General features: G+C 36.0%; 1 protein-coding gene across 3 annotated transcripts; it reads right to left on the reverse strand.

The window, feature by feature from the left end:
• Positions 1-9,230: 9,230 nt before the first annotated feature.
• Gabrg1 (gamma-aminobutyric acid type A receptor subunit gamma1) lies at positions 9,231-81,161 on the reverse strand. Of its 3 annotated transcripts, none has more exons than XM_059275084.1 (9): positions 81,058-81,161; positions 54,814-54,962; positions 43,881-43,948; positions 32,411-32,631; positions 30,887-30,969; positions 27,873-28,010; positions 27,598-27,750; positions 25,697-25,785; positions 9,231-9,500 (listed from the first exon to the last, which is right to left on the reverse strand). In XM_059275084.1, exons 1-9 carry the CDS (start codon positions 81,159-81,161, stop codon positions 9,231-9,233), a joined length of 1,275 nt encoding a protein of 424 aa, XP_059131067.1. The 3 variants fall into 3 exon arrangements, with proteins under 3 accessions (XP_059131067.1, XP_059131066.1, XP_059131065.1); XM_059275083.1 differs by having other exon boundaries at positions 25,697-25,908; XM_059275082.1 differs by having other exon boundaries at positions 9,231-9,521; positions 25,697-25,908.
• Between the last annotated feature and the right edge of the window lie 63,018 nt (positions 81,162-144,179).

Here is a 144,179-nt window from a genome sequence, read left to right on the forward strand (position 1 = left end):
AGAGACTTCCAAAAACAATACCAGCTATTACTACTGGCCTTGATTACCTTCTAGAACATGAAGATGAACTGTCATTGCTGAAGGTATTGCACACTTTGGACACTAAGGTTGGAGCAACCAGACTGAACCTGTCCTGAAAGCCTCCTCCCTGAGAACTGGCTTTCATAGTATCTGAAGTTGGATTCCAGGCAAGCTCCCAAGGGACAGTAGCAATTGTTAGTCCTAGGCAGACGTAAGTCCTAAGAACCACAGCTGTTCTTTAACTCTTCCTCTACCTTCTTTCTGTCCTTTAGGTCTATGTCCCAATTTTTTTATGTCTAACTTGTTTCCAGACTCCAAAAATTCTTTGTGAAGATTTCCTAACTCCTCCCTATATCTTGTAAAGTGTATGATTTATGAGCTTTCAAATCACACAGTTTCAGCATCACATGGCACTCCTGAAAACACATTGAAAGTATTTTGAGATGAGTGTGAATTTTCTAATATTCCTTACTCATCCTTAAGTAACAAAGTCAGGGAGGGTGGAATGAATAAAGCAAAGCCCCACACCCTTACATTCAATGGTGTGGTAGACCCCAGGCTCCCTGCTTATTTGGAAAATGAACTACTTCATATAGGTTCATTCTATCCAATAGATTAGCTGATAGTAATGTGAAATCAATAACAGAAAAAGCAAATGCATTAAAACACTTTGTTAACATTTGTTATTATTATTTCATTTAAAAAGCATTTCAAGTTCTAAATTTTGAATTATAAATAAGCTTTGAAAAGACATGATATTCGGGGAGGTAGGGAGGAACTGAGAGGAATAGAGGAAGCAGAAATTATAATCAGGATATATTGTTTAAGAAAAGAATACACACACACACACACACACACACACACACACACACACAGGGTTTCTCTGTGTAATAGCACTAGCTGTCCTGGAACTCACTTTGTACATCAAGCTGGCCTCAAACTCACAGAGATCCACCTGCCTCTGCCTCCTGAGTGCTGGGAATAAAGGCATGCATCACCACTGCCTTGTTAGGAATCTATTTTCAATAAAAGAAAAAATGTAAATAAATAAACTTAAACAAATAAAAACAAAAGAAAAAATGAAGGAAGAAGCATCTTCAGAGAAAGACAGATAAAAGTAGGCATTTATTTTAGACTTTATATCTGGTTTTGACATAAACTCTAAATATTATTTTTTAGCATTTTAAGATTAGAGGTAGGTTTTAAAACGCCTATTAATTTTTGTACCTGCCACTTTAATTATTTTTCATAATTTTGAATTTTAATTAAAATATTTGTCCATTAAAAAATTTGCCAAACTAGGTAGTGGTGGCATATGCCTTTAATCTCAGCATTCAGGAGACAGAGGCAGGTGGATCTCCATGAGTTGCAGGTCACCCTGGTCTACAGAATGAGTTCCAGGAAAACCAGGCCTACACAAAGAAACTCTGTCTCAAAAAACAAAACAAAAACAACAACAACAAAAATAGTCAAATTATCTGAAGCCAAGAAGCTAAAAACAATACAAATCTAAGTACTGCAATGGAGCAGACTACCTAACTTATAGCATTAATTCAAGAGTGTCTCCTACTTTTCCATAATGATGTTTTCTGGTGCCCTCTTTTGTGGATATTTGAAATGTAAATTGGATTAATTAAAATATAAGTAGTGAAATGAAGAGAGAAAGCATGATGTTGTACAATATGAAATGAATATTATGTCAAAAAAAGTTGTTCATATGTAACTGCTTGGATTTGACTGTTGTGAAGAATGATAACACTTAATAGATATTGTCATAAACTATTTTAATGACAAAGACTTCATGTTATCTCAAGGGAGAAATCATAAAAATAATATTTATAATTATCACTTACGTTTTATTTAAAGAATCTTGTGTCAATTTAAGTGGCAATGAAGTTTTAAACCCACCTCTAAGTTATCCTACTAATTTATCTAGGTCAAGTAGTATTGAAATAATTTTAATCAATCACTTGTTCCTATTAATGAAAGAGACATATATGTTGATTTACAGTTCTTTTCAAAAAGATATAGAAGTGATTAATCAGTCTTTGCAAGATGAATTGAAAGGCAAGGGAGAAAAAAAAAATAATTGCACTGCTTCCTTACAGGAAACTCAACTTAACCAAGATCTTTAAAAGTTTAAAATTTAAGAAAAGTAAAAGTAAGTTATATTTTAGATATGGTACTTTGTAATTGACACTATAAATCTGTTGTGAAATAGGTATTGGCAAACTTCTTTTGTAAGTTGGTAGAGAGTAAGTAATATTTTAGTTGTCTGGTCTATTTGATTCTGGTGTACCCACTAAAATCTCGTTAAGGCCAAGTAGCTGCCCGGGTGTTATGTAAATAAGCAGTTGTTTGTAAATACCTAAGAAATTGGTAGCCTGTATTTTATAGTGTCTTTTTCAAAAAGTCATAAAATCTGTATTTTGTTTGGGTTTATAGTATTTTGCTTTTTATTTGTTTATTGGTTTGTTTGTTCTTTATTTTATTACAGGGTCTACTTGGGTAGCCCAGTTGCCTTCAACCTCATGATCATTTTGACCCACGCTGTCCAGGGCTGAGATTCAAGGCATGTGCTACCCTTCCCAAGTAAGCAGTCTTTCTAAAAGCGTATTCACTATAGGTGGATTTCAGCTGAAACAAAATGCGCTTTGGAAAATAACAAGGGAATAACAAAGATGCTCTTATGCTGTCAATGAATACCTTGGGATGTTGATTTTACCCTTTGAACAGAGTGGAGCAGGCTTTTCTTTAACTCACTTTGCTTTTGTAAAAACAACATGTTCAATTGTTAGAAAATGAGCAATCACTTTGCCATCAGGATGATTCCATATAATTGAAAGACAGTTTATGTGAACAGAGTTACACAAATTAAGTTTTACTTCCAAATACATGAGCTTGGAGACCTGATCTTCCATTCTGAGCCTCTGTCTGCTCATTATGAAACTGATCTCCTCTCTTTGGAAATTAAAATACTAACACCCAACACCTTAAAGGTTCAGCACACAGAAGATACCTGAGAAACACCACACCCTGCTTCCTGCCTTTGGATTCCACCTAGGAAATTCTGACTTAAATCAAATCACCAATTGTTAGAATAGTCCAGAAATACATACATACTTAGCAATACCAACCATGAACAAATATGTTTACCTCTTACAGTTCAATTTCTTTAAAAAATTTCTACCATAAAGTGATTAATTTTCTTGATTGAGAAAACTATGGAACAACCTAACCTGGATTTAACTTTGTGCTGACATCACGGGAGCAAGGGCAGCATGTGCAAAACTATCAAAAGGACAGATTTTAGAAAAATGCAACCTGGAACTCTTTATGTCATAAAAAGTTACTGGATTTACTTTATATTTAGAATCAGGAAGGTACAAAATGTTTTCAAAAATTGCAGTTTTTTTTTTTTTTTTTGTGAGACATTTGCAAATGTTCCCCAAAATGAGGAGGCAGAAGCAGAACAAAAGTCACTGTAATCACAAGCCTGCTACTTTATTATGCGAAGTGGCTGTGCACACTTAATGGATGCAAATAACTGTTATTACAGTGACTTATCAAGACACAAACTAGTTTCTTTTAAGTAAATTCTGCTCTACAATCTTTGTATAATCCCCATTTACTTACCTGCTTTCCAGTTATTTCAATCTTCTCACAGACTCACCAAGTCCTTGTAAATTTCACTGTCTCAGGATAAAATATTCATTTATTTCTTGTGACAAATAATCAGAGGTTGTTTGTAGGTCATTTTTTTAAAATCCACTTCCCGGATTTATCAGGTCCAATAATGGCTTATTTACATTTAAAGCTATGTGTGCTTATGTGTGTTTGTTTGTATGAAATTGTATGTGTGCATTTGATGTATGCATGTGTCCATGTGTTTGTACTTGTGTGCTTGTAAGTGCATGCGGGGGGCAAATGTCTACACCAGGTGTTTCCTTGATTGGGCTTCACCTTACTATTGGAGACAAGCTTTCACATCTACTCTGAAGCTTACTGATTTGAGCATACCAACTACACAGTAAATTTCAAGGTTCTGCCTGTCTCTGGCTCCCAACACGGTGATTTACAAGCATGTACCACCATGTGTAGTATTTTACAAGGGTACTTGATGACCTGTCTGTGCAGTAGCCACATTACAACCTGACACACAATAATATTTGCTTGGTGTATTTCTTGGTTGTAAAGAAGTGATATTTGGAGTGGAAAACATTTAATAAGGAAGACATTTTATAAAAAAAAATAGTAATTACATGGGTAGATCACCTATCATTTATATTTTGGAATATAATCTTTTTTTCTTCATCCATAATGAGACAAAAATAGATTATGTAAATTAAAATAAGATTAAAGTACAATAGTAAACAATACTGCAGTATACCCAAAATTTGCTTTAGTATCTAAACACAAACATACAAGTACTGAACTTAAGATGTTCATGCCAGGTCCCAAAACACACTATATCTTAGTTAATTTTGTTTATTATTTGAAATTTAATATCTAGCCTTTTTCTCTTGTATTCCATGCTAACTACTGCTGTGGAACAATCCTTTTGTACACTGAAAATTTTTCACTCGGATTGGTTTAATAAAAAGCTGACTGGCTGGTAACTAGACAGAAAGTATAGAGGGCACAATAAGACATAGAGGAGGCTTGGAAGAAGGACGGTGGAGTCCGAGGAGTTGCCAGCCAGTTTCCAGGAGAGGTAAATGCCATGAGCCTCTGGCCAGCACAAAGATTAATAGAATTGGATTAATTTAAGTTTTGAGAGCTAGTTAGCAATAAGCCTGAGGGCCAGGTGCGGTGGCACATGCCTTTAATCCCAGCACTCAGGAGGCAGAGGCACGTGGATCTCTGTGAGTTCGAGGCCAGCCTGGTCTACAGAGTGAGATCCAGGACAGGCACCAAAACTACACAGAGAAACCCTGTCTCAAAAAAAAAAAAAAAAAAAAAAAAAAAGCTGTAAGCCTAAGCAATTGGCCAAGCATTTATAAATAATTTTAATTCTCCATGTCAATTATTTGGGAACAAAAACTTCATCTACAAACTAGCCACTTACCACTGATAACTTCTGTCAACAGTGTGATTTCCACCTTTCAGTCCTACAGTGTACTTCATTATTTTCCTGACCCCCAAAATCCATGCACACCTGTAGCATAACACCTTTGCAATTTTATTAATGGCACTTTTGTACTCAAACATCTCAATGCAATGTTAATTAATCTAAAATTAATTAATTAATCTAAAATTTAAATTTAGTTATTCTAAAATAAAGTGTATTTTAGTTAAATCCCTATAGGTTAAAATTGTTTTAGCATAAAATAGGAATTAGCATATCAGAAAATTCAGTAGGGAGACAGGAAAATTCTCCAACTAACCTAAATAATGAAGTTTTGATGTAAAAATTAGATAATTTATTGAAGACATTTTAAAATTAAAGAGAGAATTCACTAATACATTTTTAAAAGTCGTCAAGAATACTAAATGAGTTGAGCAAGTAAGCAAAAAATTTCTTTTCACTGTGTTCCCATATTCCAATAACTTTGTTCAGTGATAAAATGGTTGGTTCTATTTTCTTAAAGAATAGACAATACAGAAGGTTGCCTTCTTGCCAATGGCTCAGCAGCAGAAGAACAGAGGATACTTTCAACCAAGGGACACCTCTCAATAAATGTAGTTAAAGTTAATACATTTTTGGGTTGGACTAAGTACGATCTATACTTTGATTATACAAGAAAATAACCTTAAATAGGATCAGTAAAATTTAAACTATTAACCAGTGATTGGATAAACAGCAAAATAGCAAATGTGTTTATGCTTGTAGTCACATAATCTGTATTTCTCTCTCTCTCTCTCTCTCTCTCTCTCTCTCTCTCTCTCTCTCTCTCTCTCTCTCTCATATATATGTGTGTGTGTGTGTGTGTGTGTGTGTGTGTGTGTGTGACTAATTTCTGTGACAATGCTGACTTTCATTCTTGCCACAACTTCTGCAATAGGAAAACTCAATTATAGCTATCAAATGGTTAGAGATTTGGGGTTGAAATGTCACAACAGCCATTTTAAGATATTTAGCATTTGTACCACTAGAAATTGGAAGTAATTTCTTCATACTTTTTTTTCTGTACATCATTCATACAAAATATTTATCTCTTCAGAGTCCTGCCATACGAAGGGCAGACCCAGTTGGCATTGTGTTTCTGATTGCCATCATTTTACTTCAATTGCAGGACGGTATGGGCATGTCACTTTAAATTGAGAGAAAACACGTCAGTCCCAAAGGTCATTCAAAATGGCCAGGCTTTGCTAGCAAATGTGAAGCCAGCTCTTCTTTTGTTTGCATTTTAACACGTGAGGGGCACATTACTTTTCGAAATAATGTTCTGGATACAATGGGGTACACAGAGAAAACCACTTAGGATGCAGTTCCAGAGTATATAAAATGCTACTAGCCTGTTTTATCTAGGTGGATAAAATACTGCTATGCACATTCTGCTTCTCAAAAATTTTAAATACTGGTTATGTAACTAGAAACTGGGTCTATATGAACTAACACCCTTTCAAGTGATTTTTACATCTTCCTGTTTGTCACTTACTTGTTATTCCTGGTGGCTATGTTTTTGGTTTATGCTAGTATTAAACATCATTTTCCCATGAGTGTAGGGGGGAAAAAGGTCCACATGAACCCAATTAATTACTTCAACTCATCTAAAGAAAGAAGATATATTTATTTAAATAGTTCATCATAGTTGACTTTGAGAGTAAGAAAAAAAAAGAATTGGGTTTTACTCCCTTAAAAATAAACTTTAAGCTCTATCTGATTCCTTAAATATCTAAATAAAATTTTATCTTTTTGTTACTAGATGTAGAAGAAATTAGGTTTGCATGTCTCTTTTTCTAATTTTACTATTTAAATGCAATACCACTGGCTTTGAAACAAAGTGCTTATTTCATGATCTATACATATGCAAGGAATATATGTAAAACATATAATATTTTTAACAATTTTTATTTTCACTTTTAAATATTGTCAACATCAATGAGAAACTCGAGGATACGTATATCAAGCATTTAAAAATATTTTAACAAGTAGTCATGCTTACATACATTTCAAAGAGCCCCTAAATTAAACACTGTTAACAATGAGCAAGCCACCACTACAAATATGTAAATAGCCATAAAAATATAGTGAAGCATGTTATGCCTTAAGGGATGCTCCATACCTCATTTATACCTTAAATGAATTTTCATCTTATTGACATCTTCCAATATTTAATGTTGTCAACATAAATGAGTGGAGTATCTAAAAGTTAATATACACATAGTCAAAATTTTATTTGGCTCTTCATATTTTAAAAAAAAGTCAATATTTTAGTGTCCTTCAAATCCTGTGTATTTTTAAGAGGTTTGTGGGAAAGATGGAAGAGTTGTATTTAGCTGGGGAACACACGTTGTAATACATTCGAAGCTTCACCCAGACACTGCTACACCACGTGGAGCAATTACTGAAATAAAAACATGGCAGCTTCCTCTTCAACCTCAACATGCCCTTCCTCATGAAACCTTTCATTGTGATAGCTGCTGTGAACCTTGAGACTGTCTTCCTTTCTAAGATTTATTTATTTTTATTGTATGTAATTGTCTGCATGTATGTATGTGCACCCATGTCCATGCACTCTCAGCCACTCCAGACGAGAGCTTCAGTTTCCCTGCATTACACATTGTTGTAAACTGCATGTGGATGCTGAGACCTGAACCTGGGTTCTCTGTAAGAGCATACGATGCCCTTGTATGCTGAACCACCTCTCTAGACCCACAGTGAAAATGTGTACTCTTCATATTTAAACTGAAGCCTCTGCTCACAGATGTAGCACTGGCAACTGTGATGAGCTTTCCCTACAGTGAGACTCTCTAGAATCTTTCTTCTCTCTGAAGGGATTTTGAGATGTCCTCACTCAAGCTCATTACAGATGCCCCTCACAAAGGCCATCTGTAAGATGAATTTTGAGGCTTCCCACATTTCTAGAAGAGAGAACACGGTGATTGTAACACAGCTGTAAAACTCATCTCAGAAACCAGTGAGTATATAAAAAATTGTGACCAAGTTTCTCAAACATATCTGCTTTATGAAATATCAATAGAATATATTTAAGTCTAGCTTCAAGACAACCTGCAGTTAGTTTGCCAGATGATTCTTCAAGCACTGTTAAATCAAGCACTTTAACTTAATGCCATTTTGAACTTGTGATCCTCTTTTGTAGCACATAATGAAAAAACAGAACATTTCCCACTTGGTTTCTTTGTTGGCACATTGTAACATTTAACATTAACCTCTTTATACCACGTAAATCCTTCAAAGCAGAAAATAACTTTGATTTTTGTCCACACCTTGCATTACAAACAAAATAAAAAAAATGGCTTTAGTATTTTCTATCGAAGTTTGAAAATCTTCAAATTAAATGTGGCTTGAGTTCTGTTTAACCCTTAAGCAGGAAATCAACTGGATTACAGATAAAACTGGCCATTCAGAAACTGTAATTGCCAAGTAGATTGATTGAATTGTTTCACATTTCGAACATAAGACATAACAGCAATGTTTATTCTGTAAATCCATAAACATGTACAATTACAAATTAACAGTTCACAAGGGAAATTATTTAAAAAGGAATTAATACACATATTATTTTCTTCTCGAGAGTTACATATCCTGGAAATAAATCTGAGAAAATCATGGCTTTGTTTCAAACAATCTATATCCCAAACAGGGCAAGTAAAAACAAGAATTAAAATCAAATGAATGGCTAATCTAGGCAAAGAATACTTTAATATTAGGCATTAATTTCATTATAAGCAATAGTTATATTTAAATAAAATATGTATTAAAATTATTTCATATTCAAAATATGTCTCACAGAAGTATTAAGTCCCAATATTAATAGTATACAAGCAAAATAAAGAAAAGTAAAGTAAAAATATATGTTACGATTTCAATGTGTTATACCTGACAATCAATTTCATGTCCACTTAGATAAATTAACCTGAATACTTCTGTCTTATTCGTGTATGAATGCCCTAGTCTTATAACAATACCATTCAGATTTTTACCAATGGATCCCTTCATTTTAAATTTAAACTTCATTGTTACTGGAATACAACAGAGTATACTGGACTAAACCAGACTTTTATTTATCTATGAGTAGGATTTATAAGTAAAGATATCCAACCCAGTAAACCAGATTGAACAAGGCAAAAGCTGTTGGGAAAAAGATTCTCGAGTAGGAATCAATTTTGGCTATGCGTATGTGTATCCGTCCTTCCCTCCAGGACCCTGTCCTGCAGTCTTCAAAGCAGCAGAAAAAGCTAGCACAATCTTTGCCCTCCAAACACTGGTAGCCATAATCATCTTCCCCTTGAGGCAGAGAAATACTGTTCATGGGTATCAGAGTAGATCCAGCATGGAGACCTGGGGATACCTGAGAAAATGATAAATGAGACTGTGAGACCAAAAACACAATCAAGGAAACTAAATATACGCCCCCATCAGAGATGCACTAAGCAATTGATAATGAATTAAAAACAACAAAACAAAACAAATAAACAAACAAAAACTTGCCGGGCTGTGGTGGCACACACCTTTAATCCCAGCACTTGGGAGGCAGAGGCAGGCGGATCTGTGAGTTCAAGGCCAGCCTGGTCTACAGAGTGAGTTCCAGGAAAGGAGCAAAGCTACTCAGAGAAACCCTGTCTTGAAAAAAGGAAAACAAAAAACAAAAAACAAAAAACAAAAAACGTGACTTCCAAATATTGATTACGTTCAATTGTAATGTATTTTTTAGACTTTAATTTACTGTTATAATTAACTTTTCTTATATTCCAAAACATATGCAGAAAAACTACACTTAGAAATAAAACTTCACTATATTAACTTTGTAGAAAATTAATCTACAAAAATATTGTCGTTGGGTGGTGGTGGTACATTCCTTTAATCCCAGCACTCGGGAGGCAAAGCCAGGCGGATCTCTGTGAGTTCAAGGCCAGACTGGTCTAGAGAGCAAGATCCAGGACAGGCACCAAAATTACACAGAGAACTCTGTCTCGAAAAACTAAAAAAAAAAAAATGTCAACTATCAATCTAAGTATAAAATGACAATAAACTTAATGTTTCTATGGTGTTGAACACTCATAATCATAATGCCACAAATACGTTTTTGATATTGAATGTTATATAATTTAGTTATCTTAGATATAATGAGAATAAATAACAGGAAGAGATATTCTGATAGTGAGAATAGTTTGAAAAGCCAGAAAGGACAGACAAAAAGATGGTAAAATAGGAGTGAGTAAGTGAGTGCAAAGAGCCACATTACAAGGATTTTAAAAACTCAGCTTTCAGAACAATAGATGTGCAAAACTAGGCTCATTTGAACAATACAGCAATCCTCCCTGTGAATATCATATCACTGCCTACGTAAATTTTATAACACAGTATAGAAAAATCAAACTCTGTTTGATGATATTGATAACTCCTATTTTACCAGGATTATTTGAGATAAATATCAAATTAAAATTTCATAATAGGTTCTGAGTAAGAATTTTATTTTATAAGATTTCTTTGTGTGTGTATTTATGTGCACGTGTGTAAGAACGAACATGCATGTGTTACAGGACAGATGTAAAGTTCTTCAGGCCTGACACTGAACTCAAGTTGTCAATCTTTGTAGCATGTATCTTTACCTGCTGAGAAACCGTACTGACTCAGGATCTGACTATTCATCAGTGATAAAAATAATATTTGAAAATACTGTAGCTCAGGCAAGAGTCAATGCTGTGTAACATAAATCAAGCGCTTTAGAGTCAGACGCAATTGGGAGAGACGTCTCCAGGGAAACAGTGCTTGTGTGAACTTGAACAGAAAATGTGGCTGCTCCTCTGCCTCTGAGATGCCTGTCACACCAAGGTGACAATGGCAGTACTACAGACCAACATGATGAATGGGGCATGTACAGCAAGCATTTGGAGGCACGTGGACAGCACTTACTGCTGGTCCTTTTCTGTTGGCATCGCTTTCTGAAAATTCCATGTCACAGAGGACTATAAAATTCACTGTAAAGCACACACACACACACACACACACACACACACACACACACACACACACACACGGCTAACAAGAAGAGTTACCCGAAAAAAGAGGAATCCTTTAAAATGGCAAGAGGTCTGCAGCTTTAATCATCCTTTGTCCTTCAGGACTTCTGAATGTTTTGGTTTAACTAAGCCATGGGATGGAAATCTCACTAAAATCACTGTTACATTGTCATCTAAGCAGTGAATTAGAAAGACAAGACTATAAAAAATCATTTTACTGAGCTTCATTCTTTCTGATGTAGATAGTTACTAATTTTTCTCTATGTTATGTTTTGAAAAGCTATATCTCACAGACATGAAATATTTTATGGGAAATATTTAAAAATTAAAGAGAATTGAGTTCTTAAAATTTGAACTTTCATTCAAAGCTACTGCACTTCTAAATAGTGAGAAAATACAAATAAATATGAAAAGTCTAGAATATGTAGGTTGAGAAACAGATCGGTAGATAGAGCATTCACTCTTCATGTCTGAGCAGGAAAGCACAGATTTTCAGGATGCAAGCAAGATGCCAGTCAGATGTGGTGGCTGCTGGTGACAACAGAGCTTGGGAGGCAAGAGACACAGGGCCCCAGGACAAGCTGGTTACCCATGCTAGCATAGTAGATGAGCCCTGGTTTCAGTGGGAGACCTCATTTTAATAAAGTGGAGGGCCCCAGCTTTTTATCTTCTATTCGAGTACATGTGAAAGTTAGGTTACTAGAAATGATCCATGGAAGGGGATTCAGTCAAGGGAGGTGGGGAAGGAGAATTAAGAGAAAAGGAAGGTGGGGGGGCAGAAAGATTCAAGCTGGTGGGAAAATAATGAGGATTATAGAACAGGAGGTGAGGGAAGGGCTTAACAAAGTGAATTTTGTGTAAGAAAGCTAGATGGAAATGTGATTTTGCCACAAAAATAAAATTAATAAAGAGATGATAGAACACATATGATAGGTAATCCAAGATCTGGACAATATCAGGGACTGAAGATTTAAGCAGGCATGAGGGCAGGAGTTGGGAACAGGGACAGGAAAGGAGAGGGAATGGGCTAAAGAAAAGGTAAGATGTGTGAAGAATTCTTAAAAAAAAAAACCCTCCAGTTTGTAAGCTAATTAAAAATATACTTAGAAGTAAAAGATAACAAAAAGAAAATCTGGACTGTGTGATGCCTAGGAAATCAAAATATGTAATTAGTGTGCCTCTCCACCCTCATCAGTGAAGCTTCCTTTTGCAAAGACTTACAAAAGTTCAGTGGGCAGAAAAGAAGAGCTATAGAAGTGGAACCTCACACCCACCTTCAAGGCTCGGGAATCTTTGTGGGAAAGGAGGAGAAAAGGTTATAAAATCCAGAGGCAGTGGACATCTGTGGTGAAATGATTTCACCAAATGTGACAGGGCTGTTGCACACAGGAATTCGACAGTTCCTATGAATGAGTGCACAACACCTGTACAAGATAAAGCCTGCTGATCCCAGGGTAAACTGGAGAGGGCCCATTCATATCTTCAGGCACGTGCTCCAGTAAATGGCCCCACACCTCTGCACATACCAGTAGTACCAGTACATACTAGCATACTCAATGAGTATGAGTATGAAAAAAGAACACACAGAGTTAGGAGAGAAAATGGTTGGGAAGCGAAGCATAGAATGTGAGATGAGGGAATGAGGACTGGCCTGATCAAAATGGACAACAAACTGGTTTTTATTTATTTATTTTTTACATTATAAAACATGATAAAATTTAGAGGTAAGAAGAAACAAAAGTGGCATTGGAATTGTTCATAAACATGAATTTAAAATTTAACCAATAGGGGAAATGCTATGTATTTTCATATATATGGATGTGCTATGTATTTTCATATACATATGTATACATATGTATATGAAAAGAAGATGGTAAAAAAGCTATCTTTCATATAAAATAAGTTTTTTTCTAACATTGATCCTTTGAAATTTTCTATACATGTGTTAGAAATAAATGAAAATATCCATGAGAAGAAAACCACAAAAATAGAAATAATTTTAATTATGAAATCTGGGACCAAAAGTGCTAGGCAGAGTTAGCCTTCATTCCTCACATACACACTATTGTTGTGTTTATTCATTTGCCCCAACTATATTCAAATACTATAAGTATAAATTTATATTTTTTTGAGAATCTTAGTCAATGATCAATCTATTTATTTAATTTGAGAAGAGTAACATGAAAGGATGCTACTTTGACAACAAAATAGAAAACTGGCTTTGTGTGGCCTAGTCACACACACAAAAAAAAATCACCTGACTGTTGTTGCAGCTGACATTTACTGATTACTGTCTCATAAAGCATCCCACCATCCACTGACATTTTCTAATTACTTAGGCAGCCCTTTTTTGTTGCATTTTACATATCACCAATATCATAAAAACACCTCCCTGGAGCTTTGTCAAATACCATTTCAGAAAAAGAAAATCTTTTATGATTTGTGAAATTGCAGATTGACACAGGTGTTTTTTATTCCATTACATCCTCTGAAGGAGAGATGAATGTTTATTCATGCAGACATGTACTGGCTGGGGAAGATATTAGAGAATTTGGAGGCTTAGGAGGCCCTTCCAACACATTATCCTCCCTTGAGGCTCCAGTTCTTATTTTCACTAGTACATTGTTTCTGAAGCTATTATAGTCATCTCCACATTGAGGCCCCACCTCTTCCACAATTTAAGATTACACACTGTGTACTTATCTCTAGTTATCTTTACAATACATAGATGCCGATATACCATTCTGTTTAGAAATTTCTGTGACACACTAGAGTGGAAAGAACAAAGGCTATGGTCTTAACATGATGCTAATGATGCACATGCTGTCCACAAACTCTGATTTACACTCAACATGGGTAATTTTGTCCCTAAATCTCTTGTTTTGTAAGCCAGTGATTTCCAAGGGAACTTCAAAAATATGCTCTATTGTCTATGGCCAGTATAGAAGCCACATGTGACTATCAGACATGATACAACAATGCTATGGAGATATTATGTCTTGAATCTTGTTCAGCTTCTATCAATTTGAATCCACCTAAGCAGTTTTGAACAGCTACTGCATTAGATATAATATGGATGGACATAAGCTAGTCTTCCCCCATTCCAGTTTACAAGCCTCAACTCAGTTCCTGTGGTTTTCTCAGTTTTAAACATTCTCCCAAGTTTATTCTTCTGAAAATGTCAACTTATTCTCCAAATTACTTCTTGAACAGTGCAACACTGTCTCTGAAATTTTTCTCTACCAAATTTCCTTTAGACTTATTTTAAATGCTTTACAAATGGATTCTTTTCACTTGAAACGAAAGGAAAACTTTCTGAGTACTGTGTGACCCACATTTACATAACCGTCTTTTCAACAGTATTTGTTGATTAATCTGTACCTCACAGACCATATTTCACAGTGTCTTCTGTACTCCATGGATGTTAGGTATAGGTAGTATAGGCCCAGATTTGTGGTGGTTGTCTGTTTCAGGAAGAGCAGCTCTCACACTCTTAAAAATAACCTTCACCTTATTGGTGTTTATTTTAGTTAAACACCTTGCTTTTGGAAAACATTTTAGAAACTACAATTCTTATTGATAATTCTCTCATAGCCTATAGGATTACTTTCAATCTGTAAATTATTATTATTTTATGTGGATGTGTGCATGTATTTACACATGGGTACACATGAGTGCATAAATGAATGTGCATGCATAATGTGTGTCCTAAATTGTCAAAATAGGAAGGGTGATAAATTTGGAGATATTGTAATAGCTCAAGGAACAATGTGCTATTCAAAATAGGAACTGATGCAGAGTGAAGATAACGTGGATGAGTCTCCCGACCCTATAAATGACAGTCTCCATTCTGTGAAAAGGTGATGTATGTGTGTAAAGGAGTTAGATGTGAATCTTGAACTAATGCATATGAGCTATCTACCTGTTTCTTTTTTAAACAGCATCTTCCACTGGCGTCTGAGGTAGGTAAATGTGCAAGGCTTCCTGGAGACAGCAGTACTATGTCCAGTATTTACATGAATGTTAAGGCTAGAACTTTAAACACCACACTGTCTGTCAAGCTTGTCTACACCTAACTCTAAACACTCCTGGAAACAGAGTACACATTCAATATCTTCTTGTCTCCCAATTGCCTTTACATTGATGAAAATAAATATCTGTCATACTACACTTAACAAATTTGAGAGCCTAAAATTAAGCCAGTATTGTCTTAGTTTTGCACAACAGTCTCAAAGTGTAGGTATTTCATGGCTTGATGAGATTTCGGATAACCTATAGATATTGAAGCTTCAACATGAAATGTTCATCATTGGTGATGTGATGGCAGGTTTACTGATACTACATGTCTATAGTTTTTATCTCTTCCACAAGAGTCCTGATTTTACAGTCCAGCACTGTTAACCTATCTTCTAAGATTCTTCTTTCAATAACTGTACCAAAATCATTTAATAGTGCCTGTTATTAAGAGATAAAACCCCCATATTCCCTCATATTTAATGGGATGTGCATTTCTTTAGATGTCACTGATAGGCAGAATAAAAACAATAATTAAAGAAAAAATAGAAATGAAAAAGAATGATTAAAGGGAGAAAAAAGAGAGAGGAGGGAAGACAGAAAGAAAGATAAAATCACCTACTTAATGTGAAAAGTACAAGACATCTTAATTAAATTGCATATTGTTTTTCAATATATTGCACTCAGATGTCATCTCTTCATATAGAAATATACATTCATATGAATCAATAAATGCACATGAATATATAGGTGTATATTCATATACATACACACACACACACATATATTCAGGGCAGTCTAGATTTCTTATCATAAACAATTGAGAGGGAAAATGGTGGATTACAGACTATTCAGACTTTTTAGCGTCTTAATGAAAGTACAGTCTTTTATGGAAGGAGAAAGAGAAGGGAGAGCAGTAATTCCAAAGAAGACAATCTTATGTAAGCATAAGATTCAGCAGGAGCTCAGTCTGTGCTGCACTGTTGGGAGAAATGGAAAACGTAGATCCCACAATGTGTTTTTATGGAAAATGTGAAACAAAATGGATGGATGGACGGAGCTGTCTATTCTCAATTTCAGTGCATGAGATTAGCAAGACCTTGTGGCTGAAAACAAACCAAGCAGGAATACAAATTTGATTGCTGGTCCCAGTTTTTCAAAGTGTCATTTAATGTTATAAGAGCTAATGAAATATGTATCTCAGCAAGTATGAAAGACAGAAAAAGGTTGTACTGAATGTCTATAAAAATATTTTACACACTCCAGTCAATTAATATGTCAAGTGTGAATTATTTCTATTTGCCACTTAATACGTCAATACTGTCATCTCGTTGTTATTTCTTTTCCATTTTTAGTGTTTAATTTGCTGAGGTTGTTGCTAAATTTAACAGACTAAACATATGATTATTGTTCTTGCATAACTACAGTAAAATTATGTCTAGACTTTCATAGTTCTTAATATTATAATTTTAAGTTTCCATTTTTATGCTTCAGCTCTCCTGAGTCGACATTACACTTGGAGCTGTGCTCTATATTTTATGACCTGGGGTTTTGTACTGGGTAACTGTTCAAACACACACAAGGTATGTTTTGGTTAGTAATACAACTGTGTTATATATCTGTGTAAAGAAACTATAAAACTCACATGGTTTTATATATTACATGTGTGTTAATGTCAGTTATTTTTTTTTATTCTGAGACTCTCTAACAAAAGTTTTAAAAATTAAATAAAGACAATTACTACACACAGGTGTGGGCATTTAAATTTTAAAATTAGGACTAAATGATGAAATGGAAAATAGAGAGGAGGTTTGGTCTAAGAAAATAGAAAAAATGTTCAGTTTTCTTTCTTTAAAACTTAGCAGTAAACAAGCAGCAAAAATGGCTCAGTGTGTAAAATCCTTGCCTTGGAGACATAACAATCTTAGTTTGATTCCCAGAAGGAGGAAACCCACAATGTTTTCCTCTGACCTCTTAATGCATCCTCTGAAATGTGTAAGACCACACCCCCACAAAACCTGTATTCACAATGATAATGATATTTATTTTAAATCTAGCAGTGATCATTCAAGTGTAAATCATTGTTCTTTTGTACTTTGTCCATTTAGGCAGGTTATCATGTCATTAACTTGATCTTTTAAATTGATGCAAAGTTGTGACCTACACAGATTTATGGGTTGAAGCAAGTCCTTATATTTTTACATCTAGCAATGTCCTCTTTGACATTGAACATCATAAGACCTGAATGAAGTTTACTAGGCTTTAACTCTTAAAATATAAGATGAAAAATAAAGGAGAATTAAAAGTACATCCACTTTTCTAAAGTAAATAGCATAAAAAGAAGAAAATGGGACCAAACATTGAGTCCCCAAACAAAGTAATTTGATCCCATGAACCTTATGGTGCACACATTATAGCAGGCTTGCAAGCTGCTTGTCAAGGATGGATGTCTTTATTTGAGTTTTGGCATAATCTGTTCTGAAAATATTTATTGGCATCAGTAGCATACTGTCACTTTGTCAGTATTGGTAAAATGAAAGTCTACTTTTCTAAGTGCTTTGAACAGAGGAAGATGTTAAAATGAAGACCAGAGAGATGGAGCTCTGGGCTCACAAAAGACTTTGACATGGATCGCCCCGGGAAGGGGACATAGATGAGATTTCCTGGGTAAACTGGGGGTTGGGTGGTGCAATAGAGAGGAGGGGATGGAGGATGAGAACATGAGGGAACTGGATGGTAGAGCTGGGGGAGGGATGGAGTGGAAGAGTAATAAAAGACAAAGCTTGATAGAGGGAGCCGTTATGGGGTTAGGGAGAAATATGGTGCTAGAGAAATTCCCAGGCATCCACGAGGATGGCCCCAGTTAAGACTACTAGCAGTAATGGAGAGGGTACCTGAACTGGCCTTCCCTTGTAATCATTTTGATGAATACCCTAACTGTCATCATAAAGCCTTTGTTCAGCAACTGATGGAGGCCTTACCCTTTTGGAGGAGTGGATATAACAATTAAATAATTGACTGTAATTTAAATTTATAATAAGAATTATAACAACCTGAATGCAATATCTAACGTTCATTAGGGGTTCCAGGCAGAGCTGAGTATTTTACATGGTTTCATGTAAAACGTGTTCAGTGATTTTCACAAGGATAGTTTTGTCAACATTAGAATTATTAAAATCAATTTTAATGATGAATTTGATGCTGTCTGAAAGTTAGTCACTGTGATTGGGAATGTGGAGTGAAGGAGTATAATTCTACAGAAACCAGAAAAAATGTAATAGCTAGTCTGCTCTTTCTGGGTTTTAACCTTAAAAGATTCATTACTCTCTAAAAGTAAATTTATTGTGTGTTCCACTCATTACTGGAAATCCACATGTACTTATGAAATAGAAATTAAAGAGAAATCTTTGATGTTATTAATATTTTGTTTGGTTGTACTGACGAGAGGTCTTATTTTATTGCTCAGCATACATGTCAGTCCCCCTACCTCTGCCTTCCAAGTGTTGGGATAACAGGTGTGAAAAAACACAACCAGCTTCAAAAATATGTCTTAAATAAGTTTAGATACTATTCCACTTATGGCAAATAATGTAGCATTAAAGAATCTTGCACTAATTGAATGTAAATGGTGAGAGCACATGTCTTCTCCCTGATCTTAGTGGAAACGCTTTAAGGTTTTCTTCATTTAGAAGAATGTTGGGCATGTGTTTGTTATACATACCTTTGTTACATTGAAGCATGATCCTCCAATCTTAGACTCTGTAACTTTTATCATGTAGAAATGTTGAATTAATTTTGACAAAGGCATTTTAAGTACCTATTAAGATGATCATGTGATTTCTGTCTTTGTGTCTATATGAATAGATATAACACATTGATTTACATTTGTTGAACCATGCCTGCATCTCTGGAATGAAGCTATCTTGGTCTTGAGGAATGATCCTTTCATATAATCTTAGATTTTTTTCAGTATCACATATTAACAATGGAAGTACAAACTAGTTCAGCTACTCAGAAAACCAGTAGTCAGGTTTCTCCAAATGTTAAAAAGAGATCTACATATGACCTAGTTTAAATCACTCCTGCACATACACTCAAAGCACTTTATAGGTTATGATAAAGATATTTGTACTTTCATATTGACTGCTGTTTTATTCATAATAGCTAGGAAGTGGGGTCAATCCATATGTCCATCAACTGACAAATGAAAATATGATGCATAATGTGGTACATATATAAAATGGAATATTATTCAATTCTAAAGGAAAATGAAGGATGAAATTTGCAGGCAGATGATGGAACTGAAAATGTTATACATGATGAAGTCAGCTAGGCCCCAACAGACAAATATTGCATATTCTGCCTCAGTTATCTTCCTCTGTAAGTTTAATATGTAGCATGTCTGGAGACTAAGTAACATGAAGAGGGCTTTCAGTGTCTGAGATGCATTTTGAAATGAAAATAGAGATGAGGAACTCTTGGGGCAGAAACACTAAAGCACTTGGTGGATTAACAGGGATTGTAGACAGGAGGTCTATGGGAAGGCTTAACCAAAATGAAGTGTGCATGAAAAGCATACTGGGAACCTATGATCTTGCAAATCAAGTAAAAATGCAGTAAGATAGAGTAACAGGAAACATAATATAAGGTAACAGAGAGTCAATAGAAAATTAAGTGGGGATGGGGGACTATGGCGGCTTGACTAAGAATGGCCCCCATAGGCTCATAGATTTGAGTGTTTCCTTCCCTGTTGGTAGACTGTTAGGAAGGATTAAAAAGTGTGGCTTTGTTGGAAGAGACCTGTCACTAACAATAGGATTTGTGGTCTCAAGGGTCATGGCAGTCCAAGTCTATCTGTCTCTGTCTCTGTCTCTGTCTCTGTATGTGTGTGTGTGTGTGTGTGTGTGTGTGTGTGTGTGTGTGTGTGCTGCCTGTGAACTAGTTAAAGCTCTTAGCTACTGTTCCATTTCTATACCTCTCTGCTTCCTGCCGTGATGATCATGTACTAACCCTCTGAAATTCTAAGCAAGCTCCCAATTAAACGTTTTCATTCATAAGAGTTACATTGGTCATGGTGTCTCTTCACAACAAAAAGACCAGTAAATAAAACAAAGACTAAGGGGGGAAAGGGGTAGGGAATGGTTTAGCCAAAACTAAGGATGTAGAAAGAAACCTCATGAGACATCACTCATTTGTAAGGTAATTTAAAAATATATTCTTTTAAGAATGAGTTTGAACAGAAGCACTCGACATTAGTGGACATTACTACTCCAAGCAGAGACAGGTTATTAAAATAAAATCTTAGCTGAAGAAATGCAGTTATCTCTCTAGGAGTTTTGGCCAGGGAGGCCTCAATACCATCCCAAACAATGCAGTCTTATGTCATTACTCTTGGTTGTTCACCATAACTGGACCCTGTTGCAGAAGAAACCATATGCATTGGTGATGTTTACGGAGAAATCATTCCTGAACTGGCCAGGAAACTCTACCTGCTGTCTATCTTTCATAGCACTGCAAGGTGTTATGCAGACTGGTGGGGAAGAAAGGACGTGAGTGGGGTTGTATACCTCTGTTACTGACCTTCTAAACAGGATCTATGCACTATCCAATAATGAAATTATATTCATGGGGTAACCAGCTGGTCTCTTGACTGGACTTGAAGCCTGTTTCACAGGAGGGGCACCGAAAACAGCATCAAAACTCCTGGACAGGGAAGTACTAGACTGTAGAGGAAAACTTACTAATGCTGTTCTTCTAAATGATCATGTTCTCAAACTTCCGTATAAGTACTTATATCTAGATCCTTAGATTTGTGCCGTTCCCAACTTTTGTCAGAGAAGCTCCTTATTTCAGTGGGTAGTGGTCACTATTCAAAGTGTTGGAAATAACCATGAGCACTCAGTCACACACAGAATGTCTACATCACCATCATCACCTCCGCAAAGACTCCTGGAACATTTCAGGAAAATGAGACAAAAGAATGTAGAGTAGAGGTTGTGGTGAAATGCTGTCCTCTGGACGTGGCTTTTCCACACATGAACTCACAACATCTGTGATTACCTGCACAGGATCCAGCCAGTTAAAAATTCTAGCTTGCTATGTTAGTTCTGCCTATCCATGAGCATGGGAGATCTTTCCATTTTCTGACATCTTCTTCAATTTCTTTTTTCAGGGACTTAAAGTTCTTGTCATATAGGTCCTTCACTTGCTTGGTTAGTATTACCCCAAGGTATTTTATGTCATTTGTGGCTATAGTAAAGGGTGATGTATCTCTGATTTCCTTCTCCGCTTTTTTGTCCATTGTATATAGGAGGGCTACTGATTTTTTGGAGTTGATCTTGTATCCTGCTATGTTGCTGAAGGTGTTTATAAGTTGTATCAGTTCCTTGGTGGAATCTTTGGGGTTGCTCAAGTATACTATCATGTCATCTGCAAATAGGGAAAGCTTGACTTCTTCCTTTCCAATTTGTATCCCCTTAATCTCCTTATGTTGTCTTATTGCTCTGGCTAGAACTTCAAGTACTATATTGAATAAGTATGGGGAGAGCGGACAGCCTTGCCTCGTTCCTGATTTTAGTGGAATTGCTTTGAGTTTCTCTCCATTTAATTTGATGTTGGCTGTTGGCTTGCTGTAAATTGCCTTTATTATGTTTAGGTATGTTCCCTGTATTCCTGATCGCTCCAAGACCTTTATCATGAAGGGGTGTTGGATTTTGTCAAATGCCTTTTCAGCATCTAGTGAGATGATCATGTGGTTTTTTTCTAACATAGTAAAAATGGCAATCTTACCAAAAGCAATCTACAGATTCAATGCAATCCCCATCAAAATACCAACACAATTCTTCACAGACCTGGAAAGAATAATACTCAACTTCATATGGAAAAACAAAAAACCCAGGATAGCCAAAAGAATCCTGTACAATAAAACAACCTCTGGAGGCATCACGATCCCTGACTTCAAGCTGTACTATAGAGCTACAGTAATAAAAACAGCTTGGTACTGGCATAAAAACCGACATGTGGACCAATGGAATCGAATTGAAGACCCTGACATTAATCCGCACACCTATGAACAAATAATTTTTGACAAAGAAGCCAAAAGTGCACAATGGAAAAAAGAAAGCATCTTCAACAAATGGTGCTGGCAAAACTGGATATCAACATGTAGAAGGCTGCAAATAGATCCATATCTATCACCGTGCACAAAACTTAAGTCGAAGTGGATCAAGGACCTCAACATAAATCCAGCTACTCTGAACCTGCTAGAAGAGAAAGTAGGAAGTAGTCTTGAACACATTGGCATAGGAGACCACTTTCTAAATAGAACACCAGTAGCACAGACACTGAGAGAAACAATCAATCAATGGGACCTCTTGAAACTGAGAAGCTTTTGTAGGGCAAAGGATACGGTCAACAAAGCAAAGCGACAGCCTACAGAATGGGAAAAGATCTTCACCAATCCCACATCTGACAGAGGACTGATATCCAGAATATATAAGGAACTCAAGAAATTAGACATCAAAATGCCCAACAGTCCAATTAAGAAATGGGCTATAGAACTAAACAGAGAATTCTCAACAGAGGAAACTCAAATGGCTGAAAGACATTTAAGGAATTGCTCAACATCCCTAATCATCAGGGAAATGCAAATCAAAACAACTCTGAGATACCACCTTACGCCTGTCAGAATGGCTAAGATTAAAAACACTGAAGACACCTTATGCTGGAGAGGATGTGGAGCTAGGGGAACTCTCCTCCACTGCTGGTGGGAATGCAAGCTTGTACAACCACTTTGGAAATCAATATGGCGATTTCTTAGAAAATTGGGAATCCATCTCCCCCAAGATCCAGCTATACCACTCTTGGGCATATACCCAAGGAATGCTCAACCACACCACAAGAGCACTTGTTCAGCTATGTTCATATCAGCGTTGTTTGTAATAGCCAGAACATGGAAACAACCTAGATGCCCTTCAACTGAAGAATGGATAAACAAAATGTGGTACATATACACAATGGAATACTACTCAGCAGAGAAAAACAATGACATCATGAGGTTTGCAGACAAATGGATGGATCTAGAAAAAATCATCCTGAGTGAGGTATCCCAGACTCAGAAAGACAAACATGGTATGTACTCACTCATAACAGGATACTAGATGTGGAACAAGGATGACTGGACTGCTACTCACATCACCAGGCAGGCTACCTGGAAAACAGGACCCCAAGAAAGACACAGGGATCGCCCAACGACAGAGAAATGGAATGAGATCTACATGAACAGCCTGGACATGAGTGGGGGTAGTGAAGGGCGAGGGTCGAGGGAAAGAGAGCTTGGGTGAGTGGGAGATCCCAGCTGGATCAACAACAGAGAGGGAGAACAAGGAATAGGAGACCATGGTAAATGAAGACCACATGAGAATAGGAAGAAACAAAGTGCTAGAGAGGCCCACAGAAATCCACAAAGATACCCCCACAACAGACTGCTGGCAATGGTCGAGAGACAGTCCGAACTGACCTACTCTGGTGATGGGATGGCCAAACACCCTAATTGTCGTGCTAGAAACCTCATCCAACTACTGAGGGATCTGGATACAGAGATCCATGACTAGGCCCCAGGTGGATCTCTGGGAGTCCAATTAGCGAGAATGAGGAGGGTTTATATGAGAGAGAATTGTTGAGACCAAGGTTGGGTAAAGCACAGAGACAAATAGCCAAACAAACGGAAACACATGAAATCTGAACCAATGGCTGAGGGGTCACCAACTGGATCAGGCCCTCTGAGTGGGTGAGACAGTTGATTGGCCTGATCTGTTTGGGAGGCATCCAGGCAGTGGGACCGGGTCCTGTGCTCATTGCATGAGTTGGCTGTTTGAAACCTGGGGCCTATGCAGGGTCCCTTGGCTCGGCCTGGGAGGACGGGACTGGACCTACCTGGACTGAGTCCACCAGGTTGATCTCAGTCTGTGGGGAAGGCTTTGCCCTGGAGGAGATTGGAATGGGGGGCGGGCTGGGGGGAAGGTGAGGGGGGCGGGAGGGGGGAGAACAAGGGAATCTGTGGCTGATATGTAGAACTGAATTATATTGCAAAATAAAAATTAAAAAAAAAAAATTCTAGCTTGATGCCAGGCGGTGGTGGCGCATGCCTTTAATCCCAGCACTCGGGAGGCAGAGCCAGGCGGATCTCTGTGAGTTCGAGGCCAGCCTGAGCTACCAAGTGAGTTCCAGGAAAGGCGCAAAGCTACACAGAGAAACCCTGTCTCGAAAAACAAAACAAAACAAAACAAAACAAAATTTCTAGCTTGAAGCAGTTTGTGGCTTCTAAACCCACCCACTAGATGAGAAATTATTGTGAAAAGGAAGGGTCATTTTTCTTTAGGTCTATGACCATTAGAAAATTATCTAGGCCATAGTAGATGATCCCATGTATGTGTACAAATGGACCAGAGTAATAAGACTAAGCATGTTAAAATAAATCAATAGTTATACAAGAACAAGGAGTCAGGAAGATGATGTGATGGTAGAATCCGGGGGTGGGGGAGATTGAGTAGTGGAAATGAAGAATGGTAGCATCAAGATTGGATATTGTATAAATTAGGTTTAAAAAAATAAAAGTCAAGTTTTATAAGGAAGACCTAGTAGAGTTTATTGAAGACTAAAAACAAGGTTTTCTTACTGGGTAGTTATAGGTAATCTAGTTTTACTTTAATTTTATTTATATTTTATCATAGTTTCTCAAGCATCCCATTTACATAACAAAACACAGGGTGGATATTAAGAAAAAGATATATAACTAAAATGAGGTGTTTATAAGGTATCCACAGTGGTGACTTAGTGCCAGCTCTACATAAGGGAATTCATGGTGATGATACAAATGTAGCCATCTACCAGTGGCAGAAGAGTTCATAGACTTGAGAGGAAAACCTGTTATTCTGTTTCCTAATCTAATATGATTTCCAGTCATTTTCAAAATACCTATCCTTATACCCACAGAGAAGTATAAATCTCCTTGCTAATCAAAGAAACTTCTTTTTACAAGAGATGGAGGCAATTACATAGATACAGAAGTAGTGAAAATTCAAAGAATAAATAACTACGGTATGCCCAACCCCAAGCAACTCCTAAACCTGAGGCTAAGTGAAAGTCATGGAAGAGGGAATAGAAACATTGTACTAGAAGTAGGTAAGGATGGCTGTTGAGAGATCATGTCCCCTAGACATGACAAGGAAATGCACCTATGAATTATCAACAACCTACTTGCCTGATCAAGACTATTATGACAACACCAGTTGACGTGCCAAAGCAGACAGCAGAAATTCTACAAGGTCCCACTTCTTACACCTCATTACATCCCACATGTATGTCCATGTAACAATAATAATTAAAGTAAAGGTTGTGAATTTAGAAAGGAGGGAGGAAGAGGAGGAAAGGAAGGGGAGAGAGTGATGGATATACAACATTCCTGTATGAAATTCTCAAAAATACTATTAAAAATAAAAATTAAACATACCGAAGTCCTGTTTTTATGCTTCCTGTCTCTGGTGGTTTTTCCTTTATTGTTGCTAGTAAAATAATGCAAGGTTCCATATTCCATCAGTGCTGCAAACACAAAAATAAAACAAACAGAGACAAAGAGATCCATTGCTGTCACGTAAGAAACCTTAGGTAAAGATTTCCTGGCAATTGTACTGAGGGTTGTCATAGTCAAAACCGTAGTGATACCTGTGAAGAAAGGGAAAAATAATAGATGATTAAAAGTAATTTAGCAGAACATTTTTATTCTTTTGTATAATTTAACAATATTGTCAGCTGAAATACACAATGGAAACAAAAGGATGTGATTGCCAGAAAGAATTGCTAGTAACCATGGCTACATTATGTTCACTGTGTTCTTTGTGTAGGAAAAGTTTAATGATTCGAATTACTATAGATTTCAGGTTGGCTCCTAATATTCACTCTTCCCTTCCTCCTTAGTCAAAAAAAAATAAATATTTTTAGTTGACAGGAGGTTTTCTTAAAGAACAATTTCATTGGCCACTTCCTCTGCAGCAGAGTGTGATCACAGGTTATGATCTTGCCAGGGGAACTAAGCCAGGAATTAAGGTTTAGAGGAGTCAACAGTGCTAGAGATGCCTTGCTTCTTTTCCCTTCATCTTTGTTCTACTGCAATACCATGAAAAGAAGCCGGTAGCCACCTTAAACTATGAGATGATCATGGAAATTCAAGTCACCCACAACGCAGTTGAAAACCAGATGTCCCTGAATCCCTCTTGCCACAGTGTACACTACCACAGGGAGCCACCACCTCTGGACTTGAGCAGTAAGAAGAAGTACTTTTCAATTGAATTGAAACAACAGTTACTGGAGGGGTTTTTGTTGTTGTTTTTGGGTTTTTTGTTTGTTTGTTTGTTCTTTGCTTTAACTTACACAGTCAAAGTAACTTAAACTAATATACTAATGTAATATTTTCTTATGTGATAATTTGAACTTTACATATCTTAGATGCAATTATAATTGCATTGTGATTCAATCTTTACACTGAAAATGAATCAATTAATTAATAAGCTTTCCTTGTATAATACTACAAAGATAATAGATTGTCATTTTCTTAAAACACATATAAAATCAGTCCTTTATTTTCTTTTCTAATGTGATCACTAAAACACACTATTTTAGGAAGATCATAATCTATTTTTCAAACTATGAATTAGAAATTATTCTTATAATCATTGTTATTGAACAAGAAACTCTAAAAGTAACAGATTAATTCCGCTGTTTTTGATGTTACAGAAACCAGGAAGCTCCTGTTCCACCCAGATATCTGTCTTTTGGAACAGCTGGGCATCAGTCTGTAATTCCAGTATTAACTAATAAGTGAATGTTCATGACTTGTGATCCTACTAAAGCATAATCAATTTTTGTTTCAAAGCAATTAAAATATTTATTAAATGAGATTCAAATATTTTCCCTTCTCTGCTTTTTATGTGTTAATTCTTATATGTATTTAAGTTCTGTTTACAGGAAAAATATGGGTTTTCCAATGCCAAGTTCTTTACTATGTGAAGTTCTTTACTATTTTAAGTTCTTTCATTTTGGTATAAAACTAAACTTTAGCCGGGCGGTGGTGGTGCACGCCTTTAATCCCAGCACTCGGGAGGCAGAGCCAGGCGGATCTCTGTGAGTTCGAGGCCAGCCTGGGCTACCAAGTGAGTTCTAGGAGAGGCGCAAAGCTACACAGAGAAACCCTGTCTCGAAAAACCAAAAAAAAAACAAAAAACAAAAAACAAAAACTAAACTTTGTTTTTATACATTATCATCTCGATATAGTCTAGAGAATATTTCTAGCATATGTATCAATGAAGTTTTATTTATTAATTGTTAAGTTCTTATGACATAGTAGCACAGTCTTACCCAGTGATGTTCTGGCTGGTACTGCATCTTTATTGATCCAAAAAGAAACCCAAGAAAGAACAACTGTTAGAATGCATGGAATGTAGGTCTGAATCGTGAAATAGCCCATTCGTCTGCTCAGGTCAAAAAATATTGTCATGATAATATAATCTCCTATAAGAAACAGATATATTTTATAGTGAGTAAAATATATAATATGTACATTCTACTTTATATATCAAAGTAACAATGGCATTCAAAGCCAGTGTTATTCATTGGCTTCTGTTTCTCCTTACCAGAGATTGTATGAGATATTTCAGTTGAATTTCGTAATCCTACAAATGCAAACTGATATAATCTCCAGTACTTAGGATCAGCCACTTCCACAGAAGGCTTTTTCCACTTGTACTCAATTTCATTTTTAGGGTATCCATCTAGAGAGAAAATTGTAGTAAAACATACGTAGTTTAGCAAAATTTATACATATTGCCATTGCAATACCAACACCATCCAAACAATGGCTATTTGAAATACTTCCCTCATTCAGTACTATACGGTTTGCCAAATATAGAAATTACTGACTGAAATTTGCTTGTGTGTGTGTGTGTGTGTGTGTGTGTGTGTGTGTGTGTGTGTATATATATATATATATATATAATATATATATATATATATATTATATCTGTCTGTCTGTCTGTGTGTGCTTCAAGGAATTATATAATAGTTATGTTGATTACAGATATGAGTTTTATTTTAGCATAGAGTAGTAGTTTGAGAATGAGGGAAACTTGTTGACGTCACCCTATTGTCATTATTCATAAATCTCAGTTTGTCTCAGTCATTATTTACCTGGAACTTGGGAACTGTCTCAGACTCATGTGCTAGAATTACAAGTCTACACCACTGTGACCTGGTAATTGCTATATTTTACTAGATTTCATCCTCCAAATATGTCAACACCAACACAGGATATTAACATGTTTTTAAAACCTCTTCGTGTTTGGGTTGATTGCAAGCCTACCTTTCTGCTTTTAATTTATTATATGGTTTCCCATGGCTAAAATATTTTCCTCTTTGTGATCATTTTTAATTTGGGGGAATATTTTAATAAAAATGAAAATTTTGATTGTTTCTACAGAAGAGTTGGGATGTCATATTACGTCAATGTTTACTAATAACTGTATATATTTTCAAATAAATGCATTGTTTTGCAGGATATTCTGTTGTTAAGGCAATAAAATATCTGTCATCTCTGCTGATCTATTTAAGAGTTTCTCTTTCATTTTCTTCTTTTGTCTCTTTCTCTTGTCATATTGTATTTTGCTAGCTAGCTCTTACTCATGTAGCATGAATTGTTAGAAGGTCTTACTAATAAAATTAAACCTGAAGCCAGGTATTGGGGCGAACGCTGGAAGATCAGAGAAACAGAACAAGTCACAACTTCCTCACCTCGCCAATTCCTCAGCTGATCCTGTTTCCTCAGACTGGAAACATCTGAGTTCTCATCCAAAATGAATCTCAACTGAACTGCTGCTTAAAAGCCTAAAAGCTTAACCAGGCTCTAGTTCCTGGTCCTCATGCCTTACATACATTTCTGCTTCCTGCCATCACTTCATGGGAGTAAAGGCATGTGTCACCATGCCTGGCTGTTTGCAGTGTGGCTTTGTTTTGTTTTTCTGATCTTTCAGAGTTCACCCCAATACCTAGCATCAGGTTTGATTTTATTAATAAGACCTTCTAACAATTTATGCTACATACTCATAGGTACAGAAACTATAGAACATAGTCACAGAGTTTTGTGGGCACAGATAAACACAGAATTGTGGCACTGAGTTTTACTATAAGGCTATGATAGAATCTTCTGTATTTTGCTATGAAGTACTGAAAGTGAAAATTTAAATTTCCCTTGTAGACTTATGTAATCAACCTGAAAAAGTGTGTGCCATTGACACCAAATTGCCTTTATAAGAGTTTAAGAGTCTCTAGTAATACCAATCAAAGCCAAGTGAAGATCACACCCAGAGTTCGGAATGGAACCCTTAAGAGTGAACAATGAGTGGGAAATCCTTAATATTTGTCTTGAGCATTTGCAGTAATCCCATCTTGGCTGGGAACTAAAATTTATCTTCCTGAGACAAAGTTTGGAAAATGAAGAACTGAAATCTTAGCTGGTTAGTCTGGAAGTGTGTTATAGTATGGCAAACTTATTAATGTATTTCAAGAAATTAATGAAGTCAAAAGAATTTTGGAGATAAATAGGAAACAACATTGGATAAAACTTGGGAATGGCTAGTCCATACTCTAGGGGGAAGTGGCTCAGACTCTAAACAAAAATCATAATTTCTAAGAAGGAAACATCCTAGAAAACTTATCAATATATCCAACAGCACTTTCAAAATGACTATATGTCTCTAAGACTTGGTTATTATATAGATACTTACATATTTATATGAAATATACATGAATATAATTGTATTAATAAACATTGAATGCAATTATTTTTTAACAAAGAAATTCTAACTATCACACTATAAAAAACAATAGATTAGGTTTTTATTTTCAAATTATTGAGATTTAAACACTTTTCTGCATTTCAATAATTTTTCTTTATTAAATAAACTTATTAGTACCTTGGCTTTTCCAACTCATTAAAAGCTTCTGAATACACGCCATTCACAAAGTAAACACTTTTTGCTCAACCATTTTTGAAACATACTTTAAAAGCCAATTTTATAAAGTTAGATATTACATTAGGAAGATTTATATAGTTTGGATGTTTTTTATTCTAGTTGTGGAAAAACATTTGAATGTAAGCCTGGATTTATAATTTATTTGAGTATTCAGAATGAGAAGAACAATAGTTTGTTTATTTTTTCTTCTCCAGTTTATTTGTTTTATCTTATTTTGTTATTCATTAGATGCCTGTTTGTTTTCTAAGAGGAGATAGAATTGGTGTGATTCAATTGGGAGGGGCGATGGGGAGCATTTTAGAGGAGTTGTGGGAGAAGAGAGTATAATTAGAATATACTATATAAAAATCTATTTTCAATAAAAGCAAAGTTGAAAAATAAAGTGAAAGGCATTGAAATAAAACTGAAATAAAGATTACTTTGTAATATGTATGTTGGCTATACATGTATTCTCATTTTTTTCATTTAAAATCAGTAAACAAGTGTATTATTTATATTGATTTAAATTAAAAGTTGAATAATATTCAATTTACTTCTAGGATAATACTTTGTTTCATTTTGTATGCTAATAAAGTATTTCCAAGCCCAAATTTGTAGAATTATCACATTTTTTCACTTACAGCTTGAAAATTCCAGTGGACAGGAATGCTCATCCATTGGAAAGTTATGAAGTTGAAGGTAGCATTCTGCATTAATTGTTAATCTATTTAAACAAAAAAAAAATTGCATAAGGCAGAATTGTTTGAAAAGTGAAAAACCACTTATCTGATTTTAAAACATCATTTGGACATTCTGTAATGGACTGTGGTAAAACAGAATACAATGATAACCTTAAAGTTTAATGATAAATATTACATCATTCACTATTGAGTATGAAATTCAAACATTTCTTCAGCCAACTAAGTAGCTACATTATAATCTCTATAATTACATGTAAAAAAGAAAGCTTCAGGAACCTCATGAATATATACATATGGAAATACATGTTCATAGGCATAGGAAAGCAATACATTATACAAGGCCATGTGTGTTTTTTTGTCTCTGAATTTAGCATGAATCATTTTCAAAGATGACGCCAATAAACATGCCAAAGTCGAAAAGGAAAGACCCCATGAGGCCTCAATCTTACACAAAGAACTACAAAAAGCTGAGGAAAGCTGGAAGCAGGAGAGGTGGTCTACCCAGAGAACAGGGCACTCATTGGACCCAGAGAACAGTACACTCTTTGGACCCAGAGAACAGTGCACTCATTGGTGGTCCAATGCCAAATGGTAAGCCCTGAAAACATGTGCAACATGATATGGACTGAGCACGTTATATTTAAGAATATATATGTATATGCATATTCATATACACATAGAGATGCACGTAAATACATGCACGCAATGACAATTAGTGAAGAAAGAGGCCTTGAATTGGAAGGAGAACAGGGAGGCCTATATGGAAAGGTTTAGAGAGAGGACAGGAAAGGGAGAAATGTAACTATAATATAGTCTCCAAAATAAAATTAAAATAATAAAAAAAGGGAGTGACTATTTTGAAGGGGATAAACTGAGTAGATTTGAACTCATGCATCAATCTTTCCACAGCGATGTTTTACAACAATGCTAAAAATCATAATAATAATAAGTTACAAGGGGAAAATTCACATAATTTCCATTTGATACTTAGAAATATTAATCAAGGCTAGGTAGATGACTCAGGAGCTAAACACTCACTGATCTCGTAGAGGACCTGTTTTGGTTCCCAACACCCACATAGTGGCTTACAACCATCTGTAACTCCAGTTTCCGCGGATCCAAGTCCCTCTTCTGGTTTTCACCAGGCATGTGTGCAGGGAAAAAATGCAAGCAAAATTCATATACATGCAAAATAAAAATATTTAAATCATCAAACAAATAAATGAATAAAATTTAAAATATGGGTCCAAACCTTTTTTTTTTTGCTTCCAAATAGAAAAAATCCAAATATTTTCCCCAGACCTTTCATATAATAGCAACTCTGAATATAAAAATATATCACCAAAATAGTTTGCCATTTTAGATTTTAGCCAGTGAAAGGGGGCCCTTGTGTCTTGCTCTGCTGGTGTGAAGAAGGCTTGTTTGAGAACTGATAACGCAACAGCAGTTTATAATAAATACTACCGCAGAGTGTAGAGAACTCTTCCGTCACTCCAAATCCGCAGCAGGCGATTGGGCGTTGTTATCCAGTGCGCATCAGACTTCCTGGAGTTCCTGAAGAACGTGTCAGGAATCCAGATCTTCCCCACCATGTTGCTGTTAAGCATCAGCACTTTCATGGTGCTGTTGAACTTCAAACGGCTGTCAAACCAGGTTTGGGCAAAAATTATATCTATGGTGTACTCCTACAAGATTAAAGAACCATGACGTTAATCAGGCGATCGTTTTAGAGGTTCTCCTCAGAAACTGGAAAGTTTGTAGCACAAATTTCTTATAAACTAGTAGCGCTTAGGTTCAGTCTTTCGGGAGAAAATAATTCTGGCGTTTTAAACTTCTTTTAAAGTGATTTTAAATGACTCATGTAAAGTGAAACCCGGTAATTCTAGATGCCGTCTGTGGCTTTAACTTTTTACTTTTTTTTTTTTTCAGTTTCATCATTTGTCAATTTTTGCAATTACCAATTACTTTATTGTTAACCACGATAAATTAGGTTATGTTTATATCATACCTCCATAACATGTTCAAAATTAAGGAGGAAATATCCATCCAATTACCTAAAATTACTAAAATGTCTTTACTCTGAAAATTTGATTCCCATTATTTCAGTACGGTAGGTTTTTTTTTGGTTTTTTTTTTTTTTTTTTTTGGTTTTTTCGAGACAGGGTTTCTCTGTGTAGCTTTGCGCCTTTCCTGGAACTCACTTGGTAGACCAGGCTGGCCTCGAACTCATAGAGATCCTCCTGGCTCTGCCTCCCGAGTGCTAGGATTAAAGGTGTGCGCCACCACCGCCCGGCTCAGTACGGTAGTGTTAAATTTCTTTTATTGACTACAAAGAAAGGAGCTAAGCAATTATAACATGCTAAATATCACTTTAACGGTTCTATATGGTATCCTGTTATTAAAACTTTCTACCACTTTGTGAAATATATTTCACAAGAATAAATATTTTCCAAAAACATCAAATGGTGAAAGATAAAGAACTCTTCCCTATGTCAGAGTTCATAATTGCCAAAGGACATTTACAAGGCTGAATGTTAAATTCATATTTCAGGTCTCATAGTGAGGACCTAGGTCTCAACACTCTGCTTATAGGGTGGCAAGCCATGTAGTTAAGAAAGAGCCCTCAGATCAGGTATTACCCACTTTTATATCCCAACAAAAAGCCTGAAGTCTTATAAGCATTACAAATTTTCACAAAACTAAAGGAAGAACAACAATACACAGTATGGAGGAAAGGAATGGGAAGAAAAATGGTCTCTGTGTGACTGTTTGCTTGCATGTGTACACAACTCTGTTATTAAAAGGAAGCAAAAACAGTTTAAAAATATGAAGCCCCATGTTGGCTACATGTGGCAGGGAAGATTGAGTCCTCTTTCTTGATGTGATATTTGCAATTGGTCAGTTTGCCAGAAAGTAAATATTTACCATAAAGAATGGAAGCATGACTGTGAGTTTGGTTAATGAATATTTAATATCTACTTTTTTAGCCAGGAAGACTAATGAGTAAGCAGGCTGGGATTCACCTTATCAATAGGGAAGTTGGATCAAATCCTGGATTGCAGCAAGAATATTTACCACTTGGTTACTGGAATATAGAGATAAATTGAGAGGGGAGCTTCATTTTATCACATGCTTGTGGTACAGATTCTTAAAGACCTTACTGATTGTTATCAGTGGCATGCTACATAATCTCTGCATTTGTTTAGCAAGGCAAATGTCACTGTCCTGACTGATCCATGAATCTTACGGAAAATGCATAGACATTTATCATCTTTAACATTTTTTTTCCTCTCTTCCTGGTCAGGACAAATGGCACTTAATAAATATTGGAGATCAACTGAGATTTATTTAAATGTCCTCTTCAAGTACTCAAATGATTAACTCTTTTAAGCCTAAAAGTAACTTTTCCAATGATGAAAAGTTGGTTTGTAACAGTAACTATGAACAAAGAGAAGGACCTGAACATGCTGGAAAGAGAATATAGTCAATATTACTTAGCGGAACAAAATCGTACATTTAGATAAAATTCATAAGAAACTAGGCAGGACTGTGGCCTGGGAAATAACGAGCATTGGCTAATATAAGGAGCATCATGACATTTAAGTGTACTTCACTTCAAATTCCTAAGATGGCACCAAAAGAGGCATTTGTGAACTATTTTTTCAGACCCAGAGCTTTCTACCTGCATGTCCAGATGCTCTACGCAGAAATTTGTGCCATAGTACATCATTATAAATGTGCTTTTGGAGGGAATATGATTTCTAACAGCTCAGATTTCCCTAAATAGAAAATATTAAAGAAAAGTGAAAGGTTTATACTCACAATTAATCTATGATCAGAGAGAGAGAGAGAGAGAGAGAGAGAGAGAGAGAGAGAGAGAGAGAGAGAGAAAGAGAGAGAGAGGCAGAGCATATTTCTCAATAAGTTGTCCTTCACAAAGCCTTGCAGGAACTGTAGTCCCAAGCCCCTTTTAACTGCTAATCCTTAATAAATGCTTTACTGAGATAAGAAGGTTATTAAAGTCTGTGCCATTTTATGTGTAATCATAAAATCCATTTTTTGTTTACTCATTCATAGTAGAGTAATTTCCAGAAAACGCTCAAACTATGTTCTTGTACTTCATGTTCCTATTTAAAGGTTATAATCATCTGCATAAAAATAAGAAAAAATCTGAACTGGAATTTCTATTGACTCAGAACAAGTACAATAGCTTCTGGAAGAAACATTTTGAGATAAGAAACAGTACATTTGATACTTGAGGTCTGAAATGACTTGTAAACTTTAATGTCTCCTTGAAATTTAACCAACAAAATGAATAAATGTGAAAAATGTGCTACTCTGATTTATAAGATAGTCCTATAAAAACTTAAGTATATATTGCTACAGTAACCAAAGTTGTATATTGCAACTATGTACCCCATCTCACACTTAAAATCATTAGACATTTCAGTAATGCAGGTGGGGTTCTGTTTGCTTTTGGAATGGAAGAAACACAAAACACATAATCCCTCTAAGCAATTAATATAGAGGTACAACTTTATTGTGCAGTTTGATTGATTCTGATCTTGTCTGTCTACCTTCATGTTAATATCTACTAAGCTAGCTAATCAAATGGCCAAAATAAAATTATAAATTAAACCATGGTCAGCTGCATGCTATAGAAAGATACACACAGGCAGAGAGATGTATAGTGAACTCATATGAGTGCTAGTGAACAGCTCACAATTATAAAAAATATTTTGCTCAAGTATTGTGAAAACAGAAGCTGCTTCAGAATATCACAATAAGTAGAATATTTGATGAGTTTTATTTTCTCAAATTTTCAAATGAGAACACTGAGGTGATGTGACAATACAATGAAAGATAATCACTAAATCCCCATGAATTCTGTATTCAACTGCGAATCTTTTTACTCTGGGTTCTGTTTATCTCTGTGAATGGAGCTTGCAAATATCACACAATATCATGCTTATTAAGTCGCTAACATGTTCAGCAAACAATTTTTGACAGTCTAGTTACTGTGATCTTTCAATTTGTTTGCTTCAAGAGGACAACAATGGAAACCTCTTAGATATGAATGTGAGCTTAATAAACCTTGAAAATCAATAGAAGTCGGCATAGGTATACATAAATGGAAATAAACTGGTAGAAATTATTTTTAGCTGGGGGAAATTTCAGAAAGACTTGTTTATATAAGGCACATGCAGTCAGAAGCTTGGAAAATACAAGGCACTGTTATTAATAAATTGGTCAGAAGACTCTAAAATGCAGAACATATTAAGATGATGAAGGAGTGCCAACCTCACAGAACAAAGAAGTGGTCTTGGTTTTGTGTGTCCGAGATGTGCTTTCCTCAAATACACAGGACATTTTACCTCTGTAAGCTTTTGTCAATTTAATATAAAATTCTCAATTTTTCTGAAATGTGAATATAGCTCTCAATCCAGATACTACTAAAATTTGGGTAAAAGAATCCAAAGTCATGTTTGTTTGTTTGTCTTGCTTCTGTTTTTTCAAGACAGGGTGTCTCTGAGTACTTTGGAGCCTGTCCTAGGACTCGCGCCATAGAGCAGGCTGGCCTCGAACTCACAGAGATCTGCCTGGCTCTGCCTCCTGAATGCTGGGATAAAAGGCATGCTGCATCACTGTGCTGTGGGATGGTCTGTATGTCAAGTGTGTTGCTGATTGGTCAATAAATAAATCACTGATTGGCCAGTGGCTAGGCAGGAAGTATAGGTGGGACTAACAGAGAGGAGAAAAGAAAGAACAGGAAGGCTGAGTGAGAGACACTGCCAGCCACCACCATGACAAGCAGCATGTGAAGATGCCGGTAAGCCACGAGCTACGTGGCAAGGTATAGATTTATAGAAATGGATTAATTTAAGTTGTAAGAACAGTTAGCAAGAAGCCTGCCATGGCCATACAGTTTGTAAGCAATATAAGTCTCTGTGTTTACTTGGTCGGGTCTGAGTGGCTGTGGGACTGGCAGGTGAGAGAGATTTGCCCTGACCGTGGGCCAGGCAGGAAAACTCTAGCTACACCACTGTCCAGCAGAACCCAAAGTCTTAATAGTCCATTTGTTGATTCTCTGTACCATGATTAAACATATATTTACTATCAGGTATAAGTTTCATGATAATCTGCTTATAATTTCAAAAAGTAAAATATCAAAATTAGTATGGTCACAGAACAACTAAATTCTAGCCATAATATCAAAGACAATAGCTTCCCTGGCCTCAGGGATACTCTAGCACAACAGGGAGGCCAGGATCAACAGATATGTCTAGACATTAAGCACTCAGATCTTCACAAAAGTACCTCCATGGATTTGTATTTAATCAGTTTCTCCAGAGAAAGAGCAAATAGGCTAGATGGAGAGGTGAAAGAGAGTGGCCACTTATATGGAATTGCCTCCTGTGGTGTTATAGGTATGACTAGTCTAAAATCTGCAGAGCAGACAGGCAGCTAGAGATCAGGGATGAGGTGATGCTCCAGTCTCAAGCTTGGCACTCAGGAGGCCAAGTCCCTCTTTGACGAACTGAATTTGTTCTCTTAAGCTCTCATGTGTCTGTATGATGCTCACCCCTATTATACAAGCTAGCTTGCTTTATTAAAAAAAACTGTTATAATGTATGGTAATAACATAAAAATTTTTCACAAAAGATCAGGGACAGTATTTTGGACAAATAACCAGTAAGCATAACCCAAGTAAGATAACCCAGGAATCCCCATCATGGTGCCATCATACTGGAAATGGCTGGCTTCCTTTGCCTTTGGAATAGATAACAATAATTATCCACCTCTCTATCTCCGGACAGGAGAAAATGGGTGTATTTGGTAACAGATAGAAACTTATCCTGTTTTCTGAGTGTGTTCACACTTGTTTTCATGTTGTCTCATCTCATCTTTTAAGTCAGTTTTGTGTCATATTTCTCAGTTGAAATAAACTGAAGATTTACATTTATAGGATCATGGTTGTATTTTCACTGTATTCTGAGTTTTACCCAAATGATCTCGATTCTAGAAAGAAATGAGCAACCCTGAAGAGACGTTCAGAGATGCTCAGAGACATTCCTGGAAAATAAAACTTGAAAAGCCATTAGGATTCAGATTTGGGTGTGTGAAACACCATTTGTAAGATACAAGTGTATTCATATACATATTTCAATATTTCATTGCACAGATGACTAAATATAATTTTCCGCAGAGCATTCTCATTTTATTTCTAGTGTCTCTAATATTTTTGAAAATAATTATTCTACATTTTCAATCTCTGTATTTTCATGCTCTCATGATTTTTCTTGCCCAAATTATGATGCAAGGAAGTATCTTCATAAAGGCCTACAACACTTAAGAAGTTTTGACCACAACTGCCACATCTGTAACTTCACAATTACACAGTTGGTTCCTTCCTCCTTTCCTTTCTTCCTTTCTCCCTCCTTCCCATACTTTCTCCCTCCCTACAAGATTTACTGGTGATTGAACTACTGGGCTGAATCCCACCCCTACATCTGTTTCACAATATAGGAAAGCTAGGTATTGTCAAGTTTTCGTTATTAACAAATGGCACTGGGCTCGCCAATACCATTTTTAGTCAATATGGATTCAAACATAGATCTTGATATCTATGTCTATCTTCTTGCTGAAAAATGGGTCTCTTTTTTTCAAAATAGGGCAGCTTTCCTGCTTTTTTTTAAAAAAAATTTCTATCTCTCGTAGAAAGAGGTCTTATATTTCTGAGAAACAATTGCATGAATTTTTTTTAAGATGAGCAACAATAAATATGACAAACTCCAATGAAATAAAAGCATTGAGCCAGTGTGATGGATCATCAGGTAAAAGTCTTTCCCACGTCAGTCGAGTGACCTGAGTTTCATCCTCAAAATCCAAGGCAACAGGTAGAAGAACAACTTCCACAAAGTTGACCTCTACACACACATCATAAACGCCAACAAAACACCTCAGGGATATAGACAACAAAGCCAACAAAACAACAACAAAGAATGATTATTCTAAGGCAAGACATTTTAAATTTGGGGGCGCTTAGACATTAATTATATTACATTATTCGATATAATAAGTAAGTGCGTGCCAGAGCCAAGAGGCGAAGAGAAGAAAATGCTACTCATGTATAACTTTGATTTTTTTCTTTGCTAGTGCTATATTAAAAATGTGTTATCGTGATCTAAAATAAGGTGTGTGGTAAAAAGTCGATTTAAGTAATTGGGGACAAAAGTTAATATGGGTGTATAAGTAAGGAAGTTATTCTATGGTGGTAAGACTTTATGTATCATAAAACCAAGGAAATAATAAACTTAAAAGGCAAAAGTTCAGGTGTGTTTCTTCATGCACCACTGTTCATCACCCCCCATGTACCAAAATCATTTTCTCCACTCTACAGTACATGCAAGCTACCTATTCTGAGAAGAAGGAGAAGAAAAAAGAGGCTTATTCGTGTGCCATATTTCCTGTCCACAATTTTTCAAGTTAATGTACTTGGCACAGTGACATTTTCTGTTAATATAATAAAGGAGAAGAAAATATTTTCTTTGATGTGTAAAAGCTCCATCTTGGCCCTTTCTTCTTAAATGCCAAAGTAACTGAGAAGCAGAAAGGAGAGTCAATGAGGTGGGAGTCAACGAACAGAGATCAGAGGCAACAGCATTCACCATTCTTACTCAAAGGACAATACGGTGAAAATCAAACACATTAATTAATTATTCTCAGCACAAAGACACAGACACAGACATGGACACATAAATACCCTCCCTCCCCATCTCTCTCTCTCTCTCTCTCTCTCTCTCTCTCTCTCTCTCCCTTGTGCTTGAAAAGGGCCATGCTCTATCTCTGTTCCATTTCAAACTGTGCTTCTGACTTGGCAGCTCTACATATACATCTGTTTTAAAATTTCCCTGGGTTTCCTTTTCTTTTAAAACTAATTTGAAAATGATCGTGTTTACTAATTATTTCTATATTGACTATATTGACTAATATAATTTCACTTTATTTATTCAATTGACCCAATCCTATTTGCACTGTTGGCCATGGAGTCTACTCTGCTAGTTTGTTATTTTGGAATACAGTTACACTGACTCTCCAGGTTATCTCTAAATTATGAACCTCACATCTGGAGTCCTGTTCCTCAGCCCTGTCTCCTTTAGCAAAGCCAGATAGGCATTTTAGCAAGAAGGGTCCAGCAGTTTCAGAAACTTTATTCTGTCACTACATGACAGGCCACTCTTGTGACTAGGATAGCAAGGATTATGGTAAGCAGATGTGGCCTGGGTTCTCCCTCCTAACATGTTTTTAATGGTTGCTTCTCTACTCTCTTTCATTTTCAGTGTTCCCACTGAAATTCTCATTGTAATTGTCAATGAGACAGTGTTTACACCTATTAATCATCTGCTGTAGTCACCTGTAGGTGTATAGGAGACCTTCCACTTTCTAGATGCTTCCCTTCTCTTGACTTCCCTGGAGGAACTGCTTTAACTCTCGATGATTTTACCCACTAGTCTGAAGGTAACTACGGGGCTACAGGTGGTCAATAAAGTAAGATCATATCTGCTTCCCAAAGACTGAAAATTCACCAGGAGGAAAGAAAGTACTTTACTTCCGCTCTATCCTCACTTGACATTCTTATCTTCATATCTGGATGCATCTGCTTTCTTACTTATATTTAAGCATTTTAATCAGAATGTAAGCAAACTAAAATGCTTCTTCCAATTACTTAGTTCTTTCCAGCCTTCAATAGTATATTCTGTAATCATTTTAATATAAATTCTCAGTACAAGAAATAAACAATCTATTAAATGATCAGTTCATGCAGCTAATATCAAATACCCCATTTTTATAGAGATATGATATTTCAAATTCAAAATCCAACTCTGAAACAATGGGAAGAAATCTGTACCCAATTATGAAATGAAGTTTTAGTTCTTATAATGTATCTTCTAAAAGAAAGAAAACATTTTTGTAACAAAGAAAGTATCCCATCTATAAAACAGTTAAAAGAGTACATGAGTATTTTTTGTTCTCACTGAAATTGGATGGGCAATTAGTGAGAAAAAATGTGAAGCTATCCTCTTGTCTGTTAAATTGTACTCATGTCCCATTAGTTGACTACACTCACAGCAAAGCAATTTTGTTCGTTTTATGAAATGTGAATTTTGTTTGTCCTAAATTCCTTAGTTAAAATTGTCTTCTATGCAGACGTCTTATTAGTCCCTTTTATGACAGTGTTTTTCATATTCGTTTTTTAACATATTTTTGTGTCAGTAGTTTCAAAAACATTTTCATTTAATTAGCTTTTAAAAAAAAGAAGTTAAGATAATTCTTGGCTAAGATCTGGTTGTAATCCTGTCTTTCTCCTGATTGTTCTCCCATAATTGAGACATCTTCTAGGCTAGTCCAGTGTGGCCCCACATCATCATCTCAAATTCTATTTAACAAAATCCTGTTTATACTCACTTGGCTTAAGTTGACTAATATGCCAGTTGTGGTACAGTCAAAATGCTGACATTATAGCCATCAATGCACACAGCTTTAGTGTCAGCCATGAGAACACCATACTCAGAAGAGTTCTTCAATTTTGTTTTATTATTTGTATGTATGTATGTCTTCTCTGCATATACATCCATGCATTATTTGTGTGCAGTTCCCCTAAATAGGGGGTGCCAGATGCCATGGGACTTGAGTTACAGATGGTTATAAGCTTTCATAAGGATGTTAGGGATCAAACATAGGTCTTCTGGAGAGGCAATCAGTGTGCTTAACTGCTGATCCAGGAGAAAGAGAAATTAATATGGTGTATTTGGATGAGAAGAAATAGGCAATTTTAAGCATATCACGATAGTTCTCCAGCTATGAAGTGATTAATGACATAGGAACATGGTTCATTTGTAGACCTCTTGACTTGCATGTTTGTGACTCAATTGAGATTGAAAGTTCAATCTCAATTAAGTACAATACGTAAAAAGCAATTGTGGATATGAGTCTGAATGTACATGTGATCATAAATCCATAATTGCATTATGTATGTAGTACTTGTATGTGCTCATATCCACACAGACACACAAAAGACAGACAGGCCCATGAACATGTGTGTGGACACAGACTCACACACACACACACACACACACACACACACACACGCACGCACGCACATTTTTCAATTTAAATTTTTCATTGTTTTAAGCATTTCACCCATGAATATTGTATTTATATCATTTCATTTACATAATTTTAAGGAGAAAAACAAATCTTTAAAAACATACTGAAAGAGACCCCAGGAACAAGCAAGCAGAGAGAAGCATTGTGAGGCTCCGAGGAGAAAGCACCCATGAGCAATGCCCATGAAGAACTTGTATTTCTCCCTGTCACAGTTTAGAAGTGAATTTCCCTGGGATAGGCCTCTATTTGTTTACAGCAACCCTGGAAACCTAAACACGATGGCAGTTAAAGGAGCTATATATTACAGCACATTACTGACCCCATTAGAGTGTGGCTCCTCGATTGGAGTTTTTGTAGCTTCCCTAGAACATTAAAAAGTTAATTCTTAATTAATAACTTTAATCAATATTGCTGCTATAAACTATGTCTCTTCTGTTAGTGTTTTTTTTTTTTTTTTTTTTTTTTTTTTGGTTTTTTTCCTAGCATGTCATTTCAATCTCAGGCTGTTGTCTCATTGGGCTTTATAATTTTTCTTTGTAACACGAATTGCTAAAATGATCTTTTAATAAAAGCCTGGAGCCAGAAATTGGGATAAATGCTGAAAGATCAGAGAGACAAAGGAACAAACAACCTGTTAGTTCTAGGACTTCTCAGCCTGAAAAAGCTTTCCTCAACTGAAAGACTTCTAGCTGAATGAGCTTCCTCAGCTGAAAAGGCTTTAGTTCTGTCTCCTCATGCCTTATATACCTTTCTCTGCCCACCATGCTACTTCCTCCTTAGTTCTGGGATTAAAGCCATGTAACTTCCCAAGCAGAGGCATGAGATCTCAAGTGCTGGGAATAAAGGTGTGTGCCACCACTGCCTATCTCTGTTATCTCTCCTAGACTGAGTCAATCTAATGTAGTCCAGGGTGGCTTTGAACTCACAGAGATCCAGATGGATCTCTGTCTCATGATTGCTAGGATTAAAGGTGTATGCCACCACTGTCTGTCCTCTATGTTTAATCTAGTGGCTTGTCTGTTCACTGATCTTCAGGTAAATTTTATTAGGGTACACAAAATATTACCACATTTCTTCTCCCAGAATTCTTCAGAGATTGACTTTTGATAGATCCAATAATAATCATTTATACACTAGGAAGTCAATCCATTGGAATAAGAGGTTACTAATTCTTCCATAAGGAAGGAGTGTTTTCTGCTCCACTGGCCAATACTTGACACATAGCTTTCCTAGTTTGTGTTCTATTGCAGTAATAAAAACCACAACCAAATTCAACTTGATGAAGAGTGTGTTTATTTGCCTCGCAGGTCACAATCCATTATTGAGGAAAGCCTCAGCAGGAACTCAGGCAGGGAAAAACCTTGTTAGAAGGAACTTAAGCTTTGACCTTGGAAGAATTCTGCTTACTGGCTTGCTCTCCACAGCTTGCTCCTCCTGCTTTCTTATACAACCCAGAACCACCTGCCCAGAGGTGGCACTACCCACAGTGGGCAGTGGGCTTGGTCCTCCCGCATCGATCTTTAATTAAGAAAATTCCCCACACACACTTGCATCCAGGCCAATCTGATAGAGTCATTTTCCCTCAATGGAGGCTCTCTCTATCCAGATGAAAATGCTTTGTGTCACATTGACAAACTAACCAGTACAATAGTAATTGCAATCTTAAAACAATTACTTCACAATAAGCTATCGTAAATCACACACTTAATCATTCTCCTGTAAGGCACACACTCAGGAATCCTGTATTGCAACAGCTTTTACTCACCATGTTTATGGGATCAACTGGCCCAATGCTGTTCACATAAACGTCAGTTTCAATTACTGTGGGCCTCACTGCAAAGTGACACAGAATGGTTAATGATATCAAGGATTGTTCTAGAGAAATCTTTAATTTAGTAGTGAATCACATTTTATTATTTCAGTCATAATATATCTCATTATGAAATGTGGAAACAAAGTCTGTTATAGAATCATAAACTTTTCAGTTTGAAATCAGTTATATAGATATAAATTCATGAGGTAACTAAATATTTCATGGGTACAACCTACAGATATTGTGGATGTCTAAAAATTGCCCAATTAAATAAAAGACTTTAAATTCAATAAAAAATTTTATCATTTTTTTCATAGTTCTAGGCCTTCGGTATTAGAATATATTTTTGTGTATAAATAGTATTTATTCCTATTTAAAGTTAATGAAGAGTGAGTTTTTTGGTGAGTGCAAAACAACCTTGTTCTCAGAGAGTAAGGAAAAAGGCTTTGATTTCTAACTTTTGCTGATTTCTAAATGGTTAAATATTCCTGATGGCTAATTTAAATATACAATGTGAAATCACTTAACACAGAGTTAAAAAGATATATAACAAGTGTCTACTGAGAGCCAGTTCCGGCATATACTGAAACCTATAGAATGGGTATGAAAGGAGGCAATGTGTGTAAGATGCTGCTTCCAGGACTGAACACATGAGGACCTTATAAATATCCTTTCATTCCTCCTTACTTTCTCTCTTGGTAATAATACTCCTTTATCTTGTTGATAGTTGGATTTTACTGATCACTACATAGATGTTTCTAGGATCCTCATTTACTTTGCTTTGTATGTTGCTATTAGGGGTTTCTCAAGTAGTCTTCAGATGGTACATCTTTGTATAACCTATCAAAATGTACCTGAATGACCAGCATTTTAAAAAATGGTTACAAAATGGTATAATTTATAATGAAAGCTGATCTACTACAGTCCCATATCCAATGGGGATTGGGGTCTTTTGTTCCCTTTTAAACTCCCCTCTAATGAGACTTACCAGAATAATTACAATGTTCTTTTCTGCCATGAAGAATAGTTTTAGATAGTTTCTTAAACTCTACTCATAACCTCCATAATATAACACGCAGAGGGTCATTTAGTCTTTGGTTCCATGGCTTCTAGTTGAGGAACAGACATAAAGTATGCACAGAGTAGACATGAGAGGACAAGAGTTGCAGGAGGATCCATGATGTCTTCCTGTGAACTCGATAAAGACAATGCAAGCTGGGCGGTGGTGGCACACGCCTTTAATCCCAGCACTCAGGAGGCAGAGCCAGGCGAATCTCTGTGAGTTCGAGGCCAGCCTGGGCTACCAAGTGAGTTCCAGGAGAGGCGCAAAGCTACACAGAGAAACCCTGTCTCGAAAAACCAAAAAAAAAAAAAAAGAAAAAAAAAGAAAAGAAAATGCATGAGGAGAAAAGTCTCCTTGTGGTTAGAGGTTTGTGTGCAATCACAGTATGGTGTTAGAGAGGTTTGTTTCACCATTCTACCATGGTAAGCCTGGTAAACTTTCCCTTTCTGACCTGATATTCATCACCCATGTTCAAGGGCTGTACTAGCCTTCACTGGATGCCTTTCTTGTCTACATAGGGCTGAATCTGTCAGTCTCAATATTTTTTCACCTGCGGTTTACTGGTATATACAGCAAAGACTTCAAGCAACAAAAATTCAGCAGAAATTGGTAGTCATTTTGAAAAACAGTGCTCACAAAGCTGTGATGTTTATTTTTGAATCTCTTGCAATGATTAGCATCTGTACTTGGGGGTTCATTCATTCTCTATATAGATTTGTTTATGTGTTCCCTCAGACAAAAAGAATTATTAAATGGTACACATATTTACTTAACCAGAAATATAAATAAGTCATTTTTGAATTCGTTGAAAAGAAAGTTGAGTTTTCAGACTGGCAAAGCACAAGAAAGGGGAATTTAACTTGCTAGCCTCATGTAATTGTCTTAAATAAAAATAGGTCACATGATTCAGAGGTTTGAATTTTATGTGAGAGTGATGACTTCTGAGATGAGTGCCTTTAATTGTCATTTATTTCTGCTAACTATTTACTGGAGGCAATAAGTAGATAATTAAGCTAATTACAGCCAGGATTTAAAGGATAATTTTTATGAAGCCAATTAGCAACAATATAACAAGTCCCTTATTTGAATTTGTAAGTATATTTATTGCCATCTCTAAGCAATTACAACTGATCTAAACACACAACTCTTTCATAATCAGATTTTTTTCATTTACACTCATAAATCAACAAATATTTGGTTTCTGTATTTAATACTCAACACTTAGAACTGGATACTGCCTACAGTAAAAACAAATAACTCTTCAGGGTATTTATTTTATAAGACATGCTTATCATATTAAAATGTAGGAACTTCTATATATTAATGAGTTTCTCTCCATAATATCAATTTTCTGTGCCTATTAAAAGATGAAGCTGTGTATGTTAGGCAAATATTAATTCTGGTGTTAGGACTCATGCCACACGTCATTCTGTTACTGGGAGTATTGCTGACCAACACTATAAATCAAGGCCAATGATGATCCAAGTGAAGGATCACCCTTAGTTAAAGATAAAATATTTGCTGTTAATAAAGATATTCTGATTCATGTATTATCATTTTATTAATATGTAAACTAATCGTTTATTATATAAAGAAACAAAATTTGGATAATACATGTGCGATGTATTTTTAAAAACTGTGTTTTCATAAGACCACAAAAAGGAAAAGATACCAAGATGAAACTATTACTAATAAGAAAATAGTCTCGCCGGGTGGCGGTGGCACACGCCTTTAATCCCAGCACTCGGGAGGCAGAGCTAGGCAGATGTCTGTGAGTTTGAGGCCAGCCTGGTCTACATAGCGAGATCCAGGACAGGCACCAAAACTATGCATAGAAACCCTGTCTTGAAAAAGAAAAAAGAAAAAAAGAAAAAAATAGTCTCCATGTTTATTTACAGAAAATGGGAAACTTTCGTTTATTCTACTTGTTTTTCAGTCCTGACAAAAATATTCCATTAACAATCATAGAATATATATTTCTTAACTATGAGTCCATTTTCTATATCATAGGTAACTTTTGCATGCTGGTATTCAATCACATCTTTTAATCTGTAGCCCTACAAAAGATGAGGAAACATCAATGTGAAAATTAATGAAAATATTTCAGGCTAATTTGGAAACCAAGTTTAATGTTTATAAGGTACAAAATACAGAAATAAGAAGAAATAACAGAAATCTGTAACTGCTTTCACATTGACTCACTGCCTCTATGATTGACTATGAATATTGTTTATAGGCAAAATTACTTAAAATTAAAGGTTTTTAAAAGTTGGGAAAATACTTTTTCTTGGCATCATGCTATTCATCCAGAGTCAGGTAACGGTAACACAGCTTGTACTACCACACTAAGTTGAAGAGTAAAAGGAGTCAGTGCTGTTGAGACAGCTAGGGTTTCTCTGCAACAAGGGAAAGGACATAGAGAGGGGTTGGGAACTCTGCCTGAAACTCCTCCAGGGATCTGTTGTCCCGAAGTTGTACATGTGATACCGAAAAATCAAATATAAACAGCTATGAAACATATGTGAGAATGAGGAAAATTTTCAGTTACTTCAGAGATAATTTGTGCCAGGTTCTGAACACACAGCTGAAGGCTAGCAAATAAAATCACTATTGCTCAGTAGAAAAAAAAAATCCATTGATAAAAATACTTTGGAAACACTGCTTAATTACTAAGATTAAGCAATAATCATTAATTCTCCATATTTCCCGGACGAAATTAAAGAGGATTAATCTCTGTGTGGCCAAAGAATTGCTTAAAGAAATGTGTATAATCTGCCTTAGGTACCAATATTTCCAACAAGACAGTAGTCTAACAAAAAGGAACAAATAGTAGTACAGAGAAGACAGAAAACACCTATGTTCAAATTCCAAAACAACTTTCTGGAAAAAGACAGAAAGAGAGATAAAGGAGAAAGAAGTGAGGGAGAGAATGGAATGAGAACAAATTCTGTTAGAAATACCTCAAGCACAGTCTCACTCTGTGTAAGACGTTATCTTCTATCAACAAGGTTGAAATAAAGTTTGTGAAAGAAGGGAGTCGGTAACAGGCTTGAGATTGATGTGAGAATCCCATTAAAGAGAACCTGTGTGTCATCAATCTGAAGGTACTTAAAAATGTGTCCTGAGACTACAACAAATAGTAAAAGGAAAGGAATCTAAGACTAAATGTGTTCTAAAAGAACATTCTTCAAAACAAGGTGTTTCTGGGCAAAGCACAGTGTCAAAAGTGAAAATAGAAACATGCTTTAAAAATTGAATGGAAAAAGAAAAGTAGCAAAATGAGAATTATATATTTCTACAAGAAATAGAATCCGCCGGGCGGTGTTGGCGCACGCCTTTAATCCCAGCACTCGGGAGGCAGAGGCAGGCGGATCGTTGTGAGTTCGAGGCCAGCCTGGTCTACAGAGCGAGATCCAGGAAAGGCGCAAAGCTACACAGAGAAACCCTGTCTCGAAAAACAAAAAACAACAACAAAAAAAGAAGAAATAGAATCCAATAATCTGTATGTCATTCACTCCCTTTCTAACACAGAAGAAACACCACCACCACAGCCACTAAATCCACTGAAGTTATGTAAGTGACCATATGAGAATATCAATGGATTGAAAGTATGAAACTATCGAAAAATGTCTCCAGATCATAAAATAATTAGACAAAAGAATTATTGCAAAAATAATTTAAAGAAAACATCATAATCCAACTATGGAGAAAATGCTTACAGACAAAAAAAAAATGCTCACAGGCAATGCACAGTGGAAACCTCACAGGAAAATAATCAAAGTAGTTGCCTCTATTCAAACAAGAATTTGGAAAATTAAGACTAATCACTTTGAACCATATATCCAGACAGTAAGCCTGGGGCGCAGTTCCTGTCCTTTAAACCAACAGGCAGAAGCCAGCTATAGAACTATGTGAAACAAGACACAAAGATGGAATCACAGATGACAATAGTAAATACAGAAGAAATTCAGTAATGGGTTGTAATCATTATAAAAAGAGTTAAATGAAAGATAAATACAAGGCAGGCAACTGTTATTAACTTATCTATAATAGAATCAATGAAGATATCAATACATTGGGATAGAAATAATAATGCAATAGTGTGAAATAAATAATTTTTCCTTGCATTAAAAAAACAGTTGATTTTTTTAAAATTTATTTATTCTTCTGTCATATATTACATCCTGACCATAGTTTCCCCTCCCTCTTCACCTCCCAACACCTTCCCCCATCCATTCCTTCTCCATTTCTCTTCTAAAAAGGGCAGGCCTCCCAGGGATATCAGCAAAACATGGCATATCAAGCACCTACCCTTGTACTAAGGCTGGACTAGGTAGCCCAGTATGAAGGAACATGTCCCCAAAGCAGGTAAGAGTCAGAGGCAGTTTCTTTCCCTGGTGTTAGAAAAGTGTTTGGGAGGGAAGTTAACTAAACTGAATGGTTCTTAGGCATATGTTAATAAAGCTGTTCTTTTGAAATATTTTCAAATTTTCAGGAACCCCCAGAAAGAAAAACTTAACATCTAATAAGCTACAAGAAATAAAGCATTGGATTGTCATTACACTTTTCAAAAGGAACAAGCCAAGTGTGCCAGAGGTGAAATACCCTATCAAGAGAAAACTCTGTGAAGAAAGAGTAAACCCACACTTTTATACCTGTATGTTCTACACATAAAGACCAAGTCAACAGAAAAGGCTTTGCACTCATAAATGATGTAAGGAAAATCTACCCACAGAAGTAATGGCTCAGAAAATTTCAACAACAAAAAATGACTAATATGATAAAAAAATTAAAATTTAATACTGTAGAAAAACACTAAAATATTAGAACAAAATGAAAACAAATTTGAAAATGTTATTTTCTGTGAAGTACCAGAACATATAAAGACTAGACTACTAGTGAATATTATTGATACTGCATGTTAACTGACAAAGCTTAGAGTAATTATACAGATTCTGATAGGATATTTTGAAAATAATGTGTAAAATGAACATCATGAAATGGTAGAATATGTTATGAAATGTAATGGAATAGAAAACAATGCTTGCAACATTAAAAATATTAAGACCAAGTAGAGTACATGTAAAAATAAACTATATGGGAAGCATGGAGATCACAAAGTAAATATGAAGAAATGAAGAGTCAGACACATCATTTTATTAGACAATGTCATCTTAAAAAATGACAGTTCTCTCAAAGTAAATTTACAAATACAGTACAATTCCAATAAAACTATCAAGATTTTTAGGACAAATACATTGGTAGTAAAGTTGGTATATTCAAGCATAAATGCAAGAATAGCCCAGGAAACATGGAAAATTAATAACACTGTAAAATTATGAGATGACATTTGCTATAAAATATTAATATAAATATTTTAACTTCCATATTATACTTATTAACCATGGTTAGTGCACTGTTGATATATATAAACAAGATACTAGAGAATGAACAAATATAATTAAATACTTTAAATATAATATATAATAAGAAAATCTCAAGTAATAAAATAATATATGATACTGAGTCGACACAATAACAATTGGGAAAATGTAGTTAGATTCAGAACTTGTACCAAATACAGGAAATAATTCAAAATATATGAGTAAATTAAATATGAAGCATCCAATTCTGTATGACTTGTTTATTCATTAGGAAATTTGTTTTCAAAGATATATATTGTGCATAGAAATTCATTAAGTTCTGAAATTATATGTCTTTATGAGGATTGACCAAATATGAAAACATATTGTATAGACATGAAAATCAAGTATTTATTGTTGGAGAGGGAAGCTGTAAAAAGAAGGAACTGAGGCCTAGAATGAAAGTTGTAATGTTTGTGTATTAAATCAAAACTACAGTACAAAGTCATGCCTCATAGTACATGTATAAAAGAAAAATCAGGGAGTATTGAAGCCTATGAATGTGTGTGAAGAAAATTTTTACTGTAAATCCCTGAGAAGAGAAAAAAAATGAATAAACTAAGTAGTGATGAACACACCTGGGGCTTAGATCTTAAATTCCAAATGTCATTCCAAAAATCAAATGAAAGTACAAAGAACTCAATGTCCTTGGGGGATGAGTGAATTCTAGTTCTGGGTCAAGATGAGCTAGAATGTCTGATGTGATAAAAGAAATCATGAGTTTATAACACAATAGGGACACATATACAGACAAAGGAAACAAATTATAAGAGGCTCCTGTGGCTAAATGATTCACACTGTACAATACAATGAATAATGACAATGATGGATTTTGAAGTGTAAAACAAAATAATTGCTCATGGTCTTTGATGATGCTAGTAATAATAGGTAAGCAACTGTAAGAGAAAGAGCCATTGTACCTTTTGGTAGAATTACAGCCAGTATGTGTGGAATGAATAATGGCAATATTGAGTCTGTTTGGAAAATAGAGCAGTAATAAATATCACAGGTATGACTCACTGATGATTCTAGAATAATGGACAGGAGTGTGCTGAAATACTTTTGCATAGTTTCACACTATCACTTTAAAATATATTAATCAGAAAGGGGAAAAATAACACCTTTAATTCAGTGAAGTTGGAAGACTCAATACTTAAGCATATAAAGAACATTAATATCACAAGTAATAAGTTGGACTTGGACAGAGCGGTACCACATCCTCCTGATGCAGTGGGCTGAAAAGGCACTGTACCAATGTTGTGGTATTCTAGGAAAAAGGATTGACACAACTGTAATAAAACTATTAGGCAAATTCGAAGTAAAGGGCACTCAACTGGACAATGCTCTTTCTCTCTCTTTAAATTAAGAGCTAATGGCCAAGCAGTTTTAATTAACATAAGCCTCTGTGTGTTTACTTGGATCTGAGGGGCTGTGGACCGGGCAGGACACAGAAAAACATCAGCTACAGTGGATGGTGGGTGGAGTGGAGAAGAGGTGGGGGTAGAGGGAGGAGAGGAGGGAGGGAGAACTGTGGTTGGTATGTAAAATGAAAAAAAATTAAAATACAAAAGAAAACTGGCCAAGGCAAAATTGGATTCTACAACATAAGACTAAAATTTAAAAGGTTATTCAATATTGTTTCATAAATAAAGGAATAGATTGTTAATAAAAAAGAATAAAGAGAAATAAAGTTAATAAAGAGAAATGTTAAAATCATGGGAACATTAAAAACAAAAGTATAATATAAACTATTTAAGATGGGTAATTTAAAAGTAGAGCAAATCCATTGTAAAGTTTATCATCAAAACTTGGAAAAGAATTTTAAAAGTTGCATGTAATTACATCTACTAAAACACTTATATATTGTAGATTTTTTTCCCACAAGTCAAACTTGTGGGAAAACATAAATTTCCAAAGATTGTTTTTTACTTTAAGGAAGAATTCACATTGATCTTAAATAGACAGTGACGTAAAGGGAGGTAAAGTGCAACCTATTTGCATATGTCACTAAAATCATTTTTCAAAACACAGACAGCACCAACAATAGCATGACTATTGGGTGTCCTCCATAAACATAGGTGGATTCTTATAAACTGTACTGTGGGATATAAATTAGTATGTGTGGTTTATACTGAGGTGAAGATGTGAATAGATGCATGAAGAAGCTTCATCCTAAGTATGTCGCAGGAAAAAATAATACTAAATACAACTTAATGGCAGTTTTTAAAAGTTACTTTAATAAGTTCCATGCCTAAGTTTTGAAAACATGAAAACTTGGCTTGGAGCTGGAGAGGTGACTCCGTGGTTAAGAGTACACATTTTCTTGGCAGAAAATAGAAACTGCTTCTGGGAAGCCATGTCAGGCTGTTCAAAATTGTCCACACTTCCAATTCCATGGGATCTGAACCCTCTTCTAACCTTAGCAACATTGCACTAAAGTATACAAATCCACAGTCAAATAATAAATAAAATAAAGTAAATCCATTTAAAGTTTGGCTAATGTTGTTAAATGATTGCATCTTACTTGTAGAAGAAAGACCATATAAAATACTGACAAAATATGATCTATATCAGAAAGTATTTGAAGTTTCAATGGAATAATAATGCTTGTTATACACTAAGAGAAAGTAGCAAGCAGAGTGTCTTAAAATTGTCTCATAGCCACCATCATTTCTACATACCAACGAAATGTGAGTTAGGACTCTGATAATCAAAAACTAATCAAAACGATTGAACTTTTGCTATAGTCCTGCCATAGCACTTTGAATGAAATTAAGAAAGTAAAGTATTCATTACTGATAAAATAATCATATCTTTATATTACTAAAATAAATTCAGAGTTTTCTCATAATAAATAATGAAGTTAATCAACTTTGAGTAGATATAAAAAATTGGTTTTATTCCTACAAGCTAAATTTATATTTTAGGAAAATATGATTACTGTTCATAAAACTTAAACATATCTAAATATATTTAACATTTATATTTTTATATTCATAGCAGCTTTATTCATTTTTTATCATTTACTTTTTTATCGAATCTTGGGAATTTCACATCATGAACGCTAATTCCACTCAGCTCTCAGTCCCTCTATATTCTCCCCTCACTCCTGCAGTGCCCCTGAGAAGAATATTTAAAAAGAAAATCAAACCAAAACAAACAAACATCAAAACCAAAAAGACAACAAAAAAAGTTATTCAAAGAAAAATAACTTACATCATTAAATATTCATCACCAGGAAATTTAAATATGTAAAAGATTTCATTGTTAACTGTAATCTTAACAAAATCTCAATTAAAATATTATAGAGTTTTTTTACTTGGTTTTGTTTTAAGGTTACTATGAGAAATTTGCCAGTTCATTGTGCTATTAAATGTGTACATATTTCAACAGACTTAGAGACACAGTCTTGAACAAAGTTGATTAACCTCAATAACTTTGTCATCACTACATATAGTTCTATGATTGCTGTGGGATGTTCTGTATGGCAAATGTGTTGCTAATTAGTCAATAAATAAAACACTGATTGGCCATTGGCTAGGCAGGAAGTATAGGCGGGACAAGGAGGAGAATAAAGCTGGGAAGTGGAAGGCTGAGTCAGAGAGACACTGCCAGCCGCCATCAGGACAAGGAAGATGTAAAGTACCGGTAAGCCACAAGCCACGTGGCAAGGTATAGATTTATAGAAATGGATTAATTTAAGCTGTAAGAACAGTTAGCAAGAAGCCTGCCACGGCCATACAGTTTTTTTTTGTTTTTGGTTTTTTTTTTTGTTTTTGGTTTTTTTGGTTTTTTTGGTTTTTCGAGACAGTGTTTCTCTGTGTAGCTTTGCGCCTTTCCTGGAACTCACTTTGGAGACCAGGCTGGCCTCGAACTCACAGAGATCCGCCTGCCTCTGCCTCCCGAGTGCTGGGATTAAAGGCGTGCGCCACCAACGCCCGGCTAGCCATACAGTTTGTAACCAATATAAGTCTCTGTGTTTATTTGGTTGGGTCTGAGTGGCTGTGGGACTGGTGGGTGTCAGAGATTTGTCCTGACTGTGGGCCAGTCAGGAAAACTCTAGCTACATATGATAATTAAATGTGTGCTGCTGCCACAAAACTGGAACCTTCTATTTTTTTTTTTTTAAACACCATCCCTTGGGTGAGCCTCTTCTTAGTATTCCAAGCAGTTTCATCAGAACTCTCTGCTAACACTTTTTATATTACCAGTTGACAAGCAACCACATTGAAAGTGTTTGTTTTCTGTGTCTTATCAGACTGTGAACTCCTCAAAGACATTGACCACTGCAGTTAACCATCCTCAACCATAACAATCTGTAGAATGCATTGGAAAGAGAAGAAGACTAAAATAGCACCAGTGAGGTCATCAAAATCCCAGATGGATACATCAGACTCACCTCCTATGTCTGGACGAAGTTTGTTATCATACCCTTGAAGTAATGAGTTGAGAATTTGTGTGATGTCTCCTTCATGAATTTTTGGTGCCAAGACCCATGTTTTATTCATAGTTAAATCTTCATCATCTTCATCGTCTGCTTTATCAACGCTAAATGATTAAAAGAGAATGTTGTGTAGTAAGTTTCATCAAAACCTATGCATTTAAATCTGTAAGTTATTTCAAAATTATTCTAACATATGGAAGTATGATCGCAGAAAAACATATATATATATATAACTTTAAATTGTATTAACTAATAAGGTAGTATTAAAATAAGAAACACATTAAAAATTTAAAAAATAATATACATGCTAAAACAAATATTGGAAACATCTCAAAAAAGATTTTCTGATTATCAGATCAAGACAAGGACACTTGCCTTCTTAATATATTTTTAAGGAACACAAAGAACCTTGAGTTCTAAATATTAAGAATTTAGTTTCTAAGTGAGAAACTGAATGCCATAGGAAACAGATAAACATAAATCTCTTTACCCACAAAACTGGGAACACAACTACAACAATATTTTAATATTTCCTACCCCAGCTTATGTTCTCTTAAAAAATGTTTATTGATTTTTATTGCTTCTTTTTAATTTTATAAAGTGTATTATAAAATTTTGCAAATCAATAAAAACATCACACCCTAAGTTTAAACAGATTTAAAGTCAATACAACTCAGTGAACTTCTGTACAGTTTGAACCATCATTCACAGCAGAAGCTGTGGAGCTTCACATTAAATTTTATACTTTCAGTAACATATATATTGTAGGCATTTATCCACCACCAAAATCAAAACCAAAATCTCAAAGACAGAATTAGAACTTGACAAACAAGTAGCTTTATATCTTTTCTCCTAACTCATGCCCATTACCTATGTTCAGTCCCTACTTATCTCCTTACCTTTCTTCTTCTCTTTTCTTCATGTTATACTGTACCTATGTGTGCATTTGCTTACATCTATACATAGAAACGTAGCTACATCCATAATAAGCATGTGGATTCAGCTTATTACCAAATAATTGTAGAGACATTGAAGACAGATACAGACAGAGTTATAGATATTTAGATACATTACAAATAGATAGTAGTTTCTTTATCACAAAAACTTAATCACCTCATTCTTTTTTTAGAAGATATATATTAACTTTTTTTATTTTACATAAAGACGACAATTTCCCCTCTCTCCTCTCTTCCAGTTCCCTCCATCTGACTCCCATATACTCCCCTCTCCAACCGCTCCTCTTAAATCTCCATTTAGAAATGGGCAGGCCTCCCATGGGTTTGAACAAAGTTGAGGCAAGATTGAGTTCCTCCCCCTGCATCAAGGCTAGTGATGTAAGCCAGCTAAGTGCCAGTCCTGATTTCACTTCTAGGAAATTACAAACAGACCAAGCTACACAATCATTCCTTTCTTACTCGATGAAAGTCTTTCTAGACTTGGTGACAGACCCTATTTTATTGTCTTTAGTTATTCAGTGAAAAAGGTCTGAAATCTAAGCTTAATATTGACAAACTCAAGGAAATTAACTATCCTAAATTACATCAATTTCATTTTAGTATATTTAAATGATTATACACTATTATTTCACATGTATTTCTATCACCATGAAATGTTAGAAAATGTACACCCTTTTCTGGTATATTAAATGTGTAGGTTTATAGATTGTGTATCGAGTGTTGTCTGATGACTCATGAATAAAATTGTAGTCTTCAGTCTGTGGAAACACAGAAAGTTAGTATGATCTTTAAAGATGAGTTCTAATGACGCAAAGTTCGGTAATTGGAATAGGCTTTTAAAAGGTGTGTTGGGACATCATTCTCTTTGTCTTCTGATCTTCTTGCTTCCAGACTTCCAGGAGGTAAGCAAGTTGTCCAATTTTACCTTTGCCTTTCTGACATGTGGCTTTACCTACCCAACATAATGGGACCAACAATGATGGGATGAAACTTCCAAAATCATGGACTAAAATGAGAATTTCTCCACTTACATTGTATCAATTGTTTTTCACAGTACATAAAGCTGAATAATGCAATGTTAATATAATAAGTCAAAGCTTAATTTTACAGAATTTTATTTCTTAGCTCATTTCCTCAGTGATTCTGATATTTTGAGCATATAATGAGTTTTTTTTTCCTTTTCAATGTCTGTTTGTTCTTCTTTATCCAGAAATACTTATCAGCCCACTAGCTTCTGATTTGACTATCCATTCTGCAAGAATATTACACAAATCTTGGCCTCTTAAAGTCATATTTGACCCTTTAAATGGTTCTGAACAATAAATCATTCATCACTGCCAAGCAGAAAGTTTAATATCACACAAATGTGCAATGCTAGGTGACTATTTACACTTAAGCCCACTCCATCTGTTCAGTCTAAGAACGAGGGTGGAATGGACAAGCCACACCTGAACTATAGTGGTCAAATAGCCTAGGTGTGTAAGCCATAGATACTTCAGACTAGTTTGTTACCACAATACTTTAACATTGTATTTTCCTATTTTATCTATAGGAAAGTATATTTGACTTTCATTCCCTATTTTAGGAAACAAATGGACGTGCACTAATTACTCTTCCCTTGGACTGACTTGCCTAAACTCTCTTCTGTTCCTCTCACCAATGCCCCATCAAATAAGCAGGCAGCCTGAGTAAGCTCTTTGCCCTTCCATTTTATCTCTTTTAAACGATGATGAAATTAAAATAAATAGGGTGCACTTTTTGTATAACCTCAAGAAATATGCTCTGTAGAGTCGCAAGGTCATTGCCAGGCCACAGAGTCATGCTTCTGCCACATTATCTGTATTCTATTACATTATAGCCTGGGAAAATCCCCTGAGGAATTAGTCAATTTGACCCATGAAATATCGGTGGTTCTGAGATTGTGACACTTGCACTGCTCAGTAAAGACAATGAAATACTGATTTAATTGTGGGAAATTTTTAAATGAAGATGAAGGCTTTCCACTACACTTCAAAGAATGCAATGGTTATCACAAATGATAAATTACCATACATATGCAGTTACTAGAATTTCACAAAGTATTTCATTTTTTGAATTGTTTTCTAAGTATTTAGTACATTCTGCTCGTAGAACCCCGTGGTGATAATATTGTTTATAACCTAGGAAATAAAGCTTGCCTGAAGATCAGATGACAGAGCTAGCCACAGAATTAGCCATAGAGGTCAGGCAGTGGTTACATTTAATCCTAGCATTTGGGAGGCAGAGGCAGAGATTCATCTGGATTTCTGTGAGCTCAAGGCCACACTGGGCTACATGAGATTAATCCAATCTAAAAACAAAACAGAGCCAGGCAGTAATGGCACACATCTTTAATTCCAGCACTTGGGATCACACACCGTTAATCCCAGCACTAGGAAAATTGAAACAGGAAGTGATATGGCTGGGCAGAGAAAGGCATATAGGGCAGGAAGAAACAGAAATTCACACTTTCTGTCTGAAGAGTTGGTGAGGTAAGAGGTGGTGGCTGTGGCTTGCTCTGCTTCTCTGATTTTTCAGCTTTCACCCTTATATCTGGCTCCAGGTTTTATATTATAAGACCAATTAAGATTTGTGCAGCAGAACCCTATATTATTTCCTTCAATATTTCTCATTGTTTTCTCTAAAGTAAATAAGTACATATTTAAGTAAACTAAGACACCAAAAGCACTGAAATTCTTAGAATCCAGGCCCGTGAGCCATCCTGGAATATTATTATATTGACTGAGGTATTGTTAATAAGTTATATTTTAGACTTCCTTTCATCTCTCAATCCCTCCTGTACAGAAGTAATTATTGGTAGATATGGAAGAGCCACTGAATATATAAGCACCCAACCTTCTGTTGAAACATGATTGTAGTCAAATTTCTCAATAAACTAAAGTATTTCCGCTGTAGTTTGTATGGTAGCAACATTTTGATAAAGAAAAAAACCACATACTCACAGTGAGCACAGTGATTCCCCAGGCAGCACAGAAAACTGACCTTGGTAACATTACAGAGCTATCTTTCCTGATTTTATCTCATGACAGAAAGGTATTTCATTAGTGATAATTTCTTTACATCTTCCTTCAAGCTATCCAAATCAGTTTCAGAACATTTGTTGTATATTTTATTATCATATTGGTTTTATTTGGATAATTAAAAATACCAGTTTTGACACATAATTGTCACACTCTACTGGATATGCAGATATTGCAAACAGATAGGAGATTAGTTTAAAATTGACAATTTGGGACACCTATTCATTTATAAGAATTAAATATTCATTACTAATTTTTCTTTACTAATACTGAAAGTGTTTCTGGATTCATTGTCAAAGACGTCTATAAGTAATTTAAATTGATACAATTGTAACCTCAATCAGTCTTTCTGTCTTGATTATGTATTTTTCCTAATTGTATACTATAATGACTGATAGTTTCATTGTTATTATCAGCAATTGTGTATAGCAAATACCAATGGTTTTAAGGAACTGTGCCTACAAAGTATTTTGTGGTGGTTCCTTCCACATATTATGTCATCTAATCTGCATTAATTTTGGGGAAAACGCATTTATATCATCTCCATTTCATAAATAAGGATGGACTTGTTTTACACAACATCACTGGTTAAAGAATAGAAACAGATTTTTTTTCTTTTCTAAAGATTCATATAAGCTGAAAACATCTTCCTTATGAAGTTTCCGTGAATCATCTGATTTATCTTTACTGCATAATCCAGATGGTGGGATATGGGTTTACTACTTTGAAAGAGTACAACATATATGATATATAATTAGGAAGATTGTTAGATTGCATAAGTCTATAAAGCTTCCTCACACATCCTTCATCCTTTGGCTCCCATAAGGTAAAATAATAACCTCAAGGGATCACACTTCTGAAAGTGTGACTATCAATGAATTATGCCTTCTCAGTAAAAAAAGTCTTTCTAAGGAACTCTGTCTCCAGCACAGAATTTTCATTCATTTCTGGAGAAATTACCATACATTTAAAATGTGTGAAGTTCTGAAAATGCAAAAACCAATAATGTGACATTCCTGATCTAGTGAAGATTTCCTAGAGGAGGGCAGATCTGTTCAAACAAATGAGATTGAGAAACGTCAAACACAAAAGTGTTTCTTGAATTAAGAAACAGAATATATTTTAAACAATGTGAATATGTTTTAGCAAATAGTACAATATGCACATAATAGATTGTACATATTTAATAAATTAATGTTTATAGATAATCTGAAAAAAACCCTAGGAACTTAGCAAAGCAGTTGAGAGCTCAAGTACTTGTCTAGCATGCATAAGCTCTGGGATTCAATCTCCAGGGTTTCTGTGGAATCATCCTTTCGTACACTGTGGAAAATGTCTTGCTCTCCTTGTTAAAAAAAAAGTTGATTGTCCAATAGCTAGGCAGGATTTGTGGGGCAAAGAGAATGTTAAAAAGAAGGGCAGAGTCTGAGGAGTTTTGAGAGATGAACTTGCCATGTTGAAAGAAGGTACCACCATGTGGCAGAGGGTAGACAAGAAATAAGGATTAATTTAAAAATCTAAGAGTTAGTAAGAAGCCTGAGCAATCAGCCAAGCATTTATAATTAATATTAAATCTCCATGTCGGTTATTTGGGAACTGGCAGGTGGGAAATAAAAGTCTCCTACACAGGATTACTTAACCAAGTCTATAAAATATGATACTATGATTACAATATCATATGAAAAATAAGAGTAAGCAGTTTGTCTCTATCATTATTAATGTGTAAAATGATTCTAAATGTTTGGCAAGAAAATAGATAACATGTATACTTAATATTCTACACAAATAAGACTATTGATGCTTTTTTATTTAGTACTACTATACAGTTTTCAAGTATATAATTTGTAATATTTATGCACAGAAAGGAGCTAATATAGTAGACATCATAGACTGAAAATGAACTGCTCCTTCATCTATAACAAAAACTGTTCTGAATTAAATTTGTAATCATAAAAACATAAATAGTTAGATAGAGCCTTTTATGGGGAGAGACAGAACATTATTTTGTCAACAAAATTGTCATGACAGTCCTGAAATGTGCTGCTAGTTCATTTGCTTGGGAACATTGCTCTTCAGCCCATCCAGCTGCTGGCACCAGGGAGCAGCCCTGAGATTATACAGATCCTTGCTATCAGCAGCTGCTTTCAGGCAATAACGGAACTATGAGGGAGTAGCAGTGAATCCACTCCTGCCTGATGCCTCCCTCCTCTAAGGCATTCTGGTAACCTGGCCTTTCTTAGAAGAGCGATGTATTCTTGAGACATTTAGTCTAAACTCCCTCTTCCCTCTCAAAGCTTCTCTTTTCTAATGGCCCCTCCTCCCATTAACTTTTCCCACATCTTTCTCTCAAATATCTCAAACATGTCTTCTCTCATTTTGGCATCTGTATTACACTCTGAAGCTTCTGTTTCTACAGTTCTTTATAACTAATCACTCAAGAAAGTTTTTGAGTCATATGTATCATGTCTTATGAGCTCTTACTGTAATGCACTACACAAAGTTCTCTGATGACACATTATTGCGCATGAAAATACTTTGATGCTATGTTACTTATTTTTTCATAAAGTAAGTGCTTTTACCTGGTATTTAAGAGATAATTTAAGTAAGGACAAGTGAGCCTCACCATACAGCCAGGAAAGGGGCCATGTTTATCACTCTGGTAACATACATGTGCCTAAAACAAATCAAGAAACTACCGCAGATCAATTTTCATGCATAAGATGAATGTTCTTTTTTTTTCTCATTGTTCTTTATTAAGAAATTTTCTACTCGCTCCACATACCACTCACAGATCCCACCTCCTCCCTCCTCCTGCCCCCCAGCCCTCTCTCCCAAGCTACTCCACATCCCCACATCCCCAAGATAAATATTCTTAAGTTTTCTCAGGATGGGACTATTGTAGACCTGTTTCTCTGGAATAATTTTAAACACCTCCCTCTCACTTGCAGAATGACCTAGTTTAGATGATGAATTATAGAGTAACTCTATAGATAGTTCACATAAAAAGGGCAATGTGTTCTGATTCTGACACACGAGGGAACCTCTCCCATTAATCTACAAGGAAACAGGGTGTAATCCAGATCATTTTAATGAATTGCGTAAGGAATTTCCTTAAACTCTGAAAGCCTATTGATCTGCCTGCTTCCCATGGTTTGAAAGAAGGTTATAATTTTAAGTGACATCCACTGACAGGGCCATAAATTTCATATAGGTATTCCCTATATATTTTCTTGGAAAAGACGGGCTCATTACTGCCTATTGCATTGAGTATATATGGAAGAAAATCTCTGGGTAATACATATAATATGCATTTTCTAACTGTTACTCACACTTCAACACTTTGAGACTAATTAACTGATTACTACATCATCACAAGAAAAATTCCTCCTCCTACTACTACTAAGTTTATTAAAATATCAAATTTGGTAATTCAAATTTTCATTACTATGATTTTTTGAAATTATACTAACTTGTCTTTCCAGAATTAGTAATAGATATTAAATGATGCAGGGTAAGTATACTTGGACAAATAACCTGAGTTGTCACCATTTAGCATTTTTCAAAGGAAATAGTATACTTAGATATTGTGAATATAAGTTTTGATCTCATTTTACCATCATTCTGTATATTTAATTAGATTAATTTTTGAACCTTAAATACTGTTAATGTTAATAAATAAAACTAACTAGAATATTTGCTATAGTCATTAGTGTTGGTTTACTGAGCTGAGAAAGAAGTTGTGATTAAATACCCTTTCAAGGAAAGGTGAGTATCAAAATAAAGTTTTTTTCCCATATTTTACTATTTTTATAAAACCTTCAGTAAATAAATTCAAGTTGAGACTTCTTAATTGAATTTAAATGATAAGTAAATATAAGACACAAATAATTTCTCCAAAGGTCCTGTAGATGTTAGATTGTCAGCTCGCAGAGTTGGGGATAATCAGTGGGTAAAATGATTGTTATGCAAGTGTGAGGGCCTGATTTCAAATAAAGACAGACAGAGTTGTATAAGTCTATAGGCCCAGCAATCATATGTGAGATAGGAGGATGAGATTGTTACTTCATCTTTTAGGAATTTTAGAACTCTTTTTGGAATTATAACACCATAGATACTAATACAATTTTCAACTATGTATGAACTCAATAACCATTTAAGGGGTAAAACCATTTGATTTACTCTCTATTGCCAGGATGTTATAGCAAATTTAATAATGTTATAGCTATTGCATTTTACTGTATACATATTTATCACTAGATGACACACACATACATATATAATATATTGATAGATATAATCACATAATTCATTTTGTAAATATAATGGATATGAAATACTACATAATTCCCTTGAATGCTAAGAAAATAGGTTACTGATAATAATACACAAGTAAAGTAGAATAACGCTGAATACATGGCACCTATTTATTTGGACAAATTTGTTAGACAACTGGCCTTCTGTAAATCATAGTCTATCTTCAATTTTAATGCTACTTTAACAAATGATGATATATTATTTACAATAACTATTGGGTATTAATTATGAACTTAGTGTCTTTCTGAGTGATGAGCATATACGGTTGAATAAAATAATACCAGGGGAAACCTCATAGAGGATAGAAGGTTTAAAGTCTGTATTAGTATTAATCTTTTAATGAAATTGTGAAGCTTAAACAAGTCATTAAAAGTTTTTGATTCAGAGTGTTCTTATATTTTATAGTTTATATATTTGAAAATCTTTAGACACTGGACAAACACTGCATTCGGAAAGGGTAAAGTGGTATGGTACTCTGTGTTTCTCAGAAATCAAACAGAAGTCATGAGGTGGGATAGAGTTTCCCAAGCACCACTGTTGACTAGCAAGGAGACTTCTAAAACGGGAACAATGCAATAAGCAAAGGGGCTGCACACATCTGGGGATCTAGAAGGTGGTCCCTTCTGTCGTCAGGGAGTAAACTCTCCATGAAGACTCAAATAGTTGTACTGGCAGAAGATGTGGGTCCTTTTTGATACTGACTTGCATAAAACAAATGAAATGAAATGAAAGTCAATTCAGTGAGGCTGAAAGAACAGTAAAGGGTAAGAGCCGTCACACACACAGCTGTCTTTACTGAAGCAGGACAGGTGCTGTACTATGAAGAGCCCCATAGCTGCCTAACTTTGCTGTCTGCATGCGTAAGTCGTGTGGAGAGTAGCTGGAAAAAAAAGACGTAATTATTTTCTTGTAGGAATTTTTAAAGTAAACATCGTTAATCTTATTGTTTTGTTTTTAATTTTTGTAGTTATACACATTCCTTTTTACCGTTTTATTGAAAACTGTTTCTCCTCCTCTAATACCCCACCTCCCTTACCATTCAGATCCATGCTCTTTCTGTCTCCAATTAGAAAACAAACAGGTTTTTCACGGATAATAGTATAATATAATATAAAAGATAAAAGCAAAACCTAACACATTGGAATTGGACAAAACAAACAGAAGGAAAAGAGTCCAAGAGAAGGCATAAGAATCACAGACCCACTCATTTGTACACTCAGGAATCCCATAAAGCCACTAAATTGGCAGCTATAATAATATACGAAGAGGACCTGGTGCATTTCCGAGCAGACCTTGAGCATGTTGACTTAGTGTAAGACGAATTGCTAAACGGTCTTATTAATAAAAACCTGGAGCCAGATATTAAGGTAAAAACTGAGAGATCAGGAAAGCCAGACATGTTCTCACCGCTAAAAAGCTTCAGCCAAAGAAAGACACTTCCTGTATGCCCATGCCTATATGCCTTTCTGTGTCCTACCATCTCACTTGCTTTTTCTGCCCGGCTACATCACTTCCTCTTTCTGCTCAACTCTATTATTTCTTGTCTGTCTATACAGACCTCCAGACCTCTATAGTTAACTACTTCTGGGAATAAACTGTGTACCACCACTCCTCGCTCTGTTCCCAGTGTGGCCTTGAACTCATAGAGATCCGAATGAATCTCTGCCTTCTGAATGCTAGGATTAAAGGCATGTGCTACCACTGCCTGACCTCTATGTTTAATATAGTGGCTGGCTTTTTCCTCCGATCCTCAGATAAGCTTTATTGGAGTGCACAAATAAAATATCACCACAGCTTAGTCTCTGTGAATTCTTTTATTTTAATTATTTTTTTTTCACTTTACATAACAACCCCAGTTTCCCTTCCCTCTCCTTCTCTTGCCCCCCTCAACTTCCTCACATCCCACTCCCCCACCCACTCTCCGATAGGGTAAGGCCTCCCTTGGGTAGTCAACAAAATCTGGCACACCAAGTTGAGGCAGGGCCTAGCCCCTCCCCACTGCATCAAGGCTGAGGAAGGTATTCCACCATAGGGAATGGGCTCCAAAAGTCAGTTCGTGCACCTGGGACAAGTCCTGGTCCCACTGCCAGGGACCTCCACAAACAGATCAAGCCACACAACTGTCACCCACATTCAGAGGGCCTAGTTTGGTCCCATGCAGGTCCCCCATCTGTGTGAGTTCTTTAGAGCTTTGACACTGTTGATTTAGAGGGCCTTGTTTCCTTGATGTCCTCAATCTCTGTGGCTCTTACACCTTTTTGACCTCTTCTTCTGCAAGTTTCTCTGAGCCCTAATGGGAAGAATTTGATGGAGACCTCTATTTAAAGACTGAGTGTTTCAAGGTCTCTCACTTTCTACATAATGTGTGGCTATGGGTCTCTGTATTTATTCCTATCTGCTGCAGGAGGAATCTTCTCTGATGATGGCTGAGCAAAGCCATCAAGAGAGTATAGTAGAATGTTATTAGGAGTTATTTTATTACATGTTTGATTTTTAAGCAATATTTGGTTTTACTCCAGGTCCCTGAATTATCTAGTCTTGGATCTTGATCACCCAAGTGTTAAATAAGTTAGCATTGTCATAATTCATGTAAGTAATATACCTGGATTTGATCAATATCACAACATTCCTCCCAGACATATACACTGCCAGTTTTAGGAAAGTACATATAAGTGAATTTGTATGTAATTGTTAAAATTAAACAGATCCTGCAAAAGATCAAATATAAACAAGGAATTGGCTGGAATTTTTTTCTAAAGATTCTATAGCAGCTTGTTGTCACTTGCCAAATGGCTAATGCTTTCTTTCATTTATTACATAAAATATATTTGGATATATTATACTTTTGCTCCTATGCCAAGTCCTTCCAAATCCTGGTTTTGTCTAAGTTCACCTAACTTCATTCTTGCTCACTCTTTCTCTCAAAAACACAACAACAAAAACCAAAAGAACAAAAATACCAAATATGACAACAACAACCCTCATGCACACACACAACACACAGACACACAGACACATACACACAGAGATCATATAGTTCATTTTGTGTTGGTAAATAGTTCACCAACATGAGGCCAGTCCTGGAGTGTGCTGATATACCCAAAGGAACACACTGAAGAAAACTGATTTTTCTCCCCCAAGAATCTGTCAATTGCAATAGCTTCTTGGTTGGAGTGGAACTTAGTGCCTACTTCCTCTTCTCCGTGCTGGGATTTTTGTCTGACTTGACTAAATTTGTACAAGTCTTGTGCATGCTACAGCCCTTGTGAATTTGTATGCACATCAAACTGTTTGTGTCGGGAAGATACTGTTTTCTTGGGGTCACCAGCTCTGGCTCTTATAATGAATGCATCTCCTCTTCTACAGAGATCATGTGCATATACTTGGCTTGTTTCATTTGCTTGAATGCAGTTTTGTTTTAGGATGAGAATAATTATATAGTTCAAAATACATTGACAAACAAAATTAAGGGAAAAAAGATACGTGATCCTTCTTATATTTATTGATAAGAAAGAAACAAAAAAGACACGATTCCAAAAACACAGGGGAAACTAAAGAATGGATTTCCTAGCACATTCTGAGCATTCTTTGAACATGTAAATGTTTGTCAAAAGTAGTGTTGGAAAGACTCCTTATTCCATTGTCAATTGGAAATGTTTAAGATTTTATGTAGACAAAGATGATAAGTCTGGAATAAATAATTACTCAGAATCTTTTACTACTGTGGAAACAGTTAGGTAGAAAAACAAAGTGAGTTCATATTTTCATATATATATATATATATATATATATATATATATATATATATATATAAAGCTAATTTTAACAGATTTAGTTCTACTTTGCTCAACTTAACTAATCTGGGCATAGTCAATATTTTATGCTCAACAATTATTAGGTGTCTAAAGTTTTCTTGTAAATGGTCTTACTCAAAAAAAGAAATTATATAGTCAGAGTAAATCCAAAAAATTTAAGGTACTATTTTTCAAATGTGCCATGATTTGTTAGGGTAATCTTATTTATTACAGTAAATCTCTGAGGAGCAGTTGTATAATCTGGCTTTGTAACTGCAGACCAACATATTTCAGCCCATATTTTCTTACTGCTGTGGAGGTATACATTCTGCAAGTAGTAGCTACATGTGGATCATTTCTTCCCCTCAGGATCTTAGAAGTTGTTTAAAATGAAAGGAATTCGTGTCTTCAAGACAATCTTAAAACCTAAACTCTCTTCCAGTTTCTGAACATGGATTCTTAAACACAACCCTGACTTTTGGGGTTTGCTTCTCTTGTTTTCTGATGCAACCTCATTATCTACAATACTATGTGGCACAAAATAGGCTCTCAAGTATCATTTGCTTCATGACTGAATGTTATGTGCCCTACATGTGGTCCCCTCATAGAATATTTTTATAAGTAAATATAAGTAAGTTTATGAAAGATTTGATGAATTTACCCAAATTCATATTTCTAATTTCAAGACACAATTTACCAGGAATTCCAAGATTTTGAAGAAATTTTCCTAGATATCTCTATCCTTGTATCTGTGTACTTAATGATAAACACAACACCACTAAAATGTTGTAAAAACACAGGACACAGAATATATATATTCTCCATTTTCAGAGTCCTGGATCCTGATATAATAGTTTTCAATATCACTTGGAACACCTCCTCCAGACTCCACAATCTAGTCTCCCATATCAAACTTCTTTCTCCTCAAACATGTATTCATCACGCAGAACACTCAAGCTATTTATGTTTGTAACATATTTGATCATTTTCTGTGAAATTTTAATCTGGCCTATAAATTCCGTACCTCCATGACTAGGGTAATTTTTCTTATTTTAAAGCTATATTCTTGTTCTAAATTCCACACATAATTAATTAAATACTTAATTTATATATAAATTATATCAAAATCTTGAGGCAAAGAAAATAATTGATGCATGTTTTGCTGATATATATGTGTCTATATATAAATATATCACATATACATTATATGTATATGTATATTACTTTTTCCACTTACTGAATATCAACTCCAAAATAACAATTAAGGTGACAGATCACATATAAATATTTGAGCAAAATTTGTTGAATACATACATTTGTATCTCCTCTATAGACCCCACCTGTGATTTGGCTCATGAAAAGCCAAATGATCTTTATTTTATTTTCATTTTTATTAGATCTTTGATAATTTTAAACAATGGTCATATTCAACACCCTCTCCCAGTTCCATGGAGATTCACTTCTTTCCTTACATACATAACTCTGTGTCCTCCTTCCCACTTGCCACTTCAAGTACAAATTGTACTACTCACATTCTTTTGGTCATATGACCATCCACTGGAGTACAGTCTACCTCCCAGAGCCCACACTTGTAAAACAGCTGACTTTTCCTCTTCTAGCAGCTATCAGTTGCCAATAGCTCCCCATTAGGAGTGAGATTTCAAGCTCATCTTTCCCTTTCAATGCTGGATTTTGTCAAAATTCATCTTGTGCATGTTGTCATGACAATTAGAGCTCTTATGTGCAAATACCTCATTGTATCTGAATCAAACACCCATTCCAGCATTTGTAATCTTCCTGCAACTTCTTCCACAGTGTTTCTTGAGCATTTAGGAAAGAATGTGATACAGATGTCCTATTTATGACTGAACATTCAACACTCTTTCATTCTCTGCATTTTGCCCAGTTGAATCTCTGTGTTAATCACCATCTAATGCAAAATTTTCTTCTCCAATAATAGTTGAGAGATGCGCTAATCTACGGGCTTAATTAGTCACCAGTATTTGTCTTAATAACTTGTCCATATAGCAGAATAATAGCAGATTGTTCTGCCATAGTTCCTATGACCTGGGTGGGTAGTCATACATCTGTCTACCCAACAATAGTGCTTGGTATGCTTTTCATCTGATGGAGTGAGTGTTAAATCTAATCATAAAGTGATGGGTGTCTAGTCCCTTGACGGTTGTGATACTATTATACCAATAAACATTTCTCACAATACAATCATTTTTATAGATTGGTAAGACTGGTGATAATTTTTATACTCTGGAAGTATGCATTGGTCTTCCTAGCACTATGAAAGCTAGCCAGTATGTATGAATGTCTCCAGTTTGATTTCTCTTTGTTCTATGACTCAAGTGTATGGTATTGTCAGTAATACGTTCTTACCAGAAATTTTTACAGGGTGACCAAGAGCATTGGCACTAATCTGTAATATAAGGGGGGACTATGGGACTTCACTTGTTAACGACTTCAAAAAATAGTAACCCATTCCTAATACCAGACTGTTAGCCTCTTCTGTACAGTAAGAGCTTTGTTATAGAATAATAAGATAATTGCTTTAAGCTCTTTGTGTTTCTGTGTATGAATTTTATTAATTTCCTATCATAGTGTGTTTCCTTATGATTTTTTAAGAAATAATTAGTTTTAATTTTTCCTTCTTCATTCACAAACATTAGAAATATTCCAATGAGTAGATTGCTCAAGTGGTAGATTTCAAGAAGGAAATGTAGATTTGTTCAATATTTCTCATGAAAGTGACAAAGGCTCTACTCTCAACTGAGGATCCTTTGGCTAGTGAAGAGCTAGGAGAAAGAGTCCATTTTCTTTAAGGATTCATCCCCTAGAAGGGATACTCATGTTCAGGGAGATGTTCCTGCAACTGTGACATACTAACTGCCAGTGCTGAGTGGACATGTGGAGAAAAGAGAAATCCAGAACACATAAGGTTAGAAGGGAATAGAGGTGGAAGATGAGGTATTATTTGTAACATAAGGAATGGAGGGTGAGCTTTATCAAACAGACTGTATGTGTATTTATTGCCTTTCTACTGCTGTAATAAGACACCATGACTGACACAGTGTGTGAAAGAGTTCGTTTTGGCTTACAGTTCCTGAAGGATGAGAGTCTATCATTGCAGAAGGCATTGCAGCAATTATCAGCCATGAAAATAGAAACAGGAAGCAGAGGGCTCAAAAATCTCAAACACAAGCAGGAAGCAGGGAGATTGAACTAGAAATAGTTCCAGGCTTTTAACCTTAATGAGCGCTCCATTGACTTACTACATATAACAAGGACATACCTCCTAAATCTCCTCAAACAGTGGCACCACGTGGGGACAGTGTTCTAAATTGGAGCCTATGGGGACATGTCTTATTCAAACCTCCATCCTATGCATGCACTAAATTCTTAAATAATAAAAATATTGAAAATCAATTTCTAAAAATTTTTAACTCAGCAAAACCACAATAAGTCAATGAATCAGATTCAAGGATATGGACATTTGGTGAATCAAAAAAAATGACTAGTTCATTTAGAAATAAAATAATGAATATCTAGCAAATTATGTTCAAATCGTGATTAAGTTCTAATAAATAAAAATCAGATTTATAAAAGAAAATGCAGATACATTTAATTCCAAAAAGAAGTAAACTGCCAACTATTAAAGAAAATATAGAAAAGACAATAGGAAAAAAGTTAAAATTTAAAGAGAGAAAAATTAGAAGAGATACATGACAACATTCAGTTTAGACAACACTAGAGACAAGAAAGTAATATATATCACAATAGTTATATGAGAATTCAAAAGGGTGAAAGGCAATTCAAAAGTGGAATTATGTTAACATTCATTGATAGTAATCAATAATACATTAAAAAACCCACAAGGATGACATTAGCTAAGACTCTTAGCAATAATGGAGAGGGTGCCAGAACTTACTTTCCCTTAGATACAGATTAGTGACTACCCTAATTGTCACCATAGACCCTGCATCCAGTTACTAATGGAAGCAGATGCAGTGATCCACAACCAAGCACTGGGCTGAGTTCCTAGACTTCAGTTGAAGAGACGGAGGAGGGATCACAGGAGCAAGTGAGATCAAGATCCTGATGGGGAAAACTACAGAGACAGCTGACCCAAGTTGGTGGGAGCTCATGGACACTGGCCTGTCAGCTGGAGAACATGCATGGGATTGAACTAGGCACTCTAAATGTGGGTGACAGCTGTGTGGCTAGATCTGTTTGGGGAGCCCCTGGCAGTGGGACCAGGACTTATCCTGGGTGCATGAAATGGCTTTTTGGAACACATTCCTTAGGGTGAGATACCTTTCTCAGCCTTGACACAGGGGACGGGGCTTGGTCCTGCCTCAACTTAGTATGCCAGTTTGTTGACTCCCCAAGGGAGGCCTTACCCTCTCTGAGAACTGCATGGGGGGTGTGATGGGGTGAGGTGGGGGGGGCAGAAAGGGAGGGGAAATCTGGATTGGTATGTAAAATGAAAAAAGAAAGTTTTTTAAAAATAAATAAATTTTAAAAAAGAAGACAAAAAAATTTAACAAAACTTCTAAGCATAACACTGGCAAACTATTAAATGGTCCATTACCAATGAGAAGATGGATAAATGGCATTTTACAACCATTAGGAGAATATGAGTCTCACTGTGTGAAGTAATTTGGAAATATTGATTAACATACTGAAGTAAAATTCATGTATATTATTAGTATATGCACATATACACACAACAATCATATTTAAAAAACTAAAAGTCTGCTAAAGAGTATCTTAATAAACCAGAGTTCATCTGTAATATAAAACACTAACCATTAAAAAAGGTGTATATTAAATGCATTGATCTATAAATATGTCATTTTTTATACTGTATGTTTAATTACTGTTGTTTATCTTGGATTATTTTATATTTCTTGTTTGGAAATCTCACACACTTAAATGTATTTTGATAATAACTACAAATACTACCTCACTCCTACTTCCCATAGTGCCCATACCATATCCTTCCCAGTTTCATGTCCTCTTTTTATATTTTGTTTTTATTTTCACAACCTTTAAGTCCTATTAGTGCTATTCTTTTGCACATGGATGTGGTCTGTCCAACGGGGCTTAAGCTTCCTACCGGCAGCCAAGGAGAGTGAATCTCCCTCTCTCAGCATCTGTCAGCTGCCCATAACTTCTCCTATAGGGGTGAGGTCATTGCTGTTTTCAAAAAGATTTCAGACAATTCCTAAACTTCTGCAACATATTTTATTTAATCAGATTAGAGCTATAACATTGAAAATTTTTTCACTAATGAGAAAGAGACAGAATAATAGCAGAGTAGAGTTTAAAAAAATCATGATGACAGATATATATATATATATATATGAAGAAGATAAAAAGAGAAAATGATAAAAATATTTTTCTTCATATTTTAGATACTAATTTTGAAATCTATATTTTCTTTATTGATCCATACTGGAGTTAAAAAAATTGCTAATAAAACACATATCTTACCAACATTTTGATTTTTGTCTGTGTTTTATTTATTGTCTATGTTAACTTTGTCCTTTAAAAAAGAGATTATTTTTAACCCTGTATATGTGGAAGTGGGGGTTTACACACAACCACAGATACCTATAGAGGACAGAACAGGGTGATGTATACACTGGATTAGAGATGGAGTTAAAGTTGCCAGCCACCCAATGTGAATTCTAGGAATTGAACTTTTGTCTTCTGAAAACTCTCTGCCTGCCTAACTGCTGAGCTACTTCCTAGGCCACTAAAAGCAAAGCAATTAAGTGTCTTATGAAAAGTCTTCCAGGATATGGTAAATACCCAAACATTATAAATGTATTTCGTAAATCCTTTCATGTAAGTATTATGTTGTTTTTGGTTTTTTTTTTTTTTTTGAGGAGAAAGCTAGCATAATCTTCAGTACAGCATATTTTTTAAATGGCCACTGTGTATAAATTATATTAAAATGAACAGCGAAGTCACCATTTCACTTTATATCCATGGAGCCTGACGGGACATAAATTAGATTGTTATGTGACACAATCCTTTGAGAAATTCACATTTGCTAAATCTTTGATGCCTTATGCATCAGATAAATGCTTTAAGTCTGCAAGAATTGTGTAAAGTAAAGGCATCATGTTGGTTCTTATTCAATTATAGAACACTTTGAAATATCTTAAAAGTGAAAGAATGGAGCATGAGTACATCCAAATAAGAGGCCCATACCGTTTTCTTGTCCTGGGGTCTAAAATAAGAGTACAATATTCATTAGCATAAGCTCCTCTTCAGAAGGCAAGGGATACAAATGAGTGTAACAGCAACAAGCAATCATTCTTTCTCCTCAATGCTAATTGTGACAGTATGAGGCTGTTAGCAAGAATTGCTCCTAAGCAAATCCTGGAAACGAGCATTTGTTCACAAATCACTTGCACAAATAACAAACTACCTTATAGAAGGCAGTTGTCTCAGTGAGATCAGATTTAATCTAGTCAATATGGCATCTTTGTGAAAAATATACTCCTTGTTGAAGACACTGAATTACATGTCTTAGATGAGTGTTCTAGTGAGTACATGCATCTAGGATGACTAAGGAGCAGATGCATCCATGCTTTAAACAATTCACATATTGCACAGCCATAAGAGATCAACTCAGAAGTCCTCACAGTGATGAATTAGTGGCCAGAAACCTTCATTCTAACAGGTCTAAAGCTATTTCCAAAACTTGATCACACCAATAGTAAAATGTAAATATTAAACGTAACTTATTTTAAGCATTGATTTTTCTAATCTACCCCAACAGTTACAAGTTAGAGTCCAGGATCTCAAGTGTGTTTTCATGTCCCTGTGGCTTGGTACAGTCTCTCAACATTGCTATTCACCTGTTAAAACATAAAGAGAAATGTCAAATCGCATACTACATTGTCTCTGAGAGAAAACAGTTCCTGTCATTCAGAACTTCATTGTGATAGGAAATTAAGGACCCTTTACAGAAATGCTGCTGCTACTTAATGCTACATGAGATGATCAAAATAAAGTTTCCCCAAGCTACCAAATGTTCTAATATCACACCTCACACACAAACTATCATTCTATACTCTGGCCTGAATTCACAGCTCATAGAATATTGTCTTTGCTTGGATTTGCATTGACAGCAGAGTATTTACCATTGACACTTCACCTCATTGAGCATATGGAAGACAATTTACAGAATGTTATTGCATTTGCTTGTTTATATTAACAAGCCACCAATATACAGAGCAAGAGAACTCGGGCTCAATAGTAATACTATATCATATCTCTGTGTATCCAGCGTATATGTCATATCTGTGTCCTTTTTATGCCTTACTAACACAAGAGGCCCAAGATTTTTCTTGCTTACCACTTTAGCACCAGGTTCCAAAATGCTGGTTAACCCATGGTGAGTACTGAGTAAATAGTTGTTGGATGAATAATGGGTAAGAAGTATTCATTGACTGGATTAATAGCTAAGGCTATTTGTTAAAGCATTAGAATTCAATTGGCCAAACTATTTTAGTACTGAGAAAATTAGATACTGCTTAAAAATAGATAAAACCCATAAATCTCATCAGCCTCCCACTGAGTACAGGAACACTCTAACAAGCTTCTGCTTGAATAGGTCTGGTGATGAGCCATCCTTTATCTCTTTGTAGAGAAACTGTGGCTTCCTGTGACTTTCATTATTGGTCGTAGTGTGTGGTATACCCATATATAATAAGTTTCACCTTGATTTTTCTATAGAACCTTGAAAAATAAGTAACCATTCCTTAAAACAAATTCTACCTAAACTGTAAGTTCTTGCTTTAATTCTCTTCTCTGTGGTCGATTTTTAATGATTGAGTACTCCAGGTTGTCAAGTGTTTTCCCTAAACAATGAATCTAGCACTGCATAAGACAGTCAGTGAACTATGTGATAGGTACACACAAGATTTTCTACTTACTGTGCCTGCATCAATGAACCCACAACTGCACTGCCGTAGGTTTCCATTCCTCTCTCTTCTGTTCTGCCTTTCCTACTTCTCTCCCCTTCTCTCCTCTTCTCCATTACATAGCACTTCCACTGTTTCTTCCTTCCCTCTCCAGCTCCCTTCCATCCAGAACCACACCCATTGATTTGACTTACAATGCATCTGTGATAGGAAATGTTCGGTATTAACAATGTAGGTTCTATGCCAGGTGGTGATGGCGCATGCCTTTAATCCAAGCACTCAGAGCCAGGTGGAGCTCTATGAGTTCAAGGCCAGCCTGGGCTACAGAGTGAGATCCAGGACAGGTACCAAAGCTACACAGAGAAACCCTGTCTCTAAAAACCACAAAAAAAAAAAAGAATGCAGGTTCTGGTCAGAGAACACACATGAGTTTCTATCTTGAATTCAGCACTTAAGAGAAAGACAACACTTAATATGTTCTAAAAGTATCTGTGCCTTTCTATTTCCTTTTTTAAAATGAGTCAAATAGCAGTATCCAAAGTTTAGTCTCTTTCATGTTTGATTTTTTATTATAAGTATATGGCTAGGCTTTTCATAGTTAGAGAGGTCATAAGCCTTACAACATATATGCATATCGCATTGAATTTATTTAGTGTTGCTCTTATGTACAGTAGATGAGCAGTCAGCTTAGATAACTAATGGAAATCTTTCCTGGAGAAACTAATTTTCACTGACTTAACTTCCTGAACAGAATACAAATAACATGACACTAAAATCAACAATTAATAAATAAGACCTCTTGAAACTGAAAATCTTCTGTAACACGAAGGACCTCATCAACGGGACAAAACAGCAGCCTACAGAATGGGGAAAATTCACAATTCCACATCTGACAGTGGGGTTAATATCCAAAATATATAAAGAACTTAAGAAACTAGACACAGCAAACCAAAGAGTCCAATTTAAAAATGTGGTACATATCTAAACAGAAGATTCTCAACAGAGGAATCTCAAATGACTGAGAAACACTTAAAGAAATGCTCAACATCCTTAGCAATCAGAAAAATGTAAATCAAAACTACTCTGAGATTCCATCTTACACCTTTCAGAATAGCTAAGATCGAAACCATAAGTGATAGCTCATGCTGGTGAGGAAGTGGAGCAAGGGGAACACTCCTCCATTACTGGTGGAAGTGCAAACTTATACAGGTACTTTGGAAATCAATATGGCAGTTTCTCAGAAAATTGGGAATCAATCTATCTCAAGTCCCAGCTATTCCCAAAGGATTCTCTGTACTACCACAAGGACACTTGCTCAAACATGTTCATAGCAGCTTTATTTGTAACAACCAGTACCTGGAAACAACCTAGATGTCTCTCAACTGAAGCATAGATAACAAAACTGTGGTACATTTATAAAATGGAATATTAGTTGGTAGTTAAAATATATATATAGTATCATGAAATTTGCAGGCAGATGGATGGAACTAGAAAAATTATCCTGAGTGAAGTAAACCAGACCCAGAAAGACAAACATTATGGAGGCATAATGCTACTTATTATGGGGCTATAATGTTCACCCCAGTAGCCACAGACTATCTAACAAAAACCCTCAATATCAGTCAGGAGATACTGCCTGTTGAGTTGTTGGTCAAGTAGGTCAAACAGACTCTCAGAACAATAAAGGGTATTACCATTGCTCTTGGCTGCCTCCCAGAATTGAAAGGTAAGACCCTATTGCTCAAGAGAACACACAGTTCAATCATAGGACTTGGAGCAACCAAGCTGAGAGTGTTCTGAAAGCTTCTCTGAGTGCTAGCTCCTGTATTATCAGAAAATGCTGTTAACCTGCGAAGAGAGAAAAACAATTGCTATTCCTACCCATCATAAAGCCAGTTAACCACAACAATTACCAACTGATGAGAAACCACCAACGGTATTATAATGAAATATTTAATTGGAGGGAAACTAACAGCTGTCTAATGATACTTAATTAATTATTATTGATAATTATTGATATCAATATTATTGATAATTATTAATGATACTTAATTAATGACTGATTCTGCAACCTAGTCAACTACCCATGACTGGAGACATCATAAACCCCAGAGGAGCATTTCCTACCACCTTTTCCCTAAACCAATATAATTATTAACTGTATTCTCAACACTTGTTCTTGTACTCAGAGATATGAGTAGCTCTAACCTCTCATCAAAAAGCTTGTTTTTCCAACAAATACAGATAATTGCAAAGATCGACAACTGGTCCAAATGCAGAGACCATGGAGTACCCATTGCCAATTAACTCATCCAAAATGCAACCATACACTTAAGGCTAAGAGAAAACTGAAGAAGAGGAGGTGGAAAGATTGTACATGCCAAAGAATCATGACACCTTGTGCTAGACATGACAGGGAAGCAGTACCCATGAAATCTCAACAATATACTTGCCTAAACAAAACTTAAATAATAAAAATGATTTATAACTCAACATAGGTGGGGGAAATTTTACAAGGTCTAACCCTTAAGTGAAGAAATATAAGAAAGATATTTTTCTTTAATTCCCCACATATAGAACCAAGGAAAGAAACATGCTCCATTTGGATAAAGCTTGTGTTTACCTTATTTGCTAGAGTAAACCTACCATATTTAACTGTTTATGCCCAATTGGTACTCAATAAATGTGTTTGAATAAGTAAATGAATGATCTCATCAAAACCTAATTGATGCTTAATAATATCTAATGATTCAATATTCAATTCTACTGTATTTCAAACCACTTTAACAAAGATAAACAATATTAGAATTATAATGAGTCTATAGAATGTTTCTTACTATGTCCCTCTTCTCAAATTATAATATGATAGGTCCTCTTCCCAAATAGTTTTAATGTTCTTGAAGCAACTTGGGGAAATGAGTTCTCTGTGCTCCAAAAATTTTCCTGAAATCACTCAGGAAAAAGTCACACAGTTGAAAGTAAAATTGCAATTGGATGATGAAGACCAGAATTCTCATTTGATACCTCCCAAGTAAAATTGTTCACCTGAAATCTTTCATTTAACTTGTTCCCACTCATTCTCTCTCATCTAGGAAGTCACTTACCACTTATGGCCTTCATTTTCTCAGGACCCCAACAGCCTTTATTCAGTTTTCTATCATACCTGTATTTCTTTGAGGTTCTACTTTCATTCTTACATTCCTAAACAAATTTAATCACATGTGTATAGATACAAAATATCTATGAAACTTGAATGCAGTATGAAGCATTTCCTTTGTTGCTCAGTCAACAAGTATTTCAGTCTATGGAATGGAAAGCAACTGGACTGTATTCTGTGTTTGGATAATCTAAAAGATTCTCTATTGGGAATTTTCATTAATTATGATGATGATAATCATCTCAAAATCAGTTTATCTTTGGTTCATTTGAATAAGTAATTATAAAGTATTTACATTGGCTTTTACTACAAAAATAAATTTAAAAGCTAGAAACACAAAGAAAAACACCCAAAAACGTATTTATGAAATGACCTAAAATAATGCATTTTAAAAGTAAGTGCTTTTGAACAGATTAATGTGGAAAATTGAATGTTACAATCATATTTTCTTTTAATCAATGGAAAAATTTTAAATATGTTATATCCTTGGCTTTATAAACACGTAACTTCTCAGACAAAGGTTGTTATGAGTTACTTTTTAGAACAGCTAAAATCTCAAGACACTTTTCCAACTCTTTCTAAACTTTATTACATATTCATTTGTTTTAAGATTACAAAAAGTGAAATCAAGCTGATGAAATATAAACCAAGTTGTCAGGATGCCACAGACTCTCCTGGAAAAATGAAACACAGGATCCATGACCAGAGCTTTTAGATATAACAGGAGGATCTGTTTTCATAATTCAGCAATGTAGAAAGTCAATACACTGTCTCCCTTTGCTCTTCATGCAAACTAATGAGGAAACAAGATCTCCCCATTGATTTTATATAAAAAGTAATAGAATCCAACTTAGTAAATCTCCAAATAGATGACATTGAATGTGTATTTTAGAAACTAGTATGACATTGAAATTCCTTCAGACAGAATTTGTCAGTGATTTGTTCTGAAGAGAAACCTCAAATGAACAAGGGGAAAAAGAGTAATATTTATAACCATACATAGTTTATAATTATTGATGGCAATATTCTCCAAATCTATAGTGAAAGAATATAAAATTCATCACAAATTTGCCTGCTTTATGAAATTAAATCATAAAATCTCATAACCAAACACTCAGACCATAGTACAGTAGCAATATTTAGATTTGCTTCAATATGTGTTTGTTCATCTGACAAAGAAATCATGTTTATCTATATAATAAAGATAAAAGAAATTATTTATAAATTTGAACCTTGTAACTTATTTTCACTCTTTATACATACAGTAAAAAAAGAAGATGGTAGTCACATTAGAATTTTCCTCTTCACTGCTCAGACCTGTGAAGAGACCCATAAACTACTGCATGTTTCATTTCAAATCTCAGATGTATTGAATTTGAACATTTGAAGCACTCAGAATGGGCTACTGCTACAATTCATTTTGCAGATGGAACTACTGTATCTGGTGAGTTTAAAGAGCTGTGGCAGGTAAGAGCATGCACCCAGTGAGTGTCCTGTCCACTGCACCGCAGAGCTCTTTACCCCTTATCAGCTTGCTGAGAGTTTGGGAGCCAGCTACACTGAAGGTAATGTAAATCTATTCCAAATGAAACATCTATTAGGATAGACAATATGCTCTTTGTGAGACAATGTCCCTACATGATTGAAATAGAAATGTGCAGCTATAAAGACAAAAAGAGCATGCAGATTGTTACTCCAGAAAACCACTGGGCCAATCTGACTTTACTTTTGCAATTGTATAAAGGTACCTGTTCTACTTAAATATCTTCTATAAAATGTGACATATTCAAGGACATAAACCATTACAGAGCATTATATTGAGTGAATCATTCATTACATTGTCTGTACATAGAGAATATTTAAAATCCTAAGGCAAAAAGACAAATAACACTGTAATACCCAAATGAAATACAAACATACCAAATATCAAAATTTAAATCCAGAAAGGCCAATATTAATTATGCTCTTATACAGTGGCTACATTCTGAGTATTCACAGATGTTCTATCTACTGGTAATGAGAAAAAAAAATCTATATACAAAAATTATCTTCAGAGTAATTTGGCCTTACCACAGTTCTAAGCAGTACTAAAGCATAAAATACCTTAACTTTGAATGTAAATGTATATAAAACAAGTGATGCGATACATGTATAGTATATAAAAAGCTTTTAACGTATCTATGTCTTAACCAAACATGACAACTTCTTTCACACTCTGTCTTCTCTGAGTCCAAGTGTGAGCATTTTCTTTCACTATCAGCATGACTTCAAAGTTTTTGAAATAGTTTACAGTCCAGGCTTGTTCCTGTCAGGCTGGAGAGTTGTGCTTGGTCATAACACACAAAAATGCAGCTAAGACATTCATAGGATTATGCATTTTAATTAATAGGCAACCAATTACAATGAGGACTTTGAAAGTTGATTCTAATAAAATACAAAGCTATATCTGATGCTTATATATGTATCCATATACATGTATGTATTTCATAGCTGATAGATACATGGTCAAATATAGCATATGAAAGATTGACTTAATCAAGAAAATTACCCCAAAATGAAGGAGAGGAAAAAAAAAATCACAAAATTGGCTTATACACAAGTAGCATCATATACATCATGCTATGTAACAGAAGTTTCTGAAATAACTTTAAAATGCAGAATCACTCAGAAAGTTCATCAACAGCATTCACTTCCAAACGCAGTGGACAAGTCATTTCTACTTCTAGTTCCCTTTGGGGAGATGGAGTCTCTATTTGTTTATAATCCCATAGAACTTAAAAACAAGTGAACTAAGCTCCATGCTTCAGAAATAGGCTAATTCCATGCTGTCTCCAAGTAAACAGACAGATCAGAAAATACAATGATGGCCAACATTACGCGTTTCCGGGAGAAAGGCAAATTACTTAGAAAGATTTTGGAAAAAAAGTAAAATAAAGGAGATAGTGTCAAGTCCATGGATTTACTCACCAGTTTCCCAAATGCAGGGTTAGTAACAGGAACATCAACCTCAGTCCTCTAGTTTGACTCCACAGGAGGGACGGAGAGAAGAGGAAGGCTTTGCGAGAACCCATCAGGTCGCTTCTATGGTCTCTCCTCTGCTTAGCTGAGTCCCTAAGCCCAGAGTTTGCCTCAAGCCTCAGCAGCAGCCAGCCCAGTGAGTACAAGCAAGTGTGGAAAGACAGTACACCTCCTAACCAGGTAGGATGCGACTCCCAGCTGAACTGAGCTGGGGAACCAATCAGACAGGGTGGACGCCGGCATAAATTATCTCAAGAAGAGTTGGACCAATCAGTGCTCCAGAAAGGCGGGGTTTCCCATACTAGAAATCAAGCCCAGTGGGGAAAAGGGCTCTGCTTTTATTTCCTTTTCTTTTCTTGCTTTCTATCTTTTTTTTTTTTTTTTAAATAAAAGAAAAATAAAGCTCTTCTCCCTCCCAGCCCCTGAGAAACATTGGCGTGGCCTTGGTAGTTGGGCTCCCAAGGGAAACGCTGTTTCTCCGCTGCCCACCCTTATATCTGGTCATTACCTCTTTCCTCTCCTGAGCTAGGAATTATTTATTTATTTGTTTAATTTAAAAAAAAAAAAATGTCTTCAAAGAGAGAGCCCAGGGAACTGTCCCTGTGTGGGCAGAGCCTCATAGACTTTCTTTGGGCTTGTGAGAATTCTGTTATTTTTGATTAATTACCGTTAATTAATTTTGATTCCGGGACAGTGTCTTGTTTCTCTTTGCAGATGTAGGACCTGACACAATGCCCTGCACAAATGAGCTCTCTCGAGATGGAAAATGTAAAACTCCAGTGAATGAATGAGCCGTCTGGGTGCACTCCCTTTAAGCACGTTTCAGTCCCCACCCCCTGCTACTGCCTGCACTCTAGTGTGCGGATTTGCAACGTACTTCTCCCATCACTGTAAGATGACAGTAATGAAGAATACCAGGCAGCGACTCTCTCATTTTACAAACACAAGACCCACAAAATTGATTGTACTAGCTTCCGCAGTCAAAGGCGTCGTAGCCTACGACACGGGTGATCTTGTTGTGTTTCCCAGGCTCAAGTGCATTTCATTTGCATTTGTGGAGCTCTTGTGTTTGATTCCTAACTTCAGAGGCTCTGCTTTGAGTTCTCCACAGAGCCCAGGGGTTTCCATGGCAACCAGAAAGCCTTTGGCAGCTGGAACAACTGTACTGCAAAGACCGTGGCTATGGAGAAAAGGGCTCAGTGCCCAGCCATCTTCTGCCTTTACGCCTTGCTAAATCGCGGCTTCCCAGGGGTGTCACCCAAGGATGGGGTCCTAGGCTGCATCATTAATCACTCCACACCACCTGGAATTGCCCAAATTCAGAGATGAAGTGAAACGTACCATGTAGTTACTTGAGAAGCAAACAGTTCAAAGCAGAAGTAACTGTTTATGCTTGCATGGCAGCAAGGGAACTGTTGCTACAATAGCCACTGAAATCCATTAAAGGAGCCAGATGAGCATAACGGGGTTACAGACTGATAGACTTTCTTTCTTTGTCTCTCTCCTTGCCTTTCCTCCTTTCCTTTCTTTCTTATTGCCAAGAATAGCAGATATTGCAGTATTTTTTCTTTTCTTTGCCTCCCCATCATCTGAGAATATGTATTGACCTTCCTTGTTCCTATTCTCTTACTCCACACTATTTAGCATTTTTCTCTTCCATAAAGTATGTTAATTAAAGCAGCTCATATCTAATAATTCGAATAGCAACTAAAGTACATTATAATAGACTCTAAAATGAGTGCATTTAGGTAGCCCGTGACGTCAATATAAATCTAAGCTGTTTTTATTTATTTTTCTATGTCAGTTAACAATGCGTTTTGCATGGATTATTTAACTATTTCACAGGGTGCCCACACCAATTCAAAGATCTGATTAACCAGTGAAGTAGGAATTAATTTACCAGAAGTGCCTAGTGAATAGCAAATACTTTCTGGTTACCCTTTGCCTTTCCTAATATTAAATAGTTTTTTTTCACATTTTTATGGAAATATGATACAGTCTAACATTCTACAACAGTAATCTTGAACCATCTCATCAATAGCTTTCAAAAAGGTTTTGCTCTTACTCTTCTCATGTTACTGGAAAGTGCTGACAGCAGTTACAAGAATTTAATGAAAAGGAAAGGTGAAGGATATTTCCTTGGATAGTCACAAGGTGCCTACTTACACTCATAAAATGGAAAGGATTATAATAATGAGAGTTTTCTGTATTTTCCAAAATATAATTTTCCCAATGTATGCTGAGGTATTCTTCTAAAAAAAAATCTCACTCTCTATAGCTAGAATGGTCAATTAGAGTTCACTCTGCACTATATAATACGGAGGTAAGCTATCTGGTCTTTTTCTTTCAGATTACAAAGGGCTGTGACTTGATCACTTGACCCTAACAGTTTTTCCTGTTGGACAAGATAAAATAGCTATATGCATATGGTGACTAGTGACTAGGGAGCTTTGTTTGTGAATAAATTTACTAAGCTCCACTGTACCCATCAAACAATCCACCTTTTCTCATGAGTACACACTTGGGAAGAACAGGCCAGGTGTCCTAGTGGATTCAAGGTTAGGGGGCCAGAAGCAGCTATAGGTGAGGAACTGAAAAGAGCTCATTGTGGTGGTTATTTTCATTTGGGGACAATTTTGGCCACATGAGATTTGGTAATGTTGGGAGACATTTTTCATTGTTGCAGTTGTGGAGTGAGGAAGGGTTGTAGTGGACTACTAAATGTTAGTAAATAGAAATTAATATTTTATCTATACTCGGAAATAGACAAAAACTCCTCCAACAATGAAGAATTCAAGTGTAGACCCTCAGTGGTGCCAAGGAAAAGAAGGCCCTTGCTATGAGTAAAGAGGATGGGTAAGAATACTATACCACAGTTGTATATTATTTTTTCCTTGACTGTAATTAAAGTCACTCTTTATTCATTTGAATAACGGGGTCACAATAATCACCTGTTAATTTTTTTATTTAACCACATTTCATACAATATATTTGAGTGCATTTCCACTCAGAGATCATCTGCATTTCCTTATCCACTCAACTTCATGTTTTTTCTTTTCTCAAAAATAAGACAAAATATCACAACAAACTAAACAAAAAAGTTATGAACACTAAGTTATATTTTAATTTTAAAAAAGAAACATGGGTCAGTTTTGTTTTGGCCAAATGTTACTTGGCATGAGGCCTGACCTGGAGCATGGTTGATATAACCAGTAATACTCCATCAGACAACACTGATTTTTTTTTTCTCTCCCAGCAGCTATCAATTGAAAATAGCTTCTTGGTTAGGGTAAGACTTTGCATCTACTTCCCCGTGTCTATCCTGATTAGAGTCTGTACAGGTTTTGTGTGTACCCTCACAATCTCCCTGAAACCTTATGTTCATCAGCTTTTTTTGTGTCTGAAGCTTCCTTGGAGTCATCCACCACCACTGGTTCATCCAGACTTTCTGTATCCTCTTCTGCATAGATCTCTGAGCTTTGAGGAAATGGGCTTGATAAAGACATCCCATGCAGGGCTGAGTGCTCCAGAGATTCTCAGTCTCTGCACGTTGTCAACTGTGTGTCCTTGTGTTAATTACCCTCTTCAGCAAAATAACCTTCAACCACAATGAGGGTTGAATGATTATCTAATCTTATTTTGCTATAAGAACATAGCCATAAAATGACTTCTAATATATTACTTTACTCATACCCATTACATATCTTAGTTTAATATGTAGTCATACTACTTTTCATTTTAGAAAGGTTTGTGGGTTGTTTTTCATTTTGGAATCACTTTAGAATAAAACAATTGTTATTCCTTCAGGGGGCAAAAATCAGCCTTCACTCTGGACCTAATGGGTTAAGTGTTAGAGTAACAACCATGTAAGGTTTTCACACACCAGGATTTGAGAGCCATTGCCAATCTTTCGTCTTGTAAAAATGACTAGTGATACAGCGGCTTGATGATGTCGTGTGCAGCCCTGACACTAGCAGGCAAGAACTACAAATGATCCAACCTGTCATCCACAAACCATGATCCAAGTAGAAAGGCTGATGTTAAAACACGATGATGAGAAAGGTACAGCTTTGTGCCTTAGTTTCTTTCTTTTATTGTTTTAGTTTTCTGTGGGGAAACGTTTCCACATGATTGTGTGTGTGTGTGTGTGTGTGTGTGTGTGTGTATGTGCACATGCACATGTGTGTGAAAGTGTATGCATATATGCACATGTGGAGACCAGAGGTCAACATTAGATTACTACTTCCATCATTTTCCACCTTTTTTTTCCCCCCTGAGGCAAGTTCTCTTACTAAACAGGGAGATAACTGATGGGGTAGCCTCACTGGCCAGTGAGACCCTAGGATTCTTCGGTCTCTGTCTCCCAGAATGAGGTATATATAGGCATGCCACCCTGCCATGTTTGCTATTTAATGAGATTGCCAGGGATCCAAACTACAGCCCTTATGCTTGGAAAGGAATCACTTTATCCACTGAGCCAACAACATAGCCTACGCTTTGGTGTTTCTCTCGCTGGTTCACTCGCTATCGCTCTCTCTTCATATCAATCTATCATCTATCTCTATCTATCCATTCTATTTATCTATCATTTATTATCTCCCTATCTCTCTATCTATCTGCTCCTATATATACACATATATAAATATGAGTATATGGATGTGTGTATGTGTTGGTGTGTAAATTCTACCTACTGTACAAATTGTTTTCAGGATTACATTGAGTGGTATACATAATTAATTGCTTGGATAATAGAAACAACTCCAAATGTTAGTTGTTCTTTCTATACCATTCATGGTATATTTCAAATATAAGTAAACTTGTCAAAGTGACAACACAGTTGAGTCTGAAGTCCTAGAGAAGATGAATGAAATGATCTCATTATGCCCTCAACATTATCCCTGTATCTGGCTTCTTCAGAGAAAAGGTAAATTTTTATTTGATTTTTATCTGTGTTGACATGTTTCTATTATGAACTCCATAATCCTAAACGTAACCACTAAATAGCATAGTATTAGCTTTTATCACATACTTAGCTCTTAGGCTATGGGACTACCACCTCCATTGTCTGCATGACACTTCATTTTCCTGATTGCCATTTTTCTGAGAAATATTTATTGATTTCTCACTGACTACTGTTCTGCAATACGGGGAAGGCCTGTGGCATTTTTGAGTGCTGGCTATACATGTACATTTGTGTTAGTATTTTTTCTGTACTATAAAAATAGTTTACAAATGACAGCAAAAAGATAGAAGACTGTCTGGTTCACAGCTTTGGAGACTGTGGTCCAAAAATAGCTGTTAAAAAAGGGGGAGGCAGAATATCATTGTGTTTAGTATAGCAGAGAAATATTATCAACCCATGGCTATCAGAAACAAAGAATGGGGAGAGGGTGAGTAAAAAAAACATAAATAACACTAAATTCACAAAAACAAATTTTAGGAAAAAAATTTTCTTGCTCTTGTTTATTTAAATTTTATAATTGTAACTTGAATTTACTTGAATTTATTTCATTTCTATTGGTGTGTGTTGGGTTGGGATTTTTATTAGTTTATTTTTTATTAGTATGCTGACTATCTCTTTTGTTTTTGTTTTTTTTTTGTTTTTTGTTTTTTTTTAAATTGGTGTGTTGCCTATTGGTGTCAGAGAACAAATTTTGGTATTAATTACCTATTTCTCCTATAAGTTCCAGAGATCCTAAGTAGGTCTGTAGCCCTTTATCTTGCTGAGTCATTCCACCAAACCTTTACTCTAACTCTTGATCTTTACATGAATAAGCAAGCACATTGTTACTATTAAAAGTTACATCAGGGCCAGATTGCCCAGTTGGTAAAGGTGTTGCCATCAGGTCTAATTACCTGAGTGTGATCCCTGAGACCCACATGCTAGAAGGAGATAACCAGCTCCAGCATGAGTACACTAACCTCCATACCTATACTATGGCTTGTGCATGCCCCACAAAACATAAACAAATGTAATAAATAATTTTCAAAAGACACTTTATTTTTAGAACCTGGATAAAACAAATAAAGTTACCACCTGAGAGTTGGCAATAAGAATCTAGAATCAGCCGGGCGGTGGTGGCGCACACCTTTAATCCCAGCACTTGGGAGGCAGAGGCAGGCAGATCTCTGTGAGTTCGAGGCCAGCCTGGTCTCCAAAGCGAGTTCCAGGAAAGGCGCAAAGCTACACAGAGAAACCCTGTCTCGGGAAGAAAAAAAAAAAGAATCTAGAATCAGAATATAGTCTTCAAGTGTTGACACTCAGTAGCCAATTTATTAAACCAGAATCAACCGACTAGTACCACAAACCCCTAATAATCACATCAGATTATGTGTCTACCAGAAGAGTATTTCCCTGATTAAGCCCACGGGTTTCAGTAATCTTTCAATGATTACATCCACAAACCAAGGGCATAGTCTTCAGCTTGTGAACTTTTTGGGGTATGTGTGACTATTTTAAATAGCATTTTCCTTAATTCTTGGAGTGTTTCATGTAATTTACTTTTGTGTGTTTGCATGTTTGTCCCATCATTCAACTCCTCCAAGATCTACCCCAATTCCCTACTCACCAAACTTCATGTCTCCTTCTTTTTTTTGTCTTAACCTACTGAATCCAATTTGTGTTGCTCAAATATTCTTTGATGAGGGGTTGCCTTAAGGCAATGCCCTTAAAGAAAACTCTCTCTCTCTCTCTCTCTCTCTCTCTCTCTCTCTCTCTCTCTCTCTCTCTCTCTCTCTCTCTCTCTCTCTCCAGCTATTGCAAACCAATAGCATCTTAGACAAGGGTTGGATTCCAAATCCACCTCCTTTCTCCATGATGGAATTTGATTTAGCATGATCTTGCTCAGGTCTTGTGCATGCTGTCAGCATTGATGGATTAATTTGTGAAACTACAACTTTGGGGCAGAAAAATCTTGTTTCCTTGAATTAATCTTCCAGCTTTTAAAATCATTTTGCCCTCTCTTTCATGATATTCTTTGAGCTCTGTGAAAAGGGATGTGTTAGGTGTGTACTATTTAGGACTGAAGACTCTGTTCTCTCATTCTCTGCACTTTGACCAGTTGGGGATCTCTGTGCTAATTCCAATCTACTGAAGAAAGACTTTTCTCTGATGAAGGCTGAAACAAGCACTAGTCTATGGGTATAGCAATACAGCACTAGAGTCATTTTAATACTATGTCCATTTAACAGAATAATAGTTTTAGACTTTCCCCTAGGGTCTATGATCTATCTAGTCATAGATTCTTGAAAATAGAAATGATGTTCTATCTTGTAGGGCATGTCTTAAAGCAAACTTAAAAAAAGTGTATGCTTACTTCCATAACATTTCTACAACTAGTATTATAGGATGGTCATTCTAGTAACTCATAGGGTTCAGTGCTGGGTAAGATTGATGATTATTTTTATCCTACAATAGCATTCATAACACCTTCTACATTGTAGAGATAAAGATTCTTCATCAATTCAAACTTGATTTCTCTATATTTTATGACTTGATTATGTTGTCTTCAGCAAGAAGATGTTACCAGTAATTTCTGGAGGGTAACCAATAACATTGGCAATGGCCAGTAAATTTTTGAGAGCTATGGGAACCCACAGGCCAACAACTCAATCAGAGATAACCCATTCCTTTAGTGGGTTTTTATTTGCTATTACATTATGTCTAGCTGAGGTGTTGACAGAAGGTATTTTATAAATATATTTTCCTTTGTGTCTAATTTTTTCACTAACATGCAAATAGGTCCTTGTATATACATACCATTAACATTTGCATATATAGTTTAGATGAGTCCTTGCCTTGATGAATTTGAAAAAGAATGAGGAGAGATAATTGGCAGGGTTTGGAGGGAGGAAAAGGATGAAAGATATGAAATTAGATTATAATCTAAAAATTAAAAAAAAAATGATCTTTGTCCTCTCTGTCATCACAGTTTGGCTCTCATCCATGGCTATCCTTTCCTCCTGCTTCATCTCATATTCACTCACTAAACACTCTTTTGGTTTTTGTTTCTGTGACAATAATGCTGCTCTGATGATAAAACCAGTAGATATTCCGGGATGATCTCTCACCTGCATTTGAGCCAGCTGCCAATCTCCTCATTTTCAAAATCCTGTGTTCTCCCCTCTCTGCATGTGTTTGGCTATGGTTTTAGACTTCATTAAATGTACTTACGTCTTCTTAATATTGATATTTTTGTCTTCATGAAATATCAGTTTATCTTACTTTCTTATTATGTAGACATCTTACCTTTTCCAATAATACCCATATCAATATCAGCATATACTAATATTAATTATGAATACTTATCAGGCAACTCTTTAGACCTCTATTGACAATTACTTGAAGTGGCTTCAGCTTCTACTGAGTCATTTACAATCACTGTTGATTTCCTATTTTGTCTCTTTATTTCTTAGAATATATCAGTAAGTATATTTATTTTGAAATTAAAAATATGAAAATTTTATTTTGCTTAAAGTACTCAGTTATTTCCTATAACTCTTAGAATATGTCCTCTGAGAAATTTTGGCTTCTCAATGTGAATTAATTCTCCAGTTATAACATTTAATGGTACTCAGCACTTTTCCTTCCTGATACTACTGTCTGATAATAATTCATTAATTTAATTAAGTCAAAAAGTCCACAGAACACCTGGAACTCAAGAACTCTTTAATATGCTAAAGATACCAAAAAAAAACCAAAATAATCATTCTATCAAATCTATGGTATTTCTTAAATTATGCTGTATTTTCACTTTAAAATAGGTTCATGATCATTTACTTAACCTATATCTAGTCTCTAAACTATTGCAGTTTGATGATTAGGAATTTTGAATTATTTTTCCTTTTCATAAATCTAACCTATCAAGAGCTGACAATTAGGTAATACTGATAGTTCACTAAGGATTGGTTCTTCTGCTTGATTTGGATAGCTTAGCATATTGAAATCTTTTCAAACTTCTATCTATTGTCTATTATTATTATTATTATTATTATTATTATTATTACTATTATTATTATTACTATTATTATTATTATTTCTTTATTCTGCCAGTGATAAATCTGATGACAGAGAGTTAATTTTCCTGGGTTATTAAGTGACTGGTAGAAGCAGAATTTGAAGCTAGAGAATAAGGTTTCTGAATTCAAGTCTGGACTTGCTACATGATAATACCCTCTACAAAAGAATTATGGCACATGCGTCTAAGGAGATGGTCCATAGTTCTTAGAATTCCATCTTTTCTCCTCTGGTTAACCAGTACTGTTACTTCAGTGACTACATTTTAGACAATATTTAACATGAAAATTTCTCATATTTCACTTTAAAGGGTCATTGCATAAAAATGTCAAAAGTGAGAAGGGATTTCTGAAGAATGACCTTCAATCAGCTATTTTTCAAAGGTATGCAGTACTGTTTAAGATACAGGACACTTAAAGGAAAGAGGTCCAGTTCTGGAAGATTTATTGTAGCCTGACATTTAATGAAAACCCTCAGGGTTTTGATGGAGCTTTATTATATAATTACTCAACTCACCTCGTATATAGCCTAATATATTTTATTTTCAAAATGTCTTACTAGTAGATCTGCATTGAAATAATAGCCCCTAGGGGACTTCTGATGGGTCCTATCCAGTACCTAACTCCCTACTCATCAGGTTTATAACCCATAATATATCTATCTATGTGACTTTGACTAGCAGCTGAAGAATAACATAATTTCTCATGACCATTATAACAGAGAGTGAAATGGAGCAACCTAGAGAGGAAGAAAGAGATTCTACTTTATATTTTCCTCTCATTTGTTCTGCCATTGGCCCACCAAGAAACATAAAAATTGCATTAAAAATTGTAATGAAATACTTGTTATTATCAAGTCTGTTTGTCCATTAGGGAGATGACATAAACGCCAAAAAGGTTGATTGTTTTTACACACAGAAATCTGGGAAGTTCTTATGAGTATTACTTCTGAAAGTGTTTAATCAACATGGAAGGATTATAATACTCAATTGATAAATGTATTGAAGGGGTGAATAAATGGAGGAGAGAATCTGGATTTGATATTGTATTATTTTTGTATTACTGGGACAAAACACCTCACTTAAACAACTGGAGGGATATTTCTTTTTGCTCATGATTTCAACAATTTTAATACTTAGCCCTTTGTTCCATGGACATTTCCCTTACAGAGAGGCAGAACATATATCACTGTGGCAAATGTGTTAGGGGGATTGGGATCTTCACCTTGTGGTGAAATGAGTAAAACAGCAGATTGATCCTTCCCTCTAGGGCATGCTTCAAATTACCCATTTCTTCCACCTAGATCAGATTTCCTAAAGTCTCCAGAGCATCTCAAATACCAGCACAAGCTAAGGAATGTGTTTTCACACATGATCTCTGGGGGAACATTAGTCCTGAAAACATTTTAAAAAAATCTGTTAAAACAAGGAGTAAGAGTGTCTCTTAACAGTTTTATGTTCCTAAGAGTTTTGTGGTAATCTATACTAATTAAATTGAAATGCAACTGGACACAATGTCCATTTCCAAAGTTCTAAGGAGGAATGATTAAATTTTCAAGTTCTCTAAGACTTGCTAGGCAACCCCTATGTACATGCTTGAGTTTTCAAAATATCGTTAGCCTAAATGTGTTTATGAAACAAGTCTCACCAGATTCTAAAAACCCTGTAACAGTTATTGCCAATAGATCAAGATTGCCAATGGGAAATACTTCTGACAGTCAACATAAAAGCGTTTCCAACATTCATTGGAATGATGATGTTAAAGTATTGCTGGAGTAAGTATCAGAATTTACCAGAGCAAATGTGTATTTGATTGCAGCAATGTACAGCAGGGCACACAAAGCAGTCATCGTAATTTGAAGAACAAACTGTTTCATATGGGGGCTGTGGATATAACTTAGTTTGTAGAATGTTGGTCTTTTATGATGATGCCCTGGGGTTGGTCTCTAGACCCATGAAGAGTCAGGGATTACCACAGTGTTTGTTTTTGTTTTTGTTTTCCCTAAAATCCATTGATTTGAAGTTCTGACCAATTTATTGATATGAAAAAGATGAATGATTGTGATGTAACTAGGTTGTGATGGTGGAGCCACTGCAAATGAGATTCCTGCCTTTTCAAGAAGAAACATGGCAGAGAAAATTCATCTTGGTCATAGAGGGTTCAACTAGAAGACAGGCTGTTGTCAGACAACAGATCAGATGTCTTGGTGAGCTTTCATTTCCTAACACATAGAACTATGAGAAACACATGGCTGATGTTTAAATTACTCACTCACTCTGTGATATTCTGCTATACAAACCCAAACTATGAAACTATTATAGTTTTTTTTTGTTCGTTTGTTTTTAGAACTGAAGTAAATGATCATTCTATTTTATGAATACAGGAGGAAAAGCATTATCACAGTATGATAATAAAATTATCATCTGAATTACTATAATAAAATCTAGTACATTTTTACCTACTTCTGGTACTAATTAAAGGAGACATAATGCAGTTGCACAAACAAAAACATTATGCTGTATATATACTCCCTAGTCTTTTTTGTACAAAGAATGATGCTACCATTATTAGATGTGTAGATGGAATTAAATCAGACTCTGAAATTATGACACACTGATTCTAACTATCAAAAATTCCTTGGCTGTAAGATAACTTTAGTAGATTTGTGGGAGTTTCCCTTGTTCTAGCTTTCTAACTGACCCCAAAATTCTACCCCCATCACGACATCTTTTTCATTACTCTCCCCCTCTATCCTGACTCCAAACTGATCCCTCATGATCCCATCACCATCTGCCCCCAGTTTACCCAGGAGATCATTTCTATTTCCCCTTCCTAGGGAACTCCATGCAACTCTCTATAGAAGCCTCCTTTTACCTAGCCTCTCTGTGGCTGTCCTTCTGGATCTGAGTTACCTCACTCAGGATGACTTTTTCCTAGTTCCATCCATTTGCCTTCAAATTTCCTAATGTCATTGTTTTTAACAACTGAGTAATACTCTGTTGTGTAAGTGTACCACATTTTCTTTATCCATTCTGTGGTTGAAGGACATCTAGGTTGTTTACAGGTTCTGGATATTAAGAATAACACTGTTATGAATTTGGTTGAGCAAGTGTTCTTATGGTATGATTGAGCATTCTTTGCATATATGTCCAAAATTGATATAGCTGGGTCTTGAGGTAGATTCCCTGTTATCTGAGAAACTGCCTTATTGATTTCCAAAACGGCTGTACAAGTTTGCACTCCTACCAGCAATGGAGGAGTGTTCCCTTTGCTACACAACCTCTCTGGCATAAATTGTACATAGTGTTTTTTATCTTAGCCATTCTGACAGGTGTTAAGATGGAACCTCAGATAATGCAGGACTGAATTCTAGGGTAAAATCAAGTTTATCAACAGGTAACCAAATAGATACACTCACAACAGAAAACAAAGCTGAGATACCTCACTGATTCATCTGTAACTGTGCTGCCATTCCACCCAGGGGAGAGGGAGCTAAACTGCTAGGCATGCTTCTCCAACACTCCCTCCTGCTCTGACCAGCCCAAGAGAGCCCAAGACCCTCTCCTCTCAAATTCTTAAAGGGTCAGGTCTCTTCAGAGAAAACCATGCCCATAGGGCCAAATTGTTCCCATAGGTCATTGGTAGGAATGACAGAATTCCCACAACACTCAGTCATTTTTATTTGCATTTCCCTGATGGCTAAGAATGTTGAACAATTCTTTATCTTTCAGCCATGTTGAGAATTCTATGTTTAGATCTGTACACCATTTTTAATTGGATTATTTATTTTTTTTACATCCAGTTTTTTGAGTTCTTTATAAACTTTGGATATCAGCCCTCTGTCAGATGTAGTGTTGGTGAAAATATTTTCCAATTCTGTCTTATTGACAGTGTCCTTTGCCTTACAGCAGTTTTCAGTTTCAATTTATTCATTGTGAATCTTTGTGTCTGTGTTACTGGTGATCTATTCAGGAAGTTGTCTCCAGTGCCAATGCATTTGAGGCTATTTCCAACTTTCTCTTCTATCAGGATCAGTGTAACTGGATTTATGTTGAGATTTTTTTATTTATTTGGACTTGAGTTACATGCACGGTGTTAGACAGGGATCTATTTGTGTTCTGCATGCCAATATCCAGTTTTGCCAGCACCATTTGTTGAAGATGCTTTCTTTTTTGTATTGTATAATTTTGGCTTCTTTGTCAAAATTTAGGTGTTCACAGGTGTGTTGATTTATGTCAGGGTCTTCAATTCAATTCCATTGATCCACCAGTCCATTTTTATACCAATACCATGCTGTTTTCATTGTTATAGCTCTGCAGTATAGCTTGAAATTAGGAATGGTGATAATTCCAGAGGTTCCTTTACTGAATAGGGTTGTTTTAGCTGCTTTTTCATATGAAGCTGAGGATTATTTTTTTATGAGATCTGTAAAGAATTGTGTTGGAATTTTGATGGGGATTGCATTGAATCTGTAGACTGTGTTTGATAAGATAGCCATTTTTATTGTGTTAATCTTACCAATCCATGAGCATGGGCAATAGTTCCAACTTCTGATATCTTCTCTAATTTCTTTCTTCAAGGATTTAAAGTTCTTGACATACAGATCTTTCACTTGCTTGGTTAGAGTTACCCCCAAGATGTTTTATATTATTTGTGTCTATTGTGAAGGGTATTGTTTCCATGATTTCTTTCTCAGCCCATTAATTATTTGTATATAGGAGGGCTACCGGCTTTTTGTTAGTTAATCTTGTATCCAGCTACATCACTGAAAGTGTTTATCAACTGTAGGAGTACCCTGGTGGGATTTTTTTGGGGTAGCTTATCATCTATCATCTGCATCTACTATCATAACACCTGCAAATATCAATACTACTTTGACTCCTTCTTTCTAATTTGTATCCTCTTGATCTCCTTTTGTTGTCTTATCACTCTAACTAGAACTCCGAGTAGTATATTGAATAGGTATGGAGAGAGTGTGCTGTTCCTGATTTTAGTGGAATTGATTTGAGTTTCTTTCCATTTTCTTTGATGTTACTTGACAGCATCCAGTAACATAATAAAATGGCTTTTATTATGTCTAGATATGTTCCTTTATCCCTGATCTCTACAATACTTTTATCATGAATAGGTGTTGGATTTTGTCAAAGGCTTTTTCAGCATCTTGAAACAATCACGTGGTTTTTTTTTTTTCTTTCAGCTTGCTTAGAGAGCAGATTACATTGCCAGATTTTCTATGTCAAACCATCCCTGCATCTCTGCAATGAAGCCTACTTGATAGACTCCAAGTAACAGTAGACAGGTAGCCTGACTGGCCATCTCCTGTTATCAGATTAGTGACTACCTCAATTGTTATTATAGAGACTTTCTCCAGTAACTGATGGAAACGAGTGCAGAGATCCACAGCCAAGCACCGTGCTGAGCTCCAGGAATCTTTTCAAAGAGAGGGAGGAAGGATTTTACAAGCCAAGGGGTTATGGTCACCACAAGGCCACCTACAGAGACAACTAACCTGGGCTCATAAGAGCTCACAGACACTGTACAGATAGCTAAGGAGCCCACCTGGGACAGATCTGGGCCCTCTACATATGTGAGACAGTTATATAGCTTGGTCTACTTCCATGAGTCAACAGTGGGAGCGGGACCTGTCCTTGATACTTTGACAGGCTTTTGAGAACCTATTCCTCATACTGAGTTGCCTTATCAAGCTTTAATATGAGGGGAGGAGCTTAGTCCTACCACAACTTGATATGCCATGCTTTGTTGACACCCATGGGAGGCCTGCCCATTTCTGAACAGAAGTGGTTTCTGAGAGGGCTGCAGGCAGAGGGAAGGTTGTGGGAGGGAATGGGAAAAGAGAGGGAGGAGAAACTGTACTTAGGATGTAAAATAAATAAATTTGTTAAAAAATACTGAAAAAGAAAAAATACATCATAAACAAAGTAAAGCTGAGTGTATTTAAGATTGAGGAAGAAAAAATACTTTCATTATTTCTATTATTAAGGATATAATACACTTATTAGTTTGGTAAATATTTCTAGTTTAAGAAATAAAAACAAATGAAAAAGATAACTTTAGTAACCAAAAATATGCAAAATGTATCATTTTTACTACTCATAGATTTGAAATGTATAATATTCTTCATATAACATGAGGTAGCCATTATGAAGTGATATTTTTCTGACCAACATATCATAAAATTGGCATGAACACAATTTCATTGTCAAGCAACAGTTGTGCATCATGAGTACTACCGTTTATTAAAAAATGAATCAGATAGACAAAACAAGCCCAAATATTGTATTCCTTTTACCAGCAGCAAGCTTCTATCTCTAGAAAATATGTACCCTTACAGTTTTTCTGTAATGGGATCATCCTCCATGGTCTTTTAAATTATATTTATCATCAATAATATTCTTTTTCCTAAAGGAAGGAAACAAAGTATAAGTAAGGCAGTCTCATACTTTATAAATATGATATAAAGCCTGATAATATTTACTTTTGAATCAGATTTTCAAACTGGGTGTTTAACAGAAAGACCTACTGAATTTTTAAAAATGCAAATTTTCTGACTGTTTATAATCTGTTGCATAGTTTGAGAAGGTAAAATCCTGGAATTATTAAGTTAAGGACATTTCTCAAGATAATCTTAAAGATTTGATTTACTTCATTAAACGTGCAGAGGCAATGTATACGTGTGTAAATTACTTCAAATTCCAGCTGTGTTAGATCCTCTGGAGCTGGAGTTACAGTTGGTTGTGAGCTTCCTGACATGGATGCTGAGAATCAAACTTGGGGTCTCTGGAAGAGCAGTGCATGCACTTAACTGCTGAGCCAATTCTCCTGCCCTCTAAAGAGATGCTTATGTAAAGGTCATAGAAAACATTTTAAGTCACAGATATAAAATACAGCAGCAAACTTAATCTATGCAGACAATTAACAATGAATACATAGAACTGATTATAGCTTTGCTAAATTTATTATTTTTCTGACAACATTAAAATGTTTCCTAGATCTTAATATATGTTCACCAGTTGGTGAACATTTACTGGTGAGCTTCCTTTGAGGATTTTTGACCTTATAAGAGAAAAGATGGATGAGATTCATGGTATTCTCATTCAGTATTATCCTTGCATTTAAGTTTTCAGCAAATCTTTTCATGTTTTTAATCATTGAGATGAATGGGTCCTTTAATGGTTAGTAACTGATGTTTTAATATTCACATAGTGATTGATTTGTATGTTTGTTGATCTTTACTACATACTAACAACCTACAATATTGTTATTTCAAATTTCAATGAAACTACTGCAGACTTTTCCACCAATAAAATAAAAAGAATATGGTATGATAAATGAATAAGGCCACATGGTGTTATTTTTTCGTATTAATTTATATATGAGATAAAGTCAATTTTTTTTCTTTTTTTTTCCATAATAGTTTTCAAGAGAGGGATTTCTACCAAAAGATAATGTCATCAAACTTCTCCATAACTTCTTTGAGTACACTGATAGTACTTGCTGCTAATGCAGTGGAAATGATTACAGTTTCAATGGTCTAATACACAGTATTGCTGTGTTGTGTTTGGTAATGCTAATCTATGTGGATATTAACAACCAACTGATATTCAACTAATAGGGGAACTAAAATACACCTTTTTCAACATAATAGAAACAAGAGACTAAGAAAGATCCCTTTTAAAGGAGAGATGATGGCATGTTTTGAAACTCTTAAAGGTTAAAAATCCAACATGGAAAAGTAGATAGAACATTATTTGGACTGCTCAAATCATGACAATCAAGAAATAATTTACAAGTGGTAAAATATATTCTGTTATTGATACAAGTCCACTATCTGAATGAAAGTGTTAAATACTTTCATCACCAATAAATTTCACCATATGCCTTTATATTCACCTCACCACTTTAGGCAATACCTAGAAATCACTGATGCAATACCTAACTGTATAGTTTTTCACATATAACTCTGCACTACAAATGAAATCATAATTTACTCAATGTTATACACATATTGTTTATTTAGCATAAATTGAAGATTTTTCATTAGACAGCATCAATATATTGATCACTGTATTGATAAACAATTTTGTATTTCATAGATGTTCCAAGATATATTTAACCTTTCAACAATAGCTTGACCATTGGCTTCCACATTAGTGCTATAAACATTTGCATATAAGTCTTCTTGTGGACAAATGCATTGTCCCTCTTGGATGGATGACTAGCAGGGCAATTTCTAGGTCACATATTATATTATCAAATAAATATATTTTATACATTACAATTGAACTACTGAACTACTTTCCAAAGTAACTTCACATTTGGGTAGCAATATGTAAGATTTCTCTGAATCTTCATTATCACTCAGCATTGCTACATTTTAGGCAAACTTATTTGATATAATGAAGTCTCTTTTGTCTTTTATTTGCATTTCCTTTATAAATGACACTGTTGAACTTCTGGGATGTACTTTATACCATGTATACCCCTTTTGCAGGGAGCTATATGTTTAATTTCTTTTCTATTATAATAAACCAATACCATTATTATTATTACAGAATTGTGAGTGTTCTATATATTCTAGACATATTTATTTTAATGAATACATGATTTAAAACTATTTGTTTGAATCTGCATCTTGTAATTGGAGTAGATAGTTGGATACATGCCATACAAAAAGAAGGGTATATGGAGACAGAAATGGAGAAGAGAAAGGAGTAAATGATGGTTAACCTAAACTAAGGACGTATGAAAAAGCCTTATGTAAACCTACTAATTAGTAATCTAACTCAAGATGTAATTTGAAAGTGTAGTCAGAAGGTTTCTCTAGTACCACCCAGTCCCACAGCAACTCAGACCCAAGTAAACACACAGAGGCTTATATTATATAAAAACTGTATAGTCTATGGCAGGCCTCAGCTCTTATATCTTAAATTAACCGATTTCTATTAATCTATGTTTTACCACGTGTTCTGTGGCTTACCAGTCTGCTGTCATGTTGTTCCTTGGACAGTAGGCTGACATTTTTCCGGACTCTGCCTTTTCTTTTTCTGTCTATCTCTTTTCCAACCTGCCTCTAAGCTGACTTGCCATAAGCCAAAGCAGTTTATTTATTAACCAATGAGAACAACACATATTCACAGCATACAAAAAGATATCCCCTAGCATTTCCCCTTTTCTATGTAATAAAAAAGGACGGTTTTAGTTTTAATATAGTAAAATTATATATAACAAACAGTTATCAAGCAAGAATTACAAATACAATATCTAGATTATTTGTATTTGGCAAAACTAAAGAAAATATTTTATCATCTAGTCTATATTTGTGAGTCTAAATTTTCATATCTTATTTATCTTTTATCATAACCAAGAAAAATTATAACTATTTAGTTTTCAACTACATCAAAGAACCCAGAAGAATATAATAGTACCTAAGTAAACTGGAAGTACACTGTAAGCAACTTCCAAAAATCTAGAATGACAGAGACAGCTGGCTACCTGGACAGTCACCCAAAGTTCTTCTGCAATGTTGGGGCATCCATCTTCAGCCTATAGACCTAGTCTTTCAGTTGATTTTCATTGTGTTCCATAGAATGTCTGGCAGTCTCCTCTGTGAAGCAGGAACCTGAAGAACCATCTCATCTTGAAAAGTTCAGTGGTCACCTTACTATGGATCCTGAATGTCCAGTTTATACAACATACTGTGAATCAGTTGACACAAGGGCACTTTTTTGCCCAGTGGTTAACTTTTTCCACAAAGAAAGCAAATTCCATAATGAGTTTCTTCAATGCCCATCATCTTCCTTGAAGTAATTTGTAACTGAAGTTTTCCTGTGCCCTTCCCAGTCCTTAGCCACTCAGACCCAAGTAAACACACAGAGGTTTATATTAATTAAAACTGCTTGGCCATTAGCTCAGGCTTACTACTGACTAGCTCTTACACTTAAACGCAGCCAATTTCTGTTAATCTATATGCTGCCACATGTTCCATGGCTTTACCTGTGTGCCATTACATGCTGCTCCCTGGACAGCAGGCTGGCGTCTCCTGACTTAGCCTTCCTCTTCCCACAATTCTCCTTGTCTGCATATCCCACTTATATTTCCTGCCTGGCTACTGGCCAATCAGCATTTTATTAAACCAGTGTACAGAAGCATTATCCCACAGCAGTAATTGGTGCTGTTAGGAGCAGACGTGTCTCATTGTCTAGAAAAGTCTAAGTTTTTAAAACATTTTAAGCCAGGTGGCGGTGGTACATGCTTTAATGCCAGTACTCAGGAGACAGAGCCAGGTGTATCTTTGTGAAATCAAGGCCAACCTGTTCTACAGAGTGAAATCCAGGACAAGCACCAAAACTACATGGAGAAACCCTGTCTCAAACAAACAAACAAACAAACAAATAAACAAAAAAACCCAACATTTTAAATGTCATACTCTGTAGGTCTTTGAAGTGTTTGAAGATTACCTACCTAATTGAAATATATCTTTGTGTACCTAAAAAACTAATGTGACTATAAGTTTGATTTTTTTTTTTAAAGATTTATTTATTATATATACAGTGTTCTGCTTGCATGTATGCCTGCATGCCAGAAGAGGGCACCAGATCTCATTATAGATGGTTGTGAGCCATCATATGGTTGCTGGGAATTGAACTCTGGACCTCTGGAAGAGCAGCCTGTGCTCTTAACCTCTGAGCCATCTCTCCAGCCCTATAAGTTTGATTATTAATTTGTATTTCTTAATTATGCATTATATTTTTAAATGAGTTGCATAAATATAATACCTTAAACAACAGTAAAAATATACATACTGTATAACAAAATTAACTTTAAATTTGTGTCAATAAACTAAAATCCATAGCAATGTAAAACATTTCAAACAATTTGTTGCTCTTTAAAATGAGATTCAATAATCTACCCTTTCATCCTATCATATCTATATCCTATCCCCCTTTTTTCTTTTAGAAAGATATTGACTATGACCAATAACAATTTGTAACCAATCTCTAAACAAAGATAAATATCCATTATACAGTTTTGGGAATGTGGGCATACTTTTCTAGGCTACTTCCTGCTGATTGTGGGTGCTGGCAGTCTTATGGAGACACAAAATTTTAGGATTATGGTCAAGTCATGACTGGAATAGTATGTGATGCTGGATTCTCTGAGCCAGTTACCTTGAAGCCATTCTGGATATTGGATCATCTGGGCCATGGTGTCATCAGAGACCTTTCAGGGGTCTTGGCTGGTCAAACCATATTAGCCTGGAAGCAATCCATAGGTTCACATCTTCTGTGGAAACAAAAGCAGAACCTCTTTTCCAAAGCAACATATCATTAGTCATAAATTTTGAAATCAAGATATCTTTAAAATATATGAATTGATTTAACTCAGCAGCTTTTATAATCAAATGTCTTTCTGCAGTTAAAGATCCCAAAGACAACATAATCCAGATTCTCTGTATAATATCCATCTTTACATGGCTTATTTTTATATTACTTTTACTGTCTCTTTAAAGACTTTATTTTTTAAAACTATTTCTTTATATAATTGTCAATATGTGTGAATCTATAATCCTTCTCTGACCAGGAGAGATTTTAAACTGCCAAACTGCTTGGGTAGGACCAACAAGACAGCCTTGGCTGCTGATTTCACCCACCTCAGCTTCCCCAAATGGTGGAAGTATGCCTACTGCTAACTCCTGGAAGCAGTGTGTCTATGTGTTTAAAAGGCAGCGTGTTGCCCAGAAACCTCTTTTTTTTTTTTGTTCTGTACTAGCAAAGGCTAAATAATCCACCATGCAGTGCACTGCGTGGCTTGGAGACACTACTGTGTATGGCAGCGGGAATCCGCCATGCTGCTTAGCTCAAGCCTGCACACTGCGAACTCGCCATGGTCTAGTTCAAGCCTACAGGCCTTGGAATCTCTGTATCACAGCTTTCTTGAGAGACACAACTAAGAAGCTGCTCTTTGCTCCATTTTAGAACCCTGTTTTTTAAAGCTTTCTCAGGTTTTGCATGAAAATTCTTGCCCCATGTCTGGGCGCCATTTGTAGCTAGAACCTTTCCTGTGTCCTGGCCTGCCAGTAGTCAGAACAAATCTCTCCTACTCGAGTCTCCCATGTAAACACACGGAGGCTTATATTAATTATAAACTGTATGGCCATTAGCTCAGGCTTATTAAGAACATGAAGGAGTTAAACTGAGATACCTTACATGGGTGGGAAAAGCTGTTTCTAGATAACATTAATTATTAAACAAAAATCACAGTGCCTGGCATGGGATGCTCCACATGAGTGTTTGGTCAGGGATGACACAGATATATCCAAACCAACAACATTTTGCTGTTAGTAGTGGTTGGTCCCTACATGGCAAAACCTAGTTCTGAAGATACCACATGCTTTGGCTATAAGATATACAAAATAATCTCAAATGGACTAGGAAAATTCTTCTGTGTTGAGTAGCTTCCATAGTGCATGAAGAGGCTACTGTTGGGGAAAAAGGATAATCGTACCAACTGTCTTCCTTGTTTGCATGATACAGTACATACCTGCCAAGCAAGATGTGCCCAATTGTTTAATAGTTGTTTGACTGTTATGGGAAATCTACTGTTTTCTGGTTGAATTTGAGCATTTTGACTATATTTTGCTGTAAACCTTGTCAAAAGCCATGGATGAGGACGTTATAGGCCCTAGCATGAAACATACAATGTTTACTTTGTTAAAAGGTCGTGCTGTTAAACACCTTATAAATATTTATCTTTATTGCTGTACAACTGTGCTTTCTTGCCTTCATCCAGGAAGCTTCATTTTGCAGAGGCTAGCAGTTATTACAGACTAATAACTGGTCAGCCCAAGGAACATGGTGAAGAAGAAGAAGAAAGAATGTAAGATCCAGAGGATATGGAGGAGTCTGATGAAATCTGCCTTCTACATGTGGCATGGCTACCGCACTTATTCATTCAAAGTTACTCTGATTCCCTGTAACAACTCAGCCCAAACTCCAGTATGACTTGATGAGGAGTTATTGACAACCCCACCCCCTAACTGGGGAGCTATTGGGAATTGGTAGCTGCTGAGGGAAAAATCATCATTTTTTAGAGGATATGGCTACTAGCATGTTGCCATCCTCCCGTTGATGGCCTTTACCCATGCATATATGGGCAACATTAATTGATTTTAGTATTTTTTTTTATTAAAGGTGAAAAAGACATGAATTTGGGAGAGGGAAGATCCAGAGGAAGCTGGAGAAAGAAATTGTGGCAAGATATATTTATTTATATATCCTTGTATACATGCATGAAATTTTCAAAGAGTAAGATAAAATGAAATATACTAATAAAGGTCTATGGTGAGGTGCAACCATCTACCAGACCTGATCCAATGTAAAACTATATATATCTGAAGCCAAATGGAGATCAAATTAGGCAGTAAAAAATCATAAAAGCTTCCTACATTAAATTCTCCATGTAGAATTAGGATTAATAAGTCCAAACATAAGTTTTCTGCTCTTTTAGGAATTAATACAATGAAAAATGCCCATGTTGATATGCTGGATTCTCTAGTAAGCAAATTACTTAGCCTCAAGAGGTCAATCTTCAGCTTTGTAAAATGGACACAGCAATTATTTCATATAATGATTTTATTGACATGGAAAGAAAGCAATTTGAGTATTTTTAAGCTATATTTTCCAAATTGCAGTAGAAATAGAAAAAGAAAACAAATGAAAATAAAATTTTAAATGCAATTTTAGATTACCATAATTACCAAAAAAAGAGGACACCCAAAATGCAGAAACAATCAGGCATTACTACAATATGTAAGACATATTCTTTTATTCTTTATTTTTACCTTTATTATCTTAGTTATTTATTAGTTATTAAATAATATATACAAAGTAAAACTTCATCATGACATTTTCATCCACGCATAATGTTTATATTGATCACATCCATTCTTATTACTCTTTAAATTATTTTACTACATATATAATGTATATGTTATATTTATGCATTTTAAATAAATACTTTCAAGAAAATAAGTGAATGTCAAGACCTGTGTAAACACAACATAGACAAAATCCTGTTTTAGGTGGAGGCATGGGCACAAAGTCCCACCCCATCTGAGAAGCCATTAGCAATTAGAGCCACCAAAGAGACTCGTCTTTAAGAGTGTGACCCTTAGTAGTTGGACCACACTCCAGGGCATAGCACTACACCTACATGTATTGGTGAAGCACAAATTAGACTTCATGGGGAGAAAAAGGGAAGAGAGAAAATTTGTTGAGTAGGTAGGTAGGAAGGCATGTTGGCATCTGGTAGTCACTGGGGAACTGGATGGAATATAGTCAAAATAAGCTTTAAGAAAAGCTCAAAGAATTAATGAAATAGCATTTAAATATAAGCATACTGATGAGCAAAGGAAATTACTCATTAAGAAAAGCCTTTGTCTATGGTTACCTGAAAGAAGAGCTGTGATCCTGGGGAAGGTACCAGAACAAGGGGACTGAAGAGCTATCTCCGTTTTACTCCTGACTCTGAGGATGACTTCCATGCCCACATGGAAACAGCCAGAGGGAACAGAAACATGGCACACAACACAGCTGTATGCTACGTAAACTCCAAATTTGCTGCCCTTCACCAAGGAATGGGAGCAGTGTTGTACCGTACTCCCAAGAAAAGAAAAGCCACAGTCTGGTCATCACTGATTATTTGGCTTTAGGGCTTCTGAGTTGGAGAATGTAATGTAATGAGCTACAGAATGAGTTCCAGTATAGCCTGTACTACAGAGTGGTACCCTCTTTCTAACATTATTAGTAAGCAGATACTAAGACGGTTGAGGCAGAATGCTGTGAATTCAATCTTCAGCATTAGAGGCACAACAAGACCATCTCAGGATTAAACTAGCCAGCTAAACGCATCTGCACATCTGCAGATCTTTCTCTGGTAACATCCCATAAGGTACACTCCTGTAACATGTCTGGGCAGGCTACAATACACAAAGGAAGCCTTATCCACACAGGCATAGGATTTGTGCCCTTTAATTTAGTCCATGAGAGCAAATAAATACAGTAAGTTTTGACATCAGAGATTAACTGTAGGAACAGAGTCAATTGAACAATAGTGTCTTAGCGAGCCCTCCTGCATTAGTACCAGCTAAACCAAATCGCTGCAAGGACCAATTTCCTCAGTCTTTAAGTAAATAGAAAGAAACAGACACTGTGAAAAAGGCTTGGCTTTCAAGGAAGGTGGTTGGAAGGTCTTTTTGGAAGAATTTAAAGGGACTGGCATATTAAGATAGTGATGTGCGAGGTTACTGCATAGAAGAGGCTACTTCACTCTTTGAACTGTTTATAGAAGCTCAATCAAGCACTCAAGACACGGCTTTGTTGCACCATAGCCATCTCATGTGAAGCACTGTATGTTTGTGTTAAATACTCAAGATGGTTGTATTTTACTAACAATAGATGCATTCTTCATTGTTCGCAGATTCTTGAGATGTGTAATTAGGCACACTTCTCTACTGCCAATAAAAGAACTGAAAAACAAAATGAAAAGCTTTTGTCTCACAAATATGGTGACCTTAGTTCTAATACTCATGACCCAAGTAGAGCCAGATATATAGGTAACAACACAAATATATGCACACCCACAAACATAGCATACAGTAAATATATAAAGTATCTCGGTGTTTTAACAATTATACTGATTATTTTTAAAAATTATGAATTGCTACTCCTACTTCAGTTCAAAGACCAGTAATTCTTTCTTACTCAATTGCTTATCTGAACAAACATAAATCTGGTGATTAATTTTCTGATTAGAATGTTTGTTCAACCATTCCCTTACATTTGGTTGAATAACTTTTCTTCTTGCCACTAATATATCAAAAGTTAAGCTAAAATTTGTGAGACCATTAGAAAGGACTCTAACCAAGATCATAGAAAATTAATACATAGATCAATGGTGATATGGGTAGATGTAGTTCAACACTGATCATTAAACTCCTCAGCTCTATCTACAAAGGGTCTACAGTCAAAACCTTACAGAAAGATTTTCCCATGAGGTTTAAAAGAAATTCCCTAAAAACTCTTGATTTCAAAAATTATACCAGGAGATTGCTCTCAAGAAAATACTTAATATAAAAAAGTGACAAAGGAATCTTGAATAACTTTTCTATAGAAATAATCAAAGTTACATGTGACCTTTGAATATCTAGGGGATATAGTTAACATTTAGTATTAATGACAGAATTTGCTTTCTAATTTGAAGGTAAATATTTTAATTGTGTTTTCTCAAAACATATCCCCATATTTAAAATTCTTCAAAATATGTTTTTCACCTCACTTTTTACTATGATAAAATATGCTTTATCATAAAATACAATAATGCTTTTGTTATAGTGAAAATGCCTTTATAATGGCACCTTCTTTGCATGTCCTCACAAACTTGGCGCATCCCTGCAGTGCTGGTTTAGCACTCATTTTTTGCCTTTCTAGTTTTACAGCTTTCTGTGTGAAAATAAAGCAATCTTCAAAATTGAAAGTCAAGTCTGAGAAGCGAGAAGAAAACCAGTTCTGAACTGCCCTTGCCCTGTAATCAGATTGGTGAATACTTTAAATGTCATCATAGAGCCTTCATCCAGTAACTGATGGAAGCAGATGCAAAGACCCACAGTCAAGCACCAGACTGAGCTCTGGGATTCTATGAGCAAGGTTGGTCAAAATCATGATGGGGAAATCTACAGAGACAACTGAGCCAAGCTTGTGGCAACTCATGAACTCTAGACCGACAGCTGTGGAGCCTGCATGGGACCAAACTAGACCCTCTGCATGTGGGAGACAGTTGTGTAGCTTGGTCTGTTTGAGGGGCCCCTGGCAGTGGGACCAGGATCTATCCCTGGTATATGAGCTGGCTTTTTGGAGCCTATTCCCTATGGTGGGATGTCTTCCTCAGCTTTGATGAAGTGGGGAGGGGCTTGGTCCTGCCTCATCCGAATGTACCAGGCTTTGTTGACTTTCCATGGGAGGTCTTATGCTTTTGGAGGAGTAGATGGGGATGGGTCAGATAGGAGGCAGGGGGTGGTGAGTAGGAGGAGGGATGGGAGAGGAACTGTGGTTGGTATAAAATGAATAAAAATTGCTAATTGAAATATTCTAGAATATTCTAAATAATCATCACTGGTAGTCAATAGATTATTCTAAAATATTCACAATCAAAACAACTAAAGATTTAGTATGCCAGTAGAACAAAATAATAATAGCTGTATTAAAGTGACATTTGCTCTCGATGGGATCTGTGTTGTTTTCTTTCATAGGTTTATTATTTTCATCAGTCACTGGAAGGATATTGTGATATTATTATAATAATTTGTGGATGGAGTCATGGAAACCCAGAGAAGTTGAATTAGTCGCCTAAGGTTACACAGCATCTAATAGAAAAAGTAATATTTAAATCTCTGACTTTCTCACTACAGCATCCTACTGCTTTCCACCATACTTCAAAGGATTTAAGAGGCTGCTTAAAGCTAAGAGCACATTTGCTTTATTTAAGTAACGTGATGCTAGAAAAAACATCAAAGAAGAAAACTGCAAATTGGATATTAATGGTACAGGAAGCATCGATTTCTGTAATCATAAAGAAATGTGGGACTTGAATACTTAAGTAACTAAAACTACTTTTGCCATCTAAATTTTAAGGATCATCCTCCATGATTTCCTTTGTTCCTTCTAATTTGCTTATTACATGCATGGGTTCGTTAACAGGCCTCTATGAATGCAGATTAAATTCAGGGCATCAGAATTTATTAATTAAGTAGTCAGTCTCACATAACATCAGTTCAAGTGTCTTTATTAGATTCTCTCATCAGAGACATCACAGGCTTACTCGGAGAAGAGATTAAATGGCCACTGTGTTTTAGAGATGAACATAATTTATCAAGCACAGAAATACAAGCAGTAAAGATGACTATAGGGAACAGTACAAAGAAAAAAATCAATCACATAAGCAAATATTAAACTATGGTCTCTGAAGCCTTAAGCTACTCTGTGGTAGTAAAAAACAAAAGCCTGATAATATCTCAAAGATATTTGAAGCTAGTGTTATGTTTAATACAAAACAGGGAAGACTGTCAGTTGTAAGATTTCCCAGCAGGACAGGGTTCCCAGTAAAATCTGCTGTATATTCTGGTAACTTAAATTTACATTGAATTTGCCCTTGCATGTGGTCCATGCTATTGACTAAAACATGATTTAAGGGTCAGTTATGAAACATTATTGACAGTAACCATGTATCTACCCTGTGCACAATGTGGGCTCCATTTGATGTAGAGCAGAATCTTACAGCAAATGAGAAGTGAATTAAACCCATCATCCTCACTTTTTTTTTCTTAATGTAAACTTGACATAAGATGGAGTCATTTGGGAGGAAGGAACATCAATTGATGAAGTATCCCCATCAGACTGGCTTGTGGTTCATTTTCTTGATGGATGATTGATGTAAGAAAATCCTCACTTAGAAGTGGATATTAATTGTAAAGTAAAGAATAATTATGCTATAATCCACCCAGAGAGGCTAGGTAACAAGGATGGTCCAAGGGGGACACTCAGAAACCCCTGTAAAGGGGAAATTGAAGAGATTTTTGTGGGTAGACTTGAGGCAGATGGGGATTAGAACATGAGGGATCTGGTCGGGTGGGGTTGGGGAAGAGTACTGAAAGAGTTGACTGGAAGAGGGGCATTTGGGGGTTAAGTAGAAATGTGGTGCAAGGGAAACTCCCAGAAATCCACAAGGATAACCCCAACTAAGACTCCTAGCAGTTGCAGATATGTAGTCTAAGTTAGTTATTTCCTGTGACCAGACAAGACTTTCAGTGGACGGATTGGGACACCAACCCCCCCCCCCACATAATCTTCAACCTACAATCTGACCTGCCTATGGTATGTGCTGGAGTAAGGGTGGCACAGAGATTGTGGAAGTGGCCAGCCAATGATTGGTCTAACCCGAGACCCATGCCATGAAAGTAAACACACGTTTGACACTATCTGAACCAGGTGCTGGATGGCACAAGGAACTATGATAGAACTAAAGAGAACTGGAGGGGAAAATGCCAATGTAATGATGCCTAAATGATATTCTGCTATACTTATAGATTGCTATCTAGCCCAATTGTCATCAGAGACATTTCATCCAACAACTGGTGGAAACAGATTCAGAGACCCACAGTCAAACATTAGACAGAGCTCATAGAACCCTGCAGAAGACGGGGAGAAAGGATTGATTGTAGGAGCCAGAAGGGTCAAAAACACCACAAGAAAACTCACAGAAACAGCTAGCTGGGCACATAGGGGCTCACAGAGACTTAACCACTGAAAACTAGGGAGCATGCATAGGACTGATATAGGCACTCTACATATATGTTACAGTTGTGTAGCTTGGTCCTCTTGTGGGACTCCTAACAGTGGGAGCAGGGTTTACTCTGACTCTCTTGCTGGATTTTGGGATCCGATTCCTCATACTGGGTTGCCTTGTCAGCCTTAATACAAGGTAAGGTGCTTAGTCTTACTACAACTTGATATGATATGTTTTGTTAATATCCATGGGATAGCTGCCCTTTTCTGAATAGAAGTGGAGGAGGAGTGGATGGGGTTGGGGAGGCAGAGAAAAGGTGTGTGTGTGTGGAGGACTTGGAGGAGAGGAGGGAAGGAAAACTACAGGCAGAATATTAAATAAATACATACATACACATATGCATAAACACATAAAAAGCCCAGTTCATTGTGGACAGTGCAGCCTCTGAGTTTACGTTTCTGTGTGTTACAAGAAAATAGGCTGGATAAGCAATTTGGAGTAAGTCAGTGAGCAGCTCTTCTCTTTGTCTCTTTAACAGTTCATGCCTCCAGTTTCCTGCCTTGAGTTCCTGTCTTAACTTCATCAGTGATGGAATGTTTCCTGAAGTATAAACAAAATTAATCCCTTTTTATTGAAATTTGCTTTTGGCCATGGTGTTTTATCACAGCAATAGAAATCCTAAGATACCCATCTTCCATCTTCAGTTAGCAGGCAGAAAATGATACCTGAGAGAATATACAGGTGTGACAATTATCCATACTGATGCAGAAATATCACTATTATGTATTTCGTAAGTGGAACAAGGATGACTGGACTGCTACTCACATCACCAGGCAGGCTACCTGGAAAACAGGACCCCAAGAAAGACACAGGGATCGCCCAACGACAGAGAAATGGAATGAGATCTACATGAACAGCCTGGACATGAGTGGGGGTAGTGAAGGGCGAGGGTCGAGGGAAAGAGAGCTTGGGTGAGTGGGAGATCCCAGCTGGATCAAAAACAGAGAGGGAGAACAAGGAATAGGAGACCATGGTAAATGAAGACCACATGAGAATAGGAAGAAACAAAGTGCTAGAGAGGCCCACAGAAATCCACAAAGATAACCCCACAACAGACTGCTGGCAATGGTCGAGAGACAGTCCGAACTGACCTACTCTGGTGATGGGATGGCCAAACACCCTAATTGTCGTGCTAGAAACCTCATCCAACTACTGATGGATCTGGATGCAGAGATCCATGACTAGGCCCCAGGTGGATCTCTGGGAGTCCAATTAGCGAGAATGAGGAGGGTTTATATGAGAGAGAATTGTTGAGACCAAGGTTGGATAAAGCACAGGGACAAATAGCCAAACAAACGGAAACACATGAAATATGAACCAATGGCTGAGGGGTCACCAACTGGATCAGGCCCTCTGAGTGGGTGAGACAGTTGATTGGCCTGATCTGTTCGGGAGGCATCCAGGCAGTGGGACCGGGTCCTGTGCTCATTGCATGAGTTGGCTGTTTGAAACCTGGGGCCTATGCAGGGTCCCTTGGCTCGGCATGGGAGGAGGGGACTGGACCTACCTGGACTGAGTCCACCAGGTTGATCTCAGTCTGTGGGGAAGGCTTTGCCCTGGAGGAGATTGGAATGGGGGGCGGGCTGGGGGGAAGGTGAGGGGGGCGGGAGGGGGGAGAACAAGGGAATCTGTGGCTGATATGTAGAACTGAATTGTATTGCAAAATAAAAATTAAAAAAAAAAATCCCAAAGACAACACAAAAAAAAAAAAATACTAAATTTCAGCATAAACCAAAAGATATACAAAAGAACCCCATGCTATTTACAGGGGAAAAGAGGAAGAGGTAAAATCTGGACCACAGGTTTTATTTTTGTTGTTTTTTAAAAATGTTATTGGTACATATGAAGAACTAGACATTAATAACAGAAGATATTCTTTCTTCACAGTTCACCATAGATAATATTGCAGTGAATTCCATATAGTTTTCATAAATGAACAAAAATTCTTTTTATCAGCTTCAAAAAGTTTTGAGTTAAGACAAAAATGAGTATATTCAGACACTGTTGCATATTGATATATGAACCACAAGGGACTTTTCTGAATGTTAGAATCAAGATCTGCTCTCCAGAGTGGGAAAAAAAAACAAGAATAATTTTGCCTTCAAAGGCTTTAATTCTATTTGAGTATGCTGAAGTAATTCTGTTTTTAAAAGCCTTGCTTCTGTTGGAGTATACTGAACATCACAGGAGCATTTGCCACTGTGTTTGAAAATTTATATTTAGCTCCTGTCTTCTAAGTAAACTGAGAATTTGAGGAGAGAACTGAGCACTATTCATCTTCATGTCTCTACATTGTGCATGGAATACAGCTGAGGCTTGATGCTTTTAAAAATAAATTGAATAAAATATGAATGAATAAAGACAATCACAAAGAAAAGCAATGTGGTGCCTCATAAAGAGGAACAGTTCATAAAAGAAGAAATGATCTTACATGATGTCTTTACCATTAACCGAGGGACTATTGTGGACTTGACTTACCTCCCTGAAAGTGTAGGCCTTTAACTTTGTTATGAAATGTTATACTCCAAGGTAAACTTTTCATGAATCTCAGTATACAAGAAGATAGAAATAGACACTCGAACTGGCTGAAAGAAACTTACAGGTAATTGGGCCTGATTTCCCCATTTACTGCTGTTCATCTTACTTTATGGTGACTGTCAATCACATTCATTAATGACCCTTTTCCCTGAGATTTCTCCCAAACTGTTTATAAACCACAATTCATTTAAATAATGCTTATCTGTGTGCTTATATGAACACTTAAATAATAAATCATTTGATATCTCACATGCCAGGACCATATCCCAACCCTGACCAATATTTGCTGCTATGATTGAATTGTGGTTAGAATTTTGAGGAAAGATGTATGTGTAGTTAAAGCAAATACAATGGATCAATGAGGTATTAAATGTGGAAACTTTTCTTGACTCTTACAAAAACAATTTTGCTACCGTACTTACAATTCTGCATGGTTTTTTAAAAGCACCTCAATTTTAATGAATAATGTAGTTATAATTACTGAAGTATATAACATTTTAGAAGATAATTAAAGATTAAGGACTCTATCACAAGTGTGGTTCTTTCTGAATTCCATATTTTCCTCTTCAGTTAATTTGAAAGATAATTTCTTAATCTAATTAAAATATCACTTAACTCATGCTGCCAGTGATGAATGCACAGAGAAATTGCAGAGTAAATCTTTTCTATTAAAATGCTCAAAATATCCATTTAAAAGATTTAATTTGTATGACAGTATTTTCATTCCTAAATGTGATATAGATTGAATTTATTTTGTTACCCAGGCATGCGTATTGAGTATTGACATGCATGTTAGCTTTCATTCTATTGGTATACTTAATATTCTTAATGTGTCTTAAGGGCCAGTTTCAACATACTGTTCAAATTTTATGAAAATTGAAGCTAAGCATTATTTTAAATTTATTTATTGCTAAAGAAATACAATAATGCCTCAGCTTTATTTCCAAATGTACAACTCAAACCTGACATATTTTTCACAGTATGCATTTGTGAATAAAAGCAATTTTTCAGAGTATGCTTTCATATGTTGCTATGTTTTTGGTATGTCTATCATGATGTTTGAACAACATACTGAACTAGATAAAGTCTGCCCTTGTTTTCCTAGAAGCTTTGCATATAATTAGCAGGATGCAAAAAAATTAATGAATGATAATACCCTTTTCTTAACCAGTAATGTTGTGTTAAGCACCATTTGGATATTTTTAGGATGGTAAATGAGAAGAAATATCAAAACAGACTCAGTGGTAAACCTTTAGGAATGACTACCTAACCTGTCAGTAATGAATTTAAGAATGAGATGGGCACTAGTACAATCATTGTCTTCAAGAGCAATTGCCTGTAACAACTACAAACTGAGAATTCTTCTCCAGTATTTTGAGCTCACAAGTATATCTATAATTTTTCAACAGCAAAAGAGAGAGAAAGAAAGAAGGGGGACGATGTTAGTACACCTCTTTTTATATTATTTCCAAATTCAAATTTCACAGCAATTAAACTTCTTGGCTAAGGTAAACAGGATCCAAGCTCCAAAAAATGTGGGAAAATGTAGTTTTATCATGTTTCTAGAAAAGAGTTCCATAAAAAATTAAGCCAATCCCCTATATCAACCAACTTGACAATGGTTGCTTTTGTGTGCTAAAATTATAGACCATTGTTACACATTGCAAATATCTCAAAACCTGGATCACAAGGGGTTGAGAAAACTGTTCTGTCTCTTCAAGTCTATTCATCATAAGTTAAAATACATGCTGATGCAAAATTAGTTAAACAAAAAAAAGGATGGCAGATACAAAATTTGTGAATCAAAGGAATGGAAGATCTATACATGTAGCTTAAAGAAAGCAACAAAACTCAAACACATATAAGAGGAAAGAGATTCAAGAGTAGAGTACCTAGATTTTCCTCAGTGTTTTTATTTTTTTAATATGGAAAATCTGCAGCACATTCTGAAGAAATGTCTATGTAATTTATACTGTCCTGCTGTGGATATCGCTCTGTATAAATAAAGTGCTGATTGGCCAGTAGCCAGGCAGGAAGTATAGGTGGGACAAGCAGAGAAGAGAATTCTGGGAACAGGAAGGCTGGGTCAGGAGCCACTGCCAGCCACCTCCATGAGTACCAACATGTAAGATACTGGTAAGCCACAAGCCATGTGGCAAGGTATAAATTTGTAGAAATGGGTTAATTTAAGATAGAAGAACTAGATAACAAGAAGCCTGCTATGGCCATACAGTTTGTAAGCAATATAAGTCTCTGTGTGTCTACTCCATTGGGTCTGAGGGGCTGCGGGACTGGTAGTTGAGAGAGATTTGTCCTGACCGTGGGCCAGGCAGGACTGGAGAAAACTCAGCTACAGTGTCCAGCTATTAACATCATAACATATTACTGAACTAGAGTAGAACATAACCTGTTCTATAGATAAGCCACTATGGCAGACTCATTATCATAACAGAAACAAAAATCAAGTTCAAAAAGAAAACATAAGGCTTAGCGTGGACAAGTCTTTAGCCAACAGATTGACATGATGATAGCTATAATCTAAGGATTAGGAAATACTAAGAAACAGCTAATATTGGGCCTTATCTATAAAATAAAAGGCAACTCAGAAATGGTATTTTGTGATTTACTTGAGAGTAAGCTTCAGTTATTATTCTGTTTCACACCAGTCACAAGCTTGTGATCTAGAGTGCCAGCAGCCTTAACCACAACATCCTATATACAAAATATATACTATTATCTTCTCTTACTATTATTTATCATCTTAGGAATTCCAGTAAATGTTTCCAGCTGGGATTCACGCAGCTACATTGACAAATTTCCTCTATGAGTTGTCTTAGTTTGATGTTTCCACAGCAACTGAAAATATTTTTTTTGTTGTTTTGTTTTTCGAGACAGAGTTTCTCTGTGTAGTTTTGGTGCCTATCCTGGATCTCGCTTTGTAGACCAGGCTGGCCTTGAACTCACGAGAAGATATGCCTGGCTCTGCCTCCTGAGTACTGGGATCAAAGATGTACACCACTTCCTGGCTGAGGTTATTTATTTGTTTTTCTCTGAAAAATATTAAAAGTCATTTTTTATTTTAAACATTTTGCATAGTAGCCACATAAATGCTATTTATGTCACTACCACCTTTGTATTTCAGTAGTTTTATCAAAGATTAGTTATGACCCGGGGAAATGTGGAGATCTTACAATAAATATTCCTCTTTACTGTTTTAAAAGGAAGCAAAAGATAGTGCTGGTAACAAGCAAAACTTGTGGAGTGTTTCATTAGTCATTATGACAAGACTTGATACTTCACTAGAGAACTGATTGGGGGCATTGTCAAGGGTATTTGTAGTTGGGAAATAAGAAAATAAGCAATAAAACAAGGCCATGTGCTTGACGGATTTGCTGTGGATTCAATAGGAAAGGAGAGAAAGTGAGAGGGAGAGCTGCCCAGTGCCTTCCTGTGATCTCATATGATACTACAAATTCATATCCAGACCAAACTCCAGGAGACCTCATTTGAAGTCCCTTCCCTGTTAGTCTATAATTATGATTCTGTAGTATGGAGATAACAATCACTAACAAAAATTCTAATAGTTTAAGGTAATGTCCCTCGATCTTCCTATAAAGAGCTTGAGAAAATTCAAGGTTACTCAAATAATTTGTTGTTGATTCTAGTCATGACTTGTGGAAAGAGCTTCTATCCCCCAATCTCTGTGGGAAGATGGAGTCTTGACCTCCATGATCACTGTTGGGTACTGGACATCCAGCCTAAATATATTGAATAACTGTGCAATTTTCATTTCTATCTGTGTGATGGTTTGTCCCATGTTCCTTCTCCTTTTTCTCCCTGTCAATATCCAGTCACCTATGGATAAATTGAAGCTTGGTTTAATTTACTCTTGACTCTTTTGGCTTAATTTTCTTTTGACTATTGCTGATTAACACAAGTCTTTAGTAATTTAACTGGAGTCTGGAATTTTTAGGTTGAGCAGACAAATTAAGTCAAGGGTAAATATTAGGGTTTGACATACAAAAACTACAAGGAGTCCAAACTGGTATACTTTATAGGCATGATATCAAATGACTGAATATGTCTTTAAGGGAAGATAAAGATTACCTCTGTATGCTGGGTATCAAAAAATCTGAACTGTCAGCAGATTAATTCAGTAGAGTTGTACCCTGAATTTTTATTTGTATCTTTTGTTTATGTATTTAGACAATGAAATTTGTTTTTCCAACTCTCAAAAATATCTCAAAATTGATTCAATCCTTATGAAACCAAACATTATACAAATATTAATCTGCAACTGTTAATCTTAAAATGTGACCCAACAGTAAGAAGGGCCTTACTTGACAACTTCAAGAATCAAATGTTTTTTTCTACTTAATTGTTGGATCCTGAGTCTTTGTAAAATGAAATTCTTTCCTTCTTATGTCTAGGCCTCTGGATTCTCAGAGAAGTAAAAGCACTTTCACTCTCATAACTCAACCAGGCAGGTTATGTTTATACATTTGTACAATAATCAAAGAAAAAGAGGCTCTCAACCTGATAGAGGAGCATTAGAGAGGTTGGAGGTAGGATTTGTAAAAGGATATGGAGGGAACAAAGTGAGGGAGGACAGTTATATAATTCTACTTAAATTAAAAACATTTTTATGTGTACATGTACATGAACCCACACATATAATTAGTGTGTGTGTGTGTGTGTGTGTGTGTGTGTGTGTGTGTAAAAACTAATAGTGGGCCGGGTGGTGGTGGCGCACGCCTTTAATCCCAGCACTTGGGAGGCAGAGCCAGGAGGATCTCTGTGAGTTCGAGGCCAGCCTGGGCTACCAAGTGAGTTCCAGGAAAAGGCGCAAAGCTACACAGAGAAACCCTGTCTCGAAAAACCAAAAAAAAAAAAAAAAAAAACCTAATAGTGAAAAATAGCACATGCATTTAAAGAGAGCACAGGTCTTTATATGTGAGGTTTTGAAAGGAGGAAAGGGAAAGGGAAAATGATGTAATTGTAATCTCAAAAAGATAGAGAAATATTTAATTCATAAGTTCATATTTCCTAATTATATATTGTTCTACTTAATAGTTTTGCTGAAAAGAAAAGAAAAGCAATATCCTTCCTCATGTTTGATTTCATGCCTCTCACAGATTGATATCTATATTCCTTCCATGTTTGATTTCTCCTCATTTCCATGCTGGTTATTTGGAGGTCTACATCTGTTTGGAGGCCCCCTTTCTCATAGTTTCACTGGTGCAGAGATCCACTCTGCTGGGAAACAAACGCCTCTCATGACTCTACTTCTGTTGCTTCTTTTGAGAAAAGCAAACGTTCCTCAATGCTTTTTTTTTTTTAAAGCATTGTTCTTTTCTGCAAAAAATATGTCTATATCTCGATTATGCTCCTCCAAATAATATTACTGCAGTGAAATGGAAGACACCTGGTTGAGGGACGATTTATAAATGTCAAACTGAAGGTTAGAGAAGAGACAGTCATTCTCTTATTTACCGCTTGTGCCAAAAATGTAACTTGAAGGCTACCAACATTCTGCACACTTGAGATCATGAGATCTTTGTGTAATTTCAATAGTTAAACATTGTTTTCAGTAATATTGTTCATCATTCATGAAAGCAAATCTTATAAATTCTTGATATTATGGTCCTTTTCATTGTATTATAAACAAAGTAAGTATATTGGTAACTAGAATCAACAATTAAAAATCTGCTAATTGCTTAGTATTCAGGCAGGGCACATTACATGTGGCTTTACTGATTTCACAGACCTCATAGAAACAGCATGTGGGCACAATGCTAAGGTGTTCATAATACTCCACCACGAAAAACAGAGAGCAAACGATGTTTGTGGTTTGATATTGTTAATTACACATAGGGAATCAGAATCCTAATATTATGGAAGATAGCCTGCATATAAAAATGTAAACGTTTCCCAAGATTCACATCATCAACTGATTACTTTGGTGAAATAAATAAAGGTGAATTCAAAAGTGGATTTTATTTGTATTAATCATCACTTTACTTGTCCATATTTATGAAATAAACTGTGGTAAATCTACAGAAATACATATTTTTCAATGATGAAATCAGGGTAATTATCATTTTGGTGTCCTTAAAATACTATATACATATTTTCTGTTTTGCTTAATACATAATAATTGTGCTTATATAAGGGTTCTCTGTGACTATTTTTATACATGGATGAAATCAGCACAGTCAATGATTCTACTTCCCTCTAATAGCTTTGTGTTCAGCATCTTTGACTTTCTCCTTCCTGGCTAATCGTAAGATATACGCTAGGTAATTGTGACCTATCACCTTCTCACTTTTATGTAGAACATGAGGACTTATTTCTTCTGTCTGTGTTTTCAAAGTTATTTTCTAGTCTCCCTCTAACTCATTTCCCCACCTGCCCTACATACTAGTAATGATGATTAAACTTTATATCATCTTTTTTTCAAATTCAAGTATGAGATAGAAGATGTCATATTTTTCTTTGAATGTCTGGATCATTTCATATAAGATGATATCTATCCTTTATCCTCCTGCAAATTACAACATACCATTTTTCGATGGAGAAATAATATTCCACTATGTATACGTACCATACTTTTGTTAGTCTCTTATCCTTTGCTGATTATTTGAATATATTCTCCTTTGTAAGCATTTTGGCTTAAAAACTTCAGAAGAGTTATGAGGTTGGCCATTGTGTTGGCTCCAATGATATGCTTGGTTTACTTCTGTTTTGTCTGATCTGTATAGGATATTACAGTTGGCTTACTTTAGTGAGTCAGTGTGCAATATATCAGAGGGTTAGGAACTGTCAACAAGTCTGCTCTAGGAAACTTTAGTCATTTCTGTGTGATGAAGATCACAAATAAAATGGTAGTATAAGAAAACATAGTAGACATTTGTTATAATGTGAGTGGTTTCCAGATAGAAATGACAAGGTTCATCATGGAAAAGGTTTGCAATATGTGATGATACTATTTTAATTAAAGTATCATCATTGTTGTTGTTGTTTCCTCCATATTTATGAGTTACAAGCTTTTTAGAAATTATGTTGTTATAGAAAGTAGGTGTATAGTAGACAGGATGGGCATTTCTAGAACAGTAGCACTGTGGCATGCCTAATTCCTGCTAGACTAGTGAATATATGACAAGTATCTTGAGTGTGTGAGGGCATGCTGTGTTATCTACTAACCCTGACATAGAAGTACTTTTGAGTATTTGTAAACATACAATTTATGGTTACCATTAAATTCTGGACAAAATCAAATCATGCAAATACATCAGCCCATCACACATGATTATTTTATACTTGATAAAGTAGATCACTATTAATTAAGAGTTGTGTGCTTTGATTAAAAACACTAGCCAGTGAAAACAATGGCCAGGTTTTTATTGATGTGACAGTTTAGGAATTCAATTATTCAAGTTTTGTTTAATTTTACGTACCAATCACAGTTCTCTCTCCTTCCCTCCTCCCACTCCCCTTCTCCGGCTCATCCCCACAAGTCTCCTTCCTTCCACCTCTCATCCACTCCTCAGAGAAGGTAAGGCCTCCTTCCCATGGGGAGTCAACAAAGCCTAGCACATCTAGTTGAGACAGGACCAAGACCCTCCCCACTGCATCTAGTCTGAACAAGGTATCTCTCCATAGGGAGTGGGCCCCACAAAGCCTGTTCATGTACCAGGGAAAAATCCTAGTCCCATTGCCAGGGGCCCCACAAACAGACCAAGCCATACAACTGCCATCAGCATTCACTGGGCCTAGTTTTGTTCCATGTGGGCTCCCCAGCTGACAGTCCAGAGTCCATGAACTTCCGTTAGCTCTGGTCAGTTGTCTCTGTGGTTTTCCCATCATGACCTTGACCCTCCCCCACTTGCTCATATAATCCCTCCTCCCTCTCTTCAACTGGACTCTAGGAGCTCAGCCTAGTGCTTGGCTATGGATCTCTGCATCTGCCTCCATCAGTTACTAGATGAAGATTCTATGGTGACAGTTAGGGTAGTCACCAATCTGATTACAGAGGGAGGCCAGATCATACACTTTTGCCAGGATTGCTAAGAGTCTTAGCTGGGGTCATCCTTATGGATTCCTTAAATTTCCCTAGCCCTAGGTTTCTTCTCCCTAACCCCATAATGGCCCCCTCCATCAAGATATCTCTTTCATTGCTCTCCCTCTCCATCCCTCCCCCAACTAGACCATCAGGTTCCCTCATGTTCTCATCTCCCTGATCCCTTCAGTTTACCCAGAAGATCTTATCTATTTCCCCTGCCTAGGGTGATCCATGCCTGTCCCTCTCAGGGTCTAGTTTTGCATTGATAAGTTAAGTTTTAAACTCTCATCTAAAAAAAGTAGAGTTAAGTATTTAACCAGTTAACAGTTAAAGATAAATAACTGTTTTCAATTGCCCATTATGTGCTTCAAGGTGGTAGTTATAGTTAACTGGAAAATTTCAAACAATTCTAAAAGTTACATCTAAAATAACTTAGTAATAATTCACAACCATTAATTATTTTACAAAAAATAAACTCTACTTTTGCTTGGATTTTAAGAGAAAACTAAAAGCCATGGGCCAGTATTTTGGCTCCAGGGTAAAAGCATTTGTCTGACAATCTGAGTTACATCCACAGAGCTCATGTAAAGGGAAATGAAGAAAACCAATATGCAACATGCACAGAGTTTTATTCTTACCTTCAAGAATATTCCATGCCACATAAATCCACTTACCTGCTACACACACACACACACACACACACACACACACACACACACACACTAAATAATAAATCAATAAGTAAAACCTACACACAGACACATATGCACAGAAGCAAAATCCTACAAACACACACAAGAAACACACAGATATATAAACATGTTGCTGGGTCCTAAGGGCTCCTTCAGGGGAGGGGGTGAGAAGGCGGCACAGCGTCAATGACACAGACACTGGGAGTCAGGTGAAAGGCAAAGAGCAGACTCATTTATTCAGTAACAGGGAAAACCTTATACATCCTCCTTCCAGCACCCAGTCTGTGTCCTGATCTGGTGACATTGCATAGTCATCCTCACTGCCTGGGTGCTATCAGGAGCTCCAATAGCACCTGTTGCTAGGTCCTCAGGCAGACCCCAGGTTGGCTCATAAGGAAGTGTTATGTGTATGCCTTGACAACTGGTTTGAGGCAATTTCCTCAACCCCATGGGCCTATCCTACTACATAAACACACACACATAACTACTCTCCACACAAACATACACAAACACATACAAATGTACAAACACACATACACAATACTAAGAGGTAGCTTTAAAAAACATTTCTTTTATTTATGAGATTATAATTACATCATTACCCCTTATGTTTCCTCCCCCCAAACCCTGCTATATACCCACCCACAGCCTTTTGATCTCTTTGAAACACATAAAATCTCACCACCATGACTTTCTAAACAAGAACTGAGCAAGGGCAACAGTGATAGGCAAGCTGATGTGCACAGGGGATGCTCAACAGGCCTCAGTCTTATACAAAATGCTAAAGGTGAATAGCAGGGGAAATGGTTTCCCAAAAGGACAAGCAAATCAAATGTTTATTCAACACAAAACGATCAGCTCTGAAAACATATGCACAAGAAACATTGTAAAGACTGAGATGGTTGCACATATGTATTTAGGAATATAAATAAAAGCACATACATATACACGCAGTTCAGGGATAGCAAAAGTGTGGATCTTAGAAATCAAGATGCTTTTAAAGTAAAACTAACATTTGTTAAAAGGTGGAATTTTCTTTGTACCTTGAAATACTAAGTATCATATGTAAATAAATGATTTTCAAATAGCATGTATCTGCCAGAAGAGGGTCTGTTATGCTACAGACACAATTGACATTAGAATTAGACAACCATCATTTTTCACTTATGCTCCACGTAAAGCATCAATCAGCAGAAAAGCCCTGCTTATTGTAGGCTCTCAGAGAACTGCTATCTCAAATTGCCCTTATATTTATCATGGTAAGGGAAATAAAATATGATTAATAATATTCTGAATTTCAAGGCTTCCATGCCGAAAAATCCACACATTCCATTAGCCAAAGTAAGTCACAGAGCCATAGTAAAGTTGAAGGACAGAAAGAAGAATGTATGTCAATTATGAACATTACAATGACACACAGATAACATCTCAACTTAACAAGAAAAGCTTGCCACAGGAGAGTTGCTAAAATTAATGTATCATAGCCTCAAACTTTAAACATATTTCATAATATTATATTCAATCAAAGCACCCTTTAATTTCTATATTTTTGACCAATGTATATGACAGTTAGTGGTTTTCAATCAGTGTGGGTAACACACTTTCTAAAGAAGTTGCCTCTGAAAAAAAATCTATTTTCTCTCTTGAGAAGAATGTAGATGAACCACCTTCCAGTATTTGCAAGGATGGAACCAGAATATGTTCAAGATGAGCACATATTACAATAAAGAAGGATTACTTACTAGCAATGATGTTTGAAAAATATGACTGGGTATTGCAATACAAGAGAATAAATAAACTGCCCCCAAATGGACAATGGGAACATGGATACACTGTATGAGGAAATCTGCTTCATTTGATAAATGCTGCATACAAGCATGCATGAGTTTTAAGTCAATCATTTTATGCATCTCTTAACCACTGTTTATGTACTAACCTCATTTTCTCCACACTCAGAAGCCTCTGAAAAAGCATTCCATTCCTAAAGTAATTTTATTCAGAGTCTGTGGGGAAAGCTTAGCCCAAGCACAATGAATACATAAGTTTAAGTCTGTGCTTCCCACGCTTCGGGATAGAAGCTCTTGTAACCTCTTTGATTGTTTATGTCCCCAGATACAAATTCAAATAATGTGAAAATGTATTACACTGCAGTTTATGAGAAATACAGAAAAACTACAATGGTTTTTGTAGAAAGTTGTGAATAGTCAGATGGCTATAAAAGTTCACACACACACACATACACACACTCCTTCTTCCTAGTCATCAGGAAGGAAATCCCACTAAATTATAAATACATGAGAAAAAATAGTCTTTTAAATCACATCATTAGCTACTCTAGTATTTATGTACACAACAGAAGCAGTGTAAAGGAGGAGAGAGCACTATTTTGTTGATAGCTTTGTGAATTTTAGTCTATTAAGCAGAGCAGAAATGACAGAGCAGGTTAGCTCATGTCTGCAGGAGCTGTGTTAAGGGATGTTTCCATCACAATGGCCTAGAAAGCACATAGAACACCAAGAAGCCAAGGACCAGAGCCTTGTCCTAGTCTTCAAAGGCCAATTATTAATGATGGACTCTGCCAGGTAAGCCTCACCTCCTATATGTCCAACTGCCTCCCAAAATAGCACTACTAACTGAAGATAAACATCCCAACTAAGTTTATAGGAGATAATTCATATTCAAACTAAATCTGTAGGAGATGTTTCCTATTCAAGCCAATATAATCATCGTAAGAATTTGCAGAATTGTTGAAAAATAAATGAGAAATCATCCTAACATCTGAAGGGCAAATAGAAGACAGTTAAAAAGAAGAGAAAAGGAAATTTGTGCTTATTCTTGCTCATGAATGGGTTTTGTCAAGACGGTCATACAGGAAATAGTAAAATGTTCAACAGGTGAAAGAGGGTGGTGATAGACAGATGATAGAGAGATGACAGATGATCAGAGATAGACAGATGACTCATATATTGATACTTAAATACATAAATATATGCTTGTAAATTTGGTGAGCTTCTCTGCTAACTTTCAGTTATAAAAATATCTGAGATAATCAAATTATAAAGGACAAATGTGTATATTTTTGTCCAGTTTTGCAAGGATTTCTGTCAATGTTCTTTGACCCTAGAGCTTTGGCTATATATGGAGAGCCACATCACAAAAGAGAAAAACTGTCCATTTCACGGCCAGGAAATGAGATATGGAAAGGGAGAATTAAGAATTATGGATCAATTTCCTAAAAGGCACAAACCTAATGAACAGAAAGCCTCACACTAGACCCCATTTCTTAAAGTTTCCATGGCCTTTCAGTAGCTCAAGCTGTTGTAACACAGGTCTTTGGATAACTTTCTAAATACAAATTATTGCTGGTATTTTCCAGCTTTTAGTAGTTTTATTTAAATATCGTTATTTATAAAATAATGAAGATACCAGCTTCATTGCATAAAGTATGAAAACATTAAAAGCATATAAGTGTTCTTTTCTTCTTTCTACATCAAAGGCCATGTGTTCTTACCTTTCCATCACCTAGCCTTTATGTCCAGCACATGTCACTTTATGCAGGCCTAGAATTCCATAGGTAATGAAACAAATGTAAAAATAACTGTGCATGCAAAACATATGTTACTATGATTAAAAAAACACTTAATATGAAAAAAAGCAAAATTGACCTTAAACCTCACCCTGCTATTGTGACTAGGACATTGACGGCTACCTGTTCAACAAAATATGTGGCATGTTTCCCTTTTTCTATTCAGAAACTTATAGCTACAACCTGACTTAATATTGAATAATGCCTAAGAATTCAATGGATTAATTATACAAATATAAGAAGTCTTGCTTTCCAACAACCAAGACTGACTCTCCCTGGAAATCCACTGGCCTGTAGACAGGGAATCAGGTAATCACTTTCTTTCCTGACTCTCTATTCTAATTTTCCGGTCTTCTCTCCAGCTTTGGAGAAGACCACCTGCTGTGCCTTCTCTTTCTTCTCTGCCCCCATCCCCATGGAACTAAGCAGATCCTCTCCAACAGAATTCCTTCCTTAATTCATCCCTTTGTCTCACCCACCAATGCCTTAGATACTCTCTCACTATAACCCGCTGGCCAAGCTGGCCAGACCATCAGGTCTTTAAGGCAGACACAGAGTTTCTCCCACCTGTGGATCCTTACAGATTCCATCTTCCTGTCCCATCTCCATACTGGCATGTAAGCTCCAAATACCTAGAAACAAGTTCAACCTGGGATCCCCAGGATCACATCTGACAGGGAGTCAGAAGCATTCCCTACTAGGTAAATCACAGTCACCACATATTGCTATATCCATCACATATCCAAAGAGGGTAACAGAACCCAAGTACCTGAAAACCCACCCAACAAAGACAAGACCAGATACAAATACCTAAAATTACAGTCAATACAAATGTACATATCTGTCTAGATGTCAGTGTAAAAACAAAACCAATAACAGCAAGAATACTATGTGTCTCCCAAATCCTAGCAACCCTACTACAGTAAGCCCTGAGGAATGAAATATAGCTGAACCACAAGATGAAGACTGCAACATATCTGGTATAAGTATGATCAAGGACCTTAAAGAGGATATGAATAAACACATTAATGAAACATAAGAAAATACAAACAAATATCTAAACAAATGTAGAAAACTATTCAAAACATGAAAGTTGAAATAGAGTCAAAAAAGAAAGCTTAAAGGGAAAGAACCTGAAAATGAAAAGTTAAGGAACTTTAACAGGAACCCCACAAGCAATCCTCTCCAACAGAATCGAAGGGACAGAAAGTTTTTCAGGCATTGAAGACATGTCAGAAGACATAAATCCCTCTGTCAAAGAAAATGTTCAATTTAAGAAAATTCAGGTACAAAACATCCAAGAAATATGGAACATTGTGAAATGGCCAAATCTAAGAATGATAAAAGGAAGAAGATGACCTGATCAAAGGCACAGATAATAATTTCAACAAATCATAGAAGAAAATTTCCCTATCTAAAGAAAAGAGATGTCTATCAATGTACAAGAAGCATCTGGAACAACAAATAGACCAGACCAGAAGAAAAATACTCCATGACACATGATATTCCAAACTCCAAATGTACAGAAAAATAAGGATTATTAAAAGCTGCAAATGAAAAAGACCAAGTAACATACAATGCCAGACCTATTATAATTACACCTGACTTTGTAATGGAGACTCTAAAAGCCAAAAGGGCTTACAAAGATGTTCTACAGACTGTGATGCCACAGGTGCAAGCCAAGACTACTATATGCAGCAAAATCTTCAATCACAGTAGATGAAGAGAGAGAAAAATTTCATCATAAAACTATTTCTGTCTACAAATCCAGCACTACAGGAAGTGCTAGAAGGAGAACTTCATCCTAAGAGGTTAACTACACCCAATTAAGCACAAGGAATAAATAATCCCAGACCAGCAAATCAAAAGGAGAGGTGGTTGAAACCACAATAAAACAAAATAATGGGAACCAACAAACACTGTTCTCACAATCAATTAGTGGTTTCCACTTGCCAATAAAAAAGGCACAAATTAGGTGATTGGATGCTAAAACAGGATTCATCTTTCTGCTGCATCCAGAAACACACCATATTGTCAAAGATAGACATAACCTCAGGGTAAAAAGATAGAAAAAGATACTACAAGCAAATGATCCCAAGAAGCAAGCTGGTGTAGCCATTTTAATTTCTGAGGAAATAGACTTCAAACCAAGGCTAATCAAAAGAGTAGGGACATGCGATAGCTCTAGAAGAAAAAAAGGATAAATAATGCCCAAAAGGAGTAGATGGCAACAAATAATGAACTTGGGGCTCAAATGAATAAAATAGAAACAAAATCACCACCAAGATTCAATGAAACAAGGAGTTGATTCTTTGAGAAAATCAGTAAGATGACAATCCCTTATCCAAATTAACTAAAATGCAGAAGGATAAGGTCCAAAACAATAAAATTAGACACAAAACGGAGGACATAGCAGCAGACATCAAGGAATACCAAAGCACATACTTTAAAAAGCCCCTATAATCCACAAAATTCAAAAAATCTAACAGAAATGGTTATTTTTTTTATATATACCACCTAGTAAAGTTGAAACAAGTTTAGATAAGCAATGTAAGCAGACCTAGGACTCCTAGTCAAATAGAAACAGTGACTAAAAGTATCCCAACCAAAACAAAAAGAAAACTCCCAGGGCCAGATGGTTTTAGAGAAGAGTTTTACCAGCCTTTCAAAGAAGAATGAATACTAATACTCCTCAAATCATTCTGAAAAATAGAAATTGAAGGAACATTACCAAATTCTTTTCACAAGGCTACTGTTACCCTGATACTTAAAAGAATTACAGACTCATTTTCCTTATGAACAGAAATACAAAACTTGTCATTAAATTTTTTTCCAAACCAAGTCTGGTGTGGTGGTGCATGCCTTTAATCCCAATACACAGGTAGCTGGGGCAGGCAGATCTCTGATTTTTAAGCCAGGTTTGTTGACAAAGCAAAACAAATCCAGGAACACGTCAATAAGATCATCTACCATGATAAAGTAGGCTTCATCCCAGATTTGCGGGGATCATTCAATATATGTAAATTCATAAATGTAAGCCACCTCACTCCCAGACCTCTGCAGGCCCTGTGCATACTTCCACAGTCTCTGGGATCCCATGTATAAAATGACCCTGCTGTGTTTAGTGGGCCTTGTCTTCTTGTTCTCCTCTGGCTCTTATAATCCGTACACTCCCCCTTCCACAGAATTTGCTAAGCCTCAAGAAGGAATTGATGGAGGCATCCCATTTCGATCAAGTATTCCAAGGTATGACACTCTCTGCACCTTGTCCACCTGTGGGCCTCTGTATTTATCTCCATCTACTGCAGAAGGAAGCTCCATCAGTCCACATTGGACATGTGATACCCGATTCCAACAGAGTATCACTAGGGAACCAAACTACTCTTAAGATCCGGCTCAGCAATAGATGCCAACACAAAATGAACTCAGTAGTATTTCTGGAATTTTTGTGTCTCAAATGCTTTATCTGGGCATTTTGTGTGTTTGTTTTCTTACCCTATGGTTTTTTGCTTCTGTATTATGATTTCCGATAATGTATTTAATATAATTTCTGTGTCTGCTAATAACTATGCCTCTGTGTCTTTATTTGTTTCTTGTGCTTTTTCCTTGATCCCTCATTTTTCTGTTTGTTCATTTGTTTGTTTGTCTTATTTATGTTTGTTTGCTTTTATTTCATTTTTATCTTTTTTGAGATGTGTGTTTGTTTTTTTAATGAGAGAGAGCTAGACAGGGTATGAATTTGGGTGAGTGGGGAGTTGGGGAGGATCTTGGAGTAGTTGAGGGGAGGGTAATCATAATCAGAATATATTGTATGAAAAAATCTATTTTCATTTAAAAAATACAGGAAGTAAAATTTCTATACTTGTCTGTGATTTCTTTATTCACTCAAACAATTCAGTTGTTTATTCATGGTATATTGTTGACACAGAATGGACCTTACTGTAGTTATTCTTAAATCATAAAGGCCAATGTTATTTCTTTGTCAAACAGCAAAACCCAATTGATTGTTGATTTTTTTAAATGAAAGTAAGCTTCCAAACAGTTATACAAAACAAATATGCATTTTCAATTCAAGATGTTGAGTATTGAACCAAAAGCCTATAATTTTAGAATAGCAGTCTGAGGCCTGAAGGTACAAGGGGGCTAATGCTTAGCCTTGCACTGGTTATTTATTGCCTCTATTTTAACTCAAGTGCCCAATGTTGTTGATATTTTGAAACATTTATGTTTATGTCTTAAATATAATAAAGTAGAAACTGTACACTGGAACTAAACAATGGGACAACTTGAAATTTTTTTAGAAATTAAAATCTTATTAATTTCCTCCTACTGCAATAAATGCTATTTATTACTCTGGTTGTTGATACTAAATACTATCAAGTGAATATTAAATCTTAACCTATTTCCTGTCAACAGTGTAAGTAATTTAAAGCCTAGTTATTAAAATATTGCTAAAAAATCCCACCAATGCATGTTGTTCAAGTTCTCAAGAGTCTTGACAATCTGCTTTATACATTTCTGACCACATACATCTTTATGCCATATGGTTAAAGAAGAGAATTTTTACTATTTTTCTTATTCTTTGTAATTTCCATATATGCATACAGTGCATCTTGTTCTTATACATCTTCCATTCTGTCTCCAATTGCCCCAAATATCCCCAAAACATGTCCCTCCAAACTTCATGTCCTCTTCTATTTATATATTTATTTATTTGTTTGTCTTTTCATTTGTTTATGGGTTTATTTATTTATTAATGACTAAGTCCTATTAGTGTGGCCCATATACAAATTGAGGTGGCTTTATCCACTGTGACATTGGCAAGACACCAGCAGCCATAGTCTCAGGGAAGTGACTTTCCCTTCCCCAGTAGCTATTAACTTTCAACAGTTTCTCAACTACAGTTTCTGCAAACACACCCTGCTCCATGCTGAAACTTTCAAGTGGTTTGACCTTGTCCAGGTCTTGTGAAGGTAACAACAGCCAGGCCGTGTCTAGAACACAACATTTCATATAACTCTTCATCATCCTCCAGCTCATTTTTTTTTTGCCCCTTCTTCCCAAATCTCCATGAGATGGAGATTAAGAGGGTTAACACCAACTGGATCAGGCCCTCTGAATGGGTGAGACAGTTGATTGGCTTGATCTGTTTGGGAGGCATCCAGGCAGTGGGACCGGGTCCTGTGCTCATTGCATGAGTTGGCTGTTTGAAACCTGGGGCCTATGCAGGATCACTTGGCTCGGCTTGGGAGGAGGGGACTGGACCTACCTGGACTGAGTCTACCAGATTGATCTCAGTCCTCGGGGGAGGCTTTGCCCTGGAGGAGGTGGGAATGGGGGGTGGGCTGGGGGGAAGGTGAGGGGGCCCGGAGGGGAGAGAACAAGGGAATCCGTGGCTGATATGTAGAACTGAGTTGTATTGCAAAATAAAAATAAAAAATTTAAAAAATAAATAAAATAAAATAAAAAAGAGGGTTAATACTGATGACCCATTCTATAGCTGAGCCCTGCCAGTCACTTAGTCTCAGCCCTTTGAATAGTTATAAATCTCTACATGAATTTACCCACTTCAGTAAGTATCTTCTTCAATCTCCATGAAATCAACATAAATCTGTGGCTATAAACACAATATTTATAAGTCAGTTTGATAATATGACCATTTAAATATTAGTTTTTCCAGGTGCCTATGGCATTCATAATCAGGGTTTTGGGATATACTTATTGTACCAGGGATCAATTCCATTCTTGTGGAGCAAGCCTTAACTGATTAAGAGAATAATTGGTTGTCATCATAAACAGTCTTGACACATCTTGCCTGTGTGCATGCATGGTTTGGCATTGGGCAAACCCAATGATGTCTTTCCTTCCTAGAAGCCTGATATCAGCTTCCAGAGCTATGGGAGTTTTCCAGCAAGAAAGTTTCTTGATCAATTTACTACTGACGACTTAGGGAAAAAAAAGTTCAGGAATATTTTTAAAGTAACACATCATAAACATTGTCGCTTCAGTCTCTGTGAGCCCCTATGAACCTTGCTTAGATGTGGTGATATTGTATTCCCCAAAATATTGTGTACCCTAATAAATTCATCTGGGGTCAGAAAACAGAAAAGCCACTAGATACAGAGGCTAGAAAATGGTGGCACTCACGCCTTTAATCCTAGCATTCCAGAGACAGAAATCCCTCTGGATCTCTGTGAGTTCAAGGCCACTTTGGAAACAGCCAGGCATGGTGACACATGTCTTTAATCCCAGAAAGCGAGCTTTTAATCCCAGGGAGTGGTGGTAGAAGGCAGAAAGGTATATAAGGTGTGAGGACCAGAAACTAGAAGCATTTGGCTGGTTAAGCATTTGGCTGGTTAAGCATTTGGCTGGTTAAGCTTTCAGGCTTTCGAGCAGCACAATTCAGCTGAGATCCATTGGGATGAGGACACAGAAGCTTCCAGTCTGAGGAAACAAGATCAGCTGAGAAGTTGGCCAGGTGAGGTTAGCTGTGGCTTGTTCTGGTTCTCTGATCTTCCAGTGTTCACCCCAATACCTGGCTCAGGTTTGATTTTGTTAATAAGACTCTCTAAGATTCATGCTACACTTAGATGACTATGTTGGCAATGTTCTCATGGTGTCCTCGACCCCTCTTGCTACTACAATCCTTCCTACCCCTTTTCTGCAAGACTCACTGAGCTTTGCCCCATGATTGAGTGTGGGTCTCTGCATCTGCTCTTATCAGTTGCTGGATGAAGCCTCTCTGATGACGATTGGGCTAGGCACTGATCCATGAGTATAGCAGAATATCATTAGGAATCATTGTATTTACTTATTTTTTCTTTGCCAGTTGTGTTTCATTCTATTCTAGGTCTTTGGGATATCAAGCCTCTGGTTGCTGGCCATCCAAGCAGTGTTAGGCATGGGTTCCCTCTTAAGGAGTGGGCCTCAAGTTGGACCAGTTATTGGTTGGCCCTTCCCACAAGGTCTGTGCCACCATTACCCCAGCACATCTTGTAGGCAGACAAATAGTAGGTTGAAGGTTCTGTGGATTGATGTGCCAGTCCCGCCACCGGAAGCTTTGCCTGGTTACAATGGACTGCTGGTTCAGGGGCTCTGTACCCCATTACTAGGAGTCTTCACTGGGGTCACTCTTGTAGGTTCACAGGAGTTTCAACTGCACTAGGTTTCCACATTGCACCCCCAATTTCTATACTGTGTTACTACTATATTTTAATAAGACTTCTACACGCATCTTTGGTTTTGGTGAACCTTCCCACTACTCTCTCCTTTTACCCATGTCCCAGCATTCCCAGAGAAATAAATCATTTTAAAATTTCTCACTTGTATCATTAGAGGAAGTTAAGCAAAATAGTTGTAAAATAAAGAAACTACTTTATCACAATCATGAAATAACTGTTGCATACAATTCCAATGAAAAGAACATCAGAAGCTATATGGAAAGGAAGTCAGCCAATTGATAGAGAGGTTGAACATAATTCTTATTTTCAAGTAAAATCATTCTTTTACTTTGAAATTTTCATGGATAATTGTGAAGCTTTATGGTTAATAATTACACTTGAACAAATCTATCAACACCAACTCTTGTTACTCTTCTTCTCCACGACAAAGGTACTTCTATCATAAAGTTATGATTCCCTAGTCTCCTCTAACCAGTTCAGACTCCTGTGCCTTTGCTCACTAGCTCTCTCTGTTCAGACCATGCTTTCTTTGGGAATATTAATCTATCGCTGCCTGGGGGCCAGCCTCCAGCAGCAGCAGGGCTCGAAGGGAGTCCACAGAGTGGGCGCGTACTGTGACTTTTTTATCTCAGGGTATTAGGGAAAAGACACTTACACACGCTCTTGGTGGTTTCCTTCAGACCTTTTCTTTATTCTTCTTTTGTATTCTCTATTCTTTATTTTCCTAGTGATTTCCTTCTCTCATTCTTGATGTTTTCCTTCCAACTCTATCTTTATTCTTGATGTTTTCCTTCTAACTCTATCTTTATTCTTGATGTTTTCCTTCCAACTCTATCTTTATTCTTGGTGTTTTCCTTCTAACTCTATCTTTATTCTTGATGTTTTCCTTCTAATTCCTTCTAACTCTCTCATTCTTGATGTTTTCCTTTTAACTCATTTTAATTCTATCTTTATTCTTTCCTTTATAACCCCAGTAAAATCTTTCAGGCAATATAAAAATCACAATGTGGTTACATTCTGTTTTTCAAGTGAATGATTACAATGAATACAAGTAAAAAGCAACATGTTATCCCTATCTCTTACATGATTAAACATTTTACATATTACAGGTGAAAAACAAATTATCCCCAAGAACCCATGTATATTCTTACCCAAGCAACTTGTTATAATAGATTAACAGAGTGTAAGCAAGCAATTTTTTTTTCTTGGCCAGGTCTGCATTTTGCAGTTACAAAGAAAGGCCCAATCACTTTATTACTTATCTTGAAAGATAATCTTATAAGGAATCTTAAAGGAATCACAAACCTAAACTTTGTTGCATGAAAAACAATCAGCCAGCTCTACTTTAAATCTTTAGGGTGAATACCCACTCATCAATTTTTTTTTACATCAACTATTTGTTGAAAACTTCTTAGTCTAACTTTAAGTTATTTTCAAGCTTTGTCTCAGCTAGGATTCACTCTAAAACCTGTGAATACATCTCCCAACCTTGAGGTTAATAGAATTTAATCTACCTGGGCTATTAGGACTCAGTTGTTTTTCTTAATTATTAACCTAAGCCACAGTCTACACAGTTCCTCAATACAAACTCACGTGTTGTAGCGGTGTGACACTCCTTTGTTTTATTTTTATCATTAAAACTCTATTTAAACTAATGTTACTATCAATTAGACAGTACAGCTTAGGAAGAAATCATCTTCATAAGAACCCACAGGTATAAGTGCCCAGTAGAATGGGACATTTCTTCCCATGAGATAAACACAGTACATTACTGACAATGGGGATCTCCCCACACCCATTCATACCATGTCAGATACCAGAAAAAGATGGCAGTGGCAAACATTCAAAGGCACAGCAGAAGCAAAAGACATTCTTGTAGAACGAATCTTAAAAGGTCTTATCAATAAAAACAAACCTGGAGCCAGGTATTGGGGTGAACGCTGAAAGATCAGAGAGATAGAACAGACCACAGCTAACATCACCTCGCCAACTTCTCAGCTGATCCTGTTTCCTCAAACTGGAAGCCTCTGAGTCCTCATCCAGAATGAATCTCAGCTGAACTGCTACTAAAAGCCTAAACGCATAACCAGGCTCTAGTTCCTGGTCCTCATACCTTATATACCTTTCTGCTTCCTGCCATCACTTCCTGGGATTAAAGGCGTGAGTCACCATGCCTGGCTGTTTCCAGTGTGGCTTTGAACTCACAGAGATCCGGACGGCTCTCTGCCTCCAGAATGCTAGGATTAAAGGTGTGTGTATGCCACCATTTTCTGGCCTCTATGTATATATAGTGGCTGTTCTGTTCTCTGACCCCAGATAAGTTTATTAGGATGCACAATGTATTGGGGGACACAATATATCACCACACATGTCTGGAGTCTGTGGTCTCAGGGCCTTGCCCATCTGAGAGTCACCCATCGGGGATTTTCCTCCCGGTGGGCTGACACCTGGACTTCAATTGCCTCCTGCTACTCTTCTGAGATGGCCACTGGCAAATATCAGACTCCAAAAGATACCTCCACTAAGCCCTATGCACCCTATGATGTATTTCTCCATCTTTTTATAAACGTTATAGCAGACTCAAGCACCAATTCTGCTTCTTTCTTTGTTGTAATCTTACCATCAAAGAAAATCTGCAAAGCAATAACTAAATGTTTTGTGATGGGTTTGGTGTAAGGATGATCTAGAGAGCATATTTATGTGCTCTGAATTTCTTCAATGTTAGTTAATGTATTGGGGTACTAGAGTGTATATTTCACAGGCAAATGTATTATGAAAATGCTGGGACACAATCATGTGGGTTATATAATAAGATTTCTAACCTGGGCTTGGAAATTACAGATGGCTTCAGTAAAATTTGTAGTATTCAAACTAATACATAAATTTAATAGATAGTGACCCTTTTTCAGAAATCTTGGGTTCACATGTATTCATTCAGACCTCAGAAGTTCTTATAGTTTAAAAAACAGTAATAGAGTACACACATATTGTATTTAATGATAATACTAATGGGAATTGGTTCCATAGTTCATTACATTAAAAAATTCTATTTCAATACAGAATTATTTATTCTAATTGGAAAACAATAAATAGTTGCACTTCAGGCCAAATCTTGCCTCCAAGTGAGTACAGGTCATGATAGGTCTGATTTTTATTTTTGCTACACTCATTCCAAGAAACAATTCAGTTACAGAGTTTCTGGGATTTTGTAAAAGGAGTAAATATTTACTGAGCTCTTGCTTTTTACAAGCACTATGACTTCATGTACTTATGATTAATTCATTATTATAGTGCTGTAATGGGTTGTACTCTTTCAGGAGGCAGACAGAGGTTGAGTTCACAAACTTAGTGTCATGCAGCAGACTGATTTCACCATCTCTCAACAAGATAGTCTGATATGAAAGACCATGTTATTAATAAGTACTATGAGACCTCTTTCTGTTAGTTACTGAAATGAAGAAGGTTGAGAACTGGGAGAAAATGACAAGAAAAGGGAACACATTCCAAACCAATGGGCCAGGGAACATCAGGAATGTTCTTCTAAAACAGGAAATGGGAATCCATTTTCCATTATTTTAATTGATATGAATTACGTAAAGGGACAGCAGAAGATAAGGTGCACGGAAACCAGCAAACTTTATTTTATTTTATTTTATTTTATTTTACAGATCAGCTGCCTGTGATTTCATATAACAAGGCATTTCCAGAAAGTTGCATAAGTGTGTAACTTAGTGAGAAAGGTTTGGGGGTCTTACAGAGCTGAGACAACCATCACACTTGTAGTATTTGAGCCACACAGAGGAGTTATACCTAAGTAAAAATGCTTAAGAAGAGAGGGAAGAAAACTAAGGAGAGTAATAAATTTCTAGGAAGAAAGAATTGTGAAAAAAGCCCAGAGGAAGAGCCAAAAGAGCTGATTTATCCCACATATGATGCTGTAAGTGTTCACCGTTACGCTGTTAAGAGTGCACACATTTGAATGGCCTTTATTGCCAGTTGTCCCTCCCCTATTTTCTTCATGACCTTTCTCTCCTGTTCCCTTCCCTATCTAATCTTCCTATTCTCGTTTCCCCTGACTTCTCCATTTACTATACTCAACTTCCTTTCTCTTGGGAGATCCACTCAAAATCCTAGTCCCTTAATAGGTACCTTATCTCTGTTATTATTCAGATTGTAGCACAAATAATAAAGATTTAAAGCTAACTTTCACACAAACGAGATAACATAAAATACTTATATTTTAGTTCTGAGTTACTTCACTCAGGATGGTCATTTCTGCTTTCATCCATTTACCTGCAAATTTTATAATATCATTTCTCATAATGCCTTAATAATATTCCATTATACAATTTTATCACATTTTCACTATCCATTCATCTCTTGATAGATACATGGATGGTTTCCAATTTCTAGCTGTTATGATTAGACCAGTAATGAGTGTGGATGAACAAATGTCTGTGTAGCAGGACAGAGTTTTCTGGGCATAAACTCAGGAGCTGTTTAGCTAGATCTTGAGGTGGTTCTATTCCCAGATTCCCGAGGAATCACAACCCTGATTTGTGTAATATCTGTATCAATTGGCACTTTTACTATCAATGGATGAGTGTTGTCTTTTCCCCATATCCTCACCAGCATGAGCTGTCATTTGTTTTACTGATCTTAGCAATTCTGATTAGTATAAGATGAAATGTCAAAGTAGTTTTAATTTGCATCCTTCTGAGAACTAAGGATGTTGAACATTGTCTTAGGAGTTTCTCAGCCATTCGTGTTTCATCTTTTGAGAATTCTCTGTTTAGTTCTATGTGATTTTTTTTTAATTGGGCCACCTTCTTGATGTTAAATTTCTTTAGTTATTTACATATTCTAGACACAAACCCTCTATCAAGTGTTTAATAGCTGAAGAATTTTTCTTATTCTGTAGGCAACTAATTTGTCCAAATGATCCTGTCCTTTGCCATATAGAAGCTTTTCAGGTTCATGAAGTCTATTTATTAATTGTTTTTAGTGCCTGTGCTCAGAGTCCTGTTCAGAAAGTTCTTTCCTGTGCCAATAAGTTCAAGACTCTTCCCTACTTTCTCTTCACTCATTCTCAGTCTATCTGGTTTTATGTTGAGGTGTTTTGTTTTTTTGTTTTTTTTTTTTTTGATCCATTTGTAGTTGAGTTAGTGGCAGGATGATAAGTATGGATCTATTTGCAGTTTTCAACATTCAGCCACCCAGATTTGCCCACACCATTTATTGAAGATAACCATTTTTTCTCCAGTATGTATTCTTGGCTTCTTCATCAAAAATCTGGCATCTGTAGTTGTGTGAACTTTGTCAATCTTCAGTTCAATCTCATTGATCAGCCTGTCCATTTTATGTCTATTTTATACCATGCTGTTCTTTCTATCACTATAGCTCTGTACTATAATTTGAGATTGGGGATGGTGATTTGTACCAACAGTTACTTTATTATTCAGACTATTTTTAATCTATCCTAGGTTTTTTACTATTTCCTTATGAAGTTTCAGTTATTCTTCTGTACAATAATAAAATTTGCTGGAAGATCAGAAAACAGAAAAAAACACTAGATTAAACATAGAGGCCAAGCAGAGGTGGCATACGTCTTTAATCCTAGCACTGGATCCATCTGGATCTCTGTGAGTTCAAAGCCACCAATCTCATGGACTACATGAGATTGACTCAATCGAAGAGAGAAAACAGAGCCAGGCAGTGGTGGCACACACCTTTAATCCCAGGAGGTGATGGCTGGGCAGAGAAGGGTATATGAGGTGGGTGGAGACAGGAACTAAAGGCTTTTCAGCAGAAGCATCTTTTTCAGCTAGAGACTTTTTCAGCTGGAGCTTTTAGGTGAGGACTCAGAGGACTTCAGTCAGAGGATTCATAGAGTTGGTGAGGTGAGATGAGGCAGTGGCTTGTTCCTTTGTCTCTCTGATCTTTCAACATTTACCCCAATATCAGGTTCCGGGTTTTAATTAAAAGAACTATCAGAAATTTGTGATACATTCTTCCGATTTTTGTGAAGAATTGTGTTACATTTTTTATGGAGATTGCATTGAATCTGTGGGATGGTTTTGGTAAGATGGTCATTGCCACATTACTCATATCAATACATGGTGTCTGAGATCATTCCATCTTCTGGTGTCTTCTTCAGTTTCTTCAATGTCTTAAAGTTTTATTTTCCAAGTCTTTCACTGGCTTGGCTAGAGTTAAGACAAGATATTTCTTGAAGCTATTGCAAAAGGGTACATTTTCTATTATTTCTTTCTCATTCCATTTGTCAAATGTATATAGGAAGGCTACTATTTCATGTGAATATTATACCCTGCTTATTTGCTGAAACCATATGGAGTCTGTGTTGGTTTTAATGAGAATAGCAACAAAACTCAGATATCTGGATGGTTGGTACCTAGCTGGTGGTACTATTATTGGAAGTTTAAGGAGGTTGGAGGATGTTTATCTTTGGAGGTGGGCTTTGACATTTCAAAAACCATGCTAGGCCCACTATCTCTGTCTCTGCCTCCAACTTCTAAATAAGATGTCAGCTTTCAGCTACTGCTCCAGTGCCAGCGATGTCCCTGCTACCACGATCTGCTATGATGGTGCCATGACGTAACCTCTGTAACTGTAAGCAAGCCACCAATTAAATGCTTTCTTTCATTAGTTGCCTTGTTCATGGTGCAAAATCACAACAGTAACTATGTCAGAAACCTACTACTATAAAAGCTTCCTGAAATACATACATATAAGAAAGATAACGAGGTGGAGTCACCAAATAATAAGGGAGACAATGACCCAACTGGACATTTAATACCACTTACTAAATCTTCCAGAGCTAGGAGTAAGTTGTAACTCACTGGGTGTTGGACAAAGAATTCCCATGGAATTGCTTTAATACCACAGGCTATTGCCAAAACTACATGTTACTCTCCACAGCATGATGGTGAGATACTATTGCTGAAAACAACCCTTACTTATGTCATTAAACACAGAAAAGTTGAGATGGTACTTAACTAGAAGCTTTACCTTAACTGACTAGCATTCATGATACTGCATGGTATTCTGTATGTCACCAGAGGAGAAAAATAATCATAATATCACCCCATTCCATAACTAACAATAATGACCCACCTGCAGACTATATACTGTTGCAACCACGGCACAAATGCTTTGGGAGTAACCAATCATCGAACCCCTACCAGAAGGTACAATGTGAAAGAGAGGGCAGAAAGATTGTAAGAGCCAGGCTTGATGGATGACTCCAAGAAAACAACATATTCCAGACACAACAGGATTGATTCAGGCAACAAATTATGACCTATACATTTTCAAGACAGACAGGGTCCTAGCACTGAGAGGTAGAAGTTAAATGGGGTCTCACCCCTCAAAAAGAAATCTATTTGCAATTGATACCTGATGACAATTGGAAAATTAGTTTTTCCCATAAAGCGTCACTGAGTATATCCACCATTCTCCACAGCAGCTCACATGCCACAGAGTAACTGGTCAACAGGAAATGAATTCCACAGTATTTTGTGAACTTCTGGTTCTGTTTAGCTTGTTTTGACATATTTTTGTCTTATTGGTCTTTTGCCTGTTTATTTTGACTGTCGTTCTTGTGTATTTGTGCAGTGTATGTGTGGGGAGTGCTTGTTTGTCTCTTTTTATTTGTTTGTTTCCTTCATTTTTTGTTCTGAAAGAGAAAGGAAGGAAAGAAGGAAGGAAAAAAGAAAGCACATAAAATTGGACTTGTAGGGAGGTAGAGATGATCTGGGAGTAGTTAAGAAAGGGAAAAATATGGTCAAATATATTTTATGTAAAAATTAGTTAAAATGATAAGTAAATAAAATGGGAAAATTTTAGGGAAAGTCAGGCAGGCAAGATTCTTCAGTGAATAAAGGTATGTGATGCCAAACTTGACAACTTAAAAAAAATAGTGCAGGAGTATTTTTAAATTAACACAACATGAACAAGGGAGCTTATTAAAACTATAAAACGTGTCTCATGATAGTATGCTGGAAAAAACATAACAAACATCTTGGCATTTTTTAAATGATAGAATCTCTTATCAAATCTCCTTTCAAAAAGTACTTGTTTAAAAGGCCAAATGATTTTTTATTTGATTTTATACTAGCAAATTCATTACAACTCACAGAATAATATTTTAGGGTGACAAATAATACAGAGCATAAAATAAGAAGTTGGTAAATCTGTCTGTAGATGTCAGAGTGGAGCCTCGTGTCTATAATTTTTGCCCTTGGGACGTTGATACAGAACCATTGTCATGTGCCAGTGTGTTCCTCATGGTCTGTTGTGAGCCTGCTTGGGCTACACAGTGAGACTCTAGGGAAATAGTAGCAGTAGTTGTAGTAGTAGTAATAATAACAATAAATCCAAAGGAGAAGGAAGGGAAAAGGCCTCAAGGCTAATGTTAATTTTCTTTAATGTTCATCTTGCTGCATTTCTAGTGTTTTTTTATGAAAAGAAATAGTGAGAAATATACCTGAAAAACAATGAGACAAAATATTATTATCTCTAGTTAGTTTTGTACTTAGATAATTACAAAATATTAATGAAAATCTATTAAAACAACTATATCTAAATAATGGTTATAGTGTCAGTTATTTATCAAAATCCATAGTAGTAGTCAACAACTAGAAAATTTAAGAAATGGAAATTACTTCTTTTTAAAACATCAAGCAATAAAGTTAAGTTCAATACCTACTAAATTAAATATATTAAGAACTTTACAAAGTATGTTGATTGGCAAGTGGTGGTGGTGTACGCCTTAATCCCAGCACTTGGGAGGCCAAGGCAATTGGATCTCAGTGAGTCTGAGGCAATTCTGGTCTACAAATGAATTCCAAGACAGCTAGAGCTATTACATAGAGAAACTGTGTCTCAAAAAACCAAAAGAAGTAAGTTGAAAAAAGGACATAAAGAAAAGTTAACTAGAATGGATCTTTTATTCTATGAATTGCATGATACTTTTACAGACTGAGTCTCCCTTCCATTAATACCCAATGATGTAGATTCTTTTAAAGTCACCAATCACACTTTTATGGAACTAACATTTTTAGTTCCTAAATTTTCTGAACATATGTAGAAAATAAAAACACTTAAATAAAAACCTGAATAATATAAGAAGAACAAGTAGATGTAATTCATCCAAGAAATTGGATGCATCAATGAGGCAACAGAATTTTAAAAAATCATGCTATGAGAACATTAGCTTCATTATGTAGTATAGCTATTAACAAGAGAATAGACTGCACAGAAATTCTTATACACTAAATTCATAATTTTAAATCAAAAAATAAAAACAGTATTAATGAGTAAATAAGCCTGAGACAACTGTAAGATTTTTAAATAGGAACAGTAAATAATACTAAAAACAAATAAACAAAATTCAAAGAATGAAAACAATAAAATGAAAATAAAAGAAGAAAAATAGGAAAAAAGGAAATTAAACTTTAAAATCAATGAAACACTGGCTGTCATAGTTTCAAACAAAATTTCAGCAGGTAAAGCTTTACTAAACAAGATACAAAAAAAAGATTAAATTGAGATTCTCTAAATATCTAAATGATCTGTAGAAACATATAGTTATTAGCAGACTCAACTGGAAAAAAAGATCACATTGAGTGTGTGGTAGACAGAATTATAAGAATATCACCAAGATCCCAACCATATGATGACTGCAAGTTTGAGCATGCAGAATTTGTTAATTCATCTGTACCATACAGGAATAAAGTGTAGATGAATTTCTAAATAGTCATATTAAATAAGAAAAACAGAGCCAAATACAGGGGTGCAAGCCATAGAGATCAGAGCAATAGTGATAGCCACCAGCTAACCTTACTCACCACACTGCCAATACTTCCCCCAAGAGAACCGAACCAGCTACTTCCTGTCTAACCTGCACCTTTATTGCCTTGCTGTTCTATCTTCTCATTGGCTCTAAGCCCAGCCACATCACTTCCTTGTCACTGCCTATCTATACAGACCTCCATGTCTCTATGGTTGGTACTGGGATTAAAGGCATGTGTCACCAGGCTTGGCTGTGTCCTTGAACACACAGAGACTCTGCCTGCCGTGTGATCAGGATTAAGGGTGTGTGCTACCACTTCCTGACTTTTGTTTATGGCTGGCTATGACCCTGATCTCCAGGCAAACTTTATTTATTAACATACAAATAAAATATCACCACATGTCAGCACAAATAAAATATCACCGCAACAAAGAGTGTTTGAAAATAAAAATGGGAAATAGCAGAAGAACAGCAAGAATGAAGCAAGCAGTATAAAGGAAAATAATCCACTGCTTCAACTATTAGCAATCAACGTCTTGATAGGGAAGTTCAGGTGAAAATACTTTAAGATTACTTTTCACCACTTTTTCTGAATGTTTGTTCCTCCAGAAAACTCGTCTTTTCCTTCCTTCCAGAAACTACAGCAATGAATCAGGGAGAAGCCTCAGAGTATGTGGTGTGGAAATTGTCCAGGCTGCCTTAACAAAAGCTTGAAGAGTCCCAACTTAGACACACTGGTTCCCAAGAGTGGAGACGGGTCAGAGAGCAGAGTAGGAGAATATACTTGTCAGGAAGTGCCCAGCAAAAGAAAAGAGAATTCAAAGAACCTTCACATTCCTAATCTAATTTTATCCTTAAGCATCCCTGAGGCAGTTAAGCCTGGGCTTATTATTCTTATATTTCAAAAGTGCACCTGAGTGCCAAAGGTCAAGCAATCTGGCTATGTGGCAAGTCTGTGCACATTTGGGGGACTTCTGTCTCTAACACCACGTGAGAACTAAGGCGCTTCAATGGTTTTTCACATGATAAAACTCCTTTTGATTGTTTTTGAGAGCTTGAAATGTTCTGAACTCTCTGAACATTCACTGCCTTGCCGGTGCAATTTTTAGTTTTGCAATTTTTTGACCCAAAGATTTCTTGACAATAGTTAAAACTGAAAGCTGTCATAGATGACTTTTACTTTTACTTTTCATCCTCTTTCTCTTTTGGCAGCAAAAAATCTATTAAATTTGTGACCCCGTGCTATAATTGTTATAAATTTCAAATGTTATTTTAGTACAGAATTGAACATTTCCTGACTTGATCATCCTCATTAAGCTACTCAGCCAAAATAACTCTTCTAAAGGAAACACATTCTTACTAATGATCAAAGTAAATGTAAAACAATAAATAGAGTTTAATGGTTAGAAATGAAGACTATAAAGCTAGGATTTGGGGAATATTCATTCCAACTCAGTGTGAAGTAACACTACATGCCAAAACCCCAGTAAAAGCTATCGTAGGAATTCCCTCAAAACCCCTGGTGCATAGTCACAGAGTTCCTAAACTCTACACACATTAGTGTTGCATTTATAAAAGAGGAAATCCTGTTTTGTTTACAAATTAACTCAGATATAATATTTACTTTTCCTTATTAGCCATATTTTAGATAATTGTACATTATTATTGCTATCTTGAATACTTAGAGAGCTTAAATATTTAATATAGAATAATGGCATTCTTAGAGAATTAATTGTTTTGTGTAGTACTCTGCTTAAACGACCTCTGGTTCATAATTAACAAAATAATCCAGAGATGTCAAAATACATAAACAGTTCTGCCAGGATCATAACATATGATTGTGGGTGTGTTTAGTGTGTTTGTGTGTGTGTGTGTATGTGTGTGTGTGTGTGTGTGTGAGTGCTCTGTGTTTGTGGTTACATGCATGTCACTGTGTACCTGTGGATTTCAGGAAGTGACATTGTGAAATAGATACTCTCGAACATTTATGTAGGTTCTAGAGATATAAGACAGGTCACCAGGCTACTCAGCAAACCCTTTACATTCAGAGCTATGTTGCTAGATGAAGACTACTGTAATTTATACAAAGGATATTTTGGGGTAATATATAATTTTGTCAACTTCACTTTACTACCTGAGAGGCTGGTTAGATGGCTCAGTGGGCAAAGTGCCCCCTGCCCATGTACACCCACACTTAATAAAAGAGGGCTGTAATCCCACTTCCTACAACGACAGAGAATGTAGAGATGAGAGAATCATTCAAAGCTCATGGGCCCTGTAGCCTGGCCTATGCAGCAATACAAAAATTTAGAACCTGTATCAATCAAGCAAGATGAAAGCTATAAATGGATATCAAAGCTGCACCCTAGTCTTCACAAGTGATCTGTGACACATGTATACTCACATTCATGCTAACAAACACATGCACATACATGCACACACACACATTTTTTTTCATTCTTTATTTTTTTATTTTTATTTTTTTAATTTAATTTAATTTTATTTTACAACACAATTCAGTTCTACATATCATCCACGGATTCCTTTGTTCTCCCCCCTCCTGCCCCCTTCCCCTTCCCCCCAGAGCTCCACCCGGGGCCTAGCCGTGGATCTCTGCATCCAGTTCCCTCAGTCATTGGATGGGGTTTCTAGCACAACAATTAGGGTGTTTGGCCATCCCATCACCAGAGTAGGTCAGTTCGGGCTGTCTCTTGACCATTGCCAGCAGTCTATTGTGGGGGTATCTTTGTGGATTTCTGTGGTC

This window comes from Peromyscus eremicus, chromosome 10 (assembly GCF_949786415.1).
Source record: "Peromyscus eremicus chromosome 10, PerEre_H2_v1, whole genome shotgun sequence".
NCBI classification, from domain to species: Eukaryota; Metazoa; Chordata; class Mammalia; order Rodentia; family Cricetidae; genus Peromyscus; species Peromyscus eremicus.

Bases quoted from the DNA above. Each gene is read 5' to 3' on its own strand.
- Gabrg1 (XM_059275082.1), bottom strand. From the start codon at position 81,161: ATGGGTTCTCGCAAAGCCTTCCTCTTCTCTCCGTCCCTCCTGTGGAGT. The intron at 54,963-81,057 runs GTGAGTAAATCC...TTAATCATTTAG, and splicing joins ACCCTGCATTTGGGAAACTG to CGTTGATAAAGCAGACGATG. The intron at 30,970-32,410 runs GTAGTATTTATT...TTGTTTAAATAG, and splicing joins AGAGTTCTCTACACTCTGCG to ATTAACAATTAATGCAGAAT.